The sequence below is a fragment of the Xyrauchen texanus genome, chromosome 21, assembly GCF_025860055.1.
Source record: "Xyrauchen texanus isolate HMW12.3.18 chromosome 21, RBS_HiC_50CHRs, whole genome shotgun sequence".
Lineage (NCBI taxonomy): Eukaryota > Metazoa > Chordata > Actinopteri > Cypriniformes > Catostomidae > Xyrauchen > Xyrauchen texanus.
This window is the reverse complement of record NC_068296.1, coordinates 23,695,016-23,797,525: the sequence shown is the minus strand read 5'-3', so window position 1 is coordinate 23,797,525 and position 102,510 is coordinate 23,695,016. Positions and strand designations below refer to the sequence as shown.

At 39.3% G+C, this 102,510-nt stretch overlaps 2 protein-coding genes, 2 non-coding genes and 1 pseudogene across 4 annotated transcripts; all 5 read right to left on the bottom strand.

Annotated features, from left to right (window-relative positions):
- Positions 1-18,240: 18,240 nt before the first annotated feature.
- On the bottom strand, positions 18,241-41,920 carry LOC127661623 (lon protease homolog 2, peroxisomal-like; annotated as a pseudogene).
- A 604-nt stretch (positions 41,921-42,524) lies between these two features.
- LOC127661620 (interleukin-34-like) lies at positions 42,525-62,519 on the bottom strand. Its single transcript, XM_052152408.1, has 7 exons — positions 62,223-62,519; positions 58,177-58,311; positions 47,338-47,444; positions 47,009-47,086; positions 45,771-45,962; positions 45,241-45,403; positions 42,525-43,395 (listed from the first exon to the last, which is right to left on the bottom strand). The coding sequence occupies exons 2-7, from the start codon at positions 58,214-58,216 to the stop codon at positions 43,352-43,354; spliced, it is 624 nt and encodes a 207-aa protein (XP_052008368.1). The 5' UTR covers positions 58,217-58,311; positions 62,223-62,519; the 3' UTR covers positions 42,525-43,351.
- Positions 62,520-64,880: 2,361 nt separating this feature from the next.
- Positions 64,881-101,697, bottom strand: LOC127661605 (splicing factor 3B subunit 3). The gene is made up of 27 exons (XM_052152373.1): positions 101,573-101,697; positions 100,607-100,727; positions 100,262-100,417; positions 99,990-100,160; positions 99,640-99,812; positions 98,254-98,395; positions 97,708-97,820; positions 97,283-97,420; positions 96,272-96,375; positions 93,202-93,367; positions 92,260-92,355; positions 92,038-92,110; positions 88,133-88,284; positions 87,358-87,513; positions 87,121-87,276; positions 85,486-85,629; positions 84,934-85,056; positions 84,690-84,844; positions 80,403-80,577; positions 79,664-79,869; positions 78,965-79,121; positions 75,892-76,017; positions 75,215-75,427; positions 74,607-74,705; positions 67,054-67,197; positions 66,624-66,728; positions 64,881-66,298 (listed from the first exon to the last, which is right to left on the bottom strand). Exons 2-27 carry the CDS (start codon positions 100,674-100,676, stop codon positions 66,158-66,160), a joined length of 3,654 nt encoding a protein of 1,217 aa, XP_052008333.1. The 5' UTR covers positions 100,677-100,727; positions 101,573-101,697; the 3' UTR covers positions 64,881-66,157.
- On the bottom strand, positions 96,691-96,768 carry LOC127662022 (small nucleolar RNA SNORD111). The gene has a single exon (XR_007972843.1). It is a non-coding gene; the product is annotated as a small nucleolar RNA SNORD111 (small nucleolar RNA).
- On the bottom strand, positions 97,959-98,032 carry LOC127662023 (small nucleolar RNA SNORD111). The gene has a single exon (XR_007972844.1). It is a non-coding gene; the product is annotated as a small nucleolar RNA SNORD111 (small nucleolar RNA).
- Positions 101,698-102,510: the final 813 nt, after the last annotated feature.

Genomic DNA, 102,510 nt, shown 5'->3' with positions numbered 1-102,510 from the left:
ACACACCTCTCATATCACTTCTGAAGACATGGATTAAACAACTGGAGTCATATGGATTATTTTTATGCTGCCTTTACATGCTTTTTTGGAACTTTAAAGTTTTGTTCACCATTCACTTGAATTGTATGGATCTACAGAATACAATTTATTTTAAACATAAGGGGTGGAAGAGTTGTCAACTAACAAACACCATGAGTGTTCAACATCACATACACCAGAGATGTGTTCAAAAACAAAAGCGATATATCCAAAATTAGCACCAGTGGTCCTCCAGTGATAAGTCATAAAGATTTGTTCACCCCACTTAGCATTTCACGCCAAAGTAGATCATTAAAAAGCATTCACGTAAAGGCGTCTCAATTCCATCACTGCAGGAAAACTGTTATTTTTTCCTGTAAATATTGCTGTCATGACAAGTACATATCTATATTGAGCTTGTCAAGAGATTGGACTGTTCCCTTAAGACTCAGTACACTTGACATTGTGTTTATTAACATATATGGAGAGTGCCTTCTTACACAACCTAGTTGATACCTCTCTACAAAAACGGCAATTTTCTAATATTGGCAATGGTGTTTTAGCCCTGCCTGTTTTGGCACGAAACTGCCCGCTATGAAAACAGGTGCACAAAGAGCATTTCCTCACAATTACTTCCTTCAAGGCAGCAATCATCTCTTGTCTAGAAACCCTCTAAATTCACCATCGATATACACAAGTCTTAGCAGGAATCTTTGCAGGAAGACTTTCCACTCTCCCGCAGTGCTCTGGCAAACATCACACCACCTCACCGATTGACGATTTGCTGGTGAATGGGCCTCAGCATCCTGATTCCTCACTGTCAGGGCATGAGTCTCAAGACCCTGCGCTCATGAATCACCCTAGTTCTGAGGGACGATTCATCTTCACTCGCCCTCCCACTCGCCTCTTCTGTGATACCCGAGGATTCACACGAGGATGCAAGGTGGGGCCACAAGGTCGAATGACTTTGGCAGGATGACTTTGACGTGGTCCTCATGGTGGCACACACCCTGTCAGCCCCTCAATCTCCACAATGTTTTCCGATACGCTATGTGCGAGACAAACTCCAGCCTTCTGAAAGAGCTAGGGATAATGATGACGATGTCATCTCTCTCACTGTATCAGGCCAGTGGTCAGTGGAAAATGCTGCCACCCCTCTCCCCAGCGAGGGAGAGGAACGTGCATGCACCACTGACAGGGAGATGCTCTGGGTCCTTATGTAACAGCAGCCAGCTGGTAGATAGCTGTGCAGTGTGTAAACCTCACTCTCCTGACCTCAAGAGGTGCACTAGCGACTGACGCTAGGGGCTGTAGCCTTTAGCCTCCTTGTTATTGCACCCACCTCCCACGCAGGAGACGCTGGTTCGAGTCCCGTTCGAGCCGGGCTGACCAGGACCGGTTACACTTACAAAGGCGGTCAAAGAGTTTCACCTTGAATGGTCTCTCCCAGAGGAACACCTCACCTTGACGAATGTTTCCTGCAGTCTGGATGCCGTCAAATGGCAGCATCCCGCAAATCTGGCCCATTCTTCCCCATCTAAGTCCTGGTGCGCGCCCTTCTCAGCGAGCTTGCGCAGTGACGACATCCTATTAAATGTGGATCGTGGGGAAGAAAATGGTTATGCCCAATTACCCCCTGTGGAGGAGGTGGTAGCGGCACACCTCTGCCCACAGAGTAACAGGGCATGGAAATCATGCCCCATACATCCTTCCAAACAGTGTCGCCAAACTTCTGCACTGGCAGGAAAAGCATACTGAGCGGCAGGACAAGCTGGATCAGCACTCCACGCAATGATGGTGCTCCAGGTATTTCAAGCCAAGCTCCTCAGGTAAATGGACGAGCACGGCTTAGTTCCAGAGACATTCAAAGAGCTCCACACAGCTACAGACTAAGCGCTGCATACCATGAATGTCACTGTGCAGGCCATCGGCAATATGGAGCAGAGCATGTTTATGTCCATTAAATCATACAATGAACCATAGTGCCAGAAGATCTTGTTTTGACATACAACAAAATGAAAAAGAAAAGATTGCCAGTTACTAGTTTCAACATCATAGGCCTCACACGTCACACTCCCCAAAGTTCAGAAAAACCGGAATGGACAGCAGCAATTAAATAATCTGACCACCAAAGATAACCTAATCTTAACCTAAATGCACAAGGCAAATATAATGTAAACATGGCAATCTACATCCCTAAATATTTTTTTAATATTTAGAAAATAGTTAGAACTATAAAACAAGAAGGACATTATTGCGAGATCACCACTTCATAGCCTCAGACTAACCAGAAACAATTACCTAGTATCTATGACCTTTTATCAATAACACATATTTTTTTCATATATATATATATATATATATATATATATATATATATATATATATATATTATGAAAAAATATATATATACCGGTTACACTTACAAAGGCGGTCAAAGAGTTTCACCTTGAATGGTCTCTCCCAGAGGAACACCTCACCTTGACGAATGTTTCCTGCAGTCTGGATGCCGTCAAATGGCAGCATCCCGCAAATCTGGCCCATTCTTCCCCATCTAAGTCCTGGTGCGCGCCCTTCTCAGCGAGCTTGCGCAGTTACATGTCCCTCTCCCTGAAAATAATTTGTCTGCCAATCATAACACTGGCCAGAACACAATTCTTTATGTATTTATCCCCTATATTAATGACCGCCCCATCGCCTAAAATACAGAGTGTGGGGCAAAATTAAATATGAGTGGCCAATACTGGGATAAAGGCTGACGTTGGTGCGACAGAGAGAGAATGTTTACAGGCAGCTGTCCGTCTTATGTGTGTGTTTGTGTCGTTTGGTTTATTTCTTCATTAAACTATTTATATTGTCAAGCCGGTTCTCGCCGCCTCCTTTCCATTGAACTGCTTTACACATGGGTTGTGTCCCCATCTTCTTATTGGCATCACCAGCAGGTGGGTGTGTCTTTAAGACCAAGCCTATACAATCTAGAGGGGGTCCAATAGAATCTATGTAAAATCTTAAATTGCATAAGGTGCACCCTTGCATCACTAGATGTAGAATCCTAGCCCAATCTCCCTCCTCCAATACCAAGTTTAAATCTTTCTCCCATAATCTCTTGAGAGAAATTGAAGCTCTGTCCTCCCAGACTATAAATTAACGGAGTAATACACTGATGCCTCATGACCTTTTCCAAAGGCAGTAATCACCACTTCCAGAGTATCTGCCGCTTGTATCTATTTACTTGTTTAATAAATATATTAACTTACCTTTACTTGAACACGAAAATGTGTCTCTCTTGGCAAATGATCATCTCCATCACTTTGTTGTAAAAGTCACCCACTAGTTCGATTTTTAATTGAAATTAAGTTTGAAACCCATGTAGGTCGTCAATGCTTACACTGCAGATATCCATTTTAGTGCTTTATAATACATTATTTATGAAGTTGAATGTGTTAATGCGAAACAAAAATCTAGCATATCAGATAGCATGATTGAAGGATGGATATTCTGATTGGCTCACTCATTTTAGTAAGCATGCTTACCAAGGCCATTTGTAGTAGCAGGCGTGATTCAATTTGAATGAGCCTACAGTGTTGAAATGGCGGTAAACAATGCTTTGAATCAGAGAAAGCATAACATACAGTGCTCATACCTGAGGGTGTCGCCAAAGCAAATAAATGAATAACTGTCTGTGCTGCTTGACTGAGATGAAAGATTATGAATTTGAATGAAAACAGTAGTTTATATTAACAATTATATTTACATATTTCATAGTGTCATTTTTCTTTTCAGCCTTCTGTTAGGTAAGCACTGCTTACATTGCTTAAACTGATGGCAATTCCCTGGTCCACAGTTAGACAATTTGTCCATAAATGGATACGATTTAGTACTGTGGCTACTCTCCCTAAAAGTGGTTGTCCAGCAAAGGTGACTCAAAGTTGAGCACACTGCAAAATGCTCAATGATGTAAAAAAGAACCATAGTGACCGCTAAAGACTTGAAGGAATCATTGGAACTGGTTAACATCTCTGTTCATGAGTCTACAATACAAGAAACAATAAACAGACATGGTGTACATGGCAGTAAACCACAAAGGAAGCCACTGCTTTCCAATAAAAACATTGCTGTATGCCTGAAGTTTGCCAAAAACCACCTTAACACTCCACAATGCTACTGGGAAATTTTTTTGTGGACTGATGAAGCTAAGGTTGAATTGTTTGGGAAGAACATGCAGCCCTACGAATGGCATAAAAAGGGCACCACATACCAACATGAAAACATCATCCCAACAGTGAAGAATGGTGGAGGGAGCATCATGATTTGGGGCAGCTTTAAGGTCTGGACCACTTGCCATCATCAAGGGAAACATTAATTCCCAAGTTTATCAAGATATCCTACAGGATAATGTCAGAGTGGCTGTGCGCCAGCTGAAGCTCAGTAGAAGGTGGGTGATGTAGCAGGACAATGACCCTAAACATCGAAGTAAATCCACTACAGAATGGCTTTAAAATAAATAAAATCTACCTTTTGGAGTGGCCCAGTCAGAGCCCAGACCTTAATCCAATAGAGACGCTGTGGAATGACCTCAAGAGGGCCATTCATAGCAGACATCCTAAGAATATGGCTGAGCTAAAGCAGTTCTGTTAGGAAGAATGGTCCAAAATTCCTTCTGAACATTGTGCAGGTCTAATGGTTGGGGTTATTAAATCCAAGTGTACACTTACTTTTTCCACAGCACTGTGAATGTTAAATGGGATGTGTTCAATAAAAACATGAAAGATTATAATTGTTTGTGTGTTGTTAGCATAAGTACATTGTGTTTGTCTAAACTTGTGACTTTGATGAAGATGAGATCACATTTTATGACCAATTAATGCAGAAAAACAGCTAATTTCTAAAGGGTTTACATACTTTTTCTTGCCACTGTAATAGAATTACATGAGGCTGGCATTTGCCCTAGATTTTTCCTTACCAGTCTGATTGTGAAAATTGCTTTGGTTTCCTCACCGGTAGCACCAGTCCCCTCAAAGTGATCTCTCCAGTCATGCCAACATCAGCGCGCACCAGCCGCCCACTCAGCAGTGAGGCCAGGCATGTTACTATGGTAACACCAGCTGAGTGGCCTCCACCTATATGATTTCCCCACACATCGGAGTCCAGGCCAGGCCAATCGCCACATCCGGTAGGATCAGTTGCTCTGATACCTACACATATGGTCTTATGAATTTAGAAAAACTCTGAAACACAAGGTTCCTCTGATATTTTCAGGACATACTGTATATATCTGGAGGGAGAACCATTAAAGGAGAGCCAAAAGTAAAACAAACTAAAACTTGTTTGCTTTTATACTCAAGTACAACTAACTGTGGAAAGTGCAATTGAAGCACAAAGGTTTAAAGGAGAAGATCAGTGTGATAGTTCAGCAGAACTCAAACAGGCTGACTTTGGCTCTTCTTTGACTGCCTCTGGCCTTTTAAAGCCCAATCCCCATAGGCATGGCAGGAATGCAGGTCCATTTCTGAGAAAAGAGAGCACTTCTCCTCTGTGAAACAGAACTGCACACCACAGCACACAAAGGGTCAGGAGTAGCAGTCCTAAAGGTTTGTGGACAAATGAGTGTTACAGGACTAATGACAGGACCGTACTAAAAAATGTAATTGTCCTTAAATTTCAAAGAGTTTTTACATTTGCTGAAGAAAATGTAAGTGGTGGTTGCTCGTGCAAAACTCATACCAACTAATATGATGTGGGTAGTTGTATACAGTTGCTAAGATGTTCTAAATGTTTTTATCACATTGTTTTAGTTTTTTTTCTAGGGTAGCTTACAGGCCCAATTAAAAAAAAAACACCCACAAGCCACTATAGGGCTTTTCACACTGTGCTTAGTCCTGGGTTATAGTCTTTTTAAACCCCTGTGTTATGAAACCCTGGTCTGGTTAACCCAGCATTGCAGTGCCAAAGGTATACAGTGTGAAACGATGCATTGTTGGAGTATTACAGTAAGTTATTTAGTAACATAACATCATATAATGCCTTAGGGCTTACCTTATTAAATATGCATGCGCTTTGTACAGCTGCAGAAGCTTTCATGCCAGTATTGCCATGGTTTTTGTGTTTTTTGGGGTTACTGGTGCTTGGCAGTGTTGGGTGGAATCAAATAGCTAAGTGATTAGTTACTTTCTTAGTAAAAAAAAAAAAAAGCAGTGCAACACGTTACATTTTAAATTCTTGTAATCTGATTACAGTTACTGTATTTCAATTAAATTAATAAAAAAAATTCTAAGGACTTTACTAGGGTTACACATTTTTTAAATAACATGAATTATGTTTTAAAACATGCACAAGATAAGCCAGGATTTTGTTTAACCAGTTTTAAGAATGACCCTGGGCTAACAATTTCAAGTGTGAAAGCCATTATGATATTCTGGTCCCAAAATCATACTGTATGTAGGCATGCACCGATACAATTTTTTCCTTCATCAGCCAATTAACAAGGACAATGCATCTATATGAACTTCTGCAGTCAATACAGGATGGACTTCAAAGACATTGGTCATTAATCTTACATTTCATACAAAATCTATGTTTAAACACTGTCCCTTAACACTTACTTAGTTTAAAATTTAAACTCATGACTTGCACAATACATAAGTAATATTTACATTATATTCATGATGTTAGCCAGAGGGGAAATGGCCCCCACAGTGAGTCTGGTTTCTCCCAGGGTTATTTTTCTCCCATTAACCAACATCTTATGGAGTTTTGTGTTCCTAGCCACAGTCGCATTCGTCTTGCTCACAGGGGTTATAAATACAATTATTATTTAATTTCTTATTATTAAATACAATACACAATCGTATTTTAACTAATTACACAATGATGACTCATAGACATTACAGTTTTATTTTCAGTTAATGCCTGATCTTCTGTAAAGCTGCTTTAAACCATGTGTGTTGTGAAAGGCGCTACATAAATTAAAATGACTTGACTTGGGTACTATTTTATATGTGATTGGCCATAACCTCAATTCCCTTTCACCCACCCGGCTTTCCACTGCTGTCTCTACCTCTCTTCCCTCACAAAATGTATTTTCCACCCTGGATGTAAACGATGCCACAGAAACACTAGGTTTTACTTTAACAACCTGTCTAGACAGCATCTGTCCACTCTCCTCTAGTCCAGCACGTATGACACCGCCCAGCCCCTGGATCTCTGACATTCTTCATGAACATTGGACTGACCTCAGGTATCATTTGTACACGTGACTTTCGAATTGTAAAAAGAAATGGCTGTGTGCAAAACCACACCGTGATCAATAAACGAGGTGCAGACGTTCCTCACGTTAGTGACGAACAAAATGAAAAATCCTTTCAGGAAGTGTCTCAGCTTCCCTATACTGCCTACCAACAGTATAGGGAAATGTTATTGGAGTCTACTATGGAGGATGGTACGTTTTGTTACGTTAACTCTATATTCTGCTGGAAAGCATCACTTTATTTAGTTGAACAGCTACTGCTTGCTTCTAAAACAACCAGGCCAATTTAACTGTTACACTTGTGTAAAATCACCATGCAACAACTGCTTTATATAGCAAAATGAGCTAGCTAGTGGTCGTGTTATTGTTTATGGTCAGTAATGTTTGTAATAATCCCACCCACGTTGAGGCGGCACTAAACTGCAGTGTGAAATCAAGCTCAGAAAAGTAAAGCAAGCAGAGTCAATTCGAATCATAACGTGCTGTGGAAAAGTGCCATATGTTCTCTACTCTAACTGACACTGAGGTCTCTAAACTCCTCCCCTCCAACCACCCCACCACCTGTCCCCTTGATCCCATTCCTTCCCACCGTCAAGCCATCTCTCCATCCATCCACCTGCACTCACACACATAATTAACACATCTCAACTTACAGGCATTTTTCTCACTACATTTAAGCAGGCTTGAGTAACCCCACCATTTAAAAAACCTGCATTTAACCCCTCACAAGTAGAACACTACAGACCAGTATCTCTCATCCCATTCATGGCATAAACACTTGAAAGGGCAGTTTTCAACCAGATCTCTTCGTATCTCTCACATAACAAGCTGCCGGATGACAATATGTCATGCTTCAAAAGTGGATATTCCACCGAGACGCCCTGCTGTCTGTCACTGAGTCACTGAAACAAGTGAGAGCTGGATCCAAGTCATCCATCCTGATTCTACTGGACATTTCTGCAGCCTTTGACAGTCAACCATAAGATCCTACTGTCCAAACTCTGTACTCTGGGAATCACAGGAAATGTACTTTGCTGGCTTAAGTCCAATCTCTGAGGTAGGTCCTTCAAAGTAGCCTGGAGAGGTGAAGTGTCCAAGTCACATCAGCTACTTACTGGGGTACCTCAGGGCTCTTGGGCCACTTCTCTCCTCTATATACACAACATCACTGGGACCCATCCTTCAAGCACATGTGTTCTTTTACCAATGCTACACCGATGACACACACCTCTACTTGTCTTTTCAGCCCAACGACACCACAGTGACTGCTCAAATCTCTGCCTGTTTGGCAGACATCTCGGCCTGAATGAAGAAACAGACTGAGCTCCTCGTCTTTCCGGCCAACCCTGCTGTTGAACACAACATCATCATTCAGCTGGGTTCAACTACAATAACAACTTCCAAAATCTAGGGGTAACCATTGATAACAAACTCAATTTCACAGACCACATCTCAAAGACTTGCACTACAATATCAGGAAAATAAGATCCTTCCTCTCTGAACATGCCACACAACTTCTTGTTAAGTCACTTGTCATAACTAGACTGGACTACTGTAAAGCTATATTTGAAGTCCTCCCTGTATGCGCAATTAGGCCCCAGCAAATTATCCAGAATGCAGCAGCACGTCTGGTCTTTAATGAACCAAAGCAAGTGCATGTTACACCACTTGTCTCTTTTTTTACTGGCTGCCTGTTGATGCACGTATCAAATTCAAGGCTCTGATGCTGGCATCAGCGTAGCTAAAATCATTTCAGCAGAGCTACGTTCCCACCAGAAGCCTGTGGTAGGCTAATGTGCAGCACCTTTTTGAACCAACACAAAGAGGCACCAAAACACTTTCCCACACTTTTGGTTTCACTGTACCTCTTTGGTGGAATGACCTTCCCAACTCTATCCGTGAAGCAGACTAACTCTCTGTCTTCAAAAAAAGGCTAAAAACACATCTTTTCCATGAGCACTTAACCATGCACTGATAATATATATATATATATATATATATATATATATATATATATACATATATATACATACACATACATACACACACACACACACACACTGGGGGCCAAAAGTTTGGAATAACATACAGATTTATCTGTTTTGAAAGGAAATTTAATTCACCAAAGTGGCATTCAACTGATCACAAAGTATAGTCAGGACATTACTGATGTAAAAAACAGCATCATCACTATTTCAAAAAAGTAATTTTTGATCAAATCTAGACAGGCTCAATTTCCAGCAGCCATCACTCCAACACCATATCCTTGAGTAATCATGATAAATTGCTTATTTGGTACTAGAAAATCACTTGCCATTATATCAAACAGCTGAAAGCTATTTGGTTCATTAAATGAAGCTTAACATTGTCTTTGTTTTTTACAGTATGCAATAGACTGGCATGTCTTAAGGTCAATATTAGGAAAAAAAATTGCAAAAAAAGTCAATCATTGTTTTGAGGAATGAAGGCTACACCATCCATCCATCCATCCATCTTCAACCGCTTATCCGAAGTCGGGTCGCGGGGGCAGCTGCTCCAGCAGGGGGCCCCAAACTTCCCTATCCCGAGCCACATTAACCAGCTCTGACTGGGCGACCCCGAGGCGTTCCCGGGCCAGTGTGGAGATGTCTCTCCACCTAGTCCTGGGTCTTCCCCGAGGCCTCCTCCCAGCTGGACGTGCCTGAAACACCTCCCTAGGGAGGCGGCCAGGGGCATCCTTACCAGATGCCCAAACCACCTCAACTGACTCCTTTCAACGCAAAGGAGCAGCGGCTCTACTCGAGCTCCTCACGGATGACTGAGCTCCTCACCCTATCTCTAAGGGAGAAGCCCGCCACCCTTCTGAGGAAGCCCATTTCGGCCGCTTGTACTCTCGCGACCTAGTTCTTTCGGTCATGACCCAACCTTCATGACCATAGGTGAGGGTAGGAACGAAAATTGACCGGTAGATCGAGAGCTTTGCCTTCGGCTCAGCTCTCTTTCGTGACTAACGGTGCGATAGAGCTGAGTGCAATACGCCCCTGCTGCCCCGATTCTCCGCCAACCTCCCGCTCCATTGTCCCTCACTGCGTGAACAAGACCCCGAGGTACTTGAACTCCTTCACTTGGGGCAAAACCTCATTCCCTACCTGGAGTACGCACTCCATCGGTTTCCTGCTGAGAACCATGGCCTCAGATTTAGAGGCTACACAATGCTTGAAATTGCCAAAATAAAACGGAATATTTCATACAAAGGTGTACACTACTGGCTCAAACAAGGAGAGAAAGAGATGTGGAAGGCCAGATGTGCAACTAAACAAGAGGATAAGTACATCAGTCTCTAGTTTGAGAAATAGATGCCTCACATGTCCTCAGCTGACAGCTTCATTGAATTCTACCCGCTCAACACCAGTTTCATATACAACAGTAAAGAGAAGACTCAGGGGTGCAGGTCTTATGGGAAGAATTGCAAAGAAAAAGACACTTTTGAAAAACAAAAACAAACAGAAAAGGTTAGAGTGGGCAAAGAATCACAGACATTGGACATCAGATAATTGGAAAAGAGTGTTATGTACTGAGCTTTTGTGGGATCAGCTAGACTGTAAGGTACGTGAGAAGTGCCCGACAAGACAGCCACATATATGGCAAGTGTTACAGGTAGTGTGGGGTGAAATGTCACCTGAGTATCTGGACAAAATGACAGCTAGAATGCCAAAGATCTGCAAAGCTGTCATTGCTGTACGTGGAGGATTCTTTTGATGAGAACTCTTTAGTAAATGAAGTACCAATTACTTTCCATAAGAACAAAATCAGTACATTATTCCAAACTTTTGGCTCCCAGTGTGTGTGTGTGTGTGTGTATATATATATACACACACACACACACACACACACACACACAGCTCTGGATGTGTTTGTGTAAAATTAAAATTTTTGTGTTATTCCATAAAGTACTGAAATAATTTCTCCCAAATTCCAAATAAAAATATTGTCATTTAGAGCATTTATTTGGAGAAATTGACAACTGGTCAAAATAACAAAAAAGATGCAGTGTATTCACTTCGAATAATGCAAAGAAACAAGCTCATATTCATTTTTAAACAACACAATACTAATGTTAGGAAGAGTTCAGAAATCAATATTTGGTGGAATAAATCTGATTTTCAATCACAGCTTTCATAAGTTTTTCACATTGCTGTTGGGTGACATTATGCCACTACTGGTGCAAAAATTCAACCAGCTCGACATTGTTTGATGGCTTGTGGCCATCCATCTTCCTCTTGATCACATTCCAGTCTAGCACCAACTGTGAAATTTGGTGGGGGAATGGTGAAGATCTAGGTGTGCTTCACCAAGGCTGGAATCAGGCAGATCCATCTTTGTGAAAGACACCTGAATCAAGCCACATGCAAGGTTATTCTGGAATAAAACTTGCTTGCTTCTGCTCAATGTTCCCCAACTCTGAGGATTGGTTTTTCCAGCAGGACAATGCTCCATGCCATACAATCAAGGTGTGGATGGAGGACCACCAGATCAAGACCCTGTCATGGCCAGCCCAATATCCAGACCTGAACACCATTGAAAACCTCTGGACTGTGATCAAGAGAAAAATGGATGTCCACAAGTCATCAAACAAAGCTGAGCTGCTTGAATTTTTGTGCAAGGAGTGGGATAAAGTCACCCAACAGCAATTTGAATGACTGGTAGAGAGCATGCCAAAACTTGAAAGCTGTGAATGAAAATCAGAGTTATTCCATGAAATATTGTTTTCTGAACTCTTCCTAAGTTAAAACATTAGTATTGTGTTGTTTAAAAATGAATATGTACTGGTTTTCTTCCATCATTCAAGGTCTGAAAACACGGCATCTTTTTTGTTATTTTGACCATTTGACATTTTCTACAAATAAATGTAAAATATAGATTGCGAGGACATCTCCTGTGCACAGCCCTCTTTAGATCACCCCACAGATGTTCAATTGGATTCAGGTCTGGGCTCTGGCTGGGCCATTCCAAAACGTTAATCTTCGTCTGGTGAAGCCATGCTTTTGTGGATTTGGATGTGTGCTTTGGGTCATTGTCGTGCTGAAAGGTGAACTTCCTCTTCATCTTCAGCTTCAGCTTTCTAATGGATGCCTGAAGGTTTTGTGACAAAATTGCCTGGTATTTGGAACTGTTCATAATTCCCTCCACCCTGACTAAGGCCCCAGTTCCAGCTGAAGAAAAACAGCCCCAAAGCATAATGCTGCCACCACCATGCTTCACTGTGGGTATGGTGTTCTATGGGTGATGTGTAGTGTTGTTTTTGTGCCAAACATACCTTTTGGAATTATGGCCAAAAAGTTCAACCTTGGTTTCATCAGACCATAACACATTTTCTCATGTGCTTTTGGGTGACTTGATGTTTGTTTTTGCAAACTTCAGCTGGGCTTGGATGTTTTTCTTTTCCTCCATCTTGCCACCCTACCCCACAGCCCATTCATATGAATAATACGGGAGATTGTTGTCACACGTAGCACACAGCCAGTACTTGCCAGAAATTCCTACAGTTCCTTTAATGTTGCTGTAGGCCTCTTGGAAGCCTCCCTGACCAGTTTTCTTCTCGTCTTTTCATACATTTTGGAGGGACGTCCAGTTCTTGGTAATGTCTCTGTTGTGTCATATTTTCTCCACTTAATGATGACTGTCTTCACTGTGTTCCATGGTATATCAAATGCTTTGGAAATGTTTTTGTACCCTTCTCCTGACTGATATCTTTCAACAATGAGATCCCTCTGATGCTTTGGAAGCTCTCTGCAGACCATGGCTTTTGCTCTGAGATGCAACTAAGAAAATGTCAGGAAAATCCTACTAGAACAGCTGAACTTTATTTGTGATTAATCAGAGTCACTTTAAATGATGGCAGATTTGTAATGATTTCTATTTAACATGACTTTGAATGTGATTGGTTAATTCTGAACACAGCCACATCCCCAGTTATAAGAGGGTGTGCACACTTATGCAACCAGGTTATTGTAAGGTTTTCCATTTTCATTTTTCCCCCACAAATATTTCAGTTTGTTTTTCAATTGAATTGTTCACATTATAGGTAACATTAAAAGTGGAAAACATTCTGACATGATTTATCTTTGTCTCATTCTTTTACATCACAAAAAAACTGGCATTTTAACAGGGGTGTGTAGACTTTTTATATCCACTGTATATGTATATGTATATGTATATGTATATATGTATATGTACACTCATGTAAAGGATTATTAGGAACACCATACTAATACTGTGTTTGACCCCCTTTCGCCTTCAGAACTGCCTTAATTCTACGTGGCATTGATTCAACAAGGTGCTGAAAGCTTTCTTTAGAAATGTTGGCCCATATTGATAGGATAGAATCTTGCAGTTGATGGAGATTTGTGGGATGCACATCCAGGGCACGAAGCTCCCGTTCCACCACATCCCAAAGATGCTCTATTGGGCTGAGATCTGGTGACTGTGGGGGCCATTTTAGTACAGTGAACTCATTGTCATGTTCAAGAAACCAATTTGAAATGATTCGAGCTTTGTGACATGGTGCATTATCCTGCTGGAAGTAGCCATCAGAGGATGGGTACATGGTGGCCATAAAGGGATGGACATGGTCAGAAACAATGCTCAGGTAGGCCGTGGCATTTAAACGATGCCCAATTGGCACTAAGGGGCCTAAAGTTTGCCAAGAAAACATCCCCCACACCATTACACCACCAGCCTGCACAGTGGTAACAAGGCATGATGGATCCATGTTCTCATTCTGTTTACGCCAAATTCTGACTCTACCATCTGAATGTCTCAACAGAAATCAAGACTCATCAGACCAGGCAACATTTTTCCAGTCTTCAACTGTCCAATTTTGGTGAGCTCTTGCAAATTGTAGCCTCTTTTTCCTATTTGTAGTGGAGATGAGTGGTACCTGGTGGGGTCTTCTGCTGTTGTAGCCCATCCGCCTCAAGGTTGTGTGTGTTGTGGCTTCACAAATGCTTTGCTGCATACCTCGGTTGTAATGAGTGGTTATTTCAGGCAAAGTTGCTCTTCTATCAGCTTGAATCAGTCGGCCCATTCTCCTCTGACCTCTAGCATCAACAAGGCATTTTCAGCCCACAGGACTGCCGCATACTGGATGTTTTTCCCTTTTCACACCATTCTTTGTAAACCCTAGAAATGGTTGTGTGTGAAAATCCCAGTAACTGAGCAGATTGTGAAATACTCAGACCGGCCCGTCTGGCACCAACAACCATGCCACGCTCAAAATTGCTTAAATCACCTTTTTTCCCATTCTGACATTCAGTTTGGAGTTCAGGAGATTGTCTTGACCAGGACCACACCCCTAAATGCATTGAAGCAACTGCCATGTTATTGGTTGATTAGATAATTGCATTAATGAGAAATTGAACAAGTTTCTAGTTTCTAGAGAAAGCTGTTTATTTTTTCCATTTTTGTCCTAATATTGACCTTAAGACATGCCAGTATATTGCATATTGTGGCAGCTCAAAACAAACACAAAGACAATGATAAGCATCATTTAACAAACAGATATAATGGCAAGTGATTTTCTAGTACCAAATTAGCAATGTAGCATGATTACTCAAGGATATGGTGTTGGATTGATGGCTGCTGGAAATGAGGTCTGTCTAGATTTGATCAAAAATGACTTTTTTCAAATAGTGATGATGATGATATTTTTACATCAGTAATGTCCTGAATATTTTGGTGAATTAAAGTACCAATTTCCTTCCGAAACAGCAAAATATGTACATTATTCCAAACTTTTGGCCACCAGTGTAAATACACACAACCAGCCACAACATTAAAACCACCTGCCTAATACTGTGCAGGTCACCCTCGTGCCGCCAAAACAATGACAACTCACGAGATGCTGTTTTTCTCACCACAATTGTACAGAATGATTATCTGAGTTACTGTAGACTTGGTCAAGTCGAACCAGTCTGGCCATTCTCCATTGAAATCTCTCATCAACAAGGCGTTTCCGTCTGCAGAACTGCCGCTCACAGGACATTTTTTTTTTGGCACAATTTTGAGTAAATTCTAGGGACTGTTGTGCATGAAAATCCAAGGAGATCATCAGTTATAGAAATACTCAAACCAGCCCATCTGGCACCAATGCCATCGAAACATAGAAGACAGACAGTTCCCTTCAGAGATACATTTATATAAAATAGTCATAAAGGTATTGCATTCAAGGGCTTTAATAAAAGTCTTCAGAAGTCATAATCACTATGAGAGCACTTGGATTTCGTCACGAGTCATTCTGTATATTTTATACGACTTGTCACATTTTAAATAAAGTGTTGTGACTGCAAATCTGCCTGTTATGTTTTGATATTGCCAACAAATGGTTATGGTATATTGTTGACCGTTGAGAAGGTTTAGAAAAGACACACACACATTTAGAGGGTAATTTTTGGGTCATTTCAAACTTGTCCCGCTACAAAACATGAGATTAATCGAGAATAATTTTAATTTACTGACAACCCTCAAACATTAATATTACATATTAATCTTTCCTTGTGGTTTTTGAAATGTCTAATGAAATTCAAGATTGTGGTGGTTGTATCAGATGTTTTTGCATTGCATATTGTGCATCTGGCGAATCTTTTTTGTTATTCACGGTCCAATTAGAAATATTTATATCCAAAGAAGATTGTTTTGGGAACTTGACAATCATCTGTCATTTTCGCGCATTGTGAGCGCAGCGTTAACTGCGCAGATACAGATCAGTGGTGCTGGTGGGCTTACATTTTTGCATATAATTAACGTCGCAATATTTTTTTAAATGCATTTCATAACCGTTTATAATATATTATAGAAAATAATAATAATTAAAAACAAATATTTTTTTTTATCATTGTTGAGTCATTCAGTTCAAGTCAAGTCAAGTCTCAAGTCACTGGTTCTCAAGTCAAAGTCAAGTAATTTTCTTCATTTAGTCAAGCAAGTCACAAGTCTTTAAATTTGCGACTCGAGCCACCTCTGCATTATACACTATATCAATAGACCCTAAAAGTAACTAAAATGAACTAAAAGTAAACTTTATTCAAGCAGAGATAGGACCATGCTTTTCAGAAAAGTTAATTACCAGAGCAAAAAAAAGGCAATAACATTTTACAGCGCCAGCTGTATGCCTATTCCATTAAGGGAGCTGACATACACAAGAGCCGGAGGGGAGAATACTAAAAAGAGAGAGAAAGACCACTGTCTGAAATAATGGAGAATTATGGGCTTTAGAATGATACCACAGGGGTCCAGCTATGGGGGAGAGCAGGTGCTATCTTAATTTGGTGAGGAAACAATAGTGAGTGGACTCCATGTTATACATATTAAGGAAAATAGCTTTAGGGTGTATTGGTCTATATTTCTGTGTGTGTTGTGTAGTGTTATAGCCCTGAGCAAGACTGTACATGCCCCTTGCTGCCCACAGGTCATGTGACTAGACCATTAATGACATGCAAATGAGGAGTGTCATGTTTTGAAGAACAAAGAAAGAAAATGTGTGTGCCAGGACAACATCCATGACACCCCCTCCACATCCAAAGCTTTCAGCATTTCTGGTCGGATCTCATCAATCCCCAGGGGCTTTGCCACTGCAGAGTTGTTTGACTACCTCAGTGACCTCCCCCAGGGAAATTGAATCTGATCCCCCATCAGCCTAAATTATATCCTACATTATATGCCGCTAAATATTCCCTTTTGGGTTTCGATTTTCTCCTCCGCTGAAACTCACAAATCTCATTCGCACTCGTGTTTAATTAAAAAATTGCACTTTTGGATGCATCACGGCAGGTTGGACATCACTGACGGCACATTGGTTCTTGCATGTCACATGACTGATCGACACTTATTTAAAAACTAGGGGAAAATAATCAGTGAATAACGACTGAAGACTTGAAGGGCTCTATTTTCATAAGCGACTGTACACGACGTCTTATCCAATTTTCGTGCCAGAGCAAAGCACAAGTGGCCGTAGGTTGGAGTGTTTGTACTAAATGTGGGCGTATGCGCAAAAACTGTGGGCTATAGTAATGAAGTGGCGCAAAGCACAATTTGATATTTTCCTGAGGAATAGGTCATTGCACTAAAACGTTTCAATACCACCTCTGTTTTCAGTGCAAAGTCTAAATTCAATTCCTGCATTTGCATTTTGGAGATTCCACCAGCAGGTGGTAATAAAGTTCATGTCCAAACTCTGAAAATATTGTGGAATCGTCAAATTATGTCCCTGACAATAGCCTTTTTATGAAAAATAGAATGTATGAGATTTGTGTTAAACTATCTACAGGTTATGGTTTATTTTTCAAAAACTATTATTATTATTATTATGTTCATATTTACAATTGTATTTATGATCTAACTTATATTGGTATTTTTCCACTTGTTGTCGTAGAGTGATGTTTAAGTCACTGCAAAATGGGCTGGTGAAAGAAGTTGGTGAGTAAAATGTTTGTATTTGGTATGATTTTTTTTTTTTTACCACTTCGTTATTTTCATTAGATTTTAATTTCTTTGAAGTGTAATTTGAATTTAGAAATATTTTTGTGTCAGTAGATGAAAATAATTAACATTGACATTCTCTTTTTTAACAGAGCCTACATTTAACAGAGCCTACATCCATATCCTATCAAATTTTTCATGTGTATAAATGGAGCGTTTCCCATTTAACAAGGACGCAAATTTTCATTTTGGGGGCACTATTCTTTTGAGAATGAGACTCTTTATGTGAGAAATCAGAAGCTAACCTATTCTTTTATTTCTCTGTAACTCAGAGACTGACCCAGAAGAGGACTGAGCTGCACTGAATGTACCATGAGAGTCAAGATGATAACAGCAGGAAGCATATAAGACAGCTGTCATGATGTGAAGTCTAAGAACAACACCTGCTACAGCGAGCAGCAGAGGAGCGAATAAATCAACAGGGATTGAGGGACACATAAAACATTTCAAAGCTTTATTTCAGGCACCAATAATGACGCCTGGCACTACATCCACACAGAGATCAGATGAGGAATTAAAGGATCCATTGACACAATAAACACATTATGGACCACTTTTATGGTACTTTTATGGTGCTTTTTTTACATTTTGAGTCTGACAGGCCCAGTCCTTATTCACTTTCAGTGTATGGAGGGAAGTGGCCAGTATATACTTTTAATCCACGGAAGAGAGATGTCATACAGGTTTGAAACAAAATGAGGATGAGTAAATGAGAGAATTGTAATTTTTCCGTGAACTATCCATTTAAGAAAACCGCTGACCTTCATGTCTCTAAATCTCTCTTTGCACATTGGCCATGCAGGGGACAATTGGGAAACAGTTGGGCTAAATCAGAGTCTGAACAGAGCCCCAACCACCCCCTCCCCTCTTTTCTCTGACTGTGTAAACTGGCAGTGCCAAGACTCCTGTTACAGAAGGGCAGCTGCAGCAAGACACAAAAAGGAGGGGTGTCTGTTAGCACGCTTTAGCCTCCTCTACCCCTCAGGAGTCCATGCTTAGAGAAATTGATGACCAATATGTGCAAAGTGTGAGACTAGTTTTTTGAGTGAGAGTGTTTGATGTTTTGTCAGTATGGGGTGCCCAAACTCACTCCTTAGTCTATAAAACAAATGTGAGATGAGTTACAAAAGTTGAGTCCCACTTTTACCTTCATGTTGTTCAGTGGGTAATTCTGCTCTTGAGATCTTATGACCTTCAGTGACCTTTACAGCCACTGCTCGACAGATGGCACCAATCTTCCTCTCCAAAGATCACATACCTGCCTCCCTTATGTACCTACAAACACACAAATCACTCATATTGGTGGGCTGGGGCCATGTATTGATTGCTTTTTTGCAGATAATCATCCAAAGATTAGCACCTCTGAGGTAATTAGTTAGTTTTGCAAATGTGCGTCTAATTGACTCTCCCTGATGAACTACAACAACTTAAAAGTGAAGCTGGGCAGATACTGCTTTGAAGGAGAGAGTGAGACAGTAGAGTTATTTTACAAGATTTAGGCTAGATTATGGAAGGAGACCCATCTGGACAGCCCAGTCTGTGACTCTGTTCAAACTGCTTAACACAGACACTTCTTTGCTTTTCCGTTCTTAGGTGTGCTATTGGTATCCTTTTGTTTTTTATAAATATTTATGCTTTTGATTTTAATGTGGAAAGTTTTTATGTTTCTTGGCAACTGTAAACATATAAATGCCATGTATTACACCTTTTAATAACAAGTTCTTCCTCGATTTGACAGTGTTTTCACATTACTCGTCTTTCTTGTTGACCTGCACAATGTTCACAAGGTATTTTGGACTTTTCTTCCTTACAGAACTGCTTCAACTCAGACATATTCTTAGGATGTCTGGTGTGAACGGCTCTCTATTGGGTTAAGGTCTGGGCTCTGACAGGGCCACTCCAAAATGTGTATGTTTTTTTAAGCCATTCTGTATTGCATGGCTACTCAACTTTGGAAAGCTCAGGGAATGCAAAGCAAGGGCCACACCATACATTTTTATAGTAATTCTTATATATAATATACCAAAACTGCTCCAGTGATAAGTCATAAAGATTTGTTCACCCTCTTTATCATTTTTTTTAAGTAACACAGATCACTAATAAGCATTTACTAATAATCACTAATAAGCATGAAGGTGTCTCAATGCCGTTATTGAAGGATATTCTTTTTCCATTTATGACTGTTATCATGACGAGCATATAATCTGATCAGCCATAACATTAAAACCACCTGCCTAATATTGTGCAATACTCAGAAATACTCAAACCAGCCCATCTGGCACCAAAAATCATGTCACGGTCCAAATCAAGGAGATCGTATTTTTCCACATTTTGATGGTTGGTGTGAACATTAACTGAAGCTCCTGACCCATATCTGCATGATTTTATGCACTGCACTGCTGCCAAACAATTGGCTGATTAGATAATCGCATGGATGATTGTTGGTGCCAGATGGGCTTGTTTGAGTATTTCTGTAACTTCTCTCCTGAGATTTATGCACAAGTCCCTAGAATCTACTCTGAATGGTGCCAAAAACAAAAAACATCCAGTGATTGGCAGTTCTGCGGATGGAAATGCTTTGTTGATGAGAGAGGTCAGTGGAGAATGGCCAGACTGGTTTGAGGTCAGAAAGGCTACAGTAATTCAGTTAACCACTCTGTACAATTGTGGTGAGAAGAATATTATCTCAGAATGCAATTGGCAGGTGGTTTTTAATGTCGTGGCTGATCGGTATATCACATTAAGGAATTCAAATGGGTTTGACAGATTTGCGCTGATGAGTGACTCTCAGGAGAGACCGAGAGAACGCAAATACTCTTCTATGAACAGACTGACTGTAGCTCTCATGAAACATCAACTATACTTGTTGATATGTTGTTTATTTCATTCATTACATCCTTTTGCAGTTTATTCCCTCTCTAACTGCGCTGAGAGCTACCATCAGCTCTCTGGAAAATGTACACCTCACAATTCATCCACATTTGATATGCTGTAGATAATTATACAGTATTTTTGATGATGAAATCATAATGCGGGCCGCAAAAGATGTCTCGAGGGATGCAGATTCACACAGCCACCCTGACATTATCCTGTAGGATATCTTGATAAACTTGGGAATTAATTTTCTCTCAATGATGGCAATTGGTCCAAGCACAGAAAAAACAAAGCAGCCCCATATCATGATGCTCTCCTACTGTTTTCATGTTGGTATGTGATGCCCTTGTAAAGCAGGGTGCCAATGTGTTTGCATTCAAAGGCAAAGAGCAAATGTATGATCTTTGAGAAAATCAACATATGAACATTCTCACAATTAGCAACTCTTCCTGAGGCACCACACCCCACTGAGCGAAGATTGCAAATTCACACCTCATTGTTGCCCTTCCACATCCCATGTCCCATTCTCTCCTCATCCATTCCCCTTCAGCTCAGAATCACCTCAAACTCCCCTAAAATCTAATCTGATGTATACAAATAATGTAACTAGTGTAACATGTTTGGTCTCATTTAAAATGTCTCAGTGTGTCTGGTATAGTGGTCTTTTTCCCAGGATTGTAAAACTTAATGACAGCAAAGTTATAAGGTCTTTGCCAAATACTGAATAATTCTGGAGGTCTATCCCCCTCCTTGAAGGTTTAACACCAGGAAGTCAAGAACCCATTCACCCCCAAATTCTCATTGTTCAAAGGATAATACCATTTGGTACACAATGTGTATTCTGTCTGGATATTTAAGGAAAGCTGGCCCAGAGCTCAGGGTTCTCTGTAGTCAGATGATCCGACACTTCAATGTGTGTAACTGTAATAATAGGAATCTGCATTCAGATATCCCATGCTTTGCAATTACATGTAGTTTTCTCAACTGCCAGGTATGTTCTTTGACTTGTTTCTGTAACTTATGTTTTAAATCCTACCTGGCAAATAAATTGTTACTTTTTGATTTATTCTGTATTCCTCTGAAATCATACTGTGTCTTTAAAATAGGAGAAACCGCAGAGGAACCGAGCAGGAGAATACCATTTTAAGAATCATTTATATCATAACTGAAGCTTTAACTTATGAGGAATCCACTTAAAACTATCAGTTTGAATCTCATTAGAAATTGATCAAAAGGTAAATGAAAAGAAGAGGATTCAGAGTAATCAATAACTTAAAAGATTAAAATAAAAGAATGATCAGTGAGTAATTAGAGCCTTAATCTAAATTAGAGGTCAATATAAAATTGGAGTCAGATAAAATTAATAACGGGATGAATTCGTTAAGTGCAAATTATTAACAATAATTGCTTTACTTCAGTGCTCAGAAAAGACAGAACAATCTATTTTTAGCAGTTTTCCCTGCCTTTTTACACCCTTTTTACGACACGTGTAGTGCTGTGAAACATTCAACCTTAGTTTCATCAGTCCACAAAACATTTTCCCAGTACTGTTGTGTCAAGGTGGTATTTGGCCAACTTTAGGCAAGCAGCAATGTTTTTGTTGGAAAGCAGCAGCTTCCTTCGTGGTGTTCTGTCATGTTTTCTGTAAATTAGAATCACGAACAGAGATGTTAACCAGTTCAAATGATTCTTTCAAGTCTTTATCTGTCACTCTAGGGTTCTTTTTTACCTAATTGAGTATTCTGCAGTATGCCCTTCTAGTCATCTTGGCTGGACAGCCACTTCTAGGGAGAGTAGACACAGTACTAAATCATCTCCATTTATAGACAATTTGTCTATATCTTCAAGATAACATTGTAACCCTTACCAGCTTTATGCAAAGCAACTATTCTTGACAGTTGGTCTTCTAAAATCTTGTTTGTGCAAGGAATGGTCCACGTCAGCAGATGCTTTTTGTGAATAGCAAACTAATGAAGAGATGTCAACTAACACTCTAACCCACACATCCAAACTCATTTCATTTACTGGATGCCAGGTTTGCCAACAACAGACTTTTATTGGCAGTATTAGCCTAGGGGTTCACATACTTTTTCAACCTACACTGTGAATGTTTGTATGATGTATTTAATATGTACAATAATTTGTGTGTTATTAGTTAAAACAGATTGTGTTTGTTCATTATTGTAACTTGATGAAGATCAAATCAGATTTTAAGACAAATGTATACAAAATACAGGTAATTCCTGTAAAAATAGGATTCACATATTATTTCACTGTAGTATCATACACCCCATATACACTGATCATATATCTCCCATATTTTCACCATTCAGAGTCAATGTTGGGCTTTTAGACAGCTAATTCCAGCATACCATTGTGTGTGTGTTGATGGAGTGGTGGACTCATTTGTTAGTGTGCAATTAGTTCTTAATTGACAATGACTCCTCATATACTGATTTACCTGTCTGGACACTAATCTCTTACTTCTATTCTCCATGTGGGTTAAAAGGTAGCGTTATTATCTAACATCTCTAACAGTGTGCGTGTGTGTGTGTTAGGGATGTATTATGATGGTCAACTTCTAGTACAACAACAGACCTAAGTTGACAATTTTATCTAGATGTTTTCTTATATGCTTATTTAGTTTTTGCACATCTACCATTGCCGCTTAAATTAGTGTGTTGTGCTTTAGCCATTAGACACTTTGTATAGAAAAAACCTTCGTTAAATCCATCTATAGCCATAAATATTCCGACAAACGTCTTTGGATAATGCATAACGTCTTGAGTTGCTTTTGAGTATCCAGTGACAAGCATTATGTTTTTAAGATGTTGCATCCAGTTAAAAATAATACAACTTTTAAAAGAACAGCCCAAGACATATACAGGACTTTCCTAAGACCGATTAGTTGACTAGCTAATTTAGAAAATATGTAGTTTTGCATATTCCTAGAATGCATACTTGCGAATGATATCCTGTAATGGATAATGGTGTCCTGTGGGATCTGAAGTTGTTGTGGGGTCAGTCAAAGCTGCTCCAGCTGAAGAGGGATCAGGTGCAGATTTCTACATTATCCTCCTGGGTGTACCCTAATGAGACACAGCACATAAATTACATTAAACAAATCAAGTATTCAACTACACAAAACATCTGTTCAGTTATGGGATTGAGTTCATTGTGTTCAGGTTAAAATCATCAGGAATCAATCACTAATAATGTCACATCGTCAATGCCACGTCCTGCTGTCCTTTTTTGTCCAGTGTTGAACTCTGACCTGGCACCTGGAGGACCTCCATTCTGTCCATTAAGGCAGGGCGGATGGTCACCATCGTATTTGCAGTGGCGATGAAGAGCACTTGCGAGAGGTCAAAAGGCACATTGAGGTAATGGTCAGTGAAGCTGTAGTTCTGCTCTGGGTCCAAAACAGGTTAATGATGCCTCTCAAAGAAAGTAAAAACAAAAGGTTTTAAAATACATATACTAACATTCCCCAGTTAATTATCTTACTGTTTTATTTGATACCTACCAGTACATCTACAAACAACCACCATAAAACAATGTGGTTTTAAACGCTTATCTAAAATAAGCCTGTTTACTCTCAGCTTCTGACAAACTCAGTATCATATCTTTCTGCTGAGCTTGCCAGGTCATGTCTGCCTGTAACAAACTCCTCTATATCTCTCCCTCTATCTGATCCACAATGAGAGTGATCACATGACTATAGAGTACAAGATGAACACCACTCCCCCCCGCTGATTTTTAGTGGTGATCGTGTGATTCCAGAATGCAGACAGCTAATCTATGATGAAATTGTAAGATGCACTTCTCTCACTCTGCTGGATTATTGTTAAAGCCTGTCATACCTAGAGATAAGAGGATTGCAATCACAGATACAAAGATGCACAGCAGGAACAGCCACGTCAGAGTGTGTATGAGAGACATTTATGTTGGTGAAAACAAATAGCCTGATGTTAGGGCTGGGCGATATGGCAAAAAATATTATCACAATATTCTTTTTCATATAATTCGATATCTATATTTATCACGATATTCAATCACATTTGCACATTGAAATTTTTTGGGAATTTCCAAAAAAAAGAAGAGAAAACTAAATCCTAAACAGTTTAAATAGTCTTTACAAAACTGCATTGGGGGCTCAGACACCGTCAGTGCAGTGGTGTCAGAGGGATCTTCTATGAAAATATTACAATATTTTATAGCGTTTATCAATTGAGTGCAGTTATGAATGTTATAAGATGATCTGTTTATTTTGAATCATAATGACATTAAGATATATTCAATCAATATGATTTTTTAATGTAAACATTTTATATATATATATATATATATAAAATGTTTACATTAAAAAATCATATTCCTTTACATACAGATATCAAAGTATGGGGGCATAGAAGCCCTTGTGACTGAGGAATGATACTGTATGGGTGTTCAGGGGTATCTCCAGAGAGAAACTTTTGAAAATGTAAAAGTCTGAATGGACCATTTTTATATTTTCTTTAAAGTGAGAAAGACTAGGCTACAAACTATTAATTGTTTTGTTTTCATCCTTGTCATAGATGATGAAATCAGAATAATTTCACAAAATTAGAACTGAAATCTATTTTATTATTATTAAAGGCTTGGAACATGCTGATTAATAAACTACATTTAGAAAGAAAAACCTTTATGGTCTAAAAGCACTCTGGGAACACGCACCTCATGTATACGCACATAAGAGGAAGTGGGTGCGGCCCGGGACAGGGCATCAGTGAAGCGTGTTTCGGTGCTAGAGAAAAATATTTAAGAATACAGTGCAGAAAGATCAGATATTATGTAGCCGGCACTGTTGTTTTGTCGTGCTGCTCACTAGAGATGATGAGAGAGCCTAACCATCATCATGATGTCTTGCAGTCAAGATGGAATCAATCTGGGGTCCGGATCCGGAATGCGGTGACCTGTGTAGCGCAGGCTACAGCAACTTCATACAGTCTGAGGCTGCATTTCCACTGAAGCGGAAGAAGAAATCACTCCCAACGCTAGTGAACCGCTTGCCCCACGCTGCTTACAACTTTACAATCCACCTCGCGAGCTTGGCGCTCAGCTTCCACAGGAAGAAATTGAAAGGGCTCGCTCACATTCGCTCACTACGTGCTAGTGGAAACATACGAAAGAATACATAAGAAAGCCAAACTGCAAGTGTTTTTAGCAACACGCACGTCTAGATGTATAACACAGGCTAAATATCGAAAATTACTCAAAAGCTTATCGTCGATATCATGGAGTTTTTTTATCGCAATAAATATTGATATCGTTTTATCGCCCAGCCCAACTTGATGTGCAATTGGGTGTATGCAAATGGTGATGCGTATGTGATATTATGCACACTCATTCAAAGTAAAGGGCAGAGAGAAATTAACAATTTTGAAGAATGTTGATGCCATTCTTTTTCCATAAAATGAAAGTGAATTGTGATTGTGGCTGTCAGTCCCTAACATTCTGCCTAACATCTTCTTTTGTGTTCCATGGAAAAAAGAAAGTCATATGGGTTTGGAACAACATGAGGGTGAGTAAATTCCATTTATGAAGTGTCTCCGGTGATGTATTCTTTCACAGGTTATACACTCAGTGGTTCCTATCAGAACAACAAACTCCACTAACTTACTTTGATGTGCTATGGCATGCATGTATGCACTTACCAACAAGGCTTGCACACAAACTGATCTTGCAGACCACACATGGCTTAATTTACAATTATTTCAGGAGGCTGAAATACAATGAAGCCAATGTTTTCGTAATTCTGAAAGAATGTCTGAGCACACCAAAATCTATTTTGATTCTGAACTATGTTCCAAATAAATTATCATGGCAGTCTTCATAATATTGTCTAGCCTGCAAAAAGTCCAACTATTGTACAGTGGGTCTGGGTCATACAATTCTGGAACAGAGCATCCTGACCTTACTGAAAGTCTGGTGCTTTAACAGAAGTATCTGTCAGGTAATTTGCACTCTTTCTTCTCCAATTTTTCAACTCAAAAATATATCATTGGATATGTTCTGATGTCTGTTCTCACTCTTCTTATATCGCTCTTCAAGATTAACATCTCTTCAGTGACATGGGCCCATGCTTTAGCTAGTCTACTAAATTGATGCTACGTCAACAAAACTTGCCACAGTCATGCAGTCTGTTTGAACTTGAAGGGGTCATGACATGCCTTTTTATTATTATTTTGATATGTCCCTTGAGGTTCACTTATAGCATTAGTAAAGATTTATAAAAAAAAATGAATAAAAAAAAAGAATCATAAATTGTCATATATTTGTCATTTACAGTATATGTCATATATTTGTAAAACAAGATCATTTTCCACCCTCATTTTGACCCTCAAAAATGCTCAGTTTTGGGTGCTGCTTCTCTAAGACTTGACAGTATGTTTACTGTTCTGCACCACTCTTATGATTGTCTCTCTGCTCTTGACTGGCCTGCTCTCCACCTGCCATCTCACTGCACACAGCCACTGGGCAGTTTACAGGAGTGATTAAAGGTAAAGTAGGCCTTGATGTGTTTTTGTGGAGGCTGTCAGATGCAAATGTCTACCACAGTTGACATCACAATGTGGAGGAAGAAGAGAATGAGTTGTTTTGGCAGCTTGGTTTCAACAAATGCTCTTTTTGCTGTGAGGAAGTTTTGAGTTCTAAAACTTACAGTATGTTTTTATTGTACAATGACCACTTATATGTCAAAAGATGACCCTTTTAAGTGTGCTATATTTTTTTCAAACTAATCAGACCATTAAACATCCCATAGACTTTTATTTACATACTGCATCATCTATCTATCCATCCATCCATCAGCAGGTTGCAGTACTGGTATTAGGGCTGGGCGATAAAACGATATCGATATATATCACGAACAAGCAGTTCGGCTTTCTCAGGCTGCGTTTCCACTGGGGCGGACGAAATCTGCTCAAAGGCGCTCACAGCACTAGGAGAAAGCTTGCTCCGCAACAATTTTGGCCATATCGCCCAGCCCTAACTGTTATTTGCATATAGTTTCTCTAGTGTCTCCCTGCAGGCTCTTGCCCAGTTTATCCACCTCGTCCAGTAAAAAGACAGGGTTGTTTACACCAACAGTCTTTAGTCCATTTATAATGCAGCCAGGCATTCTACCCACGTACATACGTCTGAGGACAGAGACAGATGTAGAAAAAGTAAGAGTGGGAGAGGGAAAAAAGGAGAGATTGAAGTGGAAGAATGTACATCAAAGGAGCAAGGTAAGATCTGTATCAGATCAAATGCGTAAATGCAAAAGAAACATGAAAAGAGTAGACTAAAATCAGACAAACAAGATACATGTGGGTTGCATTGTTTTTTTTTCCATTTGGAGTTCCAGTAACTCACAAAGAGATGAGCTGTGAGTCATTCAAAGGTTTTAGATACAATCGCTGTCTTTCCATAAGAGCTGCTCCCACAATTTTTGTGGTCTGGGTGCAACCCAAATGCCCTGCATTCAGTTATAAATAAAAACAAATCTTTACCTTATACCTCAATTGGACTCATTTATTAAATAACTTTGTATAATTTGTGAAAATTCAAAAAGACTTTATGGTGTTATGGAAGTCGCCATCTTTGACATTTACAGTACATTAGTCACTTTGACTATGGTTACAACTGTTATTGACAACTATAAAAAAAAGGGGATTGATTTCAGCTACTCGTTCCTACTAAAATTATCTGATCCGCTCCAGTATGCAGCTGTATGAACAGGACAATTTGGGAGTCACACCTATTAGTAAATACGCTTGTCAATTCCAAACACAGACTGTGTGAACAAATCCAGTAAGTTCAAAATACATTTGAAGACCTCCTCACAAAGAGTTGAGAACACTAAAACACGATCACTAATAGCATTTACTCCCACTGAGTTGGCACAGAGGCAGGATACGAAGACTGAGTTGTAACCTAATAATAGTCATTAGGGGGTGTAACATTTCCATATTACCTTTAACACTCTACTGTAGTAAAGTAATGCACACTCTTTTAAAGAGGAAAGTAATAAAGAGACAAAGGCAGTGAGTGTGTGGGAAAAGTCTATTAGTGCCGTTTGTCCTCAGGATACATTATGCATGAGTGTGAGTTTGGTAGAGCTTTGATGTTAACCAATCAGAATAGTCTGAGACCTGCCTAGGCCTGCAGGGTGCTGTGATGTGCACCTTCTAGTTTCTATAGTGACATGAGTGAAGTGTCAAAGGGAACATCAAAGACGGCATCACGTTGCAGGGCAAGATTTAAAGTTTCTCCCTTTATTGAAGTCACTGCATCATGTCTCTTTGCTGGGCTCATCATAGTCTGAAACCTCAGCCTAGCCCATCTGACCACATTTGCATCACCACATGATTCACACGTTGGTTAAGACTCATTATTTAATGGCAAAGAAACGCTTTAATGGTTATATTGAGCTTCAAATTTCTGAATGATTAGTCATAACCTAACACCAGGGTAAATCACAGTTACATCAGGGTTACGTCACAAAGAAGCAGTACAATGGGGCACTAAATTACATGAGAAAGATGGCAAAATAACTTTTTTATAACAGAAGTAAATATGAAATTGTAAAAAATATTATTTTTTCAAAACTGGTTGTTGTTTATATACCGTATAATCCTGCAGACAACATTTGACACTCAGCATAAAGTATGGTCCACCTAATAGCTTATTCTAGCCAAGAACCATCTACTTAAACCAGAAGGGACTATCTGACCGACACGTAAAGATAAAAACCACAGTTCAATTCGCTTTAAAGAGCCCATATTATGCTAATTTACAGGTTCATGATTTTATTTTGGGGGTCTACTAGAATATGTTTACATGCTTTAATGTTCAAAAAACATTGTTCTCATAATGGGCGACTGTGGCTCAGGTGGTAGAGCGACCCTCTAAATGCAGGGTTGGTTCGTTTCCCGGCCCAAATGACTCCACATGCCAAAGTATCCTTGGGCAACTCACTGAACCCCAAGTTGCTCCCAATGGCAGGCTAGCGCCTTGCATGGCAGCTCTGTTGCCATTGGTGTGTGAGAGTGAGTGTGAATGTGTGTGTGAATGGGACACAGTGTAAAGCACTTTGGAAACATCTAATGTTAATAAAAGTCGCTATATAAGTGCAGACCATTTACTGTACATTGCTGCAACGCCAACAGTATATTCATCCTCTGCTCAAATGCTCTGATTTATGCCCTGTCTCTTTAAAGCTGCCCTTTCAGATAAGCCCCGAGTGCTCTGATTGGTCAGCTGGCCCAGTCTGTTGTGATTGGTCAACCACGTGTCAGAAATATAATGCCCCTTACCATAACTGAGTTTCAGGCTTCCTTAACAGCTGTAAACACTATTGTAACTATGGTAACAATGGCATCAGTTTTTGCCATATCAGAGTCTGGGTCCGATATTGAAAGTTTGGAAAAACAAGCTGATCGACCTGAAGCACCTTCGCTAGCATGACTTGAGCAGGACATTTCACAGTGGTAAGTTTTAATTTTGTAGCTTTCTTACAAGTACACTGTTGATTATTGTGAATATAATAAAGCTTCAAGTAAAAGACACATAGTGTATCTAAGTTAGTCATATTTTGCTGGAATGGGTGTAGCCAAACTTTTTTTCACCTGAGATGTGAACGGAGAACACAGGCTTATTTCGGTTTGTGAGCAAGTTAGCCGTGGACAACCATGGATAGAGGCCATAACATTACAGCTTGTAATTATATAATTACATAAGACTCTTGAGATTGACCATTTTGTTACACCGTTTTAGGTAAAAGCGGCCCACAGCTAAATAGTAAACATTTACCAAAACATTAACGTTATTTAGCAAGAGGCCTACAGCTGTGCACTGGGTGTACACCGTTGTTACAACACAAAGCTCAGCATTTGAACACTCGGTAGCAAATAAATCCACAAATTATCAAGCCTACTTGTAGTGATCCTGAAGCGCCAGATTGTACCAACAAAGTGGGAAGTGCTCCATCTTTCAGCAGTAACAGTCTTGAAAATCTGGCATTGAATGTGGTTGTACTGCTGAGGAATAGTGGTAAAAATCAATTTTAACTACTGATTCTTCAATTCGTCTGCTTTTGGAAGTCCAAAAAAAGAGGTTTTGACATAGATACTTTACAGAAGGAATGTCTGGACTACAATCCAGCCGTTTCGTGTAGTTCTTGAGCAGTGTGTTCTGTGGGAGAGCATAACTCCCTTTTGCGTGGACTTTGTGCTTTGTAACTTTGCAGACCTTTTACATGCACAAACAGCTATGATACACACTAAAGGAAAGGTAAAATCCCAAAAAGCATAATAGGGGCTCTTTAACATGATATTTCGGGGCAGGATTTTCTGAAAACAGTTCACACAACAGTATTATGCCAGCATGGAAAAACTCACTTTATATAATGGTGCAGCAGTATCTGCCCACGATCTGTTCAGAAAGAAATTCACAAAAAATTGTGTAGATTTTGTAATTAGAATTGAAACCTGTCCTAAAGTAATAAGTACTGATTATTTAACAGACATAACTCAAAAAGTGGAATATATAATTTTACTAGATTATTTGCTACTATGTGCCTAAAAACAAATTCTGAGTATTTTTCAAAGATTTGACGTAACTTTGGCAAATCCTCAAAATTGCTATTTGTGGGTTTGGGTAGCTCAGCGAGTAAAGACACTGACTACAACCCCTGGAATCATGATTTAGAATCCAGGGCATGCTGACCAAATTGGCCCGGTTGCTAGGGAGGGTAGAGTCACATGGGGTAACCTCCTCGTGGTCACTATAATGTGATTCGCACTCAGTAGGGCACGTGGTGAGTTAAGCGTGGATGCGGTATTCGGTAACGTGCTCAACAAGGCACGTGATAAAATGCGCGGATTGATGGTCTCAGATGTGGAGGCAACTGAGGGTCATCCTCCGTCACCCGGATTGAGGCGAGTCACTATGCCACCACGAGGAAGGAGAGAAACGGGGAGAAAATAAAAAAAAGAAGAAAATAAAGTGCCAATTATAAGTACCTTATACATAAATTTGTTTCCAGGCGGTTCACCCCAACTCCCATTTTCATAAAGACAGCAGCATAATAGAGCGCATCAGTGCCTGTCCAATTTTTTTTTCTTAAGAGTTGTAACCATAAACCAAACCAAACCAAACCAACCAGCTCCGAGGTGAATCACCACATTGCAAACTTTGATTTGACTGAACAAACTATAATGCAATGAAGCTTTGCAAATTATGTAATCAACTGAAAAATGGTAGAAAAATAGAAAATTATTAGGGTTGCACTATATATCGGCGGCCATATAGGTATTGGCTGATAAATGTGATAAGTTATCGTTATCAGTCAGATAAGAAAATTAGGCAGATATATATTATGGGTGAATCCATCCAGCTGAAAAATAGGGAAAAATAGCCTTGTACCTCAAGCCACGAAACCAAAATCGATCTGCATTTCAACCATAGGGCCAACAGCCCTGCAGCACTGCCCTAAAACCCACCACCCTGGTACTTAATACACCACCCTGGTGCCAATATCCCACACCCCACCCATTTCACAAGCAAGAGGAAAGCTCAAGTTGAGATATTAGACTCTGGAGAATACCTAGCCCTTGAAAAGAATTATCTTTTGTTGTTTGAACTCTCACCTGTGGCCACGAATGTCTGACTGATCACATACTCCTCACAAGGCGATGCGGCGGATCTCTCGACCCAGTGTGTGGGTGATGGAACATCCAACGCTGGTCTTTCCCAATCCAGGAGGTCCTACGAAACACAGGAGAGCTTTTGAGCTGTCGCACAGCCAGATACTCCAGCACTCTCTTCTTCAGCTTCTCCATGGCATAGTGATCATTATCCAAGAGCACCCATGCCGCACTGATGTCCAGGCAATCTGATCAGAGAAAGATGCTAAAGAGTTAACATAATGTAAAAATAATATCTCATAATATGGAGTTAACATTCCATTTCTGGAAGATTTCTAGGTGGTTGCTTATTTGCCCAAGTCAAAAAAGCCCGCCCCCAAATATTATTTGATATTCTGTGACTCATCTTACAATATAGGTCTGTGGGATTTTTTTTGCCCATTTAATTGTTTCTTTGTTCAAGCACCACTAATCAAATGGTGTATGCATACACCATTTACCAAAAGGTTAAAAAAAATATATATATATGTGGGTTACTTGAGTGGTGGTGGTGTAGTGGGTTAAAGCAAATAACTGTAAATCAGAAGGTCGCTGGTTCGATCCCCACAGCCACCACCATTGTGTCCTTGAGCAAGACACTTAACTCCAGGTTGCTCCGGGGTGCTTTTCCCTGTAATATGGGCACTGTAAGTCGCTTTGGGTAAAAGCGTCTGCCAAATGCATAAATGTAAATGTACTTTTATTATACCAATTAATTTAATTGTCATTTACTGATCTTTTTTAAACTTTACATGAGTAATATCACGGTGAAGCCTGCTGTAGCCGCTCACATGTTGTAAAGATTTTTAATGGAATGTGAGTATTTTATCAGAGACATATGCATCTCCACCACCTCATATAACCAGACACAGGCACATGTGCATATGTCTCATAAAGTAAACTTAAACTGGGCACAGAATGTTTTTTATGGTTCTCACAAATCATGGAATGTCTATTCTCTATTTACAACCCAGTATAACAGACGTCTCTATTACCAGACACTATCAAGCGTTGATCGTCAGTTCTTGAAATCAGTTCTCCCACCTTTAAGCTCTTAGCTCAAAATACTGTGCTAGTGTACATCACCTACATGAGACTTTACCAGTAGAATTCTAGCCTCAAGGTCTGTTACACATATAGCAAGGGAAATACAGAGGTATGCATGCCATTCTATGCATTCTATGTGTGTGTTTTCAATCACATGTTTTTGTGAGTCTAAGCTCTTCATGGAAATTCAGAGATCCTATTTCAAAGAGACTTTTAACCATAGGACAGTAAGGAATGCATACACTTCTGTCTATGTGTGTGAATGTGTGTCATTAAATAGGTAAAACAAAATGATTTAGCTATGCACATGAAATAATATAAGACGAAGAACATTAATGAATTTAAGGTATGTTTAATACTTATCAACATATGTTCAAACACTCAAGCTGTGCTTGGCCAGGTAATGTAGTCTGCTTGAGTTTTCAGAGTCCCCCGTGTGGTCATGGAGAACATGACAAGAATTAAACATGTAAACAACTCCAATCCTCCCTCTTCTGGTGGCCAAACTCAATGCAGGCATTTACTTGACATAATGGACTGGAACAGGCATATTTATCTACACTTAAAAATTAATATTACATTTGATATAAAAATGTTATTTAATCAGTTTACAAACATTTTACCTACAATTAAAACTGTTCTTTAGATGGAATAAGTGTAAAGATAAACTTTCACATACAGCCTTTTCTAGAAAATTAATGTGTAAACATGACCATTAAAAAATACAAGTAAATTAAGTTCTAGCTATTTCCCTGAACGAGAAGTTGTAACATAACCTGAAAAGTTCAGTTTGAATCTATGTGTTTTGAGACATATACATGTACTAGGTCAGGACGCGCTGACGTAAAGCCCTGTACTCACATGCAGTGACTTCAAGTGACAAAGCGACTAGATCTCATTAATTTTCAATGAGAGCTGATGACTGATGAAGCAACAGCAACCTCTTGCGACTAGATGTGGGTGTGGCGAGGGACATGACAAAGAGAAAAGTTTAACTTTATGCAAATGAGGAGCGACTATTGGCAGCCACAACAAATAGGAGATAAGAAGTGTCAGTGGAGCACACGTCATCCATGTTAGTTAAAGTTAAAGTTAAAAGTTTCTGTGAGTGTTTACACTGTTCAATATGATTTGTCTGTAATTAACCATGGATATACTGTAATAAAAATGATGCATGGAAAAGAAACTGTCAGCAGTCTGAGTGAGTTTAATTCATACATTGATAGATTGTTCATCTAGCTAATGATATGACGCAATGAGCACTGCTGAAGTTAATATTAAAAAATCTCCCCTGCAGAATGTGCATGCTTAGAGACAAGAAAACTGATTCTTTATCAAAATAGAGTGACATTTTTAGAAATGGTTGGCAGTCTGATTTGTATATTTTGTACATTGACAGATTGTTAATCATTGTGCTAATGATTTAAAGCACTGAGCACTCCTGTAGATCATATAATACCACTCTCCACTACAGAATGTTCATTTTTAGCAACAAAAAGATAAATTCCTTGTCACGTTTGAGTGATAAGGCCAGACATTAAGTCCAGCAATAACGTTAGAGTGACGGCAGTTGGAATGCCCACTGACAACTTCACAAAACAGAGACTAACGACATCAAGCGATAAAGTTGTTGAATGTGTGTACAGGGCTTAAAACAGAGAGGATTTCGTTACCCTGGGGTCAAACATATGTAATCGATTTGGACAGATAGTGAAATTATTCCATTAAGTCTGAGAATATAAAAAATATAATTTCATATAATTTTAAGGTACCAGTGTTATGTTAATAAAATCTTCCTTATGGTGGAGCTCCAGGGCATATTAAACCACAGTCCATATTAATCCACAGTCTATATTAAAGGTCACGTACAGTCATTACAAATCACAAGTCAACATCTATGTATACCACACAAGAACTGTTACTGACACACAGAATACGTAAATGGTCACAATGAAATGTACATTGAAAAGTCAAGTCAAATCAGGTCAAAATGATCTGTATAGCACTTTTCCCAACACATATTGCGTAAAAAAGATAATAGTGCCTTAAAACGCAAGTGAAAAAACGAACTAAGATGAGGCCTCTTGGAGCCACATATTTAAAGAAACCAAATATTAACTAGTCAAATAATATGAGCAATAATAATTGCATGTTTATTTTAATAAATTACTTATTACAAAGCAAGGAACTCAGTGAAGCATTCCTCGCTGTCTGGAGCATATAGTTATGTTGAAACTCTACTCTTTAGACAGTGGGTGAACATATGAAATGTGGTTTCCTCCAAAATGACCACGATTTGCACATTTCTATTAATAGAAGGATTAAAGGATAATACACACCATCTGAGCTCTTTGTGACACGTGCAGTGCTGCCTCTGGCATCGCTGCAGCCTTCACCTTCATCTCCAGCAAAGCCATTTCATCACCATCCTCATCCTCACCAGCGAGAACTGATGGCCTGGGAACACTCCACCTTTATGGATAGCCAGAACCTAAGAGAAAGAGGAAGAACTGCGGGTTGGACCAGAAAGTTGTGGAGAAGGGTAAGGGTAGAAGTTAAAGAAGTTTTCAGGCTTACTCTCTAGTCAACCCTAGGTCTGAGTTTGCGGGTCTTCTGCAACAGTTTGAGCCCCTCAATTTGTCTGGTGAGCAGCGGAAGAGCCTTCTTAAACCGCTCCTCTAAGTCTACTGCATTCAGCACCTGTCAACAACAACATTCGTTTTAAAACATAACGGTACACATGACCTGCAGTATGACATGATATTCTCTATCTAAAACAATTATTATCAGTAATCTGATTACTCTTTTATAATTATTATGCTTCTAGCTTTAACCTTGTGCGACCCCTTGAAAAAATGCGTGCACGTTGTATTTTGGCTTCGCTATACGCAACGCATAATTTCATTTCATTTAAACTGACTGATCTCAGTTCAGTGGACTCTGTGCAGTCAGTAAAGGGTTAAACATTTAACGCACCAAGTCAAATGACAAAACAGCAGAGTTTGTATTTGGGAGAAAAGCCAACATCTGATAAGAAAAATTACGTTTTTACATTGAAAAGCGTCTCTAGTTTCATCTGATATGCCATTTTTAAAATGGCATAAACTACCACCTCTGGAATTGCAGATTTGAATCAGGGTGTGCTAAGCGACTCCAGTAAGGCTTCCAAAGCAACCAGTTGGCCCAGTTGCTAGGGAGGGTAGAATCACATGGGCTACCTTCCTCGTGGTAGTTATAAGGTGGTTCTCGCTCACTGTGGGGTGCGTGGTAAGTTGTGCGTGGATGCAGATTAAGTAATTCACTAAATAGGGAGCAAAGGCATATCCTAAAGGCGTGCATTCAATCGAAACTTCCAATCAAAAGTTGAGTTTCAGGCTGCAGATGATGTTTATACCACTCAACATGTTTGGCACACATGGAATAATAGTAATCAGTACTTAGATTCAGAATTTATATTGTATATTTTTATTTTAACATGATTGGCAGTGATCAGATGATGCTGGCCATTTCTTTACATCCAAATTAATTATGCTAATGTCTGATGTCATGTTTATAACGTCTGAAAACATGAATTACCAACACTCAAGGAAACATCATACAAAATCTGTCTTTCTATAGCTTTTTTGCAAGTTTATTAGGTGCTATCAAAAAGGAAAATGGAAAATACATACAGCAGTCATGCTCGGGTCTCAGGAGGTTTATGGCCTAACATTAAATTGACAGTTATACAGTATATGTACCAGTACTTTTAAAATGATTTGTTACATTGCAGGACCATTTGCAATGAACTATTACAGTCATAAAAGTTTTAAAAAAAACTAAAGTGAAGAAACAGTGACCTGTCACAACATAAAATATACACTTGCCCTTTATACATTTATATACATTTAAAAAAAGTTCACTGACATGTAACACATCAATAAACTATATATGTTATAAAGACAAACAGTATGGTTCATGATCACTTAAGGCAAAAATAACAACAAAAATCTGACTCCAGAACCATGCACAACCCTTATTACTGGTGTACCTGCAGTTTCTCTTTGTTGAAAGTGTGGATCATGGAGGCCAGGACATCAGGCAGTGTTTCTCTAGGCAGACTGTCCAGAAGTCATCTGAGTTTCCCCACCACAGGCACTGACATGTCAAGCATTCCGACCAGCAGGACAAAGAGAAGCCAGAGGGCACTTACAATAGACTGGTTGAAAAGCCTACTGGCAATGAAACATCCTGCAGCATTTGGCATCAAATGAAGAGGCTGTATTTCATTCAATCAGTTTCTAAATAATGACTCACTCTACAGATGACTGGGGCCAAAACATTGGCTGCCATTAGCTACATATATACAAAGTGCTGCCTTTTTTTGAATAGTATTCTTCAGACGTCCATACAAAGACATCATTCAAATCCCCCAGGTGGGCTATTTAATTGCTATCAAGACAAGAAGGTATTTGGTAAAAGACTCTCAGGCAACCCATGGACCCCAAAAATAAAAAAGATAGTTTTTCAAGGTAAAACTTTGTAATAACATACATTAAAATAATTTATACTATTTTATAACAACTTATTAATATAATATGTTATAGTCATTCAAATAGTTAGAAATTTCATGACATTTCTTTTATGTTTTACATATATTCTCCCCTGACTCTCAGCTGTACCTTCCAGTACCTTTAAAAAAAAAATAAAAAAGATTATACACTGTTTACAGAATGCCTTTATGCAAATATAGGCTACAGATACAGTCCTCTAACAGCATTAGACAGTGGAATATGAACTTGAACTTTTAAGTTACAGGAGCAGTTAGTTAGAGGTCAGAGTACAATCTCAATACAAGGCTGTGGTTGTATCACTGTACCACAGACATCATACAGAACACACCATCAAAACATAAACACAAACGAAAACCAGCACGTCCCATTACTTGTGTGTATCAACTCTCTAACCTGTACAGCAGCCTGATAGAACCACTGCGACAGCTCCTCCAGCTCTCCATCTCCCTGATCTCCATCTGTGTACTGCTCCAGTTTGTCTAGCTGTTCCACCTCAGCCACGGGGAAAGGTCTCTCCTTCAGCAGATCGGTCACACAGAATCTACACCAGTAATGCGCTATGTGTAGTGAGGTTTCAGTCAGTTACTGCCCACTACCTGCACCGCCAGTCCAGCTGTGCCAATGCTAAGGAGACAGAATAGATTAATGAAATGAGTCTTGTATTACGCAATCAATCTTAGCTTGTTAAAATATTCACTAATGCAAACTTTAATACAGTGAAAAAGACACTATATTCACATAACATAATTTTTATATATATATATATATATATATATATATATATATATATATATATATATACACTCACCTAAAGGATTATTAGGAACACCATACTAATACTGTGTTTCACCCCTTTCAGCCTTCAGAACTGCCTTAATTCTACGTGGCATTGATTCAACAAGGTGCTGAAAGCTTTCTTTAGAAATGTTGGCCCATATTGATAGGATAGCATCTTGCAGTTGATGGAGATTTGTGGGATACACATCCAGGGCACGAAGCTCCCGTTCCACCACATCCCAAAGATGCTCTATTGGGTTGAGATCTGGTGACTGTGGGGGCCATTTTAGTACAGTGAACTCATTGTCATGTTCAAGAAATCAATTTGAAATGATTCGAGCTTTGTGACATGGTGCATTATCCTGCTGGAAGTAGCCATCAGAGGATGGGTACATGGTAGCCATAAAGGGATGGACATGGTCAGAAACAATGCTCAGGTAGGCCGTGGCATTTAAACGATGCCCAATTGGCACTAAGGGGCCTAAAGTGTGCCAAGAAAACATCCCCCACACCATTACACCACCACCAGCCTGCACAGTGGTAACAAGGCATGATGGATCCATGTTCTCATTCTGTTTACGCCAAATTCTGACTCTACCATCTGAATGTCTCAACAGAAATCGAGACTCATCAGACCAGGCAACATTTTTCCAGTCTTCAACTGTCCAATTTTGGTGAGCTCTTGCAAATTGTAGCCTCTTTTTCCTATTTGTAGTGGAGATGAGTGGTACCCGGTGATGTCTTCTGCTGTTGTAGCCCATCCGCCTCAAGGTTGTGCGTGTTGTGGCTTCACAAATGCTTTGCTGCATACCTCGGTTGTAACAAGTGGTTATTTCAGGCAAAGTTGCTCTTCTATCAGCTTGAATCAGTCGGCCCATTCTCCTCTGACCTCTAGCATCAACAAGGAATTTTCGCCCACAGGACTGCCGCATACTGGATGTTTTTCCCTTTTCACACCATTCTTTGTAAACCCTAGAAATGGTTGTGCGTGAAAATCCCAGTAACTGAGCAGATTGTGAAATACTCAGACCGGCCCGTCTGGCACCAACAACCATGCCACGCTCAAAATTGCTTAAATCACCTTTCTTTCCCATTCTGACATTCAGTTTGGAGTTCAGGAGATTGTCTTGACCAGGACCACACCCCTAAATGCATTGAAGCAACTGCCATGTGATTGGTTGATTAGATAATTGCATTAATGAGAAATTGAACAGGTGTTCCTAATAATCCTTTAGGTGAGTGTATATATATATATATATATATATATATATATATATATATATATATATAAATAATAATTTCCAACATCTTTTGAATGTCCATGTACTAAAATATAATATGTGATGCCATGAGTGTACCTTCATTTACTATTACTATAATTTTGAATGGCCATGTAAAATGAAGCAATATGATTACCTAGTTGCAAAAAGTGGTCAGTTAATTTACCTGATGAACTTTCACCTTTTACTGATCCTTGAGAGAGCCAATGTGGGCTTCTACATCACTTGCACCTTTATTAGCAACTGACACATAAGTGCAACTTTACATGTCCTACATTCTGCTTGCCACGGATCTCGACCTGGACGAAAGCATGGGATTTTTCTGTGCAAATCTTCTGTAAATTTGCTCTTTCGTTTGGGCATTGTTTCCACTCAGCTGTCATTTGCTGTTACAGTCAAGTACGAATGAGAGGATGAATGGTCACACTACTGTAAAATCAACATACATTAGTATGGGATTTCCTTCAAACAGTGTAAGAAGCATTCAGTTATGTTGTTGAATTTGTTTTCTTAAAGTTATATTCCGGGTTCAATACAAGTTAAGCACAATAGACAGCATTTGTGGCATAATGCTGATTACCACAAAAAATTATTTAAACTCGACCCTCCTTTTCTATAAAAGAAGCCAAATCTGGGGTTACAGTGAGGCACTTACAATAAAAGTGAATGGTGCCAATTCTTTAAGGGATTAAAGACAGAAATCCATCCATCCATCCATCGTCAACCGCTTATCCTGTGTACAGGGTCGCGGGGGGCTGGAGCCTATCCCAGCTAACATTGGGCGAAAGGCGGGGGACACCCTGGACAGGTCGCCAGTCCATCGCAGGGCAAGACAGAAATATGAAGCTTATAATTGTATAAAAGCACTAACATTAATTCTTCTAGTAAAACTTGTGTATTATTTGAGCTGTAAAGTTGTTAAAATCGTCGTTCGTTGTCATGGCAAAGTTGTAAAATTGGATATAACTTTACAAAGAAAAGGTTAGTAGGCCTAAGCGATTTTTGTCACACAGAAATAAATCACGTTAACACACATATTGTTTATGTCATATGGCTATACTTTTGAAACCGCGAGTATTTTAATGTTTACATGTTGCCCCATTCTGTTCTGTATAAGTGCCTCACTGGAACCCAGAATTTAGCTTTTTAAAAGAAAAGTAGGGACGAGTCGTAATAAATGTTTATGGTAGGCTAATCAACATTATGCCACAAATGCTGTTGGTTGAGTTTAACTTGTATTTAATCCGGAACATTCCTTTAACAGTGCTAACTACCAAGTTACCACAGTTTGTAGTGACAATAGCATTAGAAACGTTGATGTTTTGGTGGAAACTATGACAACGATGGTATATTTTTGAAAGGGGACTCGCTAGCCAGAATGTCAGCTGGATTATTATTCATATGAGCACTTTTAAATACATAAAGGAAGAGCTGTAGAGCATCCATCCATCCATATTCAACCGCTTATCCGAAGTCGGGTCACGGGGGCAGCTGCTCCAGTAGAGCATAATGTCTGCAATTTCATAATGAAACCCAATGACAGTTGCACCACACGGGTGTCACTCATTGATCCTATTGCTGGTTTGACCGTCGCATACAGCACAGACCCACCTGTGTAAGGACGTGAGCTCATCGTTGTCGTGCTCGGGGTCTCTGGTGTTATCAATCCAATAATGGTGCTTTTGAGCGTGGTCCCCTTCAGCAGTCTGCTTTTCACTAACTGCATGTTTCTTGCCATACCGACGCTGATTCGCATGGTCGAGCCGGGCAAACGTACTCCATCATTTGAACACAGCAACGGCAACCGGCAAGGGATCTGAAAGCTGCTGGAGGACATTGTGCGGGGTTTGGTTAAAATGTTTTGTTAGCAGTGCACTAGATAGTACGGAACGCCTTCAAATTGGGGCAAATGAAAACAGGATGCCGAACTATGGCAGGTACAGTAGGACAATATCAGTAGTGCAATGTGAAACGCATGGAAAATGCATCCAAAGTGGGAAAATACACACAAATGTCCCCACAAGTTTCTTTGGGGACATTCCGGGAGTTCCTCGATAGGGAAATGTATTAATAAATACATTAAATTATATTTATTAAATAAAAAATAAAAAAAATATGTTTTTTTCTAAAAATTCAGAAGCTAAATCTGACATCCTCATTTGGAAAAACTTGCATTAATAATGTGTTGAATTATTATTATTATTATTTTAAGTTTAGGTTTATGGTTAACATTTAGTTATTATATTTACAAAAAATATAAGTTTATGGGATGGCCTCAGTTAAGTAAAGGTGTGTATGTGTGTACGCAAGGGCATAGATTTGGCTCGAACATTGGTGGGGTTGCAGCATGAAGTATTTACATGTTCCCATTGTTCATGGTATAAATAATGTGCAGGGGGGGTGTAATGGCTTGTTTTGATTATTGGGAATGTACACCACTGTGTGAACGGTGAGAGTATCATTGTAAAGAAACCAAACCCATAGTTTTCACCAAATGATGCGTGTGAACACATGGGGTGATTTATTTTCCAAGCCATGTTTCAACAGTTACAAGAACATTCTGTGGCAGGAGTCCAAATAAATAACCTTGATTAAAATCTGTGTATAATACATGAAAATCTGGTATCTAATCCACTTGATCACCTTAAACAGCTTTTTATAGTACATTTAATAATACTTTGGTGCAATCTTTCAACATTAAACCAGCAGTAAAGCACAAAAGTAAAGAAACTCTGGTTAAAAGCAACAATGCCAACCAAGCCAGCAGTCAGCATAACATTTGCATGCAAATGATACAAAAGAAGCTCCATGTTACCTATAAATCTAGCCTAAACATTTACAACATGGTAATGATAATATACTCTTTTGACATACATCAATAACGCCAGATTTATTTTCCTAAGAAATGTAAGTCACAGTGGCAAAGACATTTTGGAATTACCTATAGACAATGCTATAGCAGAGAATAAAAGTTGCTCTCCTTCATAGAGCACACACACAGTGCATACTTGGTCATACATTAGCAAAACACTGCTTAAATATAAATATGCAAACAATTAAGTGGGCAGGTGGGTGGATGGAGGCATGGTTTTGGGTATGGTTTTGAATGATGGACAGCAATAGCTGCGGGCGGGGTCAGTAGAGTTTATTCCAAGTAGCATGAAGGCTGCTGTATTTTTTCCATCTGGTATCACCGGTAGAGATAGTCAATTGCTTCACTGGAACAAAAGGCGCACAAACATGTTGCGTGCCACTACATAAACCAAGTAACACCCATTTACACCTATGCCAAAAACATAAAAACAGGATCAGATCCGCTCACATCTGCTGCTATGTTGTCTTCTTTTCTTTCCTCCGGTTGAGGACTTCACAATCTAGAAACAACAAAGAGAAACACTGTGTGTAAGTGACTGCAACCTTACGATATAATTGAAAATAATTCATTAGAATGTTTGAATGAAATTATTAAAGGTATATTTCAAATAATTTGTCATCATTTGCTCACCCTAATGCTGTTCCTAACCTGTATAATTGGGCTTTTCCACTGCACTGTAAGACTCGACTTGACTCTGCTCTGCTCGCTTTTTTGGGGTTTTCCACTGTGGAAAGTACCTGGTACTTTTTTTAGTACCACCTCGGTTGAGGTTCCAAGCGAGCCGAGCCATTAATAAATGTGATGTCAAAACATTTACATTTATGCATTCGGCAGACGCTTTTATCCAAAGCAACTTACAGTGCGCTTATTGCAGGGACAATCCCCCCGGAGCAACCTGGAGTTAAGTGCCTTGCTCAGGGGCCCAACAGTGGCATCTTGGTGGTGCTGGGGCTTGAACCCCCAACCTTCTGGTCAGTAACCCTGAGCCTCAACCACTGAGCCACCACTGCCCCTAAAACCCTGCAGATCACTGATTGGTCAGAGAGAATCGTCACTACCAGCGTCATTGCTATAAGCTATATGGCAGGGTAGCTTACTCTCGTGCATCGTCTTTGAGCTAACACAGTGATGTCCTCGTCTGCGCTTTGGTGTATGATTTCCCAAACACTCCTTTTTTTTAGAGGTATTTTGTCTTGCTGCCGTCAGCCTCTTTAGAATCGAAGTTTGCCATGTTGCAGAGAAAAACAGCCACATGCCGAGAATCAAGAACACCATTAATTCATTGCTTCTTTGTTGTGTGTTTGTGTCACGTTTCAGATGATGTCAAGGCAGTAGAGGTGGCGCAACTTTTAACGATCAGCCTTTAATCCCACCCACGTTGAGGCGGCACTAAACTGCAGTGGAAAAGCAAATTCGAGTCGATTCGAGTGGATTCGAGTCGAACCGTGGAACAGAAAAGGAGATGTTTAGCAGAATGACAGCCTCATTCACTTTCATTGTATGGAAAAACGATGCAATAAAAGTGAATGATGAATGAGGCTGTCATTCATCATTCACTGAAGAAATAATGTCATGCAGTTTTGTAACAACATGTGGGTGAGTAAATGATGATGGAATTGTATTTTTTTTAGTGAACTATTCCTACAAGATTACAATGGCTCCCCCAAAATATTTAAAAAACATAATGTCATTAATGCTATTCAAGACACCACAAAGAATTAGTAGAAGGCATAGACCAGGCATGTTCAGGCCAGTAAGGACATGTGGAGGTTTTTAAGGTATTTTACATCCTTCAAACCATCTTAGACAAAGGCTGAATCATGCAAACATTTCATTTATAATGAAGGGGATAAATATTCAATCCCCTTACATTTTTTCTCTTTCACAAAGACCAATGGTTGACCACAGACATGCTTCAACAAACAGCACAAGCTGTTGCTACTGTGTGCATACATTTTGGGGTTAGGGGGAGGGTGTGGGTGTGGAACAAATATTTGATGGAATAGTGGAAGTACCCTTCTTGTGGTTGAAATCATAAATTCCCCTAAATCTTTTAGAAATAATTAGATGGACGTCAACTCTTACCTCAAGCCTCCAAATAACAATGAGTACAAACAATTCCCAAAAATTCCCAATTCCAGACTACAAAAACAAGTACTCTCTGTTTGTTGAATCGACAGGTGGTACATTTAATGGATCAATGTTTAGCAGATCAATATGTTAGACTACAGTCCAACAAATGTAAAACTCAAAAAGGGTAAGTCAAAAATCACCAATGAATGGACAGTCCCCTGCAGGGTTCCAGCGGTACATTTTATTCTAAAAGTCTACCGTTTTCACTTACAGTCATAACTGTCATCATCTGTTGAGAAGCAGTCTTTGAAAAGGCAAAGCATGGACCGATAACAATTGTCTAGTAAGGACTTTGGTGTAACAGATTTCCATCCCTGGTAATATGGGTCCCTCAAATTATCACTGATGTTTTGTATGCTGTCTGGAAGATCTCTCTATTTTGACAGAGATACAAACACAGAAACACATTTTTACATTACTAAAATATATTAGTCAAAAGTAACTGCAAATAATCTGCAAAATAGACTGGACAGATTCACAAGATCAAATCAAATTTCGTTTTAGACAATATGGAAAACAACATCCCTTTGTTTACAAAGCAGATTTGCATGTGATATCAAATCCATTAGAAGGCTTCTTTCATAAACATCACAGCGACAGATAATTGTATTTAAAAGGAGAAACCTTAGGTGTCCCAAATTGGCTATGAGATAATCAAAGTAAGGAGTGGCAATGAAAGCTAGAATGATTCATAATGCATTAACTGCTGTTAAAAAATCAAAATGACATCATTGTCCTAACCTCCTCATGGCTGGGATTCTGTTGGCTATATTGCACCTGGAAATCTCTGAAGAGGTTCTCCAGATTGGAGAGGTATTTACGGCGTGTAGGATGCCTCTCTGGCAGGACCTTTAAAATCCTCTTTATACCCTGCTGACTAACCAAGAGCCACAAATCCTGTAGATCTCTCAGCTCCACGCGAGATTCATTCCTCTAAAGAACAGAAAGTGTAGGAAGAACAAGATAATTGTGATATACAGACAGGGATTATTTTATCCTAGTATGAGTTTACCAGTCAGGTAATGATGGAATTGAGTTAGGTTTAAAGGTCACAGTGTTTATGCCAGGTCGGGTTAAGTTCTTAATATATGGCTTCAAGTGTTCAAGCCTCTATAAAAGAAGTATGAATAAATCATTTTTTAATGTGCGTCAGATTTTATAAAGAAAATACATTCTGATGGGGAATAATAATAGAATATGTAAAAAGCAAATGCATTTTTCAACAAAATTATATATTATTTTTGTATTATTGTCTTGGAGTTAGCTGTACAACAACATTAAGATGGATACATGGCAGAATTAAGAGCCATTGAAAAAGAAATAAGCATATTTTTTTCAACTACAAATGTCTGAATATCCAGAGATAGATTCATGATGTCTGTGGCTGTGACAGTGAGCTTGTAAAAAAAAATCATAGAAAAGACATATAGCTGGCTGAAAAATGATACTGCTAATAACATACTGTTTACAACTCATTTGTGTGTGAATCTTGTGAAACCTGTCAAGAATATGATTTTATCATCGTTTTCATTCTTGTACTGCTAAAAAACGTGTAGCATATTTATACATCATAATAGTATTTGTTGTATTGCCTTTAATTTGTGCTTATTTTAATAATGCTTTTAATCGCAGTAAAACTGTACTGTATTATACAGTATTTTATTTATTTATTTATTTAGTTAGTTAGTTAGTTAGTTAGTGATATTTGGGTGAAATATTACCCGGACATGTCCAGACATGTTTTGTTAGATTCACAATTATATCTCTGCTAATGTCGAGTCATAAATTTTAAGTCTTAAAATTATCACCTGAATCTGACTCTAGCGTAAGTCATGAGCTCTTAAATCCATGGTGATTGGTGATAAACAGAAAGAATAGCAAATTAATGTGGGAAGTTGTGAAGAGTGTGGCTTGTATGTGATGTGGGAAGTGACTCATAGGGTTCGATTGGGGATAGGGTCAGTGGGCTAAGGACTCACCAATCTGCTGATGTTGCGTAGCCTGTACACCTCCTCATAATGCACTTGAATGGTATAGTTAATGGGAAAGTTCATTTTCTGTAAAAGTTAAAAGTAAAACCTCTTAATGACATGTCATTCATCTAACACATACTAAAACAATATACTATATTCTCGACTTCATGCAAGTCCTTCTTTTTCAGACATTGACCACATGACTTGTTTATGTCTGTTCTCAACCTATATCCATCTAAGCTTTACAAGAGCCCAATATATTTCAGATTCATATGTTCCCCATTATGTTTCAGAATATAACTAAGCAATATCAAAGGCACTATGCATCTGCTTACCATATAGCGTCTCCTCAGAGTTGAGTTTAGGCTGTCCCTAACTGTTTTCAGAGGTCCACAGAGATCTGGTGCTGCACTCATGCACATTAGTAATACACAAATAGAACCTACAGGAGCAAATGAAGAAAATAAAAACTAAGAAAGTCCTTGCTTTTCAAAACATAATTAAAATGATTTCTGTTGTGTCCTTAAACCTTACATAAATAATGCATAGCAAAATAGCATGGTTTGGCTTCATTAAACACAAACACACACAACTTTCCTTTTTCATATGATTCTATCAATTGAGAGTAACATGCAGTCCCTAAAAGAGACATTTTATCTGTAAATTAAGGCTGTGTCTCGTTTGGAAGGCTGCGTCCTAGATTGACAGGCAGGAATTTGGACAATAGTTGCTGCAAGCCTCTTATAATCGACCAAATGGTGTGCAAGAAGGCGGGACCTACAAAGAGGGGTTAAAGCAATGCAAATATGCACACACAATGAAGTATTAGACCAGATGCACATCATAATTCAACTAAAGACGAATCCAGGACATTTCCGCAACTTTAGAAATCCTGACCAGACGCTTTTTTAAAGTCTGAAAAAGAGGACGTATAGTCACCCTATATTAATGTTGTTTTCTTCTAACCAATGCAATGCTGTTAAAATAGCTACAAGCTCAAAAGCATATACTGATAGATGATCTATAGTTCTTTCCTTAATTGCTACCTTGTACTGTGGGATGAAAACTGCCACTCCTATACATTCAGTCTCTGCGTCGTTTGAGCCATTTGAGCTGTTTAATGTAAATTTGTGCTACCCTCCCAGCAGGTACCTGTTTGGATTTATTCTTCAGTTGTTGCAGTATAAATCTATTGATGGCATCACAAATAACCATGGAGGAATAACTTATGATGCCCCTTCAGATTAATCCAGTACGCCAGCATAAGTTTCACACTTCTTATCCGTAATGGCATTTCCCCTGTTTCAACTTAGTTAGCAGCTGCTGGAGATGTTTTAAATGCTCCACTGCATATTCTTGTGCCTGCTGCACATCCAGCTTATTAAGGTGAATTTCTGCTGCTGACATATAGGCTAAACACCTTTAGTCTAATGTAGCTCTCATAAGGCCCTGGTATATATTCAACAATGATGCTCTGGTTGCTCCCCAGTCTTGTCCTGACAGGCACCTTAATAGATTGTTGACCTTTTTACATTTGTCCTTTACTTTGTCAATGTGGTGCTTCCTGGTCAGCTTTTCACCTAACAGTAAACCAAGAAATCTGATCACATTGACCTATTCAAGTGTTTGGCCATGTCATTTCAAGGATGCTGCCTTATGGCATCTAGAAAAACATATCACTTGCAACTTTGCTATAGACAACTTAAAAGCCATTTATTTGCCCACTGTTCCACTATCTCAATTGCAGTCTACAATTTCTTCACTATATATATTCCACCCCCATAAATCCCCATCATCTGCATTCAGCGATTTCCCTATACCTTAAACAAATTGCTCAAAAATATAATTAATCATGATGTTTAATAGCTCTGGACTACAAACACTACCCTGTGGGGTTGCATTCTCTACTTGATATACTTTTGAGTATTCTGTACCTACCCTTAACTCTATTGTCCTGCCAAATAGGACGACCAACACCAAGTTATACAACGTGTCACCAACACCCAACTTACTTAATTTGATAAGTAGTCCTTCCTTCCACAACATATTGTATGTTTTTCTACATCGAAAATGATTGCTACCACTATTTCCTTATTTGTTTGGGCTTTCCTAATTTTAGACTCTAGGCTTAGTACCTTTGCGAAAACCACTTTGAAAAGCACTACTCTCTAGAAAATGTTATTCACTCAGTTACCATTCTCTCCATAGTTTTCCTTAATTGTAATGGAAGTGCTATTGGTCTATAGTTTGAGGGGTCTGATGTGTCTTTCCCAGGTTTCAAAATTGGCATTATGACTGACTGTTTCTATGCCATTGGAATTTTCCCTGTGTCCCAAACTTTATTAAACAACTTTAAAACTGCAAGGAGTGCACCTTCTCCCATATGAGCTAACATACTGTTACAAATGTCATCTTTTCCTAGTGATGATTGTCAAGTATTTAAAATATCCCTCTTTATCTCAAACAAACTAAAATGTAAGTCTAAGATTTCTCTTGACATAGTTTTCCTTACATTTACACCTGGGTTCTGTGTTATTGTCCCTACACTGACTAGCTCTTACTGATAATCTTTCACTAATGTTTCTGCCAAAAGCTCTGCTTTTTCTATATTACTTACAGCTGATTTGTTGCTGCTTAGCAAGGTATTGTATTGTTTCTCTTTATTCCACTCATTCTTCTGATCATTCCCCACATGTCCGACAGCTGTAATATCCTATTGCAATATTGCCTCCAGAATGCACATTTAGTTGTTCTTATAGTCTTCCGAACTACTGTCTATGATGATTTGAACTGAATTAATATTTCTAAAGAATGGTGTTTCTTTAAATTTCTAAATGCCCTGTTCCTTCTTTTTACAGCTTGCCAACAATTTTCATCCCACCATAGCACAGTCTTTTTACCTCTGTTCCCTGATCCCTTCGGTATTGTTTCCTCTGCTGACTGTATAATGATTGCAACCAATTTTTTATTGAATTCATACCCATTTGACATACGTTCGCATCTGTTCTTACTCTTGATATCTTTATCTCCTCTTTTTGTTGTACTTCTATTCCAACCTTTATTCTTATGGGACAGTGATTGCCATTGATGACTTACTAAACACCTCCCATGTTGTAACACCTGCAAGTCCATTTGTTTCCTATGTTAAATCGATTGCACTTTCTTTATTTTGAATACTGTTATACCTAGTACCTCTACCTTCATTCATACATACTCTTGTCCTGTATAAATGAATCTATGATTAATCCATTTGCATCCATTCTCTCACTCCCCCACTGTACACTATGCACACCATATCAATTTACAACCTTATTTGCCCACCCACAGTATTCAATGTATCAAGGCACATTCTATTACATGGATTATAATAATTACTAGATATTTCAAGCTTTTCTGTCCAGATTTTGATTACTATTGATTCTTGTTCTTTTCCTAAATTTATCAGATTATACCTAGTACCATTTCACACAAATGTTGCCACACCACCACCTTTTCCAGTTATCCTGTCATTCCTAATTGCTGTATAACCCTGTATTATAAAATCCCACTGAGGTCTTAGCCATGTTTCCTGTACACATATTATATTAGGTTTATCCTGTAAGTTTGAGACCATTTTTTAAAATTCCTGGCCATTAGCAATGAGACTTCTTGCATTCCACTGTAGAATAATTAATACAATAACGTACCAATCACCCCATGACTGTGAGCTAAATAACCCTCCACATAACATTTCCTCAACTGCTTCCCATCCTAGACCTATGACTCCTAGATATTTTCCTGCTGATTGTACTATTATTTTGATTTTGTCTACTTATCTGTTTGTGCAGAACAGTTTATGACATCAACCATGAATAATACAAACTCGTTTCTCCCCACAATCAGTGTGTCTTCCTTTACTTTACTACATCCCTCACATGGTCTCACTTTGTTGCTCTCTGTACTTATTTTTCTCAGCGTGTGATTTGCCTGGCTGCACAAAACCTGCATCGTCATACGTAATCCCTTGGGAAAATTTTAATCGCTGAACTTCTGCTGCTCTCTTACTGGCCTTGCACCCCCGGTAAGCAGGACTGTGTTCCCCTCCACAGTTGGAGCATTTAAATTTAGCTCCTCTTTCACACTTTCCATATTCATGTTCGCCACTACATCGGTGTTTGCCAATCGTCCACGCCTTCATTTAAAAGTGCTTTCACACTTGGTTAAATTTGTTTGGACTGAGCCTGAGTTCGTTTCCTCCCTCCGCCCCTGCTGATCTCAGTTCACATAATATTATTTGGGTCTGAACCGCGGCCCGATTGCATAATCAATGTGAGTAGCCTACAAGCAGGAGCTGCTTTGGATTTACAACCTTAAATTTATATGCATGGAACGACACTTATGTTTGTCTGCCACGGATGCATTGAATGTGTATTGGTATGATGAATGTTAGCATTTTTCTGACACGAGTCCACGGATGCAAGAGATGTGAAGAATGTGAGCTGCTCTTTGAAAGCAATTTATTTGGACAAAAGCATGGTGTGAGAAATCCATTATACCATAATAATTATTGCCTACAGTGAAGCAAACCCATTAAATACCCAACTAAACTACAAATCCCTCTCCATACCCACTCCCCGAGAACCCTCCAAAAAAGCCACTTCCTGACGAACAAATTCCATTTCCCCAGCCTTCTAAAAAACTTCTCCTCAAATGACCATTCCCAGACCATTCCCTAAATGATGGTGCCCTAGCCGACTTCCATCCCCTGAGGTTGATTTTCTTACCAGTCATGACTCCAGCTAGGACCCAACTTTTTAAATAACTGTCCTCAATATTCAGAGTCATCCCATCACCCAGGATACAGAGTCTTGGGCTAAATGAAAGATCAGTGTTCAACACCACACACAAAAAGTTCTGAACACCCAACCAAAATTCTTGGATCATTACACATTCCCAAAATACATGTATTGTGTCCCCGTCTTCTGTTTGGCACCACCAGCAGATGGGTGTGTCTTTAAGACCCAACCTATACAATGTAGAGGGGGTCCAGTAGAACCAATGCAAAATCTTAAATTGCATCAGAAGGACCCTTGCATCTCTAGATGCAGACTTGATGCTTTTTAGGCTCCTAGCCCACACTCCCTCCTCCAATACCAGGTTAAAATCCTTCTCCCATAATCTCTTGAGAGAAGACGAACCTCTATCCCCCAGACTCTGAATTAACGGGGAGTAATTCACAGATGCCTCATGACCTTTCCAAAAATCAGTAATCACCATTTCCAGACTATCTGCCGCTTTATGGGGGTGTACACAACTCCCAAAATAGTACAGAGCAGATGGCGCAGCTTTAAATACCTAAAGAACTGAGATATAGGAATCTTAAAATGTTGAACCAAATTATCAAAAGATCTCTCATATAATAATAAAACACAATCTTGGGTAGGCCTAGCCCACCATTGTCAATCGGCCTATGTAACTTATTTAAAAGTAAATGGGACACTTACCATTCCAAATAAAGGACTTCACTATGCTATCAAATTGCTTGAAATAAGAGAGGGGAACATCTACAGAGAGAGACTGTAGAAGGTAGTTACATTTTGGAATACAATTCATTTTAATAACATTAACCTTCCCAATCATAGATAAATGTAATGAAGCCCACCTGCCCACATCGCTCGAATTTTCTAAATGAACTCTGACTAAATCACATAAATTTGCTGGGAATAAAATACCCAAATACTTAATGCCCTATTTGGGCCACTGAAATGCACCCAGCTGAAAAGCCATTACTGAGCTGTACGCAGTCAGAGCCAAAGTTTCAGATATAGACTAATTAACTCTGTCTCCCAAAAATTTGGAAAAGGAAATAATTCTGTGGAGGCAAGGCATAGATATAGTAGGGTCGGAGACGAATAATAAAATATCATCTGCGTAAAGCAAAAGCTTATGCACCATACCTCCCACCACCACCCCTGGAAATCATCTTCCCTCCTTATTGTGGCTGCTAATGGTTTCAGGGCAAGAAAGAACAATAATGGGGAAAGAGGGCAACCCTGCCGGGTGACCCTATCCAAAGTAAAATTATCTAAAATTAATTAATTTGTTTGTACAGCCATTACAGGGTGTCTATAAAGTAACATAATCGATCCAATAAACGTACTCCCAAAACTGTACTTTTCTAAAATCTTTCCCATTCTACCATATCAAACCCCTTTTTGGCGTTGAGTGAGATGGTAGCGACCAAAGTCTGATCATTCGCCACTGATATTGATGAAACGCCTAATGTTATCAGAAGAGCTATGGCCCCGAATAAACCCCACCTGATCTATATGTATAAGAGATTTCATAACTTTACTTAATCAGTTAGCCAGTATTTTTGACAAAATTTTTACATCTAGCTGGATATGGGAATTGAACGGTAACTACTACACTAGCTTGGATCTTTGTCCTTTTAAGAATCAGACTGATCTGGGCTTGTGTCATGGTTGGTTGAAGCTTTCCACACTTTAATGATTCCGTATAAATTTATAACAAAAGTGGAGCCAGTTCTGTAGCATAAGATCTAAAAAATTCAGCAGCAAAACTATTTGGCCCCGTGCCTTGCCTGTAGGTAAGGCCTTAATTACCTCGTCAAGCTCCTCCAAGGTTATCCCAGAATCAAGAGAATGTTTTTGCTCAGTCATCAATTTAGGGAGTTCTAATAGTTCAACAAATTTTCTAATATCTTCATCAGTAGATGAAGACGTGGAACTATAAAGATCAAGATAGAACATTTTAAAGGCATTATTAATATCAATGGCCGAGGTAAAAAAATTTACCACCAACAGATTTCACTGAGGGAATGGTAGAAGAAGACTCTCTGCTTTATGTATCTAGTCAAAAGCGTCCCTGCTTTGTCTCCTGAATCAAAGTATGACTGTCTTGCCATGAATAGCCAAAACTCCACCTTCCACAACAAAATAGTATTATATTTGTATTTCAATCGGGTCAATTCTCTGTGGCCATCAGACAACATTTGGGGATTTTGGAAAAGGGTTACATTATAGCGCCAACTATGTGATTTATTTTTCTCCATATTTGGCAACACCTCTAAACTCTCCAGTGTCTGATCTGAGACTAAAATGTTTCCAATTGAGCAATCAACAACAGATGAAATGAGGGACTTACATATAAAAAATAAATCTATTCTAGAATAAATCTTATGGACTGATGAAAAAAAATTATAGTACCTACCAGATGTATTCAAAAGTCTCCAACCATCTGTATGGCCAAGATTTTTTCACATCCTGAGAAGTGTCAATGTTGCTCTAGGGAACTTGCACACTTTTGCTTCACTATGATCAAGGACTGAGGTATCAAAAGTCTCCTCCCAATATTATATCATGAGGGGTGCCAGCGGCTTGCATCATCCCTTCAAGATATATAAAATGCCCTGGTCATCAGCGGTAGGTTCGTAGATATAAGTCAAAATCAACCTTTGCCCCCTAATTTCTGCTAAAACTATAATGACTCTTCTTAATTTATCTTTAATCTGTTTCAGACATTTGAATTGTAGATGTTTACTTATCATTGTAATGACTCTCCTGCTCTTAACTGAGCCAGTACTAAAGAAAATATGTCCACCCCATATCTTCTAGAAGAAACACTATATCATATTTCTAACGTTTAAGAAAAGAAATAGCCTTCCTTCTTTTTATGGGGTGCTCCAACCCATTCACATTCCACGTGGAGAGAGATAATCAGCTCATATTAACAAATTACATTTGATATATTAGAAAAAATAGATTGTGTGTCAAAAACAATATTATAATGACCACATTTCAACATAGTGTAACAATCAAACCCCAAAATTCCCCTCGAACCAAACAAACAGAAAAAAGATAGATGTGTGCATTAACCCAACACACGACAGCACCAACTGGTGTCCATCCCTCTAAACTCAAACAGTCCATGTACACCTACGAGAGTCCCCACGACAACTTTGCGCTGGATTGCTCAAATCCGGTGTTTATATACAGATTTTTTAAAACAGAATTACACAGCAAAAAATAAGTGGAATAAACACAAAAGATATGTAGATTCATCAACATAACTGTCCTGAAGGTGTGTTCCTCCACAGAACAAGATCCAGCCACTAGCAGAATCAGCACAAAAAAAATACAAAATAAATAAAAACAAATTTTATTTTTTAAAGTTTAGTTCTTCGGTCAGTCAAACGATTGTTCAGTAAGCCGGCCCATTTGGCCGATAAATGAGTGCAACAAAAGACCCAATCACTACAATGTCCTGTGAGAGATGTTCCACAAAACAAACTCCAGGCCACAGGAGGCATAAGCACCAAAAGCATGCAAATTTATCCACAAGCTGTTCCGAAGAATGATATTACACAAAACAAACTCCTGCCGCTAGGCGGAACCAGCACAAAAAGAAACAAAGAAGGCGCCCAGCTTCCTTCGGCAGTTGAGTGTATGTTCAGTGAGACAGGCCCACTAAACAGCAACATGAAAAACACCAAATGGCTTACTCACTCCAATGTTTTTATGAAGGACAGTGCTTGCTGTGGGCATGTCAATTCTCTTTCATTATTAGTATCTATTATCAATTTGGCTGGAAACATCAGAGCAAATGCAATCATCTGTTGATGTAAGAGATTCTTGCATTCCCTGAATTGATCACATTTCTCTCTTGTCGAATTCGCAAAATATGGGAACAATAAAATGCTGTGGTTCTTCCAAGAAAGCTTTCCTTTTCTCCTCGCCTCGCGTAACACAAGATCTTTATCGGATGAACTGTGTGGATGATTTTGCTAGAATTGATCGGGGCCTGTCTCCCTCCACGGATCTCCATACCAGGACCCTGGGAGCTTGCTTCATTTCCAGCTTAAGGCCTGTTATGTCATGCAGACTCGGGAAGAGTTCATCTAGGAATTTCACCATATCTCGGCCTTCCTCATGCTCAGTAAATCCAACAATTCAGACGTTGTTTGGTCGATTACAATCCTCCAAATCCTTTCCTAAAAGCGCTGCAAGACTGTCTTGGTCGCTAGTGGGTTAGTAGCTAATTCCTTCTCCAATGACTCCAGATAATCTATCCGTTTCTCGACATCCGACATTCTTCTAACCAACTCAGAGAATTTTGTCTCCTGTTAGTGATCGATCAACGTATTACAGTCAGATTCTCCAAGTCTGCTATGACCTTCGTCAGCAGTGCAGACATGTTCGCCATTTGCCACTGAATTTCTCCCGCTGCACCGTCCAAATTGAGTCCCTGGTCTACGGTCCTGTCAAGGGTACCAGCTTAAGCATATAAGTGTCTTTTAATGTCTCCAGAGCTTGAGAATTTTGAATTCTTTGACATATTGTCTTTATAAAACAGTTAAGAATCGGGGTGTTTCGAATCTCAACGGTTATGACATAAAAAGTATTAAAAACTAGCAAAGTGCGCAGGGCTCGCTGTTCACATGCCCAACTCTTGCATAGCGTCACGCAACCTGAAGATGTCTCTTTGAAGGGGATGATGCATAAAGTGACATAGATAAAGTGTGAAAGGTTGCTACTGTGACTCCTAGATTCAAACCACAGCTCGACTTACAAGGAGAACCGTGTGTTGAAATACTGCACAGAAGCAAATAAAAAAATCTCAAGATCACCTCCAAATTGATTTCTCTTCATCTTTCCTCAAAAAACACAGCCAGACGTAAGCCAAAACATGTATGAATATTTACAAGCCATAGGGCCACAACATAACTTATCCTTCACTAATCTACTGCAATCCACATGTGGTCAAAGGCAACAGACATGACATGCATGAGATGGTCCTATGACAAACTTTTCCAGAAAATAAAAGACAAAATAAAACAGGGGAATTGTGCTAGTAAACCTGAGGCCATGGCTCGGCCTGATCTTGTATCTATTTTAACAGGAGGCTTTTATTGTTAAAGAAAAGCCATTCTAACTGCTTAGCCCATGGCGGAAGACAGGGCACCAGCAGTCATCTGTCACTTTGCTGTGGATCACATTGCAGTTAGCCTCTGTGGTTGAGCTGTAATAAAGACAGTTACACAGACACCAACAGTCAGCAAAGTCTCAGAAACCATGAAAAAGACTTCCGAGGGTTAGAAGAATTTGTTGTACCACAGGACTTGGAATATTTAGTTAATTTATACCACTCAACCCCCACCTCTCAATAAACTTATTCTGGCTTCCTATCCTTCTCTTTTACCTTATGCATCAGTCTGTCTGGCTCACTCTCCCCAGCACAGGAAGTGGTGACATTAACGGTCACTTCTTAAAGCCCAAACATACTCTTAAGTAAGCATGTAAGTATGCTCGATTTCCCACAGCGTTGCCACAAGGGGTGCTACAGCATATTTTCTTTTTTCAATCAACAATTGTCATGGAGGATCAGCAATTTAAGGAGAGTCTTGTCAAACAAGTTAGATTATACAAACATATTTTCTGTCATCTTTTTAGAAAAAACTAAAGCACACTCCTCAACAGTCAACATGTTGACTCCACCACATCCGGTTTCGTGGAGCCTAAAAAACTCTTTCGCCCCCTTGTGGTCCAAGATTTGTAACCGCCAGAGCAACACGAGAGCACATCATTTATGTACAATGGGACCATGTGTTGGCCCTGTGTTGGTGAAGCACCTGCTTTTCCGTTTGCATACTTGCGTGAAGTTTGTTTGGGCCATTAGTTCTACTGTGACAGCATCATACATAGTGGCTTTCTTCAAGCATACTGTATTTTCAGCCTGACACTCATTTTAGGAGAAAGAAGGTGGCCAAATATGCAAATGTTCAAACCGTTATAGCATGTATTAACAAACTGTTGCTTAAGCTAGCTCACATAACCAGCCACTGAAATTCCCACTGCCATCTGGACATATCAGTGGTCTTAGTCATTTGCAAAAGTGTAGAAGAGTCTCTCTCTTGCAAGCTGAGGAAGTAATCAATCATATTATGTAGCCTTTCTCAGCTACTGCAAAGTATATTTATGTCTAATGCTGTGACATCCAAATTTCCTACACAACTCATCACAGTTTTAATTCATCAAACCCAGAAAAAGATAAAAGAATCTTTACTCACAACAATATATATATATATATATTATATATATATAATATATCTCTCCAGGGTCAGATTAACATACACCCTCTAAGTTTATTTCACTGAATAACTGGACTTAACTTACCTAACAGTACTCTGAGGAGCTGGCATTCAGACTGCGACATGGTTCAGCTTTTTGTCTGCTTATTAGCCTTTGCACTGTGATGGGGCCCTGGCACAAACTGCACTGGATTCCAGAAATGTCTTATGTCCTCTTGTTCTGTGGAAAATAATTTGCAGAGTAAAGTCAGACAAAATGTCACACCACTTATATAGTTTGGTATCAAACCAGAATAAAGTGTCAAATATCACACTACTGTGAAACGAAGTGCACGCAACAGAACTTTGTTTAACATTTTTGGACAAAGAAAACCCCAAGCGAGAACCATGAATGGCACACCTAAATGAATCTAGGCCTACTATCCTTTTGGATGACAGGATGCAATTTGTAAAAAGAGACAAACCTATCACATCTGATTTTACTAACCAGAAAAAAAAAGAGAAAGAAATTAAAATAAAGTTGTTCAAATTTAGGAAAGACATGCACAAATCATTTGAAGGGTTGGAACTCTATCAATAATGTTCCTCTGTTTTTTCCCTATGCAGCTGTGTAAAACAAATCCAGATGTTATCTCTTTTTTTGTCTCGTTCTAGAGGAAAAATAAAAATTCCTTTTAATCCTAATGGGAGTACAGCAAATTCTTAACATAAACAGCTGGATGCTGACTAATATCTAAGACCATTTGATGAATAAGTGGAATAGCATGTGAGTTTTATAATAAAAATGTTTTGTCTCTTTACTGGAAGTGTCATCTGTAGACTACTTTTGGATTAGTTTCTTGAATATGGGAAATTAGCAAACCTATTACATAAAATAGAAAATATGGGTCAAACTACATAAGTATAGAGCTGTAAAGTTCAGACCATGTGAACACATTGTACCCATGTCACACACCTGTACGTTTTTGTATTAAAGGATCATTCCGGGTTCAAAATAAGATAAGCTCAATTGACAGCATTTGTGGCATAATGTTGATTACATAAAAAAAATATTTCAACTCGTCCCTTCCTTTCTTAAAAGAGACTCTGATGTACTTATCCTCTTGTTTAGTTGTACATCAGGCCCTCCACATCTCTTTCTGTCCTTGTTAGAGCCAGTTGTCCTTTGTATTTGAAGACTGTAGTGTACATCTTTGTGTTAAATATTCAGTCTTTAGGCAGTTTCACCCTTCACTTCTCAAAACAATGATTGACTGAAGAGTTTCTAGAGAAAGCTGTTTCATTTTTTGTGCCATTTTTGACCTAATACCGACCTTAAGACATGCCAGTCTATTGCATAATGTGGCAACTCAAAAACAAACACAAAGACAATGTTAAGATTCTTTTAATAAACCAAATAGCTTTCAACTATATTTGATATAATGGCAAGTGATTTTCTAGTACCAAATTAGCAATTTAGCATGATTTCTGGAAATGGGGCCTGTCTATATTTGATCAAAAATGATTTTTTTTTAATAGTTATGTTTTTTTTTACATCAGTAATGTCCCGACTACACTTTGTGATCAGTTGAATGCCACTTTGATGAATTAAAGTACCAATTTCCTTCTGAAACAGCAAAATCTGTACATTATTCCAAACTTTTATTTGCCAGTGTATATTGTTTGGAGTTGCATATTTGACCCTGCTTGCTATAATTACACATTACTTGATTTGACATGACATGAAAAAATAGGTGTTCGTTGGCAAGAAATTAAGAAGATTTCCTATTGCAATCCCAAAAGCCAAAAAATTCTTAATACAATTTTTTTTATATATATATATATATATATATATATATATATATATATATATATATAAGGAGCGTAGGCCTATATAAAATATAAATACAGTCTATAATAATAATAAATGTTATAAACTGATCAAATACACCATTATTTAGGATACTATATTATACAACAATCATAGCATTCACATATGCCAATCACGTTTGACAAAAAGTGTTAATGTAGTCTATTGATCAAATTATATCATCAGAACATCTTGTAATTCACCTGTAAACTCAAATAATAAATCAAAAGCAATAGATCAATTGACAGTGCTTGAACATTATGTCAATCATTCATTAAACTCAGAGGAAGGTTTACGATTTCTGAGGCCCCAAGCAACTGACCAACCCGGGGCCCAATTTTTTAAATCTTTAATGAATCACATAAAACTGATTTTAAATAATAATTTTTAATTTATCCTATCAGCAATTGTAGCAAGAACATTCAAATGTTTAATGAAATAAAATTCTAGTTAAAGATAATTAATGCCTGTTTCCCAGTTTTTCGACAACACAGTGATAAAAAAAAGCAATAATTACCGACATGTATTTTTACAAAACACTTAAAAAAAAAAAAAATCTACTACTTCACAAACTAACATTTTGGAATTCAGTTGTTATTTATTATTATTATAACCAAACAATTATTAATTCATTATAATACAGTATGATACAGTATTATTATTATTATTATTACTTAGAGGATTTGTTGTATTCAGTAGTAGTATATTTTTGTTTTAGGCACGGTCAGTAGCATAACCACGAAGCAAACCACGCAATTGTTTAGGAAAGCTCCGCAAAACCCGCTTGAGAGGTGACATGTTGTTCTGGGTATGTGCAAATACGCTGTTATCTGCGGTCCCAGAACGGTTCACGAAGCTGCCAGATTATTCAGCACCATGCAAAGCTTCAGCGCTTGATAAACTTCATTACTTTTTAAACAATTTTTTTTTTAAATGGGGCTCCCGGATAGTCACAGCACATTAGAACAGAAGGAAACAACAACAACAACAAAAACATTCCTGTTTATCAAGCGCTGAAACTTTGCTTGGTGCAGTATAATCTGGAATAATGTTAACATCCTGCATACGCAACTAGACCTCTGCCTGATCCAGAATGCAGCAGCACGTCTGGTCTTTAATGAACCAAAGAGAGCACATGTTACACCACTCTTTCTCTCTCTCCACTGGCTGCTGGTTGATGCAAGTATTAAAAAAGTATCAAGGCTCTGATGCTGGCATACAAAACAGTCACTGAGTCTGCTCCAGCATCCCTAAAATAATTTATGCAGATCTACACTCCCGCCAAAAGCATGCGGTTGGCTAAGGAATGTCGCCTTATCCTACACACATAAAGACTCTCAGTTTCATCACACCACGTTGGTGGAATGACCTTCCCAACTTCATCAATGAAGCTCCCAATTCCATCCATGAAGCTGATTCACTCTCTGTCTTCAAAAAACGGCTAAAAACACATATTTTCCAAGAGCACTTAACAGTCACTAAAAAAAATAAAAAATTCTTGTTGCACTTAAATCTGTTTTGAATGTTATTCTGATGCTAGTGAAACTTTGTAGTATGGCACTTTTCCAACAAATGTCTCCTTAAGATGATTTGCTTATGTTTTCCTCTTTAATAAGTCGTTTTGGATAAAAGCTTCTGCCAAATGAATACATGTAAATGTAAACATCGTAACAGTCACCTCTTTGCAACCTGAACTAGTTCAAATCTTAGTCAAACCTGCGCTAAATCAGTCTAGACGTAGCGCAACGACTGAAACAGAACGCAGGTGTCTCAACATGTGTTTTTGAGACCTGAAGTTATTTTTTACTTGACACAGTGTCCAAAAATGTGCCGGTCATGCGTGAGACACTGAAGAAACAGCGAGTCATGGTGCAACAGATATGGACGTTTGCCCAGCGTGTGTTTACACAGAAAATCAATATAAAATGCGTTCGGTGTGAACGGCCCCTAACTCATGGGCGAAACAGGTTCGGAAGTCCTGTATATTTTTTCATAAATTACAAACCCGAACCCAAAGTCCTACTATAAAAAGTGACTCGAACCCGGCGGACCTCTAACAACAGCGTATTCGCGCGTGTACCCAGAACATAATGTCACCCCTCAAGCCGCGGAGCTTTCCTATCGGGACAGAGACTCGTGCAATTGCATGGTGGTTAAAACCGCTTATGATTAAATTAGATTTAGATGAAACACGTGTTTTCTCCACTTTGCCAGACGCATTAACTAGCCTACAACGAACGCGCTAAAATAAACAGCGCAACGAAAATAAAGAAGCCACAAACCTTTCGATGCGACGAGCCAGGTTCATTCACCAGGAAACCATCTGCTAAATACTTATAGTCAACGGCATAATTGTTTGCTTAATCTTGTGTATATGACGCTGACAGTTCCAGGCGTGCAGAATGCTGGATTAAGTAAAGTCGTCCCTTTTTCAATGCAATGTCCACCCAGATGACTTGGAAACTCCCTTTCTTTATGTTACCTCTGTAGGTTAAAATCTTTACACGCCCACCTATTGCCTTCTCCACGCGATAGTACCACGAGAAGAACCCTGAATATGAGCGTCTGTCGATTGGACACTCGTTACTTTCACTTTTCAGTGGCCTCAATTAACACATCAGTTGCTGGAGGCGAGCAAAGGTTTTACATCCTATCTTAAAAGAAAGAAGAAAACTCAGCTATACAACCCCTGATGTCGGTATATAAAATAGTTGCTCAAAACGTACAGCAGCCAGAGATTCGGCCGCTGCAACAGTGCAAAACCGGTTATCAACGACACATTTGTTCTGTCAGTCATATACCCAAGAAACGAGCAGCCGAATATCACTTCTACCAGCTCCAATGTGTCTTTGTTCCACTCTCCTTCACCCTATTCACACACGCACATTACTGATTCCTACATTTACTGTGTTGACAGGCTTGGCACAGTTGTACACATTGGAAATTTCCTGACAAAACGTCCTTTTCGGCCTCTGAAGCGCCTCTCAAGTCAGCTCGTAACACAATGGACAATCAATGGGCATTTGGATGACAACGCACGTCGTGCGAACATGCGTTGCGCGTAGGATGGCATTGTCAATGGCCACAATGGCCCCGTTGTTTTGTGGTACCTATAATCTGTATTTAGGGGTCGATACAGCTTTCCGTATTATCCTAACAAAGGCCAGAGCTTCCGAAACGAGAGGGGCATTCCAAAACATCATCTGTCAGCCCAGATTACATCACGTCAGTATGGAAACCCCCAAAAGGAAGACTGTGACAGAAAACTTATAAATGTGTTTCTTAAATTGATAGTTCTGACAAAAATGAAAATTCTCTCATCAGTTACTCACCCTCATGCCATCCAAGATGTGTATGACTTTTTCTTCTGCTGAACACAAAGATTTTTCGAAATATATCTCAGCTCTGTTGGTCCATACAATGCAAATGAATGGTGACCAGAACTTTGAAGGTCCAAAAACCACAGAGAACGCATTAAAAGTAATCCATAAAACTCCAGTGGTTTAATCCATATCTTCAAAAGCAATAGAATATGTGTGGTTGAGAAACAGATTAACTTTTAAGTCATTTATAAATTAAATCTCCATTTTCAGAATGTGAAAGTGGAGATTACATGTAAAAAAGAATTGAGAGTCTTCTCAATCAGAGTGATTGCATCACTTCAGAAGACTGGAATCCTATGGATTACTTACAGCGGCCATATCACCCTGCAGCTCTTGTCTGGTTGTCCACTATAGTTTAGCAGGTAGGAGTCTGACCAGTACATGTATGGGAGACTTCCTGGGGAAAAACTAAGGTTGCTGCTGGAAGAGTTGTTAGCAGGAGGTGCTCACCCTGACGTGTGTGGGTCCTAATGTCCCAGTATGGTGAGGAGGACACTATACTGTAAAAAAAGGCACTGTCTTTTGGATATGTTAAACTGAGGTCCTGACTCTCTGTAGTCATTAAAAATCCCAACTCTTGTAAAGAGTAGGGGTGTAACCCTGGTGTCCTGGCCAAGTTTCCCCATTAGCCCTTATTTATCATGGCCTCCTAATCATCCCATGCATCAATTGGAACTATATTTCTACTCTCTCCTCCAATAGCTGGTGTGGTGATCATACTGGTGCACTATGGCTGCTGTTGCATCATCCAGGTGGATGCTGCACACTGGAGGTTGAGGAGAGTCCCCATATGCTATGTAGAGTGCCTTGAAAAGTGCTATATAAATGCAAGTAATTATTTTTTGGTTTTATGCTGCCTTTGTGATTTTTTGGAGCTTGAAAGTTCTGGTCACCATTTACTTCCATTGTGAGGACCAACAGAGCTGAAAAATTATTCTAAAAATGTTCACGTTTTCTGCTGAAAAAAGGAGACTACGTCAAATTGATTTGGATAAACTAAACTGTCATTTACAGAATATTGGGGTCCATTCAGTTTGAAAGTCCAATCACCAGAATTTACATTACAACTTGCAGCAAACCCTTTGGTTGGCAATACTCAGAAGCACTTAAAGGTTCTTTTTAGAGCATCATGATAGTCCATAAAACTAACAAATGACTAGGGATTTACACACTGGACTAGAAATATAAACAAACTTCACATCATGTAACTATAGTCTTCATGCTCGTATATTTTCTGGCCTTACTCCTGTTGCTCAATTCTGTAACTCTATACTACAATATGCCATTGCAGGATATCTTTTTTTTAAGAAAAAGAATGGGAAAATATTTTAAATTAAGGGTGTGATTAAAGTCAGCAGGGGAGTATGGTAGAGGGTTTTTATTCCAATGACACTGTGGGTGTTAGTGCAATCAGGACGTGACTCAGCTAACTAAAAAAAAAAAAAAAACACTGTTGTCATGATTCTTCTGCCCTAAAGCAATAATATCACACAATGACACAAAATAATTATTTATCAACAAAACAATCTTTGTTGTATGTGTAAACTACTGCGGTAATGTGCTTCAAGACTGATTACTTTACAAATATTGTCAAAAGATTTTGCAGGGCAAGAGTACTCTGCCAACTAATTTATACACTGATCTGAACAAAGTAAACATTGACGTAATGCACTGCAATGAGTAAATGCGTTAAGAGATCACTACATTTTCACACTCTGCCAGTGTTAATTTGTGAGCTCAAAAAAATCTAAAACTACCAAGCACACAATTTTAAGTAGGGGGTTTTTGGGAGCACAAAAAAAAAAAAAGAGACACTTAAACATACGTTCAAATGGGATCATAGCAAAATTCATGTTTATGTCTTCCTTAAATATGATCTAAACCACTTCATGCTTAATATTTGGTAAATTGGATGAAATAAAGCCAATTTATGTTCACATTTAAGAGATTAATACTGCATAACACCTTTTTCTCATCAAGGGATTACTAAAGTGTAACAAGTTTAATGCATTACAAACAAGTGTGACTCATAATCATGAGAAAAGTACATGACCATTATTACCAAAAAACAAACATATATCCAACAGCCCTTAAGGAAAACACAGGGGTTAAGAGTAAACCTGCTTTGCCTGTGTGTTCAGTTAATGTAAGACAAACCAACAGCAAGCCTACTGACAAACACGGAAATACAGGTCAAATTAAAAAGTTTTATTTACAAAATTCTCACACACCTCATGAAACCGCAATATTTCAGCTTTTTCCGGTTTTAAGTGATTAGGGCAACATAATACAAAAACAGCAAGTTAAAACAGATTTTCCATTTCACTTGACAAATTTTTTTTTACAAGTGTGGGAATAGCATTTTATAACTCTCAAAGAAACACAATTGAAATACTCAAAAGACGTGAATAATTGGAATATTTTACATAGAATACGATTCATTCAGTAAAATGTGGATTTAATTTGCACTGCAGTAACTTAAAAAAAAAAAAAAAAGTAATGGACATGTTCAAGATTATGCCTATTTTGCTTGAGCCATACATGTGTAAAGGGTGATCTGATGTAGTATTCTGTATGAAAATCATTCCGCTGTAAATATTTGTGTCCTGATGTAACTGCTCAAAGTAAACTAAAAGGTAAAACGGAGTTTCTTTGTACTGAGTGCAGTACCAATAGCAGTGTGTGTTTTTGGTAGTCAAGCAGGACTGGGTCAGTGACCGTGACAGCTCTCAGCTGGCCCCTAAACTTGTAGTAGGAAAGTTTCGGGCCACAGCAATGGGATGCCTGGGAAAACAGTGGGATTTCTCATAGTTTGTCTGCTCGACATGAGGACATTAGAAGGCATAGCGTGTTCGGATGTCTTCCAGTTTCTTAGACACCTCTGGAGGTGTGCGATCCAACTCCTCAGCCACACTCTTCTGTTTATGGGGGTCCATGGAGTTAAACTGTTCACACAGGTCACCATCGATCACATTCTGGAGACATAAATGTAAATTCAGTAAGTCTCGGAGAAGTGATGCTTTATTGGTCACTGTATCTTTTCTCTTGAGATATTACACAAGAATAGATAAAACTCCTGTTAATCATAAAGGTGCACTCAGCAATTTTCTTGTTTATGTTGCACTGACCAATATGGTCATCATGGACTTACACTGACACCTCGCAGCGTAGATGAGAATCAGGAGAAAGCAGTTGGTTTTGGTTACTGATGCCATTGTACAAATGTGATATTCGCAATAAGCCGTGACTATTTTATTCGTTAAAGCTCTGTAAAGCATTGTTTTGTATGTTAGCACTGACCTTCACAGGGAAATAGTAGGAACGGAAGCTGAGGTGATCTCGGCCGCATAGAGGGGGAAACTCAGAGCGCATGTGCATCTCTAAGTGCTGGAAGAAGTCATGATCCTGAGGACAGACGAGACAGAGAAATTAACTTTAAAACTGCTCAAATCAAGTTAACAGCAAGGTACAACCTCAACCAGCCAAAGGTGAAAAAATAATGACAAATATATTAAAATAATTATGCCAAACCTTTTGGTCAACGGCATAAAGGTTTGGCTTGATAACTGAAGTTACACAACTAAATGTTACAGTGCTACACTGTCTGGTTGAAGTCTAGTGCGCAAAGAACCTCACCTCTTCTGCTTCTGTGGTTTAAGACTTATGAAAGAGGACCATTGCACATTTGAACTCCTTATGTTACTGGTTATTTGTGTTCAAGAAACTGTACCTCATGAGAAGTGAATGGCACCAGGATACCGATGCCTCCTGATAGTGTGGTGTACACCAGGGACTCTGATCCACCAGGGATGAGGGTGGTTTTCTGGAGGGACAACACAGTCTCTCCTATGTGATAGTTAATTATCACCTCAGCCTACAATCGAAAGAGAAAAAAAAAAATTATAAACAGGACATGAGTAGTTCAAATGTTTAGGCAACAACACAAATCACAAAAAAAAAACTAAATCCACAGAACTAGGGTCAGCAAGTGCAATTTAAAAAATAAATCACTACTCCCGGCCTGCCTTCCATTGTATAATCTAGTGATTAATTTTTTTTGTGACAAAACTGAGAAACCAAAACAGATTATTTTAAATTAGACTTGGTTTAGAATAATTCAATTCTAAACGGTATTATTAGGGATGCCCCAAATCCACCTTTTCTAGAACTACACATTTAATCATAAAATGGTGAAAACAGAAAATCTTTAACTACTCTATAAGGCAGCAGAAAAATGAACAGTACGTTCAAATTAAAAAGTTCATAATACTTAAAATGTAGCACAAAACATGCAAAAGTTTTATTTTTTTTCCCCTGCTATTTTCTTCACATTGGTAATAGCTGCTGCTATTGCAACGTGTAACATCATTGATGAGATCATCATGATTAGATCAATCTTATGTGAGAAACAACACTAAAATGACAATAAAATGTGCGTGTGTGTGCGAGATATATATATATATATATATATATATATATATATATATATATATATAGACAAGATTGGCAAATAGTATTTAATAATACTCTTATGACTAAAATGTTTACAGTGTTCAGTGGCTAAAATATCAATATGACTAAATGTTACTAAAATATGACTAAAATGTCAAGTTTTCATTGACTATACTACATTAAAAAGCCCAGTAAACAAAGCACAAATACAGATGTGTTTGCGAGTGTCACTCCATATGACAAGTCTTTATGGAGATCGAATCCAGGCAATGCTGAATGACTCCAGCCAGGGGCCGGTTGCATAAACATAGCCATTAACTTAAGACTGCATCTAACAATTAGTTTGACTAGCTAAAGACGCCATAGAAAGCCTGTTGCATAAAACAAGCTCACAGTTGTCTTTAGTAAGACAGTCTAATTTGCATAGCAGGAAAAATAAGACACTGAACAGCTTAAAAAAAAATGGCCGACAGTGGACACTCAAATTTTTTATTCGCTGAGAATATTTGCTGACTACAATGCTTCAAAATGTATTTTAAATGAACACATTTAGTGATTTAACCCAAATAATTATAAACACATTTTGTTACCATTTTTGAAGTCAAAGTCTTCAACCAAGTCCTTTCAGCCCCCACTGGCTCAGCTGACAGTTATTTTCAATGGCAAAATGTAATGTAAACAAAAGTTAGCCTGAGGTGTGCTATCTTACATTTTGGTCTTTAATTAGACTGATTTTTATGCAACTGACTGAAAAAAATTAAGACCAACATTTTAGACTACTAACTAGTAAGACTGGTCTAAAACAGTTTTATGCAACCAGCCCCAGGTCTCCCAAGCAACCAAATTGGCCCAGTTGCTAGGGAGGGTAGAGTCATGGGGTAAACTCCTCGTGGTCGCAATAATGTGTTTCACTCTCGGTGGGGCGCATGGTGAGTCGTGCATGGATGCCACGGAGAATAGTGAAGCGTCCACACACGCTATGTCTCAGCAGTATCGCACTCAAACAAGCCACGTGATAAGATGCGCGGATTGACGGTCTCAGACGCGAAGGCAACTGAGATTCATTCTCCACAACCCGGATTGAGGAGAGTCACTATGCCACCAAGAGGACTTAGAGCGCATTGGGAATTCCAAATTGGGGAGAAAGAAAATTTTTTAAAAATAAAAACATTATTAATATCAATGGCCAAGGTAAAAATTTCACAACCAGCAGATTTCACTGAGGGTATGGTAGAAAAAGGCTCTCTCTGCTTTATATATCTAGCTAGAGGTTTTCCTGCTTTGTTCCCCGACTCAAAGCATGACTTGCTTGCCCACAATAGCCAAAACTCCACCTTCTGTGACAAAATGGTATATAATAATATATATATATATACTGTAAATGTATTTGGCTAAAATGTATTTAAACTTCTGACTTCAACTGTAGCAGCGCTCATTCAATGAAGCGTGCTGCCAATGCATACTGTATGTAAACTTAAACGTATCCTCTGCGATTCACGAAACTATTCCATTGCTTCAAAAGAATTTGAATATAATGCATGAGCCATATGGGCTACATTAATAGTGCTCTTTATGCTAATTTAATATCATATTAGAGCTTGACAGTAACGACCATGACACGCAATATAGGACAGGGTATATGCAGGAATCTTGAAGTTAATTTTAATACCTTTTCAAGACTTTTTCAAGAACTTCTCAATATTTTTTAATACCTCACCGCCACTTCAAGCTGTAACCATTTACATCAGTGATACTTTTAACTTAACAGTTTTAGTTTGTGATAAAGACTATAGACCACTCTGATACAAAAAAAAAATCAAATAGGCTGGGATAGTAAATCAAAGCAAAGTTTATTAAAAAACAAGATAAAACTTTGCTCCACCCTCAACAACAATCATGCTGACATGTGCCTCAGTTCTTCTGATTTTGTTCCCAGCAGCTTCTCAGTTTGGACCAATTGCTCCGCTTTTCTTTACTACGCCTTCTGAGGATGTTGGACTTCGTGATCAGTTGTGCCATTAATGTCCCAGATTTCCCTCTGCCGCTTGAGTTCAGTGAATGGTGTTTCTCCGCTGTGTGGAGACACCACAACACCTCAGCACGCAGTGTTGCTGTGCCGCCCAGAGCCACTCTGATGTCGGCTGCAGAAGATGAGGAAGCAGAGACAGCCCGGGTCGTAGCTGTAGCTTCAGGTGCGACTGCCGGTGGTGTAACGACGTTGGCACTATGTTGTGGTGGTGCAATGCGATTACCACAGAAGCTAGCGATGGAGAGCTGCCGCTCTCGGCGGCTAGCAGTGGCTTTGTGGCTAGCACAACACATGTGGGACTTTAACGAGTTAATGCCCATTGACACAATACTTATTTTTTTCTTGCATAATGTACAATATGCCTCCCTGACATTCCCCTCGACTGGCTACAGCCACTCTTTGAAGTCAAGTCAAGTCAAGTGGTTTTTATTGTCGTTTCAACCATATACAGTTAGTACAGTACACAGCAAAACGAGACAACGTTCCTCCAGGACCATGGTGCTACATAAAAAACAACAAAGGACCAACATAGGACCACATGAGACTACACAACGAAATAAAATACCTATATAAACTACCTATATATACCTATATAAAGTGCACATGCAAACATGTGCAAAAAGTACAGGACAGTACAACAAATTACTGACAATGAACAGGACAATAGACAGTGCAGCACCGACCAGTACTCAGTAGTGCAAAAAGATGACAGTTTCTAAAATGTAAACATAACATACTATGAGATAGTGTTCTATGCACATAGCAGTTATTGAGGTAGCAGACAGTTATAAAGTGACAGTTATTAAAGTGCAACTCAGGACACGTGTGTGTCAAACCAGTCTCTGAGTATTGAGGAGTCTGATGGCTTGGGGAAGAAGCTGTTACACAGTCTGGCCGTGAGGGCCCGAATGCTTCGGTACCTCTTGCCAGACGGAAGGAGGGTAAAGAGTTTGTGTGAGGGGTGTGTGGGGTCGCCCACAATGCTGGTTGCTTTATGGATACAGTGTTTTTGTAAATGTCTTTGATGGAGGGAAGAGAGACCCCAATGATCTTCTCAGCTGTCCTCACTATCCTCTGCAGGGCTTTGCGGTCCGAAACGGTGCAAGTCCCAAACCAGGCAGTGATGCAGCTGCTCAGGATGCTCTCAATAGTCCCTCTATAGAATGTAGTGAGGATGGGGGTTGGGAGATGTGCTTTCCTCAGCCTTCGAAGAAAGTAGAGACGCTGCTGGGCTTTCTTGGTGATTGAGCTGGTGTTGAGGGACCAGGTGAGGTTCTCCGCCAGGTGAACACCAAGAAATTTGGTGCTCTTGACGATCTCCACAGAGGAGCCGTCGATGTTCAGCGGAGTGTGTTCACCTTGTGCTCTCCTAAAGTCAACAACCATCTCTTTTGTTTTGTCGACATTCAGGGACAGGTTGTTGGCTCTACACCAGTTCGTCAGCCGCTGCACCTCCTCTCTGTATGCTGACTCGTTGTTCTTGCTGATGAGACCCACCACGGTCGTGTCATCGGCGAACTTTATGATGTGATTCGAGCTGTGCATTGCTGCACAGTCGTGAGTCAGCAGAGTGAACAGCAGTGGACTGAGCACACAGCCCTGGGGGCCCCAGTGCTCAGTGTGGTGGTGGTGGAGATGCTGTTCCCGATCCGGACTGACTGAGGTCTCCCAGTCAGGAAGTCCAGGATCCAGTTGCAGAGGGAGGTGTCCAGGCCCAGCAGGTTCAGCTTTCCAATCAGGTGCTGGGGAATGATTGTGTTGAATGCTGAGCTGAAATCTATGAACAGCATTCGAATGTATGAGTCCTTATTGTCTAGGTGGGTGAGGGCCAGATGGAAGGTTGTGGTGATGGCATCGTCCGTTGAACGGTTTGAACGATACGCAAACTGCAGTGGGTCTAGTGAGGGGGGCAGCTGGGTCTTAATCTGCCTCATGACGAGCCTCTCGAAGCACTTCATGATGATGGGTGTAAGTGCGACGGGACGGTAGTCGTTGAGGCAGGACACTGAAGACTTCTTTGGCATGGGGATGATGGTGGTGGCCTTGAAGCACGTTGGAACATCTGCTAGCTGGTCTGCACATCCTCTGAGCACTCTGCCAGGAATGTTGTCTGGTCCAGCAGCCTTCCGTGGGTTGACTCTACGTAGAGTTTTCCTCACATCTGCCGTGGTAAGACAGAGCACCTGGTCGTTGGGAGGAGGGGTGGACTTCCTCGCCATCACGTCGTTCTGCACTTCAAACCGAGCGTAGAAGTCGTTCAGCGCATCTGGAAGGGAGGCATCTTTGTCACAGGCAACTGATGTTGTCCTGTAGTTGGTGATGGCCTGGATGCCCTGCCACATGCGGCGCGTGTCACCGCTGTCCTGGAAGTGACTGTGGATTCTCTGGGCGTGTGCGCGCTTTGCCTCTCTGATTGCCCGTGACAGTTTGGCCCTAGCTGTTCTTAGGGCTGCCTTATCGCCTGCTCTGAAGGCGGAGTCTCGGACCTCAGCAGCGTGCGCACCTCCGCAGTCATCCACGGCTTCTGGTTGGAGCGTGTGGTGATGGTCTTGGAGAAAGTGACATCATCAATGCACTTGCTGATGTAGCTGGTCACTGATGCTGTGTATTCCTCCAAGTTGGTAGAATCGCCATATGTTGCAGCCTCCCTGAACATGTGCCAGTCAGTACACTCAAAACAGTCCTGAAGAGCAGAGATGGCTCCTGCTGGCCAGGTTTTCACCTGCTTCTGAAGCGGTTTTGTGCGTCTGACGAGCGGTCTGTATGCTGGAATTAACATAACAGAGATGTGGTCTGAGTAGCCGAGGTGGGGCGGGGCTCCGCCCGTGCACGCGCCTGGGATGTTTGTGTAAACAAGATCAAGCGCGTTCAGCCCTCTCGTTGCAAAGTCCACATACTGATGGAATTTAGGGAGCACTGTCTTGAGATTTGCATGGTTGAAATCTCCGGCGACAATAAACAGTCCGTCGGGGTGAGCGTTCTGCAGTTCGCTCATAGCCCCATACAGTTCACAGAGCGCTTCCTTAGCATTAGCGCTGGGGGGAATGTAAACTCTGGTAATGCAAATTCCCGTGGTAGATAAAAAGGTCTGCATCTAACAGTCACAAGCTCCAACAGCGATGAACAGTAACTAGAGACTAGCATAGAGTTCTTGCACCATTCCGTGTTGATGTAAACACACAAGCCACCACCGCGAGTCTTACCGCAGAGAGCTGTATTTCTGTCGGCACGAAACGAGGCGAGCCCGTCTAGCTGAATGGCGGCATCCGGAACTCTGTCGCTGAGCCACGTCTCCGTGAAAACAAAGACGCAGCAGTCTCTAAACTCACGCTGCGTAGCCTGCTGGAATCGGATATAGTCCAGTTTATTGTCCAGGGAGCAAACATTTGAGAGCAGGATAGACGGGAGAGCCGGCCGGCTAGGGTTTGTTTTAGCCTAGCATGGACCCCCACCCTCTTTCCGCTTCGCTTTCGCGACACCGCTTACGACGTCCTCTCCCCTGGCCACCGGCATCAGGCGACGCCGAGGGCTGGAGGCCTGGTCTCCGCAGCAAGCCGAGTACGCGTAGCGCCTCCTGCAGGTCATCATGCAGCTTGGTTTTTGCATGAGTCTTATATTCGAGTAGTGTCTGGCGATGGTAGACACGAACACTGGTTGCTCCGATGTCCATGTGTTGCAAAAGTCGGGCTTTTCTAACAAAAATAGCACCATTGTGGATCCGGAGTGGCCGCTGCGTGCTACCGCGCCGCCATCTTGGATCTCTCTGAAGTCCGGCATTTCCATCCAGGACGCTGCAAATTTGCACTTCCCCATTCTGTTCATGAGTTCACCAACCTTCTCTTAAAAATTTTGGTGCGTTGTAATACGCACTGGGAACGCCAGAGCGTACATTGTGCTTTTGAACTTCCGCCCGCCTGCCCGCTCTGGTGCTCTCAGAGGCAGTTTACGAACACACCCACAATAGCCTAGTTATGTACCTGTTCGTTTTTTTAATAAAAATGACTAAATTCACACACTTTTACGATGTTTTTGGGACTCAAACTGTTGGACAGCTAATTCAGAAAAAATACTTTCAAAATTTCAGACTTTATAAAGCCGTGATAAAGCTTTTTAATACTTTTTAAGGGTCTTAAATTTTCCCAAAATTGATTTATCACCTTTTAATACTTTTCAAGACCCCGCGGATACCCTGTAGGAGCACTGGAAATCACTCTATTAATGCGCCAAGAGAGTGATCACTTCACTTCTGGGGATGTGGACTTTAATGTTCAATATAAACGATGTTTGTTAAATGATTTTAAAGTTATAGTTTCTGTTCAACTTTTGATTTTTCTTTTTTTTTAAATCAGCTTTCCAATTAATTCACTTACATATACCAACATCTGACAAATGACACCGCAGCCCCAACAAACATGCAAAAATGAGATTCACAGTAATACATTCACAACAAACAACCCAGTCCACCTCTGTCTGGCTTACACATGCTTTTGGCATGTCCATCAAAGCAAGATGCAAGTCACTGGTATGCAAATAGGGACTTTCCTTTGTGTCAACCTAAAAAATGTATGCTCCTTATTTGCACATAATGATCTATGGCTATGGGACAAGATTTACTGCTTAGTTTTCAGAACCAGAGTGTGGACTCTAGCCAAATATATTTTGGGGTGAAGGTTTGGGTATGTGGGGAAAAGCAACCACAACCAGATCAAGAATCAAGCCGTAATGGACAGCTCAATGCAGAGGTACTTTTGAGCAATTTCTGGAACCTGTTATACTGTCTAGTGATCAGCAGATGTATCTACCTTTTGTGATGCTCCATTAAGCAAGCCTCTGTCCCACAATGCTTTGTTACCAGTGGGGTCCTCATCAACATCATCACTGGTGTTGGGGGGCAAGCGGACCTGAATATAAGCACTTGATCAGTATGCATTTTATGTCTGTAGCAATTGATTACAACACCACAACAATTTATTAGATTTTAAAGGGATATTTCACCCAAAACTGGATGACTCTTTTTCATGCATGGAACACAGATGATGCTACCAGTCACATATATTGTACCTTTTTCCCCATACAAATGGAAGTGAATGGTGACTGAGACCAACACTCTGCCTCTCTTTTTTTTGTTCAATGGAAGAAAGTCATATGGGTTTGGAACATGATGCCTAGTAAATTATAATACAATTTATATTTGGATGAACTATCCCTTTAAAAACTGATCTAATATTTCCCTGAAAATGGACATCATCTGCATTATGAAATATAAAAAAGGTAGAAATGTACAAATCTGCATTATTTGCAACTGAAATATAAGTTTTCACATTGGCCTAGCAAATATATTCAATATCCAGCACATCTGTAATTCTAGTAACCTCAAAGATCCCAAAACCAAATAAATGAAGACACTCACAATGCAGATATTTCCAAACTTATCAGCGGCGGCCATCGTGTCATAATCAAGCAGGCAGGCAGTCGTGACCCAGCGAGGATACGTGTCATCAGCAAAGATGATGAGTTGGTTCTCATTGCGTCTGTAGCGCACCCAGAATAGACTCTCCTGAACATCAGACACAATCACACGCTGCCCAATGGTGTGGATGCCAGTCACTAAGTTTGGAACGTGCTGCAAGAACAAGACCATGACACTAAGTATAGGGTGGCAAACTTTAATGGGATAGTTTACCCCAAAGTTAAAACTCTGTCATCAGTTGCTCACCCTCATGTTATTCCAAACCTGTATTCCATACAGCACAATAGGATATGTTAGGCATAATGCCATCTTTTTTCCTATACAATAAAAGTGAATTGTGACTGAGGCAGATATTCTGTTGAAGTCAAATGCTCAACATAACAATTGCAGCAGTCATATGGGTTGGAAAACCATGAGGGTGAGTAATGAAATACCCTTATGATATAAAGCTTGCCAAACTTTGCGTTCTGAGCTGCTGTTTTAATGATTATCATGTGGTTATGAATCCACGATGATGAGTTTAAGACCAGTGTGTCAATGACATTACTCATTCAATGCTTTAAAAAAAGAAAGTAGTCATTGACTTCCTTCAGGAAAGGGCTTTTGTGACTCCTGACCTTGTTTTCACACTTGCGGAGAAGTTTCTTCTTCCCCAGGTCATAGATGCGCAAGAGTTTGCCCACTCCCACCAACACTCGCCCCTGAAAGGGAGCAATAGCCAGTGGCACGTCCTCCACAGGTGTCTGGAAATCATAACCGATTGTAAAAATCAATTAACCTTCACATTTGTCTTGTAGCTGGGGTCAGATTTACAAAACTTGACCAATACAAATTAACTACCATTTCTTCTTATTTTCTAATTTATGAAGAATATTTTGTAATCCTAAAAAGACTTATGCTCATCTTTTTTTCTTAAACCATCAACACCTATAGCTACAGTGATGTGAAAAAGTATTTGCCCCATACTGATTTCTTCTGTTTTTGTGTAAATCTCACACTAAATTGTTTAAAAAAAAATTCAAAACAAATTCTAATATAAAACAAAAGGCAACCTGATTAAAAACAAAATACAGTTTTTAAATGATAATGCTATTTATTGAAGCAAAAAAAGTTATCCAATAGCAACTGGGCCTGTGTGAAAAAGAATTTGCCCTTAGCAAATCCCCAAATCTATGATTGATATCATATAGATATACTGCATTCATAATGGGGTTCAGCTGGACTAGACAGACCAAGGCCTGATTACTGCCAGCCTTGTTCAATCAAATCAACACCTAGAAATAACTTATTCAGCAGCATGAATTTGGCTAAAAGGTCTCATCAGTAGCTCACTATGCTACTTGATTTGAAATACATCAGTCTGGGAAGGGATACCAAGTTATTTCAAAGCCTCTGGGACTTCAAAGAACCACAGCAAGAGCCATTATCTCCAAATGGACAAAACTTGGCATAGTAGTGAAACTTCCCAGAAGTGGCCGACCTTACAAAATTCCAACATAGCACAGTGATGACTCATGCAGGAAGTCACAAAATAGCCAAGGACAACATTCAAGGAACTGCAGGCCTCTCACGCATCAAAGTAAAGTGGTGCAAATACACCGGCCAAAAAATGCCATCCATGGAAGAGTTGCGAGGCGAAAACCACTGCTAACCAGGAAGAACATTATGGCTCCTATGAATTTTGCCAAAACACACCTTGTTGATCCTCAAACCTTTTGGGAGAATGTTGTGTGGACTGATGAGTCAAAAGTGGAACTGTATGGAAAGGAGTCCAGTTAAATCTGGTGTAAATCAAAACACAGAATTCCACAAAAATACAGTCAAGTATACATGCATACCTAAGGTCAAGCATGGTGGTGGTAGTAATGTGATGTTGTGGGTTGCTGCTTAAATCCTAAAGGATAATGTGAGGTTATCAGTCTTTTCAGAGTTGAAGGCTCAAGCGCAACTGGATTATGCAGCCAAACTATCCAAAGCACAGGAGTAAGTCCACCTCTGGCTCAAAAGAAGCAAAACTCAAGTTTTAGAGTGGCCTAGTCAAAGTCCTGACTTGAACCTGATTGAGATGCTGTGGCAGACCATAAATGGGCAGTTCATGCTTGAAAACCCTCCAATGTGGCTGAGCTAAAATCAAAGAAGAGTGGGCAAAAATTCTATCACAGTGCTGTAAAAGACCCTCCATGTTATCGGATGCTTTTGGTTGCAGTTGTTGCTGCTAATAGTGGCATAAGCAGCTATTAAGTTTAAGGGGGCAGATAGTTTTTCACAAGGTGAAATGGGTGTTAATCAGTTTTTTGCTTAAAATATACCACACACACACACACAAACAACTGCCATTCGCCACTAAGTGGCGGTGACGTCACCACGACGCTTGTGCCAGGCTATGTGCACGTTAAGGCCACGTGAAGTGTCGAACGCCCGCTGGCAGGAGGTCACGGGACAGATCCAACCAGTGACACGGGTCGAATAACTGAGATGACTGGCTGATGCACCACCTATGCCCCCTACTGTGCCAACTAGCTGTGCTTTAGCCACCCTGCGCTCTGCTCGTTGTTGGGAGCGTCTCTCCTCTGCCCTCCGTTGTTGTTGGAGGGCGACTGCCTCCAACTGGCCAGCAGCATCCTTCACAAGCCTCCTCCAAAGAGGCCGATCTTGACACTGCTGGTACCAGTCGTTGGCAAGTCCACTCAGCTCCACATCCTCCTGTACCACATCACTCCATCTCTTCTCCAGCCCGTGCTGCGCCCGCTTAGCCCCCTCTATCCGGCCGAACAAAAACTGTTTAGGCATGCGGTGGCCGGACATGCAGGCTACATGACCCAGCCAACGCAACCTTGCCTGCCAGAGGAGCTCACCGATGGGACTTTGTCCACATCTTTCAAAGACTTGAGCTCCTCACACAATCCAGCCTGGTTAAACCCAGGATGGATCTTAGGCAGGCCAGCCTAAATGTTTCTAGCCGGCGATGATGTTCCATTAGGGGGGTCCATGTTTCGCTAGCATAGAGAAGGGAGGGAATGACCGTGGAAGAGAATACTTGAAGCTTTGTGTGGAGCGACAAACCGGGTAGCTTCCACACAGCATTACGCAACCGATTAAAAGATAATGCCGCTCGACTGATTCGGAGTGAGACCTCTGCTGTCAAACCGGAGCTGGTCATAAGCACACTTCCCAGGTATGGAAAACACTCCACAACTGCCCCATCACCAATTGGGACACACACACACACATATGTGTTTATATATATTTTTTACTGTATTTTGTGTTTACTCTGGTTGCCTTTGTTTTATGTTATTTTGTTTGAAGATCTAAAACAATTTAGTATGAAAAATATAAGAAATCATGAAGGAGACATATTTTTCACAGCAATGTAGATACCTACCTACAAACGTATAATTTCTAAAGAATTTTCCACAAAAAAAAAGATTGTGAATCCGGCCCGATGACACATTGATTTTGAATAAAGAATCGTTAGACATCACTTTGTAAATAATAGTAAACATAACTATAAAAACATTTTTATTTAATGAAAAAGGAGCCCTGGCCAGAGCTCCAACACAAAAAGTTTATTTTGCAATTTGCCATGCGTAAACTCATATCTGGGGAACATTTATTTATATGTGGGAAATTCCAAATTCCTGAGCTTACAGCTCACACATCTAATGCAAAGTCATTTACAATTTTACTTACCTTGTGCAAAAACTCCAGCTTGTCCCCACCCCCTACCAGCCGATAGGTATATATATATCCCCCACCAACGGAGCGAGGATTTAGTATCATATCTCTGGCTACACCTACCAACACATACCAGTCATCACTTCCACTGGAGAAGCGACATACAGCCACACTACAGAATAAAGGGACACAATACAGACAAAAAAGAACCAAGTTGAGATGAGGGAAAGAATAAATACAATACATGGCAAGAGGGCAACCTTAAAGAGGCCATATTTTTGGGGGACTGGGTAGCTCAGAAAGTATTGACGCTGACTACCATGCCTGGAGTCGTGAGTTCGAATCCAGGGCGTGTTGAGTGACTCCAGCCAGGTCTCCTAAGCAACCAAATTGGCCCGGTTGCTAGGGAGGGCAGTCTCACATGGGGTAACCACATAGTGGTTCTCGCTCTAAATGGGGCGCATGGCAATTTGTGCGAGGATCGCGGCGAGTAGCATGAGCCTCCACATTCTGTGAGTCTAACTTTCATTGCTTATTGCATCACGTCTGGTCAGGACACTGTTTAACACATTCTAAAAACTGTGAATAATTGGTGGTCTCTTTGCATTGTGAACGAGAGTATAGTTCATCAAACTCGTTAAAAGACCAAGGCAAATCCTAATGATATTTATATGTCCCCTTTAATCCATTATTAACTCTCTTAACCTCCCTCACCTGAAGGCTGCCTCGTTCTGTTCCAGCTGCACCAGGTCCAGTGTGTTGCCCTGGATGGGGTTGATCAGGCGTACCAGTGAGGCCCACTGCCCAGAGCCTGCCTTAGGTGCCCCAAAGATAGCTTCTGGAAGGCTCTCATTTAAAAAGGCTGCTGCCATTTCTGCAGCGAGCTCCCTTTCGTCTTCTCCCGCAGCCTCCACCATTTCCTACAGTGCGCAGAAAATAACTTCTGTTTGTGTGATCTTTGAAAACCTTGAGACATTTTGACAAGAGAAAATGTTGCAATTGTTTTGCAATGCATTCAGAAACGTAAACATTCATTTTTCACCAGTTGTTGGACTGACTTGTTTATTTATTATTTCTGGAGAAGCATTTACACATCAGCATAGCTGCTTTACCATGATTTATATATGAGGGACCACCACAGTAAACCCAGCTTTTACATTTCATCGTACTGGTGACTTTCACAGCTTTTCTATGTGCAATTACTCTTGCAAACAAGAGTCATGATTAGGCAGCTGCGAAACAAAGACCACAAACATGACAAACAACTTCTGGCAAAAAAGCAATGCAATTCCCCTTAGCTAATGACTTGATTGAGAAAACGAGCATATGAGTCAGACAAAAGACATGCAGGGGGAGAGATGGACAGTGAAAAGGAGAAAACTGCAGAGACGAAAAAAAGAGAGGGGGAAGAAGCTTTGCTTTACGTTGCCCTGTAAAGGGCAGTTTCACTGACCTCCGCCATCTGCTGCTTGCGCTGAGCTTTGGTGGCTTCAGTGTAGGCATTGTGGTCAGTCTCGATCAGGATCAAGTTGTTGGTCTCTGGGTGGATGACAAATTTCCGAGGTGTGTACTGCAGTGGGAATGCCACCTGGTTGAATACAGCACCCAGTTTCTCAAGAGCCAAAATCCTGAGTGAGAGAATACATTCATTGAATACATCAACGCCAGTGTAGTTTTATAGATAATTTTCTGTTATGTAATTCTGTCTCACAAAATTTGTATAGAAACACCAGACTTGAGCAATCCGACAGCAAATTTGTCACGGGGGCTCTCATAGGCGGGCGGCATACATGGACTTTGAGTTTAGAGGGATGGACGCTGGTTGGCTCTGTCGTGCGCGGGGATAATGCCTCATTCATCAAAAAAGCCAAAGCACGAGAACTTGTGGAGTTGGAGAGGAATTTTAAAAGTGCCGAGGCAGAGCTGAAGCGCCAGAGAATCGACCCGATTGAAACACAGATATAATACTATTTTGACGCGGAAGGTGGCGTTTTGCCTTCTCAGAGTAAGACAATCATACGTTAAGTCGGGGGGCAAAGCAGGGAAGCTTTTGGCCAGATATATAAAGCAAAGAGTATTTTTCTACCATTCCCTCAGTGAAATTTGCAGGTGGTGACATTTTTACCTCGGCCATTGATATTAATAATGCTATCTGTGGAGCCATTAGCACTTACTAAACTGATGACTGAGCAAAAATATTATCTTGATTCTGAGATAACATTGGAGGAGCTTGGCAAGGTAATTAAGGCTCCAGGGCCAGATGGCTTTGCCGCTCAGATTTTTTTAGATCTTATGCAACAGAACTGGCTCCACTTTTGTTCGAAGTTTATACGGAATGATTAAAGAATGGAAAGCTTCTCACAACCATGACACAAGCCTGAATAAGTCTGATTCTTAAAAAAAGATCAAGATCCAAGCGAGTGTAAGAGTTATCGTCCAATTTCCCTGATCCTGCTAGAAATTAAATATTGTACAATTTTGGCTAACCAATTAAGTTATGACATCCATTATACATATAGATCAGGTGGGGTTTATTCAGGGCCGCAGCTCTTCTTATAGCATTAGGCATTTCATCAATATTATGTGGTCAGAATCCGGTTGTAGCCATCTCACTTGACGCCGAAAAGGCGTTTGATATGGTAGAATGGGATTATCTAAGTTTTTGGAAATATATGGGTTCGGGAATACTTTTATTGGATGGATTGAGATAATTTATAGACACCCAGTAGTGGTGGTACAAACAAATTATTTAATTTCAGATAATTTTACTCTGGATGGGGTCACACGGCAGGGTTGCCCACTTTCCCCATTATTCTTTGGTCTTGCCCAGGAACCAGTAGCAGCCACGATAAGATGATTTTCCAGGGGTGGTGGTGGGAGGTATGGCACATATGCTTTTGCATTTTATTATTCGTCTCCTACCCTACTAGATTTATGCCTTGCCTCCGTAGCATTATTAATTCCTTTTCCAAGTTCTCGGGATGCAGAGTCAATTGGTCTAAATCCGAAGCTTTGGCTCTGACTGTGTACTTCCCAGTAACGGCTTTCCAACCAGTAGCCTTCCAGTGGCCCAAACAGGGCATTATGTATTTGGGCATTTTATTCCCAGCAAATTTGTCTGATTTAGTTAATATTGACCCCTTAATAAAAAAGGTTTGAGCAATGTGGGCAGGTGAACTTCATGACATTTTTCTATGATTGGGAAGGTTAATGTTATTAAAATTAATTGTAATCCAAAATTCAACTACCTGCTACAATCTCTCCCCGTCTCTTATTGTAAGCAATTTGATGGCATAGCAAAGTACTTTATTTTGAACAGTAAGCATCCTAGATTGCATTTTAATAAGTTACATAGGCCGATTGACAAATGTGGGCTAGGCCTACCCAAGCTTTTGTTTTATTATAATGCATTCGCTCTCAGACATTTGGCTCGTTGGTCGCATCCACCTGAAAGAGCCATTTTCTGGTTTTGTATTGAACAGGAAGTTCTCGCCCCTATTTTGCCATCGCAAAGCCTTTCTTAAAAACTAATCAGAGAAGTTACACCCAGGTATCTCACATTTGCGAGTGTTTAATTAGGACATTTATTTAAATGTTGCCTCAAGCATATGGCTAAATCAAAGATTTTGTATAAAGAAATCCCCTATTTGCTGGTCAGAGTGGATTGTGAAGGGGCTACTACACTCACTGACCTGTATGAGAGTGGAGTGTTGATATCTTTGAGAATTTGGTTTAAAATTTTGGGATTCCCAGATCTCCGTTCTTTAGGTATATACAGCTGCGCCACCTGCTCTGTATTGTTTTTGGGAGTAGCACACAACCCCCTAAAGCACCAGATACTCTGGGAGAGGTGATTACTGCTTTTGGAAAAGGTCATGAGGCATCAGTGTATTACTCGCTGCTAATTAAGATTCTGGGGGATGGCACAAAGTTCTCAAGAGATTATGGGAGAATGATTTAAATTTTGTAAGAGTGTGGGCTAGGATTCTAAAAAATGTAAAGTCTGCATCTGGAGACGCATGGGTATGCCTTATACAATTTAAGATTTTACATTGGTTCTGTTGGAACTGCTCTAAATTGTATAGACTTGGTCTTAAGACACATCCACCTGCTGGCAATGCCGATCAGAGTATGGAGATATGTCTTTTGGGGTTGTGTTAGGATCCAGGAGTTTTGGTGCGTTATGTTCTTGCGTTCAAAACACTTGGAGCTCAAATGCGAGCCAAGGGATCTCAAGATGTGTTTAAAGATTGAGTATTAAACTATATTTAACTTGACACTGTGACCTAAACATTTCACTTTTATGACGCAACACACCCGAGACGCAAAAAGCATGTCTGACGCAGGTCGTATGGTCTTTACCACACAAATATTTAAATTACCAACAAGGTTAATGAGGTGTCCTTTAAACTGTTACACCGTTTTTACCCAGTCAATCATTATTTAAGAAACATGCTCCCTGAAATAGATCCACTTTGCTGCTCCTGTAATGCTGTAGATTAATCTGCCCCTCACCTTTTTTGGGAATGTCTCCACGCTGTAGTATTTGAGAAAATGTTGTTTGTACATACCTCTATTTTAACAAATTTTTCTTTGCTTTATAAAAGACGTTTTATTTGGTTTTCACAGTTTTGATAACAAGTTAATATTTTCTGATTAATCTGTTTATTTTTCTTGCCAAGTTTTTTTTATACATAAGTGTAAATTTATGTCTATAAAGCCCCTATTTGCACTTTTTTGTAAAGACTTGAAATATTATTTAAATACTCTTTGTACCTCCAACAACTCCAAAGCATTGAAAGCCATTGCACTATGTAGTGAATATAATGTCTTTATTGTAAAATATATCTGTAGTATTGTGTACTATGTATACCCCTGACTTGTTTCTAAAAAAAAAATTAAAAATGTCTGACGCAGGTGTACATTGACAGGTCCTTAAACAAGCCCTCATAATAAATCTCCAACTGACTGACAAATTCACTTGTGAAATGGATTGCTGTGAACTGTATGCCAAAGATTGTCTTATGATCAATAATATGGTATTAAACAATACACTGTATTCTAAAGCCGCTTTTTGAATTGTCTTATCAATGATTAACTTCTGCTAAAAGAATGTAATGCACATTAACACATTAATACATATATAAAAAAAATATATTTAAGAAATAACTATGTATAATTACTTCTTCAATATATATTGAATTATTGTTATATGAGGGGCTTTCTCAGCAAATATTTGTATATGCGATTAATCGGGACACCATGTAATTCGATAAAAAAAATTGTAGCGATTTACAGCCCTAATTAAAAAATAAATAAATAAATAAATAATAATAAATATATATATATTTTTTTTGGTATTATTATGCGTGTCTAATCATCTGTATATACTTTTTTGTGACCACAGGGATGTTTGTTGGAGTGGGTGGGTGTGTGTGTGTGTGTGTATATATATATATATATATATATATATATAGTGTGTGTGTGTGTGTGTGTGTATATATATATATATATATACACACACACACACACACACACAGAGAAAATTCATTGGTCAAGGAGGATATTACAAATGTTACACGTTTTACAAATATACCACACTAAGCAGGAACTGAAACAAAAATAAAATAACCACAATGTGCATGGTACTTCTCAAAAATTTATATAGATTTTAATGTGGAAATGGAAACATTTTGCAAACTGTTCAAAAGTTCAAAGTATGCAAAGTATGCACGTTTACCTCAGTGTGTTGGTGGAGATGGCAACGATTCCCTCAGGACACTGCTCGGAAGCAAAGCCTGAGGCATATTCCAGGGTTTCATATGACAGAGGGGTCAGGTGGAATCGAGACTGATATGAGTAACTCAGCCAAGAACGACTGGACATGGCCAGCACCTGTAGTGGTTAAAGGTCACAAAAATACTTATCAAATTGGCATGTTATGAGATAACATTTACCATAATTGAAACCTTGAGGTGACTCACAGCTTCCTGGGCCTGCATCCGGACTCTGAAAAGCTTGACAGGACGAGAACCGAGATAACGAGTACGTGTATCAGACAGGTCTCCAGTTACTGGATCCAAGACTGTACGCAGCAACACTCCATTCTAACAGAAAAGAGGAGCTTGGGGTAAGACTGAAGCAATAACAAGAATCTTCCAGAAAAGCAAATTTAGAAAATCAAGAGCGAGTCACATGGAGCACTAAAGGAGATGTTAGAATGTTAGCCTCAGTCAACACTCACTTTAGTTGAATCTTCTTATCATACAATGAAAGTGAACCATGACTGCCTTACATATTTTTGTTTTACAAGTATGGAACAAAATGTATTTTTTTTTTTTGGTAAACAATCCCTTTAAGAGTACACTATATGCATGAAAAGTCCTTCTGGATCAACAGGAGTATGAATGCCTTAATCAAGACTACAAAAGTGCAAGGAAGACCACAAGACTTCAACAATGCTCCAATTTCTGTTACACCCCTAGCTGTGAATGGACCTGAGCACAAGTTAAGAATAAACAAGTGAGTTTTTTTACCTGCAACCCAATGTTGAGGTAAAGGAAGCCAATGGTGCCCTTTTCTCCAAGTTCATCCTGCTTTTCCACTCCACCCATCTCTACGATACAAAGAGACTCTGGCTGAGCTGGAAGAGCCTGCATACTTAAAGGCTGCAGACAATCCTGTGCAACAAAAAAAGTACACCCTTCATACACAAACCCACATCAAAAGGACTGTTACCACAAGTTTTTGGTGGGTAGGGCTGCAACTAACAATTATTTTGATAATCGACTAATCTCATGATTATTAGAACGATTATTGCAATGATTAATCATTCATATTTTACTGACAATTCAGCTTGTGCCCTGACTTTTTATATTAAATGTGCATGCTAAAAATAAAGACAAAATCTGAATTAAAAGAACAATACTCTACAAAACAAATTCTACAACAAAAAAAATCCTACTATCAAGCGTTTTTGTCTTTATCCTAGTTTTAATTTAAAATACATTTACTTGAAGTGCAACATAGGATATTTAGACTAGCATTAAGAAAATGTATCTTAAAATAAGTATAATTTGTATAGAAGTGCATTTTCTCGGTTATTCTTCTGCGAGTGCAGTAAAAAAAAATACTTATATTAAAGATCTATTTTTCAAAAAGCATGTCTAAATATCGCTTCTCAGGTGAATTTTGTTTAAAGATTTTCAGATATTTGAAAATATTGGCATTTTTAATATTATATTCAACATTCTCAGATAAATAAAAATTCTTACGTAAATGTACATTGTTTTAAATGAGTTTTAGATATTTACATTGGAAAACAAGCCAAAACAAATCAAAAACATATTTTGTTGCAGTGTATAATGGGGCGAAGACTACATCTCTCACCTTTCGGTTCTCTTCAATCCATTTTTAACTCACAAAAAAAATAAAAAATCATTAATAAAGTTGCATATTGCCAATTTTCTTCCAGATAAGAAATGGACAGTGACATATATATTAGGATTTAATAATTCGTGAGCTATCACTTTATAATCTAGCTGCAAGCAAGCAGGCACAAGCATCCCGCGACATTGTGTGCATCAGCAGGGTGTAGTTTCAGTCTCTCCCCCTTAGATCAGGACACTTGTTGCAACTCAACAAGGCGCTGACCGCACAACGAAATGCCAGTTTTGTTGTTTGTAGTTATTAAAATTACCTGCTTATTATTGAATTTTAATAAAGCTAATGCACATTAAATATAACTGCATTAGATGCAAAACCGGGTGTTTCCTTTAAAAGACGCTCGACTCAAGTTTGCTTAAGCGGAGTGGCAGCTCCAGTTTCACTTTCACAACAAAAATGCTTCTGCATTTACTTTGATATTTTTATATAATTCCCTCATACTTTACCCTTTTCAAACAGCTACAGATGAAGCTGTTAGATGTTGTATAGTGCATCTGGACAATGAGCTGTGTTTTCTTCCTCTCCCTAGTCTGGCAAGAGCTGCATTGCTGCTTGTGCGCCATCATCAGCATTTTATATGATCTTATGTTATGTTAAATGAGATCAAACGACTATTCAACAACGGAGATTTTGGTCGACGTTGTCGACTAATAATTTCAGACCTATTGGTGAGGATGCCCAAATCAGAAGATTGACAAATTAATACAGGTCAGTTAGTATCTTACGGATGGATCTAGGGAGATGATGCGGACGGTATTGTCCACCAACCCAACAGCCAGGAAACGGGAGCGCTGCTCACCAGGGGGCACGTTTGCCAAACTCATGCACACAACATCTGCAGACATCTCTTTCCGCTCGGTATATTCATTGAGCTGCCCAGACTATGGGAAAAGAGGGGGAGAGAATCTTAACAGGTGGGACACAAACAAAATATGAAACTGTAATAATTAAGACATACATACCGGGTCCATCTCAAAATAGACAAGCTCTCCTCCAGTCAAAGCAATGACCACCTGTCTCTGATTGACAGCACAGCGGACGATTGTCTTCTTCCCAGGAGTCTTCCATTCATTGACTCGCTTATCTGCACGGATGTGACGGATCCCATCAGGGTAGACCTGTTGCAGCAAATGCAACAAAACAGTGGAAACCATGAGAGAAAATAAAAGCTTTTTCCGAACATTTGGCAAGGTTTTTCCGACACATGGAGATGGGCAAGCACAAGAATATTCCAATATCAATCAGAATGGTCATATTTTGGTTATGCAAGTGTCATGTAAATGCATTAAACTGATTTCCATAATCAATTTAAAGAAACATTCAGGTTTCTAGAAATTTTAAATGGAATGATGGCATCCGACTTTATTAAACAGAATTTGGGTAATTTTAACAAATTAATTGGAATTTCCACTGTAACTGAACATTCATTTATATCTGTTCATGTCTAAACAAAGATAATTCTAGCTGATGTGATGAATTATGTTAAACATATGTGTAGTATGCTGATTACATGTGTTCTGGAATATTTCAATAGCTGTGGGCACGGAAGTCTAATTGACTTTACAGAAAAAGGGCTTAACCACAATACAGAAAATGGTGTTTGTAAATATGGTCATAGGTCATAAAATGACGACGATGACCCAAAGGAGTCTGATTTACAACAAGCCTTAAAATGGGGTTGAATGGCATATTGTATGTGTTTGGGAACTTGATGTAGGTCAGGGAGATGTCACTCACTTGCACAAGTGCATCTTCCCCTAGCAACGAGCAGGACAGGGTGGGTGTTGTGCCCAGGAAACCAGAGTCCGTTACTTCTTCCACAGTCTCTCCGATAGACAGCACCAGGGTGGCATTAACGAAGGACACAATGATGTAAGCGTCAAACTCATCTGTGAACAGGAAACCCACAATGCTCTAGCAATTTTTTGGTTGCAAAGTTGTCACATGTGGGCTAATATATAACCAGAAAAACAAACCAACAATGGATGTTTACATACACTAATTTTCATCAATCCAAATAAATTCAATCCAATTGCAGATTCCAAATGTACCGTTTTACATCATTGTCCCCTAAACTTTGCAATCAGATACAAATATTTGTTTACATGTATTCTGAACAAAACTTATGCGCATGCGAAAAAGCGTCAATTGTTGCGCTCTGAAGCGGAGAAAGTGTGAGTGGCGTTTTTTGCTTTGAGATTTTATTAAAAAAAAAAAAAAAAACAACATGCCAGACAAGCTTTTTTATGTTACTCACTCTACTTGGCAAACAAAGTATTAGAAGCAGCTTCTAATACCCTGTCTGCCTTTACCATGTATTTGCCTCATGCCCATTCCTCCAATCTAACCACAGGAATCTCTGTATGCAAGTATAAAGACAGGTGGGTGAGAGTTGTCCTAAAAGGAGTTTACAGATGTGAAATGGAAACAAAATATTAGGGACATTAAGCAACATCTGCAGATGGGACGCTACGCAATAATCACTAAGCAATAATGACGGCAGAATGGAACATTTCATCATTCAAAAAAAAAAAAAAAAAGGTAGGCTATTTAAAACGGCAAGAGAAGTGTTGCTTTCCGTGTTAAATAGCTGTCAGAAGAGTTTCTCTTGTACAATATAAATAGCCTACGTCTAAAACCTATATATCACTAATAATAATCTACTAATATATTTTGTTTTTATTCAAAGCCATAAACGTGTGTACACAGATCAGCCACAACATTAAAATCACCTGCCTAACATTGTGTAGGTCCCCATAGTGCCGCCAAAACAGCACCAACCCGCATCTCAGAATAGCATTCTGACATGCTATTATTCTCACCACAATTGTACAGAGAAGTCATCTCAGTTACCATAGACTTTGTTAGTTTGAACCAGTCTTCTTTGTTGAACTCTCTCATCAAGGCATTTCCATCCACAGAACTGCCACTGGATGTTTTTTGTACCATTCAGAGTAAATTCTTGAGACTATGAAAATCCCAGGAGATCAGCAGCTACAGAAATACTCAAACTAGCCCATCTGGCACCAACCATCTTTGCACTGTTTTTGTGTACTGTTGCACTACGTGTGTTAATTGTCTGTAAACCAAAAGTATATGTTATACTAAATGTATAGTTAGAAGTTAGATAGGTCTGTGTGTAATATGTTTATATATGTAGCATCACCACGATCATCATCACCTGTGAGGCCCGACATTTCGTTCCATTGTCATATAGCAGAATGACAATAAAGCTCACTTGACTTGACCAATCATGCCAATGTCTAAATCACTGATATCACATTTATCCCCATTCTGATGGTTGATGTGAACATTAACTGAAGCTCCTGACATGTATCTGCATGATTTTACACACTACACTGCTGCCACACGATTGGCTGCTTAGATAAATCACATAAAATGATTGTTGCCGCTCTGTACAATCGTGGTGAGAAAAATAGCATCTCAGAATGGTGCTGGGTTGGCGCCACGAGGGGGACCTACACAATATTAGGCTGTTGATGATGATCGGTGTAATTTAACAAGTTTTGAGGAGTATGTTTAGGCTATTTACTGTGTTCACTACGCATCATCTCTTGTTAAACGTTTCTTTCTAACATTTAATTTCCTAATCAGTAACGTATGATCGACTGTCACTATGGCAAAGAAGAAATGCTTGAAAAATTATGGTTTCGGAGCCTGGGTAGCTCAGCGATTAAAGATGCTGACTATCATCCCCGGAGTCGCAAGTTTGAATCCAGAGCATGCAGAGTGACTCCATCCTGAGCAACCAAAATGACCAAGTTGATAGGAAGGGTAGAATCACATGGGGTTCGTGTGGCAAGTTGTGTGTGTGGATGCCGCGGAGAAAGGCATGAAGCCTCCACACGCGCAACGTCTCTGCGGTAACGTGCTCAAGCCACATGATAAATGCGTGGGCTGACAGTCTCAGACGCAGAGACAACTGATGTTCGTCCTCCGCCACCCGGATTGAGGGGAGTCACTATGCCACCACGAGGACTTAGAGCACACTGGGAACTGGGCATTCCAAATTGGGGAGAAAATATAATTGGGGGTTTAATGCTTTCATTGCTTTATGTGATGTCATGAAAGAACATATGTGCCCTGCAGCATATTAAATGCGAGCCTGTATACCCTTAATTATGCGTTTTGTCATGGCTTTGTAGGTTGCCGCGAAGAGCATCATGTATAAACATACATATGCACCACATCTCTGTGCATGAGCGCAAGGTAATTTGAATATAATTGATAAAGTAGTCGGATTCAAACGTTTACATGGCTAGTATTTTTTAGTACTCTCCACCACCCCATTCAAGTGGACATTTAATTCGGATCATCTCAATCGGATCATTTTTGTTTACATGAAGGCTTTTCAATCCGTTTGAGCTATCAGTCAGATTATAAACAGATTATTTGGTTGCATGTAAACATGGCCACTGTAAGACGACAAATATCCAAGTTTAATCATTGGTTCAACAATGCACACTGGCATGTGTACATTTTCTTCAGAAAATAAATACAGCCTTTTGAAGTAAATGTACACTGGCATGTGTACATTTACTTCAAAAGGCTGTATTTATTTTCTGAAGAGCTAAAAGGGTTTTAAGTAGCATTATAAAACATCCACCTGCAGTAGCAGTGAACAAGCCCCTATCGAGAATGAAACAGTATTTCACTATTTGCTCAACTCTCACAAGACTGCCAAGTCAAAACAAAACTGATTCCCTCAAACACTCTAGTACGCAGACAACAGCACAGGCCAAAATTTAATAGCAAATCACATGATTTCTGAGAAATATCTGGCAACGAGTGACAGTTCCTGAGAGTGCAACTTGCAAAAAGCTGCATAACAGAATTTGCTTCCAAAACATTTATCAAGAGGGAACATGTAACAACATTCAAACTTTAAGCATCGAGTCTAAGATTTACTTGTCCATGTGAGCTATTAAATTACTGTAACAATAATTTACACCTATAGGTGTAAATGATTAATTATAAATTCTATAGATGTGCAATCGCACATCACAGGTGTGCATGTATAGCATCTCTTTAAATGTGGCTTATTCAATTTTATTTTTAATGCATAGCTGCTTAGAGTTTTTAACTAAATGTGACATAATTTGAAGCATCTGAATCTGACCTGAGGCAAGGCTTATGTCATGAATAATCTATTGGTTTGGATCCATTAGGTTCCAAAAGAAATAGTTGAAATTCCTTCAATTTGTGAAGTATTAAATTTAATTCCTTATTGTAAATAGACATTTCTATATTTAAATGTATACAAAATTTGAGGTTGAATTTTCAGCAGCAACAACTACATTGTTATGAGTGATAAAAGTTTACTTGTGGCGAAATATAAAATAAATCATATCTTACACACTTATGATACATCTACATTGCTGTTGTTAGCCAGAGCCTTAAAAGGCTACAAATACACCTCCCTACATTTCCTTCCTGTTGATGAGGATGTGAGATAGCGAGATGTTCAGCAAAAGATTTGCACTGATATCAATTTCCACAATCTTATTTTGGACAGCAGTAAACATGCATTGTATCACATACACACACACACACACACACACACACACACACACACACACACACACACACACACAAAACATATGTGAATGGATGACTTTCACCTTCCACATGTCTCCTAACAGTCCACACAGCATTGGGGTTACCGGGTAGCTCAGAAACGGCCATTTCTGACACCTGAAAAAAACATGCACATCACAGTTCTATAGAAATAACCTCTGGAAATTCCTAGAAGCTGAAGTGTAAAACCACACAAACCGCACAGGACAGGTGTCAAAGTTTCACGCTGTGAGAGTTGTCATGGAAACGTTTTTCTTAACACAAACCTCTAGTCCATGTCTCAGAACTCTCAGTGTAGATTTGGGTCCTCTGCCACATGATGCATAAAGCTGTGGGGTGTCTTCATTAGCCAAATCGGCAATCTGTAGAAAAAGCAAATTTCAAATTAGGTTATAATTTTATGCTAAATTTAAGATACTTAAGGGATGGATGAGATTTCTGATTGAACATAATGAGTTAGAAAACAAAAAGGACTGAACCTTAGATGACAGATAGTATTTTAAGGGGTAATTAGGGAACAATGATATTTTAAGGTATTTAAAAGGGAAAGAAATTATTATAATTGGGCAATTTAAATCTAAAAGTAGTGAGGCAAGAGACAAGATAAAACAGGCCAAGGAAACTTTAAGGACAAGATTAGTGAAATGAAATGGGATACTCAAGCTATGGAGAGTTTTGAGTGATTTAGGGTATAGGAATAAGACCAAGGTTAAAGGTTCTAGAATAAGTCTCAATGCAGATGGAAGATTGATGTATGATCAGAAGGATTAATGATGAATTAGTTAAGTAGTATTAAGCACAATGTGGTGTTATTCCGGGTGGTTCTTCATTTACTAAAGTAAATGAGAGTAATATTTATAAGAAACTAAGAGAACTCAAAAGTAGTTAAGAGACAGGTTTTGATAATATTCCAGCAAAGTTTATTAAGGATTCAGCTTAAGTTATTACCACTATGGAATTACATTTTGTGTATATTATCCTTGGCAGTTTTGAAATGTTGTATGATTTATCCTTATACAATTTATTTATATCTTGTCTAATAAAACAAACAAGCATTTCCCAATTACACACCATCTAAGCTGCTATTTATTCCTAAACACCAGTTTCCATGACAAATTGTGATAATTTCCATCAGTAAATTAGACACAGGCCTGCAGCCATTCAAGCATCAGTTTGTTTTCAAATGCATTCACTTTCAGTTCACATACCTGGCAGGACATGATGGGGGACAGATTTTCTTGCTCATCCACCAGTACCAGGTTCTTTAGGGGACGTGGTTGGAAGAAGAATGTGTCTCCCTCCTCCAGAGGCATGGCAGAGGAAAACTCTGGTTCTTCATCATCATCACCCAAATGGGCAATCTGATACAGGTAACTAAAAAATACCAAAACATGAGTTTTGTTTTGCATTCACACTTCCAAATTATTGTTTAACACTGTGTTCAAATTGCATCCCAGCAGGCAGATTAATGAAGTAGGTTAAGCAGAGCAAAGGAGAAGGCTGGTAACTTTCACACAATGTAAGTTTCGAGATATTGAAACTACTGCTCCCACATTTCTCTTCAAATGGTGTCAGCTTCTATGAGCAACTTGTTGCAATAACTAAGAAAATGCCACCATATCTGAAGTGTTGATTTACTTAGGTACCCAAAAAACAAAGACCATTTAAAACATCAGATTTGTAACAATGTATGCAAATAGAAATGAGGTCACCTGATATATGATATTGCCAATTTGACGAAGTTGGGAAGACAAGCCGATAACAGATTAATCAGCTGACATTTTTTTAAATTGATACTGAATGAAAAAACAACATTGAAATTAGGGATGCACTGACATCACTTTTTCTCTTCCGATCCGATCCCGAAAATCTCAGTATCGGCCAATCCCGATCCGATACCGGTGTTGTTTTTTGCATAATCATGTTACAATATCTTTAAATTATTGTGTTGAACTAATTGGGAGTGCTCTTTAATAGGTAAAGAAACACAAACTTCTAACTACACATTATTTCAATATAAATGTATAGCTTTATAAGAAACACTTTATTATTAACTAGTATACTGGATAATGTAGCAGCAAAATTAACAGTAATTCCAGTATAATTCATCAGTAGAAAAGAAACCAATGCTTTATTTTTCTTTAAAAAATGTTTCAACTTACATCTGGACTTTAAAAGGATTCAGATCTCTTTTTTTTTCATTTTAGTTATAAGATATTAGTCCACTTTTCATTTAGTTTTGGAACCCATTCAACTTACTGTTATAAATTGTAAACAAATACTAATGATGACAATAATAAATTGTTATTAATATTATTGACTTAAAGCCCACAAACAGTTTGCTGAAGACAAGCAGACTAAGGACATTGATTACTGGAGACATGTCCTGTGGTCTGATGAGACCAAGATAAACTTATTTGGTTCAGATGGTGTCAAGTGTGTGTGGCGGAAACCAGGTGAGGAGTACAAAGACAAGTTTGTCTTGCCTACAGTCAAGCATGGTGGTGGGAGTGTCATGGTCTGGGGCTGCATGAGTGCTGCCGGCACTGGGGAGCTACAGTTCATTGAGGGAACCAGGAATGACAACATGTACTATGACATACTGAAGCAGAGCATGATACCCTCCCTTCGGAGACTGGGTCAGAGAGCAGTATTCCAGCATGATAACGACCCCAAACACACCTCCACGACCACTGCCTTGCTAAAGAAGCTGAGGGTGAAGGTGATGGACTGGCCAAGCATGTCTCCACACCTAAACCCTATTGAGCATCTGTGGGGCATCCACAAACGGAAGGTGGAGGAGCACAAGGTCTCTATGGAGTGATGTCGTCATGGAGGAGTGGAAGAGGACTCCAGTGGCAACCTGTGAAGCTCTGGTGAACTCCATGCCCGAGAGGGTTAAACCAGTGCTGGTAAATAATGATGGCCACACAAAATATTGACACTTTGGACCCAATTTGGACATATTCACTTAGGGATGTACTCACTTTTGTTGCCAGCAGTTCAGACATTAATGGCTGTGTGTTGAGTTATTTTGAGGGGACAGCAAATTTACACTGTTATACTAGCTGTACACTCACTACTTTACATGGTAGCAAAGTGTCATTTCTTCAGTGTTGTCACATGAAAAGATATAATCAAATATTTACAAAAATGTGAGGGGTGTGCTCACTTTTGTGAGATACTGTATTTTAATCGTGCATTTTTAAAACCTCACACTTTTATTTTGACATTCTAAACTCTCCAGGAAGTCCTGTATGCGTCTGTTTGTTGTCAAGTACACAGTAGTTTAATTCACTTATTCAAATTCTGGTAAAATGCACCTCCAGTGTAATTCTAAATGCAAAAGTGAACCGAACTATTGAGCATCTACATCAGTGATGTTGCTCGTGAGTAGCACTCAAATATTGCGCAACGCGTGAAGGCTAAAAATAGCCGCGAGTGTGCGTTTTAACAGAGCAGCACCATTCACTGGTGCTGCGCATTCTATATATTTACTTATTCACAGCCTTTTGTGATTCACAGATCTATTGCTTCTATAAGATTCAGTGATATTTTTGATGTATTTTGCACGGTTACGCTCGTTCAAATTATCCAAGAAACTCGATACACACCGATGACTTGATGATTATCTAATAAAAATTACAAAAATATGCATTAATGTGAGGATAAAAATGAATTAAAATCAGATGCGTGTTTATATGTTTTTCTTGACTGCATGAACATATTTTTCACAAACCGCTCATTACCTTTAAATATACAACTTAGCTGGCTAAAGCATGAACATGACTGGATATAAACCAATGCAAATAGATGGTAATACATTTTATTTTAAAATTTGGATGGATTTGCGTGTTTTGTCACATTGTTCTAACCAGGTTAGCTTTAATTTTAGCATCTTCTCAGCCTGGTCAGCAAACATAATGCTGTTCTCTACTAATGCAGCATCTATTCAAGAAATTATTCTATAATGATATGACAACACATACTGTATACATACCTATTGTAGGTGTTTTAAATCAACATTGTTCAGCTCCGCTGCATTAGACGTGCAGTCTCACGTGTCAAAACAACCACCACGAGGCAGTAATTTTTCTTATTTCACCTCTAGAGGTTGCTCTCATACTGTATAATGACACCGCCGCGCCCTTCCCTTTTCGGGGGAAAATTATCTGTGTGGAATTCTGCCGATAACAGATTGTTTCAGAAATCGTTATTGGTGCTGATTAATCGGCATAACCAATATATCAGTCGACCTCTAATTGAAATACAACTTACTGGTTTCCAAATTCTGAGGCAACAAATAGGAAGCCAGTCTTCAAAACACACATGGCTGTAGCCACTGGGATGGTATCAAAATACTTCATCCTGATCTCAGTTACCTAAAAAATGTGAACAAACAAAATTAAATCTAGACAATAACATTCCAGATTTTCACATTCTAATGTTCTGCAGGGCCTGTATTTACAAAGATATATCTCTACGATATATTGAATATTCACAAAATATTTGCAATGATTGTGCGAATCCCTCTATGTGTTCTGGCATCAGAACATTTTAATAGTGTCTCTGAACATCAGAATGCAAACATAGGCTTTAGAGTTGTTAAAATTGATTCATTCCAGTTTCAATAAATCAATTCAAACTCTTATTCAATGATTTATTTGCATCACTTAAATGTGCGCACCTATCTCTACATGGCAAGATCAGATATCACAACTCTCTCTTCACCAAACAGTCAGAGAAGAGACATGAAGATTCATCATTTCTGCCTCAGAGAACAGTGCTTCAACCAACAGAAAACCTTGCTGGTAATCCACATAAATAAACTTAGATTTACAACTATTAAAATATTTAGCTATATATATATATATATATATATATATATATATATTTGAAATAAAATGTTGCTGCTTATTACCATGTATTGTCATATTAGTGCATATTAGAAAACATGCCTTAACTATTTATAACTAGATGTTTACTTTAGCTTACTTTAACAAATAGCATTAAACATTTAGTATCTAATTGCTAATACGGATGTTTGTCTGAAATGATGGTCCTCTGATTGAAAGACAAATCCCCTTTTAAGCCATTTCATAGCAAAATGTAAATTGAGAAATTGAATACATTCAAAAAGTTACATAATATTGAGCTGTAATCTTATTAAATCGCCCAACCCTGCATCAAGTAAAGCAATGAAAATAAATCTACTCAAAACCTCTATATGTCCCTAAACTAATTAATGAGACAGACGACCTGAGCAAGTCTCTAGTTGTGTGCTCTCACCATCTCTTCATCAGTCTCCAGGGTAACTTTAAAGATGTCTCCTTGCTCTGTCTGGGCCAGAAAGAAAAACATGGACTTGGTCTTGTGGGTGGCAGAGCAGACAAAGATCATGCCTCGCTCCGGATCATCGAGGTCATTCTGTTACATGCAAAAAAGTATCACAGAAAAAACGAGAAAGGCAGAGTCATCACATCTGTATTTAATTCATTCTGGAAGCACAATAACTGAAAACTAGAAGTCTATTAGAGTAGACATAACCAACACAAAAAAATATTAAGATCAGAGGTCTTTTGTGTGTCTCCAAAAATAAAGTCAGAGAAGAGACATGAAAGCTCATCATTTCAAAACTCAATGCCGTTTACAAATAAACAGGTGGATGTTTAGTGTATTGTGCTCAAACTAAAATCCAGACCAAGCAAACTCACCCTCCTACGTGGGATTGGGCAACGAATGTCTGGCTGGTCCCCAAAGTTTTTGTAGGTGATATAGTTCTCAGAGCAAATAAGCACACCGCTGGGTCCATCAGAACCTCCAGGAACTATGACACAGAGGAACAAGGATCAGATTAACATAGAAACCTAAAAGATACTGCTAAATTAGTCTCCTCTGAAAGCAAAACTGTTTTTTTTTTACTGAGTGCAAGATCATAAGATATCACAACACTTTTACTGAGAGCAAGAAGATCAGATATCACAACACTCTTCACCAAACAGTCAGAGAAGAGACATGAAGATTCATCATTTCTGCCTCAGAGAACATTGTTCCAACTCAACAGAAAACCTTACCGGTAATCTAGATTCATACACAGGGAAAAGCAATTGAGTCACACTTCATCAATCCTTATCTTGGCAGCAATTATGATGAAACTTGTATTAGATAGCAGATGATTTCTGCTTTAGTTGTTGTAAAACACAATCTTGTGAATCCTTATCTAGCAAGCAAATCCTAACACTTTGACAGGTCACACTCACCTGTGATGAGGAAGTTGCCATGTTCCTCCAATGCCTCGCTGTACTTGCGCACCACATGGTTGAGGCCCAAGTCCAGCTCATAGAAGGTCAGAGTCTGTTGTGTGTTTGCGGCAGCCTCACCTGTGGGATCATTATCTGCCTCCTGTGAAACATTTGAACACCATGGGTTAAAGACATGTCACCAATTAAAAGCCCAGATACACTTCATATGAAATCAAAGAACTAATGGGTATGACATCATTTGGCCAAAAAGAAGGGTGAGTTTGCATTCATTTTGTTGGTTCATAACAGCTCACCTGGGTGAACATTTAGTAAAAACCATCTGCTAAACACATTCTTACTCCTATTGGCCACATCATCAGTAGGTGTGACCTGAAACCCCCACCTACTACTATGTATACATTTTTCAGTCAGTATTCAACATGAACACAGGCATGCAAGACCACGTACTGTGATTTTTTCTGTTTTGTTTAATTAGTCTACAAAAAGAAAAACACCTACTCAATGTGCCATCTGCAGTGCAAGCCATTCACACAGCTGCCCAAAGATATGCCTATCATCATTCTTTTGTTTGTATTCTGCACATTAATACTCATTTATACACCCATCTTTGCAGTTGTACCAGTGTCATCATAAATTACAATAACAGAGTGTAATTGTGCATATTATGGCTGTTTTAGTGCATTAGCTTCATGAATTCAGAATCTAAACAAGACAAATATTTTTTTTTTCTCTAGTGCATAGATATTATTTTAAATCAACATAGTGGTCAAAACAGCTTATTTACTGACCTCATGTGAATTATATAGAATGAGGCATAAAGCCATGGATTACACATTTTAATGTCACATTAGTTAAGGTTTTAGTTAGCGTCCTTGTATCTAAATGTACTTCTAAACACCTCCCACAGTGGTGTGGTGGGTGTCCAAATATTATTTTTATCCCTGAACGAAAAACTTCTCCAAAAATATATCAGGGCCTTAATGGTGATTATTTATTAATTGGTGAATGGGCGGCTGTGGCTCAGGTGGTTGAGCGGGTTGTCCACTAAATCGCAGGATTGGTGGTTCAATTCCCGCCCACACAACTCCACATGCCGAAGTGTTCTTGGTCAAGACACTGAACCCCAAGTTGCTCCCAATGGCAGGCTAGCGCCTTGCATGGCAGCTCTACCATAATTTGTGTGTGAATGAGACACACTTTGAATACCACTAAGGTTAAAAAGGCGCAATATAAGTGCAGACCATTTACCATGTGGCAAGGTATAGGATACATTTAAATAGACCTCAATTAGTAATGCATCTTTTTTTAATATTCAGCTTGCTGCTTGTTTATGCATCTAGTGCCCTCCATTACATCTCTCAAAATCTCTCAAATGACTCTGACCTCATAGTCCATCTCTAGGCAGGCAAACATGGGGTTCTCAAAGCCCACATCCACCCCAACCACGTGGTACACAAGTGTATTGGCCTTGTGTGCCTCCAGAGGAGAGGAGATGGTGAGGCGGGCAGCCGCATCTCTGTTCAGAATGTATACCAACTTCTGCTTCTCTGTGGCACCTGAAATAATACAGTTAGAATGGGAGAAGAGAATGCATATAAAAAATTATGCTTTGAGTTAATTTTTCTATGCATTTTATTTTGATGAACTGCTTTCCTAATGCATCATGAACTGCACTGCACTCTTTCATTAAGTGCCACCTAATTAAAACAGTAGTAGAACTACAGTAGTTTTACCTATCATAAGAGCTCTGCCCTTAGGGTCTACAGCAAGGAACTGTCCTGGTACAATGCGTCTGCAGCCACTCTTGCCAAATGTCTCCTGGTGTATCTTCTCAAACATGTTTTTGGATGGATGGTACTCCAAGATTACAATACGACCAGAGTCACTCCCTACCACAACATAGTCTAAAATGTCAAGATGAGAGAAGAGATTAACATGAATCCACAGCAACAGAAGATATTCAGCATAGCCACTTCCAACGCAGTAACGTTTTACATGAACTCACCTTTAGTTCCACCCGTCAATCTGAAGGCCATTAGGGATCGGATGACGCCAAACACCTCCATAGTAAGCAGTGTGTGGACCTTCCCTGTGTTGGCATCAGGACGCAGGAGCTCCAGAATTTTCCCACGGGAAACAACTATCTCCTGCAGCTTTGTTCCTAGAGTAAGAGAAAAAAATTACAAGCTTAATTCTAGCTATTAAAACAACCTTAGATGAGAACTTCAGTGACAATTCAGACTATAATTAGAATTTCCAGAAACCCAACAAATACAGGTAAACATTGTTTTTAAAGATTTCCTCAGGACTAAATGTTATACTAAATAGTTAAATGACCCATGTGATGTACCTGAAAAGTTGCCATGGATGGCATAGGAGATGCCAGTGGCCCGCTGCAGGGTCAGGTTGTACAGAAACATGGCTGCAGTCTCTGAACCTTCAGGCTTGGGACAAAAGAGCTAAAACAGCACCTGCAACCATGTACCAAAAACAGTCCTTACTAAGTAAATACAGGGGAAGACAAACAAAAATGGTCACTGGAAATTGACTGAGGAAAGCAAAATGACTACTTGAAAGGCAAAAACGTGCATTTTCTTAGGCACAACGGAAAAGTTAAGCTTCGAGCACTGCAGGAACTAGGTAAGCTTTACATTTATGGCCTAAGCAGATGCAGTCCTATCATTGTGACTCAAATTATTTACCATAACAATATCAGTATAAATATAGAAAAGTCAGTATAATTATAGATTTACTTAGTTTCTGTATACTGATATTGTTATGGTAAATAATTTGAGTCACAATGATAGGACTGCATCTGCTTAGGCCATAAATGTAAAGCTTACCTAGTTCCTGCAGTGCTCAAAGCTTAACTTTTCCGTTGTGCCTAAGAAAATGCACGTTTTTGCCTTTCAAGTAGTCATTTCGCTTTCCTCAGTCAATTTCCAGAGACCACGTGAAACAGTTCCCCTAATTGTATGTATGTATATTTGACTATATTCAAACTGTACGGTGAGAGAGTTCCTGAGTTTCTCTTAACAATAGCCGTCGTCAACCTCCATGAATGAAACAATCTGCAAAGCAATTTTTCCCGTACCTGTACTTTATTGTAATTATATTACACATAAACAAAAAAAAAACGCAAAATCTAACGCTACCGGGACTTGAACTTCCATGAGTTATCCAGCTATCCATTCATCAATAGCCGGTTGTTTTAACAAACTTTGTAGTCAAAATATCATAACTGGCACTTTAGAACGCAGATTTATGTACAATAACATAGGCAAGGTTATTCAGGTAATGTATGAAAATAACTTACCGAAACAGCAACTAGGATGCTGTAGATTTCAATCGGATGAGAAACCTATATATTTAATTAGCATGGTCGCTTGTTATTTAGAAACGGCGCTTGAACGGACAGAGGGCCTCCCAGTACTGTGTCACATATCAGGGACTGGCCTAATACATGCCTGAGAGAAAATGTAGGAACATAAAAAGAGATTTTGGTAGAACGTGTTAGAAATCGAGAAGATGTTTCATATATTTATATTATTTCTATATGCGATTTTGTTATGGAATGTTATTTTATTCAATATCTCGTTGTTGTTATATATATGTGTGTGTGTGTGTGTGTGTGTGTGTGTGTGTGTGTGTGTGTGTGTGTGTGTGTGTGTGTGTGTGTGTATGTGTGAGCGTGTATTTATCACTTTGTGGGGACCAAATGTCCCCATAAGGATAGTAAAACCCGAAATTTTTGACCTTGTGGGGACATTTTGTCGGTCCCCATGAGGAAAACAGCTTATAAATCATACTAAATGATGTTTTTTGAAAATGTAAAAATGCAGAAAGTTTTCTGTGAGGGTTAGGTTTAGGGGTAGGGTTAGGTTTAGGGGATAGAATATAAAGTTTGTACAGTATAAAAACCATTATGTGTATGGAAAGTCCCCATAAAACATGGAAACACAACGTGTGTGTGTGTGTGTGTGTGTGTGTGTGTGTGTGTGTGTGTGTGTGTCTGTGTGTGTGTGTGTGTGTGTGTGTGTGTGGTTGACTGTAATTTACTCTCGAAAATGGCAAAGTCACTGTTTCATCAACTGTACAGTTTGGCTGAGGGAAAATAGCTTTAACCCTTTAATGCATACATCGGGTCTTTAGTGACCCGGGACCTCATTCATTTTGGAGATGTGTCCACACCTTTTTAGTATTCTTCAACCTTTGTCTTAATAGTGTAACAAAAAAGAAAATGGCAAAATTATT

Coding starts and splice junctions, on each gene's coding strand:
- LOC127661605 (XM_052152373.1), bottom strand. CDS start 100,676: ATGTTTCTGTACAACCTGACCCTGCAGCGGGCCACTGGCATCTCCTAT. Junction 85,057..85,485: donor ACCTCAACATTGGGTTGCAG/GTAAAAAAACTC, acceptor CTTTTCTGTTAG/AATGGAGTGTTGCTGCGTAC. Junction 76,018..78,964: donor AGCTGGAGTTTTTGCACAAG/GTAAGTAAAATT, acceptor TATGATTTCCAG/ACACCTGTGGAGGACGTGCC.
- LOC127661620 (XM_052152408.1), bottom strand. CDS start 58,216: ATGTCGCAGTCTGAATGCCAGCTCCTCAGAGTACTGTTAG. Junction 47,445..58,176: donor GCTCCTCAGAGTACTGTTAG/GTAAGTTAAGTC, acceptor TTGCTCCTGTAG/GTTCTATTTGTGTATTACTA. Junction 45,404..45,770: donor AGAATCCCAGCCATGAGGAG/GTTAGGACAATG, acceptor CTGTCAAAATAG/AGAGATCTTCCAGACAGCAT.